Genomic DNA, 144,179 nt, shown 5'->3' on the forward strand with positions numbered 1-144,179 from the left:
ATACAGGAGCTGTAAAAAGTAGTTCTGACTTAAAGGCACATACACTACAGGTCAGACCACACCTTGAGTATTGTGTGCAGTTTTGGTCGCCTTATCTGAGGAAGGATGTTCTTGCCATGGAGGGAGTGCAGCGAAGATTCACCAGACTGATGCCAGTATGATTTGGACAAGTTGGGTGATTATACTGCATCTGCCATATGTGGATAAATGCGAGGTTATCCACTTTGGTGGCAAAAACAGGAAGGCAGATTATCTGAATGGCAATAAATTGGGAAAGGGGGAAGTGCAACAAGACCTGGGTGTCCTTGTGCACCAGTCGCTGAAGGCAAGCATGCAGGTGCAACAGGCGGTTAAGAAGACAAATAGTATGTTGGCCTTCATAGCGAGAAGATTCGAGTACAGGAGCAAGGATGTCTTGCTGCAGTTGTGCAGGGCCTTGGTGAGACCACACCGAGTATTGTGTGCAGTTTTGGTCGCCTTATCTGAGGAAGGATGTTCTTGCCATGGAAGGAGTGCAGCGAAGATTGACCAGACTGATACCTGGGATGGCAGGAATGACGTATGAAGAGAGATTGGGTCGATTGGGCTTGTATTCGCTAGAGGTTAGAAGAATGGGAGGGGATCTCATTGAAACTTATAAAATTCTAACAGGACCAGACAGACTAGATGCAGGAAGGATGTTCCCGATGGCGGGGGAGTCCAGAACCAGGGGTCACAGTCTAAGGATAAGGGGTAAGCCATTTAGGACAGAGATGAGGAGGAATTTCTTCACCCAGAGAGTGGTGAACCTGTGGAATTCTCTACCACAGAAGGCAGTTGAGGCAATTCATTAAATATATTCAAGAAGGAGTTGGATATATTTCTTAAGGCTAAAGGGATCAAGGGATATGGGCAGAAAGCATGGACAGGGTACTGAATTTGGGTGATCAGCCATGATCTCACTAAATGGCAGAACAGGCTCGAGGGGCCGAATGGCCTACTCCTGCTCCTATCTTCTATGTTTCTATGTCCAGAGGGTGCGTTTGCCACCCGAGTCATTTCTCAGGTTAAAATGGCGGCAGGCAAGCTTCCGGCAGAAACTAAGTGGTAAGTTGATTTTCACTGTTTTAACTGTTCCTGCCAGCGAGTTGGGTTAACATTGGGGCCATTTATTTGTACAGAAAATCACCTGCTGTTTTCTAACAGGCCCTCCTGCTGCTTGCCGTGATTATTCAGGCTGCTGCTGCTGCACGAGCATTGCATCCGTGATATCAGCATAGCATGCTAACATCACGGGTACAATGTGCACACATCTCTGGACTGGATTTTAGGTACAAATGAACAAAGCATTTTGGGGCCAAATTAGGGATGAAATATGATTTAAATAATGGCAATATATTGTTGGAAGTCAGAAAAACTAACTTCAATGAGCCTAAATTACACACTATTTTCTAAGTGACAAACAAACATATCATCTGGACTTGTAGACTAGTACCTCTCAAAGGCATTCAGTTTATTTTCTGGTAACTCGTACTTCCCGTTGTTTAAATGTTGTTTGTGTTACTCGTGCAACTAGACCAGTGATGATATTTCAAAAGTAGATCACATACTCTGAAACCATTGGTTCTTTACCTAATTTTCTGACACAACCCTCACATTGCATTGGTCCTTGAAAATAAAAGCTGAATTCACCAATCCTGAGCGCAGGTTTCAGCTGAATTTCTCACTTCTCTATACCTGCCAATTGTTGTTTTTGACAGGCCCGGCCCATATGTCATGTTCACAAATGAAGATCCATGCAGGCCAGGCTTCTCACCCCTAAAGCTGCTCGTACCTGATTACTCTTACTGCTGTAAGTGATTCCCACTGCTGCATACTGTGGGTGCAAATTCTCCCAAAGTCAGGAATCACTTACAGCAGCAACAACATAACTTGGGTAGGAGTGACACAAAGGGGAAAAAGAGGAAAAAAGACAGGAGGAACACTTGGAAAAGAATGAAAGAGAGTACCAATGTTAAATGTAGGAGGTTGGAGGGGTAGAAGATGTCAGGTTGAATGGAGAGGGAGAGCTGCAAACTGGGAGTGAAAGAAGAGTGTCAGCTTGAATTAGAGGGGATGATTGGGGTTGGTGGTGGAGGAGTGAATGTTGAAGCTGCTTTTGGGAAAGTAATGGAATGGCCAGTCTTTTGAAAACCTCAAAACTTTTTTCCTTGGATTAAAAATCTATCAGTTGTGCAGTATGAAAGTGTTTAAAATTAATCAGAATGCACCATTTCAAATGTAAAGTTTCAAAATTCTCCAGGGAGCATGCCCCTGGGCCTCCTATAAATGCACAAATGATTGTTATGGGCGACGAGGAAGGTGCACAATTTTAAATTGACTGTCCACTAATCTTGATTGGAATTATGTCATGATCAATAAGATAGGATTTGAATCCCCAATTGGCTATTGGGTAATACTTTAAAAAAAAAGACGAAAATTAATTAAAACTATTTTTACTAGTATGTTTATTACTGAAACCAATGCTGAATTGTTATTTCAACTTCCAGTCCAGAGCTAGGACTCAACTGTCAAATTATCTCAGTCATATTCTCTTTGGCTCTGTCTTGACTGCCAAATGCTCACATTATTTTTTTAAAAATCCCCCGACCTCTTTGAATAAAATGTAATTAAATTATCCTGGAAAAGTCTTCCATCGTGTCACCAGGGCCAAATTCCAGCTTCAGGTCTATACTGTAATATGTCATCAGGTACTCCTTCTGACATTGACTCAGACAGCACAAGCACAACATTATAACTTGTCGTCTTCAGCAGTATATACAACACATGAGAAACCATGGAGACAATGGGCACACATAGAAAAAATTCTGTTTTGTTCCTCGTCAGTGTTTGACTTATTTGGAAGTTAAGTATGTGAGCAAGAGAAGGGGGTGGCGGGGGCGGGGGGGAATGTTTCATAGAATCATAGAATTTTGCAGCAGAGAAGAGACCATTCAGCCTATCGTGCCTGAGCCTGCTGTCGCAGAAAACTACCTCCTTAGTCGCATTCCCCTGCTCTTTATCCATATCCTTAATTTTTTTCTTTTTCAAATACTTATCCAAGTCCCTTTTAAAAAGCTGTTGAATTCTGCTTCCACTACGGTTTCTGGTAGGACATTCCATATCCTAACAACTCTCTACATAAGATTTCTCTGTTCAAAAACTATGCTGCTTTTTAAAAAATCAAGTGATTACATATAACAAGACAAACAATAAAATATAATTAATAAACAACAAGGGTCTAATGAGGGTGAGGAACTTAACGTAATTAATATAAGTTGAGAAAAAGTACTAGACAAACTAATGGGACTAAAAGCCAACAAATCCCCTGGACCTGACTGCCTACATCCTAGGGTTCTAAAAGAGGTGGCTGAAGAGATAGTGGATGCATTGGTTTTGATCTTCCAAAGTTCCCTAGATTCTAGAACAGTCCCACCGGATTGGAAGGTCGCAAATGTAACACCGCTATTCAAGAAAAGAGGGAGAGAAAAAACCGAGAACTACAGGCCAGTTAGCCTGACATTAGTCATCGGGAAAATGCTGGAATCCATTGTTTAGGAAGTGGTATCCGGGCACCTCGAAATCATAACATGATTGGGCAGAGTCAACATGGTTTCATGAAAGGGAAATCGTGTTTGACAAATTTGAGAGTTTTTTGAGGATGTAACTAGCAAGGTAGATAAAGGGGAACCAGTGGCTGTAGTATGTATGGATTTCCAGAAGGCATTCGGTAAGGGGCCACATAAAAGGTTATTACACAAGATTAGAGCTCATGGGGTTGGGGGTAACATTGAAGCACGGATAGAGGATTGGTTAACCAACAGAAAAGAGAGAGTAGGGATAAACTGATTTTTTTCAGGTTGGCAGGCTGTAACTAGTAGGATGCAGCAAGGATCAGTGTTAGGGCCTCAGTTATTTACAATCTATATTAATGACCTAGATGAAGGGACTGAGTGTAATGTATCCAAGTTTGCTGATGATACAAAGCTAGGTGGGACAGTAAACTGTGAGGAGAACACAAAGGGCTAAAAATTGAGTATCGTCTCCTTTGGGGCGCTAATGTTGCCGGGGCGCAGCTTTTAGCGCCCTGGAAAAATTAGTGCCCCCGCAACGAAAATTGAGTGGTAGTGCCCCAAGGGCGCCGTGAGGGAATATCGCAGCGCTACGTGCCGCGGTATTGCAGGCCTTCCTCCCTTTCTTCAAGGGAAGGGGCCTTGTGCAGCGCGACCAGGGGCCCAGCTGGGCCCCCAGGGATCGGGAGTGCCGGCAAAAGAGCCCGGCAATCGAGAGAAGTGCCGGGCTCATGGAGCACAGCCGGCACTCCACAGGGGGGCGGCTAAGGAGGCCAGAGATGGGAGCGGAGGCAGGTGATGGCAGGCGGCCAGCAACAAAAATGGCTGCCCCGCACCTCGCCTTTACATTGTGCCTCCCGGCCGCAGGTAGGCCCCCCTGACCCTGTCGGACATAGCGACTGGCGGTAAGTCAGGGGGCGCTCCCGAAGATCGCGAGCTAGGTGCTGCGCACGGCGACGCAGCGCCGTGAGGCGCTACTGGTTACCACCGCCGCGAACCTCCCGCTGAATTTCGCGGAAGGCATTGGCGGCGCCGCACCTGGGTGCTAGTTGCTTTGCGCCCTCTTAGGGCGCTAATGGGAGGCGCAAAGTGTTCTATCCGTGTATCTTAATGTTGTGTCCTTCAATAATCAGACAACAGACTGCAGGGAACGATTCAACAGGTGTTTACTGAATGAGGGTTACTCTAGAACTAATTGTACAGATCACTACTCAGGGTTTATATACAGGTGTGGTCACTGCCGGTACTACAGTATACAGGAGCTGTAAAAAGTAGTTCTCTCCCTTAAGGGATATACATTACATACATTACAATTCCTCCCCTTTTAGATTAACAGCACCATAATACTCATTTAACAATTAACATTTTTAATATACAATGTTATATGAAAATAGTCCATTCATATATTCAGTCTCTGGGGAGGCTTCCTGATTCTTTCTGGATAACGCCTTTCCCGAGTGTCTCGCTCTTGGTGCGGAGGCGATTCTAGCACCCTGTCGTCAGTTGATTCATCAGCTTCCAATGCTATTGTTTCTGAGGTAGATGCGACCTGTACGTCGGGTTCCTCACCAGGTACGTATGGCCGAGACATGGGGTTGACTCATTCCTGTGACTCTAGGATCTGGTCAGCATGGCGTCTCACGATGTTCTCCCCAACATCCACTGTGTACATTAGTGGCCCCTGCCGTGTGCACATCGTTCCTGGTTGCCATTTCTCTGTTCGGTAGTCGCGGGCCAAGACTGGTTGCCCTACATTGAAGCTCCTTGTCGGCTTCTCATTGATGTGCTGGAATTGCTTACTCTCAACATCTCTTCGTACATTTGGTCTGAGCAAATCCAGACGAGATCTCAACCTTCGGTTAAAGAACATCATGGCCGGGGCCTGGTTGGTGACTGCATGTGTCGCATTTCTGGAGGCTAACAGGAAATTGTCCACCTTATGCTGCAGTGGAATGTCGTCATCGCACATGGCCTTTACTGCTTTTTTTAAAGGTTTGGACGAACCTCTCAGCCAATCCATTTGTGGCTGGATGATACAGGGCGGATGTGTAATGCCTTACCCCATTCCTTTTCATAAATCTTCGAAACTCTTCGGACACAAACTGTGGTCCGTTATCAGAGCAAATCTGCTCTGGCAAGCCGTTCCTGGCAAAAATGGTCCGTAGGACTGCAATAGTTTTCTCCGTGGTGGTGGAGGACATTTTGATCACCTCAGGCCATTTCGAGTGCGCATCCACGGCAATTAAAAACATTGAATCCATGAATGGACCAGCAAAATCAATATGCACCCGTTGCCATGGAGATGAGGGCCACTCCCATGGGTGTAGAGGGGCATGTGGTGGTGCATTTTGGACCTTCTGGCATCCTGAGCAGCTCTTTGTCAGGTCCTCGATTTGCTGATCGATCCCCGGCCACCACACAAGCCCTAGCAAGGCTTTTCATTTTCACCCCTCCCAGATGACCTTCGTGAAGCTCATTGAGCACTCTCTCCCTTAACTTGGGTGGAATTACCACTCGGGATCCACACATCAAGGTCCCCTGGCATACTGACAGCTGTTCTCTTCTGGATGAGAACGCTGGCAACAGTGAGTCGCCATGTGCTGGCCATCCCTTCACCGTCAAATCATATACCCGAGACAGTGTCGGGTCATTTCGGGTCTCCTTCTCTATACCAGCATTAGTTACTGGCAAGCATTCAATTATAGTCGAATGAAATATTTCGACAGGATCCACTGCTGGTGCTTCCTCCGCAGTAGGCAGTGGCAGGCGTGATAGCCCATCAGCGTTTCCATGCTGTTTCGTGCCCTTATACTCGATTTCATATTGGTTCGCCCCTAGAAAAAGGGACCATCTTTGTAGCCGTTGCGCAGTCATCACCGGAACGCCCTTCTTTGGATTAAAGATGGAGACAAGTGGTTGGTGGTCAGTCAGCAAGGTGAACTTCTGCCCGTGCAGATAGTGATTGAACTTTTTCACTCCCCACACTAGGCTGAGGGCCTCCCTGTCAATCTGGGCGTAGTTACGCTAGGCTGAGGTTAGTGACCGAGACGCAAAGGCTACTGGCCTCTCCGAGCCGTCCGGGAATTTGTGCGACAGCACTGCTCCAATGCCATCGGGTGATGCATCACACGCCAACCGAATTGGTAGTGCTGGGTTGAAATGAGCCAACACCTCTTTTGATGTGATCAGTGCTTTGCTCTTCTGGAAAGCTCGTTTACATTCGTCGCTCCACTTCCATGGTACCCCCGTTTGCAGTAGGGTGTTCGGTGGGTGTAGTACGGTAGACAAATTCGGCAAGAACTTATGGTAGTAGTTCACCAGCCCGAGGAACAACCTCAGTTGTGACACATTTTCCGGTGCTGGAGCCTTGACTACCTCAATCTTTTCAGGGGACTTATGTAACCCCTCTTTATCAATAACGTGGCCACAATACGAGATCTGCTTCTGGAAAAACTCGCATTTGTGGCGATTAGCTCGGAGCCCATATTCCTTCAATCTAGTGAGCACCTGCTCCAGGTTGGCGAGGTGATCACTGTCATTTTTGCCCGTGACCAGGATGTCGTCCAAATAACACTGGGCCCCTGGAATCCCTTGCAGGACTTGTTCCATTGCCCTTTGCCAAATAGCTGGAGCTGATGCTACCCCGAACACCAGCCGGTTGTATTGGTAGAGACCTTTATGAGTGTTGATCGTGAGGTACTGTTTCGAGGCTTCTTCTAACTCCATTTGCAGGTACGCCTGGGCCAGATCAATCTTAGTGAAGCGTTTCCCTCCAGATAGCGAGGCGAAAATATCTTCAATCCGTGGAAGCGGATATTGTACAGTGTGAAGGACTGGGTTCACTGTCACCTTAAAGTCCCCACAGATGCGAACCTTCTTTGGTTCCCCAGGCGTATTACTCAACAAACCTCTTCATTACAGGAACGATGGGTGTAGCCCACTCGCTCCAGTCCACTTTGGACAGTACTCCTGAACGTTCCAAACCTTCCAGCTCTGCTTCGACGGCTGGGCGGATCGCATAAGGTACCGGTCTGGCCTTAAAAACCTTTGGGCTTGCATTTTCCTCTATTTTGATCGTTGCTGTTATGCCTTTTAGTGTTCCGAGTCCCTGCTGGAACACTTCTTGTGCGTCAGTTAGCATTTTTGACAGTCGTCCAGGTGTGACGTCGTCATCCTTTTTGGCACCTACAGTCAGTGCTTGTATGGAATGCCAATCTAGCTGTATCTTCCGGATCCATTCACGTCCTAGTAGTGGTGGTCCTCCATCTGGCAATACATATAGGTCCATTTTTGGTGTTTCCTTGCCGTTATATATAACGTTCACCCTTATTTTTCCTTTGGGGTAGACTTTTTGCCCCGTGTACATCTTCAAGACAATTTTTGTATCTCTCAAGGGTATATGTGAGAATAGCCGCTTGTAGTCCCTTCGGTTTATGACTGTTAGGGCTGATCCTGTGTCCAATTCCATTTTCACTTGGACTCCTGCTATCTTGAGCGTGACCCAGATAGTTTGGTGACCCTCCGTTTTGATCACATTATGTAGTTTCAGACAACCCAGCTCCTTGCTTCCGGAGTCTGTATCACTCTTCTGTTCATCTGAACTACTCTCCGTCACCTTATGTACCTTCTTGTACTTCTCCTGTGGAGATTTCTTGCTGCTGGTTTTCTTTCCCGACCTGCAGACTCTTGCTATGTGTCCTACTTTTCCAACTGTCTGCACACTTTGTCCTTGAACCAGCAATCATTATGGTCGTGTGTTGTTCTGCCGCAGCGATAGCACTTCACTGTTCCGTATGACATTTCATTTGTGCCATATTCTTGCGGTCTCCGTTGTATCTCTGCAGCGCCCCGTGCTGCTGCTTCGTGTGATACTGCAATGCTGAAAGCCTTGTCCAGCGTAAGATCCTTTTCTGATAGAAGCCGTTTCTGGGTTCCTTCACTTTGAAGCCCACACACAAACTTGTCCCTTAAAGTATCTGCTAGTCCCATTCCAAACTGGCAGTGTTTCGATAGCTTGCGCAGTTCCGTTAAATACTCAGCATTACTTTCATCTTTATGCTGGTTCTTTTGTGAAACTTAAATCTTTCTGCTATCAGCAGCGGTGTGGGGTTTAAATGGTCCTGTAGGATTGACACTGTTTCCAAAATCCTTTTTTATTGGCTTCTCTGGGGTTACTAGGTTTCGTAGTAAGCCACACGTTTTGCACCCATTGAATTCAACAATACCAGTGCTTTCTTGTCATCTGGCACTTCATTCGCCTTGCAGTATACTTCTATGCGTTCGACATATGTCGTCCAATCTTCGACTTCATTGTCGAACGCTGTGATACTGCCACTCTTCGGCATTTTTGGGTGTGGTTAGACTGGCTTAAAATGGCATCTCCTGCGCTTTCCTTTCTTCCCCGCTGCGGCTTAAAATGGCGTCTCCCGCGCTGCTGCCAATGCCGCTCTCGGCGGTCCTCGTGGCAAATGGCGATGCCCTGTGGGTTTCGCGCGCTGCTCCCGCGCTGCTGCCAACGCCGCTCTCTGCGGTCCTCGTGGCAATGGCAGCGCCTCGCGTTTTTCTGCGCGCCTCTCTCTGTTGACGCTGCTCGGCCCTTGAACACCAGCTGCGCTCTGCTCTCTCTCGTCTCTCTCCCCCGTTGACGCCGCTTGGTCCTGAACACCGGCTGCGCTCTGCCCTCTCTCTCCCCCGTCGATGCTGCTCGGCCTTTTTCTGTGCCGCTCGGTCAGGCTCTAGCCCGCCGATGTCCGGGAAGAGTCTGCGCAGTACCTGTTGCCAGCCCGTTTCGCTGGACCACCGTGACTGGAAAGCCAAGCCTGGCTCTTGACAGCTTCCCCTGCGATGCTCAAATCTCCGCTGGATGACTGGGCGGTTGCCCGTGGTCGACGCCCGTACTTCTGGACTCGACCTTCTTCCACTGTTCTCCAGGAGCGAATCCCTGGGAGGTGATGCAGAGTTGCAGGTAGGTTCGAATCTGCGTCATCGCCAATGTTATGTCCGTGTATCTTAATGTTGTGTCCTTCAATAATCAGACAACAGACTGCAGGGAACGATTCAACAGGTGTTTACTGAATGAGGGTTACTCTAGAACTAATTGTACAGATCACTATTCAGGGTTTATATACAGGTGTGGTCGCTGCCGGTACTACAGTATACAGGAGCTGTAAAAAGTAGTTCTCTCCCTTAAGGTATATATACATTACATACATTACACAAAGCAACCAAATTTTTCCCCCAAAGAGTCTGCAAAGGGATATAGCTAAACCAATTTAGTGGGCAGTAAGGTGGCAGATGGAGTATAATGTAGGGAAATGTGAGGTTATTCACTTTGGTAGGAAGAATAGTAAAACAGAATATTTTTTAAATGGTGAGAAACTTTGAAATGTTGGTATTCAGCGAGATTTGGGTGTCCTCATGCAAGAAACACAGAAAGCGAGCATGCAGGTACAGCAAGCAATAAGGAAGGCAAATGGTATGTTGGCCTTTATTGCAAGGGGGTTGGAGTATAAGAGTAAAGAAGTCTAGCTACAATTGTACAGGGCCTTGGTGAGACCACACCTGGAGTACTCTGCACAGTTTTGGTCTCCTTATCTAAGGAAGGATATACTTGTCTTGGAGGCGGTGCAACAAAGGTTCACTCGATTGATTCCTGGGATGAGCGGGCTGTCCTATGATGAGAGATTGTGTAGAATGGGCCGATACTCTCTGGAGTTTAGAAGAATGAGAGATGATCTCATTGAAACATACAAGATTCTGAAGGGGATTGACAGGGTAGATGTGGAGAGGTTGTTTCCCTTGGCTGGAGTGTTTCGAACTAGGGGGCATAGTCTCAGGATAAGGATTAGGCCATTTGAGACTGAGATGAGGAGGAATTTCTTCACTCAGAGGGTTGTGAATCTTTGAATTCTCTGCCCCAGAGGGCTGTGCATGCTGAGTCTTTGAGTATATTCAAAGCTGAGATAGATAGGTTTTTGGACTCTAGGGGAATCAAGAGATATGGAGATTGGGCGGGAAAGTGGAGTTAAGGTCGATGATCAGCCATGATCTTATTGATTGGCGGAGCAGGCTCAAGGGACCATAAGGCCTACTCATGCTCTTATTTCTTATGTTCTTAACAATATGTAATAGATATGAACATGTAAAACATGCCAGTAGTTCTTGTGGAAGGATGAATTAAAGGATACACGTTAAATGGCAGGACACTGAGAAGTGTAGAGGAACAAAGGGACCTTGGAGTGTGGGTCCACAGATCCCTGAAGGTAGCAGGCCAGGTAGATAAGGTGGTTAAGAAGGCATACGGAATACTTGCATTTATTAGCCGAGGCATAGAATACAAGAGCAGGGAGGTTATGCATGAACTGTATAAAACACTAGTTAGGCCACAGCTAGAGTACTGCGTGCAGCTCTGGTCACCACATTACAGGAAAGATGTGATTGCACTAGAGAGGGTGCAGAGGAGATTTACGAGGATGTTGCCTGGACTGGAGAATTTTAGCTTCGAGGAAAGATTGGATAGGCTAGGCTTGTTTTCTTGGGAACGGAGGAGGCTGAGGGGAGACCTTATTGAGGTGTATAAAATTACGAGGGGCCTAGATAGAGTGGATAGGAAGGACCTATTTGCTTTAGCAGAGGGATCAACAACCAGGGTGCATAGACTTGAAGTAATTGGTGGAAGGTTTGGAGGGGATTTGAGGGGAAATTTCTTCACCCAGAGTGTGGTGCGGGTCTGGAACTCACTGCCTGAAAGGGTGGTGGAGGCAGAAACCCTCACCACATTTTAAAAGTGCTTGGATGTGCACTTGAAATGTCGTAACCTATAGGGCTATGGACCAAGAGCTGGAAAGTAGGATTAGGCCGGAAAGCTCTTTATCGACCGGCGCGGACACGATTGGCCGGAATGGCCTCCTTCCGTGCTGTAAATCTCTGATTCTATGAATGACAGAACAGAGGACATCTTTTTCTCATATTTATCTGTGTAATTTTAATGTAGGTGATGTTGCTAGTTATAGTTACTGATGTTTGAGGGTTAGATTATAAAATCCTGACCCATCCTACAAATGCTCCCTGAACCAATTCTGGACAAGCAGAAAAAAGGGCTATTCAGCTCCATGAATCTTAACTCCCAAAAATGGGTGGGTTGGAGTCGGATGAGATGTTGAAACTTTAAAAATCTCAAACCCAACCCCAATCCGCCCACTTCCAGGTTTAACGAAGGTGAGACAAGGGGTGGGCAGCCAACCCGCTCCCAGGAGGTGGTTTGGCCCATTAAATATTTTAATCAGGCTGGCAGCCTCTGATTTAACCAGCTTTGCAGGTTTTACCGTGGCCGGCCAGGTTTCCCAGGTCTGCCCCATCGAAATCCTCATCTGACTTTTCTGCAGCAGAACTCATGTGCCACCTCGCCCTCCGAAGAGCTGGCACCTGCGCTTCCCTTTTCCCCTGCCCTGGCTGCAGGCCATTCATGCTTGGTTACTCATTACATGAAAATCTCACCTCTATACTACCCTCTAAAGTATGCACAGTGCCAGTATCTGAGCTGGTGCCTGCGAGCGTGAGATTGAGTGACCGTGTCTCTTCTCCATCACTCTCCTTTTGCTCTTCCTGCACTGGCTGGGCAGGTTGGAGTTCTTGAGTATCTGAAAGGAGGAAGGCACAGGGGTTGGGTTGTGGTGAGGGGAGGGGGGAAAGCAAGATGTGAATGCTTACACCATCAGCAGCTTGTAAGAGAAGAGATTGTGGGATGATGGGGATGTGAGAAGGAGGATTAGGTGTGAGCATACTGTCGTCTTCAATGGTTTCAGCCTCGCTGCTTGCCATGGCCTCAATGACGGCCCCTCCAATAATGTTGAGCACCATCTCCTCCACTTGGGTAAGGATATGCAGGCTTGCCCGTTCCTTGCCGTTAACTGCTGCTGCCTACGGTTATGAGCCACCTTGCCCTGCAAGAGAGGGAAGGTGTCAGTGAGTGTGGTGCAATGTGTTTGAGTGATGTGCCTGTCATGGTTGAATAGCTGGCAGTGTGTGCATGTGGGTGTGAGGCTTGCAGCAGTGGTAAGTGTGAGGTGGAGCTATGAATGTGAGGTTTGAATCGTAATTGATAGATTGTTGGTAGGTGAGTGATGGGGGTGTGGTGCATTGAGCAGTGTGTGAGGCTAGTGGTGCAGATGGTGGAAGACATCATTTGAAGATACATTCACTGACCTTGACCACCCGCATGAGATCACTGAACTTCTTTCAGCACTGCATCCATGTCCTCTGGGTAACACTGCTGGCATTGACCGTGTCGGCTATCTGCCCCCACTGCCTTCATAGTGCTCCTGGCCCCCTGCGGATAGAGAACCTGTCTCCTCCTTTCCACCCCTTGCACTAAGGCCTCTAGTGCTGCATCCAAGAACCTTGGAGCCCTTTCTATGGCCTGTTGAACCATTATTCAGTCACCCTTACCTCCACAACCAGTTGCATGAGCTGCTGCAGGCAGAATGCACCTCCCCTTTAAGAGGTGCAGACTGCCTTTAAGAAGTGGAGGCTAGCATTAATTGGAGCGTTCGGCACTAGGCTGAACACTGCAATCATTATAATTAGCAGGCAGCACAAAGGTCACGTGCTGCCTGCATTCCTTTCAATGGGTGCAGGCTGATCACGCATCGCGATCCCCGTGCCCATTTTCATGTCCAATCCAATTTTTAGCCCCAAGTGTGGTCCAATCAAGGTTCTATAAAAGGTTAACAGAACTTCTCTGCTTTTCAATTCTATCCCTCTAGGGGTATGGTAGCATATTGGTTTTGTTACTGGGCTAGTAATCCAGAAGGTCTGGACTCATGATCCAACATGAGTTCATAATCCCACCATGGCAGCTGGGAAATTTAAATTCAAATAATTAAATAAATCTGGACTAAAAGCTAGTATCAGTAATGGTCACCATGAAACTACCGGATTGCCATTAAAAACCCATCTGGTTCACTAATGTCCTTTAGGGAAGGAAATCTGCTGTCCTTACCGGGTTTGGCCTGTATGTGACTCCAGACCCACAGCAATGTGGTTGACTCTTAACTGCCCTCCAAAATGGCCTAGCAAACCACTCAGTTATATTCAAGAAGGCGGCTCAACACCACCTTCTCGAGGGCAATTAGGGATGGGCAATAAATGCTTGCCTTGCTGGCAATGTCCACATCCCTTGAATGAATTTTTTTTTAAAGAACCCCAGTGCTTTATTTGCTTCTTTTATGCCCTTATCAACCTGCCTCACTACTTTGTGATTTTGTGAATTATCTAATGGAGCTACTGCTTCACTGTCACCCCCTGTTCCCAGCTGTTTCCATCTAAATCACAGAGGCCAGCAAGCAATTCAACATCTTCTTCATGAATGGACACATGGTAGACCATGAACCAGCCTGCATATCTAGATGTTATATTGGTTCATACATTAACTTTCAAGGTGCATCATGCCAAGACTTCGTTGAAAATAAAATCAAGAAACAACTTGATCAACAGACTAACTGGTTCATCCTGGCGACACAATGTGAAGACACTAAGAAACTCTGGGCTTGCCTTGTGTTATTCTGTAACAGAGTATTGCTTCCTGGTGTGGCTTAGCTCTTCTCGCATAGGTCTAGTAGACACTTGACTAATTGAAACCATGCTTATAATAACAGGTACTATCCTACCATCCTAGTCTGGCTAGGTGGGGCGAAGGAAATCAGGGATGCACAAGAGGCCAGAATTGTAGGAATGCCTAGTTCTCGGAGGATTGTAGGGCTGGAGGAGGTTACAGAGATAGGGAGGAGTGAGGCCATGGATGGATTTGAACACAAGGATGACACTTTTAAATTTGAGGGTGTTGTTAAACCTGGAGTCAGCGAGCACTGGGTTGATGGGAGAACTGGACTTGGTTCGAGTTCGGATATGGGCAGCAGAGTTTTGGATGAGCTCAAGTTTACAGATAGTGGCAGATGGGAGGCCGTCCAGGAGAGCTTTGGAATAGTCAAGTCTGGTGGTAACAAAGGCATAGATGAGGGTTTCAGCAGCAGATGGGCTGAGACAGGGGTGGAGACATGTATTCTTACAGAGGTGGAAGTAAATGATCTTGGTGCTGGAGAGGATATGGGGTCGGAAGCTCAGCTCAGGGTCAAATAGGACACCGAGGTTGCAAACGGTTTGGTTCAGCCTCACAGTGGCATGGGGAGGGGAATGGAATTGGTGGCTAGAGAACGGAGTTCGTGGCGGGGGCTGAAGACAATGGCAACAAGCCGCCACTTGTGTTAATATTTAGGAACTTTTTTCCATGTCCAGAAATAACTGTGTATTTGCAGAATTATTACTTAGGACTGTATTGCAGCTTCCCTAATGGCTCAGCAGGTTTGTCCAGTGAGTAGATTAGCCAGGTTTGGTCCCTGGTCTGTGTCGAGTTGGCTGATCTTAGTTAGATTAACAGTAGGAGTATTACAATTGGCTTCAATGCCACTAAGTGAGGGAGCATAAATTGGCCAGGGTCCACACTCCTGATCAGTTTCCAGTGCTCCTGGTAAAGGATCCCCTTGGAATGAGTGACAGTAGACAGAAGGCTGGAAACTATAGACCGGTTAGCCTAACATCTACAAGATACTGTAGAATGTCCTGTGCCCATTGAACAGTACTCCAGAAAAGTCAATGGGGGTAATTTTGACTTTGGTCAATACTGTAAACTGTGCGATATCAGCTCGGCCGCCCGTTAACCACCTCTTCTGATTTTCATTTCTGTTGAAGTTTGGAAACCTAGTACAGCTGTACATAACTCTCAAACGCATCCAAGCCATTTCTCTCAATAATGTAATCGGCATTCGCTGTGTCAACAAAAAAGAAAAAAATTGTTAGTTAATCTCTTTTTTTTATAGGGATACTAATGAGGAGACTTCTTTAAATACAGTTTGGTTACAAGGCAATGAAGCATTGAAACTGTCATATTTTGGAAAGCATGTTGATTTTAGTATGGAAATTCACAATCCAAGATAAGTAATAAGAACTTCAGTAATGTAGCTGCCGCTCCTACATATTTATTCATTGAATTAATCCCTTCCAGGAGTGCACTCATATTTTTGCATTCTGTTAGAATATTAAGACAAGATTAGAATTTTCCATTTCTTCAGATTACTCCATAGACACGCATTGCATATTTTTATATATTGTACTTTGCATTATATATCAGCAAATTATCCTGCGTTCTTCAAAATGTTCACAAATTCCTCCAAAACCTATTTAATACTCCAGTTTAAAGAAGAAAACAAAATGTGACAATCAGTATTAAAAACTACTGTAACTTCTTCAACAAAATTATTTAACTGAAGGAGTTCTCGTATATGGTTACACATCTATTTTCCGATACCCTTTCAAAAGCTATTAATTGCAGGACATAAATTGAGACATAAATTATCACTTATCATCCATACCTACAACAATTAATCAACTTAAGGAGACACTAAAGAGCTTTAGTAATGAAATAGATGGGGAGATTCCATTTGAGGTCTGAGGAGAAAGTGATGCTGAGGATATTGATGTATGAAGTACAAAGGAAGGAGGTAGCATCTGAGGGTTCGAATTCCAAGACAGGAAGAAACCATAGCCCTCAAATTCCAAAGTCATGCAATCTGCAGCCGTAAATGCAGCGGATTGGAGCTTCCATCCACCCACCCAGTTCCAAATTCTGAGGTCATCAAATTTAAATATTGCTGGGCAAGACAAAAGTGCATGGCCATAACTGCCCAGTTATGCTGGGAGGTTCTAAAAAGTTGGCAGGGAAAAGAAGCTCTGGTAAAGGCAGGTGCTGCACTTAATACTGGACTCCTCTTAAAGCAGTACCACCATGCAGCAATTTCAAACCATAGGTCAAAATGGAACTAAGAAGAAAAGAACCTGAAAATTCTTGGTAAGTGATGTAAATACGCAACTCCTCAGATAATGAAGCAGTCTGTGCCCGCCTGCAGCAACACCTGGACAACATTCAGGCTTGGGCTGATAAGTGGCAAGTAACATTCGCGCCACACATGTGCCATCTCCAACAAGAGAGAGTCTAGCCACCGCCCCTTGACATTCAATTGGATTACGATTGCCAGATCCCCCACCATCACCATCGTGGGGGTCACCATTGACCAGAAACTTAACTGGACCAGCCACATAAATACTGTGGCTACAAGAGCAGGTCAGAGGCTGGGTATTCTGTGGTGAGTGATTCACCTCCTGATTCCCCAAAGCCTTTCCACCATCTACAAGGCACAAGTCAGGCGTGTGATGGAATACTCTCCACTTGCCTGGATGAGTGCAGCTCCAACAACACTGAAGAAGCTCAACACCATCCAGGACAAAGCAGCCCACTTGATTGGCACCCCATCCACCACCTTAAACATTCACTCCCTCCACCACCGGTGCACCGTGGCTGCAGTGTCTAACATCTACAAGATGCACTGCAGCAACTCATCAAGGCTTCTTCGGCAGCACCTCCCAAACCCGCAACCTCAACCACCTAGAAGGACAAGGGCAGCAGGTGCATGGGAACACCGACACCTCCAAGTTCCCCTCCAAGTCGCACACAATCCTGACTTGGAAATATATCGCCGTTCCTTCATCACTGGGTCAAAATCCTGGAACCCCCCTCCCCAACAGCACCATGGGAGTACCTTCACCACACGGACTTCAGTAGTTCAAGTGGGCGGCTCACCACGACCTTCTCGAGAGCAATTAGGGATGGGCAATAAATGCTGGCCTTGTCAGCGACGCCCACATCCCATGAATGAATTAAAAAAAAACGATTCTGACTGAAATTTTCATCGATTACTACATTTTCATTACCATTTGAAAATTTCACATTTACCACTTGTGAATGTACTATGCTATGAGGATTTTGTTAGTGGGTCAGTTAATCGTTTATCGAACATGCTTTACAAATTCAGCAATGTTGTCTTCACATTTTGAAAACTACAAGCATGAACATGTACTCTACTGCTATATGGCATAAAACACTGGACCACTGACATATATGATTTTACTTCAGTTACATGGTGTCCTTAGATTCTTACCATAATTCACATACACAAATTGATTTTAAAAATTCTTAAATAAATGCTAGCTTTGGTGATTGGAACAATTTCTGTTACACATACTTATGATTTTTGAATTTTGGATTATTCTTAATATGCACTCTTCACTGGTCTGCTATATTGGAGCATTATCACCCTCTGAGACATTGGAAAAAATGTGTGTACTTTGACTGCAAGTGTTCTTTACATTTCAGTGCACTCTCTAACATTGGTGCCAATGATGCTTATGAGGAAAGCAAGCACTCTTTTTGGTTTAAACATAATTAACATATTTTGATTCAGTGCACTCTTAAGAAGAACTTGCATTTTATATATCGCCTATTATGACCTCAGGATATCCCAAATTACTTCAGAGCCAATGAATTACTTTTGAAGTGTTGTAATGTAGGGAAATGAGGTAGCTATTTTACGCAAAGCCAGGTTTCACAAACAGCAATGAGATAAATGATCAGATAATCTGTTTTAATGATCTTGCTTGAGGGAAAATTCTTGGCCAGGACACCAGAAGAACTCCCCTGCTCTCATTTTACATCCACTTGAGAAGACAGACTCAGCTCAGTTTATCTTGTCATCTGAAAGACAGCACCTCCGACAATGCCGCACTCCCTGAGCTGAACCGGAGCGTCGGCCCAGATTATGTGCTCAAGCCCCTGGAGTGGGGTTTAAGTCCATAATCTTCTGACTCCAAAAGTAAAGTGGTGCCACTGAGCCAAGGCTGGACACACACAAAAAATATATGGTTGTTTAAATGGGCTTCATTGCTGTCATTCCTGGAGGGAACTGGATGCCTTTATAGGCTGTACATTGACCTTTCAACTCTGGTATATGGGTTTGAATTCAGCCAGACTAAAAAGATAGAATGAGCTTGGGCAGTCTAAACCCCAATTCTGTGGCAGTGAACTTGCAAAGCAAAATTGCCCCTAATTTGGAGCAAAACTGACAATCTCACTCAGAAGCCATAGGCATACATCAACCCAGGAAATTTACAAAGGCTGACCAACAGCTTCAAAAACTCAAAGAACCCTGAATATAGGCCTGTGATTATGTGAAAACAAGTAGTTACAATGAAAGTACATGGAACTCAAACATGTTATAACTATAGAATCTTAGAATGATACAGCACAGAAAGAGGCCATTCAGCCCATTGTGCTTGTGCAGGCTCTTAGAAAGAGCTACCTAATTAGTCCTATTCTCCTGCCCTCTCCCCCTAGCCCAACAAACCTTTTATCTTCAAGTATTTATCCAAATCCCTTTTGAAAGTTGAATCTACTTCCACCACCCTTTCAGGCAGTGCATTCCAGATCATCACAACTCACTGTGTAAAAATATTTCTCCTCATCTCACCTCTGGTTCTTTTGCCAATTGCCATAAATCTGTGTCCTCTGGTTACTGACCCTTCTGACACTGGAAACAGTTTCTCCTTGTTTACTCTATCAAAACTCTTCATGATTCTGAATATCTCTGTTAAATCTCCCTTCTCTGTTCTAAGGAGAACAATCCTAGCTTTTCTAGTCTCCATGTAACTGAAGTCCTGCATCCCTGGTACCATTCTCGTAAATCTGAAGCGTGACATCCTTCCTAAAATGTGGTGCCCAGAATTGGACACAATACTCCAGCTGGGGCCTAACCAGTGATTTATAAAGGTTTAGCATAAATTCCTTCCTATTGTACTCTATGCCTGTTTATGTGCTACTTTATTGAACACCTTTTGAAAGTCCATGCAAGTCCAAACTCCCGATGTAAATACAATATTCATCTCTTGTGCAGTGGAGGGGAAAACCCTGAAGTAGGTGAAAGCATGGTTTGCAGCAGTATCATACTTGGAAATTTCTGATGGGGAATGTGTGTGGATTTTTTTTTTTAGGGATGTCTGAAATATGCTTCCCCCCCACCCCTCCCTGAATACATTGATTTTTGACACTATATTTGGTGCATTTTCCAGTTTTTTCAGGAGCTAAGAGCTTGATAATTTTATGCAGTGTTTGGCAGAGATGATTGACCATTCCACTCTATCTTATTTTGTTACAAATGGAAACTACAACAAGTGTTTAATTTAAAAATTGTTCTTTGGGTTGTGCTGATTCACATTTATATAGAAAACTTATCTAAAACTGTCAACATATTTTGTCGTCACATTTTTATTATCCGACTCATACCTTTAACCTCTCTCTCTCTGAATAGCCAAGTGCACAGACAACATCATTAATATTGACAGTTCTTCTACACTGAACAAGTTCACTTTTCTCAAGGAAAATCACTTGATTAAAATAGACAAATTATTGACAAATCTAATGTTTAAAAATATTAATAATTCATTGATAATTTACTGTTTTATTTTCAGTAATGTGTTTAAGAGATGGCATCTATCCACAGGGAACATGGTGCATATAAATGCTCCTTTATTACACTCTTCATGTTAATGAGTCAAAAAGAAAAAAGAATCGGTCATGTTAAATGTATACAACACAATGTGCAGGTTCAGTACCCCCTCTTTTGTAGATGCCCCCTCTCTCTCCCTAGACTACAGGATTATTTTCCCTCCCCTCCCATAATTTGTACAACTGTTACCCCCTTTTCTTTCATGCAGTACAAATTCTTACTCCCTCGGTTAAATCAGTTCTGCTTTACAAAACAAAAATCACCAAATATCAGTGATTGATTTGCTTTCTTTAGGAGTAGCAGGCAGTTGAGCTAACTAACTTCTAAAGGAAGCAAAGTCCTGCGGTAGCTCCCAATTCGCAAAGGCCTGGTGCTGTAGAGCACCATCTTGCTCTCCCTCTAGCTAACGACCGCTCCAATTTATCCTGCCAATTGCAGAGAACACATAATAGGCCGTGCATGTGAATTAGCAGTGAGCTGCAGTAACTCATTGACATAGAGGATCAGGGGTAATTCAGTCTGTGCTGATTCTCACTTGCAAACGTGGATACTCGGTCAAAAACGCTAACTGTCCACATCAAACGTAGACGGTTGCCTTGCATTTATAGGGATGAGTGCTGTGGGTGGCAGAAAAGTTGTGTTGGATGGTGATTTTCCAAAGTTGAGGCAGAGTGAAGGCAGGCTATGCTGTATCTTAGTTGGGAATTCTTGATGCTGAAACAGGATGTCAAAACTGGCAACTGCTCCACTCCCCAACTTGGCATCCTTGAGTACAAAGTCATTTCAACTTTTTAAAAGGTACTTCTAACTTTTTTTCTTTTGATGTTGCTAGTTCTACAGATGCCTAGCTTTCTCTTTTTTGGGAGTAAGACTAACTCATTTTGGTTTAAATATGTGACCAATGTTGATGCATCGGACTGAAAGAACACAACAGCATGTGCTTAAATAGGTTTGCAGTCTGTTTTACAACTCATCAGTTGTTAACTATACTTCTAATATAGTTGGATAATGAGAGCTGTGTCTGTTGGACAGTCCTGTCGGGAGCAGGTTGAGTGTCTTAATTTAGAGTGAGTTGGTTTGTAGAGGAGAGAGCGCATGTTGACACCCCTTTTGCCTTGGTGCCTGACTCTTGGGTCTCACTCCCTGCTCTGAATGAGGCGTCGCAGCGGCTCTGTACAAATTCTAGAAACACATCCCAGCCTCCTCTGCGCTTCCAATATGGAGGACCTGACGGTAGAAGTGCGCGGCTCCAACGGAGCATTTTACAAGGTAAACGCCTCACCCCGGGAACCTCACTTTCTTTTTTTGGGGGTGGGGGGGAAAAGGGGCGCTGTGACCGTGGTAAAATCGGTCAAAAGGACCATTAATTCCCGAGCCTTCAACAGGGAGTGGCGTGAGTTAGTTGGCGCTCACCTCCCTGGTAACTCGTGTAATCTGCTATCGAAGCTGCAGGCCTTGCTATCTAGAGAGTTTACTAGGCCTTGCTTTCACATTTTATTGGCATCTAAATATATTTCGTGAAGTTTTCTACTTTTGATATCGTCTTATTTATGATAGGTAAACAGCGAACAATACGGACAGATTTTGTTTTTTTTAATAAAACTGTTTAATGGATGTCACAAAAAATAAAGTAACTATTTTTGGCGTATCTCATCCTATTTTGTTCGTTTTTTTTCCCCTTTTGTGTATAAAAATGATGATTTAAAAAAATACTTTTCTTCTCATCCAACAACTATTTTAAGTACGTCATTCGAGTACATACCTCGCCGGCTGTTACTTGTCAGTCATGTTTTATCAAGTTTAGAAAAGCTCTTGGAGTCTAGTTTCAGGTTATTTTTAACACGAGGACGTATGTTGAAGCCGCTTGACTGAGGCATGTTGTTTTTGCCATAAAAGTGCATAGGAAAGTTAAAATAACGGGAGTTCTAGGTGTGGTGCTTTACTTTTGAAGAGGGGTTGTCTGATGTGTAAATGATCAGATAATATAGATACATAAAGAAATAGTAAAGGAGTTTCTTTCCTTTAGTGGTGAAAATGCGTAAAAAATGTTTTTTCTCAAGCTTATTAGATTTCGAATCCTTTTGACGTGGCTTTATGTTTCAAACGTCAACTGACTTAACACAATGAATCTTTAGATCTATTGAATTTGAACGTAGTGGAAACAGATGGAGTATGAGACTGGGGGAGGGGTGGAACTGAATGACATAAAATTATGCTGTTTTAAATATCCTATAAAATGATGTAATTGTGAATAATCTCCACGGGTGGAATATTTGTTTGCTCTTGAAAGCAGCTTTCAATAAAAACGTGCTTCAGGTTTTAAACATCTAATGCTAGCAATTGCACAGGTGAAGATCTCATGATCATATCGGCTTTGTGAATGAAAAGGGTTGGAGAAAGTTTTCAATTTATCTATGTAGGATACTTGCCCTTTCCTTGACTTTTTAATTGCAGCATATTCTGGATTATATCTAAACTTCAGATTTTGGATGTTTTCACTAGGCCTGATAGCAGCTAGTCAGTGTGTATCACAGTTTTTTGTATTGGGTAACCATTATGGTATTGGTTTGTGACTGTGCCTCCCTAGAACTAGAAATACTGCTCTGATCATCTGCTCTCAAAGTTGGAGAGTCTCCAATCCCAGCCCCCCTTTCCTGTTATAACTGTGAAGTCCAAAAATTGTTGAAAAGCTCTTAAGATCGCCACTGCTTTAGAAAGAAAAGAACTACTTGACGTTCTATATCTTCTCATGTCCCTCAAATGCCCCAAAGCCCATCACATTATTTGTTTTGAAATGCAGTCACTGTTGTGTCAGTAAATGTGGAAGTCTGTGCACAGCAGTGGTCCACAAGCAGTAATAAGATGAATGACCAGCTAATTTGTTTTTGGCAATGTTGGTTGAGAGGAATATTGACCAGGACATCAGGAAAGCTCCCCATTCTTCCTTGAATAGTGCCATGGATGCCCTAATGCCCCCTGGGACAGGAAGCTAAGGCCTCGGCTTGTGTCTTTTCCAAAAAAATGGCATCTCCAGCAATTACCATTCTTTCAATATTCCAATGGAGTATCAGCCTAGCTGACCATTTAGTTTATCTTGTGCAATAGGGTGTTGAAAAAAATTAATGATTTGTAGATCGTGGTTTCAGTATGTCTTGAGCATGTCGATTTTCGTTGTCTTTATTAAATGTTAGACTTAAAGAAGCTTTTTTTCAAACTTGGCATGTGTTGTTGACCTTTGTTTTCAAATTGCAGCAGGGTTTTTATTTTCTAAGTTTTCTGTGTCAAAAAAAGTTTCCAAATTATAACCTAAATAATATGTTTACTTCGTTATATGCTGCCACACTGATGCTTTGCTTTTAATGAACTGTTGTCGGTTTTGACTGATGTACACGAATGCATTGAAAGTGACTAAATCTTGGACAGATTCTGAGAATATTAAAACTGTATCAGCAACTTTAGCTTTGACTGACTACAGTAAGCAGTTTAATTTGAGATGTGTAGCTTTTAAAATATTGGCCTGACTCAAACATTTTTAAATATTAATTTATTAGAAATAATTAGCTAGATCATGTTGAACAATGTCGAGTTTCTAGTGTAGGGCCACCCTGATATTAAGAGGATGTACAGTGGATGCGGTGAGGATGTTTCCACTGATGGGTGAGACTAAAACTAGGGGGCATAATCTTAGAATAAGGGGCTGCCCTTTCAAAACTGAGATGAGGAGAAACTTCTTCACTCAGAGGGTAGTAAATCTATGGAATTTGCTACCCCAGAGAGCTGTGGAAGCTGCAACATTTGATAAATTTAAAATGGAGATAGACATTTTCGTAGCAGATAAGGGAATTAGGGATTACGGGGAGAGGGCAGGGAAGTGGATGTGAGTCTAGATTCAGATCAGCCATGATCCTATTGAATGGCGGAGCAGGCCCGAGGGGCCGTATGGCCTACTCCTCCTATTTCTTATGTTCTTATTATGTTACTTGACTAGCATCCGTTGTTAAATGGAGGTCCGTCTGTCCTCTCAGGTGGATGTTAAAGATCCCATGGCAGTATTTTGGAGAAGAGCAGGGGAATTCTCCCCCCACCCCCCCCACCCAATCCTGGCCAATAGTGATTCCCCGTCTGCCCACGACAGCATTGTGGTAGGAGTGAGACCAAGTCCCGCCTTCAGTGAGGACACGCTCCATTGTGTCATGTGGCACTACCACTGTGCTAAGTAATAGTTTAAGAACAGATGCAGCAGCTCAAAACTGGGCATTCTTGAGACTGAGGGCCATCAACAGCAGCGGAATTGTATATCACTACAATCTGCAGCCTATGGCATGGCATATCGCTTCACCATCAAGCTAGTTGACCAACCCTGGTTCAATGAGAAGTGCAGAAGAGCATACCGGAGCAGTGCCAGGTGTACCTGAAAATGAGATGCCAACCCGGAGAAGCAACAACACCAGGCTACATAGCGAAAGCTGCGTGCTGTAGACAGAGCTAAGTGATCGCACAACCAACGGATCAGGTCAAAGCCCTGCCACATCCAGTCGTGAATGGTCGTTGACAATTAATCAACTAACGGGAGAAAAAGGAAGTGGCTCCATGAACCTCCCCATTCTCAACAATGATGGAGCCTAGCTTGTGTGTGCAAAAGACATGGCTGAAGTGTTTGTAGCCATCTTCAGCCAGAAGTGAAGAGTGGATTATCCTTCTCTGCCTCCGTTTGAGGTCTCCATCACAGATGCCAGTTTTCAGCCAATTCGATTCACTGCATGTCATCAAGAAACCGCTGAGTGCACTGGACACAACAAAGGCTATGGGTCCCAGCTGTAGTGCTGAAGACCTGTGCTTCAGAAGTAGCCATGCCCCGAGCAAAACTGTCGGGAGTACAGCTACAACACAACCAATGTTCCCTCTAATTTTGTTTTGGCCCCTTTTACAGGCTGCGCGGCCCATTTAAATTTTCGCGCATGTGTGGTTTCTCAATTTAAAAGCCGATGAGCCGGCCTGCGTGGGACCGCCAGACCGCTGCGCAGCTTCACTGGAACAAAGAACACAACCCAATAATGTGGAAAATTGCCCAAGTATCTCCTGTCTACAAAAGGCAGGACAAATTGAACTCGGTCAATTACTGCCCTATCAACCTATTCCCAATCATCAGCAAAATGATGGAAGGAATCAACAGTGCTATCAAGCAGCACATACTGACCAATAACGTACCTGCTCACCAATGCTCAGTCTGGGTTTCGTCAGGACCACTCTGCTCCAAACCTCAAAACAGCCTTGGTCCAAAACATGGGCACAAGCTGAATTCCAGAGGAGAGTGACGGCCCTTGACATCAAGGCAGCATTTGACAAGAGTGAGGCACCAAGGAACCCCAGTAATGCTGATGTCAATGGGGATCGGAGGGAAAACTCTCCAGTGGCTGTAGTCATTCTTGACATAAAGAAAAACGGTTATGGTTCATCATCTCAGCCCCAGGGCAATGCTGCAGGAGTTCCTCGGCAAGTGTCCTAGCGCAAACTAAATCCAGCTGCTTCATCAGTGACCTTCCCTCCATCATAAGGTCAGAAGTGGGGCTGTTTGCTAAGATTGCAGTGTTCAGCTGCATTCGCAGTTTCTCACAATGAAGCAGTCCATGTCCGCATGCAGAAACAGCTGGACAACATCCAGGCTTGGGCTGTGACAAGTAACGTTTGGCAGTTACCATCTCCAACAAGAGCCTAACCATCTCTCCTTGACATTCAGTAGTATTGCTATTGCCAAGCAGCCATATGCTGGGGAGTCACAATTGACAAAAAAACTCAACTGGATCTGGATCAGCCTCATAAGTGCCATGGCTAGAGGAGCAGGTCAGTGGTTGGGTGTTCTACGGCGAGTGGCTCACGTCCTGACTCCCTAAAGCCTCCCCACCATCTACAAAACACAAGCTGGGAATGTGATGGAATAATCTCCATTTGCCTGAATGGGTGCAATACTCAAAACTTAGACGATAGGAGCAGGAGTAGGCCATTCGGCCCCTCGAGCTTGTTCCGCCATTATTTCTTCTTAGGCAGTCCCTCGTAAGCAAGGATGACTTGCTTCCACATTAAAAATGAGTTTGCAGGTGACTAATGAGTCCAATGCGGGACCTACAGTCTTTGTCACAGGTGGGGCAGACGGTGGTTGAAGGGGCGGGTGGGTGGGGTGCTTGGGTTGACGTGCGCTCCTTGTGCTGCCTGCGCTTGGCTTCCGCTTGCTCCCAGTGAAGAGACTGTGTTCAGCGCCTTCCCTGATGCTTCTCCTCCAGTTTGTGTGGTCTTGGGCCAGGGATTCCAAGGTGTCGGTGGGGATGTTACACTTTTTCAAGGAGGCTTTGAGGGTGTCCTTGCAGCATTTTCTCTGCCCACCTGGGGCTCTCTAGCCGTGCCGGAGCTCTGAGTAGAGTGCTTGTTTTGGGAGTCTTGTATCGGGCATGCGGACAATGTGACCCGTCCATTGGAGCTGATCGAGTGTGGTCAAAGCTTCGATGCTGGGGATGTTGGCTTGAGCAAGAACACTGACGTTGGTGCGCCTAACCTGCCAATGGATTTGCAGGATCTTGCGGAGGCAGCGTTGGTGGTACCTCTCCAGTGCTTTGAGGAGCCTGCTGTACATGGTCCATGTCTGAGGCATACAGCAGGGCTGCAGCTTAGTGCCGGGTTTGAGGTCCTGATCTTCAAACACACTCTCTTCCTCAAGTGCCGTTTAATGAGATCATGGCTGATCATCCAAATTCAGTACCCTGTCCCTGCCTTCTCCCCATATCCCTTGATCCCTTTAGCCTTTAAATATATTCAAGGAGTTAGATATATTTCTTAAGAATTGGCCTCAGTGGCCTTCTGTGGTAGTGAATTCCACAGGTTCACCACTCTCTGGATGAAGAAATTCCTCCTGATCTCAGTCCTAAATGGCTTAGCCTTCGACTGTGGCCCCTGATTCTAGACTCCCCCGCCATCGGGAACATCGCTCCTGCATCTAGTCTGTCTAGTCCTGTTAGAATTTTATAAGTTTCAATGAGATCCCCTCTCATTCTTCTAACCTCTAGCGAATACAAGCCCAATCGACCCAATCTCTCTTCATATGTCATTCCTGCCATCCCAGGTATCAGTCTGGTCAATCTTCGCTGCACTCCTTCCATGGCAAGAATATCCTTCCTCAGATAAGGCGACCAAAACTGCACACAATACTCGGTGTGGTCTCACCAAGGCCCTGTACAACTGTAGCAAGACATCCTTGCTCCTGTACTCTAATCTTCTCGCTATGGAGGTCAACATACTATTTGCCGCCTTAACCGCCTGTTGCACCTGCATGCTTGCCTTCAGCGACTGGTGCACAAGGACACCCAGGTCTTGTTGCACTTCCCCCTTTCCCAATTTATTGCCGTTCAGATAATCTGCCTTCCTGTTTTTGCCACCAAAGTGGATAACCTCGCATTTATCCACATATGGCAGATGCAGTACAATCACCCAACTTGTCCAAATTATACTGGAGTTTCTCTGCATCCTCCTCACAGCACACACGCCCACCCAGCTTTGTGTCTGTGGTAAACCACTTTTATCGTTCACTATCGTTACACTATGGTTATCACTGTTTACACTGTTGTATCACTACACAAGGTTACCTCTTGCCACGCTGTTATACCTGGGCTGACCACAGCTGACCCCGCCCATGGCTCCGCCTGCTTGCCCAGGTATAAAGGTGGTCGACTGGCTGGTATTCCTCCTTGTTGGATCCGATCACCCACGAGGGTGGGCTCTGTTATTTAGCCAATAAAAACCTATAGTTACTAACTTAACTCGTCGCTTTTCATGAACTGAATTGATAGGTATATCAATGTCGTCTGCAAACTTGGAGATATTACATCTAGTTCCCTCGTCTGGATATTTTTAAATATATATTGTGAATAACTGGGGTCCTAGCACCGATTCCTGCGGTGGAGAGGCTCAAAACCATCCACGACAAAGCAATCCGCTTTATCAGCACTTCATCATCTAGCCTAAACATCTGTAGGATACACTGCAGCAACTCTTAAACCCATGCCCTCCACCTACTTAGGGCAAGGGCAGCAGGGGCACCGTTGTCTCCAAGTCTCACCATCCTGACTTGAACGTATATAATCCTGTTCCTTCATTCGTACTTGATCATAATCTTGGAACTTTCTAAGTGGGAGCAGCTTCACCACATGGACTGCAACATTTCAAGAAGATGGCCCATTACCACCTTCTCTTGGGGGAAATGGGGATTGACAAACACTTGTCTTGCCAGCAACAGCTACATCCTGAGAATTAATGGGGGAGAAAGAAAACCGCTATTTTTGTTTGGAATTTGATTACAATTAAGTTTGTAGTCCTTAGCTGAAGGCAGGCTTGGGTTAGTGTTGTGCAAGGTTATGTGTTTTTAAAGTTGTATCTGTCATTTAAGGCATGCAATGTGGTTTTTCTGTTTAATATAGTAATAAAAATATGTTTTGTTAATTTTGCGATTTAAAGAGAAGCTAATGAACATTCCTTGTCTGAGAAGGAATTTCAGTTGTGTTGAACTGGTATCTTCTGCTACAGAATCAAGACTTTTGACCTCTGGGTAGGTGGTCTAGTATCAGAATCACTACACGCATGTACCAATAATTCTGGGAGTCGTGAGTTCCCAGGATTCCCATATAATGAGCTTCCAACCTTGGTAGTACTAGTGTGAGTTGTTAAACAGAGGACAGGCATTTCTCTATAGTTGGGGACGATGGGAAGGCAAGCCATCATGGAATACTTAAGTGGTAAGCAGATGACTTGGATTGGGAATAATGAAGAGTCCAGTAAAACTGAAGGGGAAAATGAAAGTAATTTAACATATCATTGCTTTCAACAGTGACGAGTTGTGTTCTCCCACCCTCTCGCCCCTTGCCCCAGTGCGGTTTGTGTGTGTTGGAGAAGGCGGGTGTGGAGTGGGGGATATTATTCAGTGTCGCTCCTGGCGCCAGGTAGCAATCTTGGTTGAAATCCAGTCCATGTTGATTGGATGAGTGAGTAGGGAGCAGGGACCCTAGTTGTGTTCCCTTTCCCTATCCCAGGTCAATGGGGAGGGAGCAGGAGCAGGAACCCAATTAGGCACACAGTTAAAACTTAAATTGGATGAATTAGTGTAGAAAATAGAAGAATATATGTTGGTTGAGGAAGTGAGGTTAATTTTAGTCCCTATGTGTTGTGCTGTAACCAACACAGGACTTGAAAGACTTGCATTTATATAGCGCCTTTTAAAAAGTAAACCATCAGGACGTCCCAATGAGCTTTACAGCCAATGCAGTACTTTTTTGAAATTTTGTCACTGTTGTAATTTAGGAAACATGGCAGCCAATTTGCGCACAGCAAGCTCCCACAAATAGCAATGTGATACTGACCAGATAATCTGTTTTTTAGTGGTGTTGGCTGAGGGTTATTGACCAGAACACCGGGGATAACTCTTCGAAATAGTGCCATGGGATCTTGTATGTCCACCTGAGGGGGCAGACAGGGCTTCTGTTTAACATCCCATCCAAAAGACGGCACCTCTGACAGTGCTCCAGTCTCTGCAGTGGAACGTGAACCCACAACGTTCTGATTCATAGGCGAGAATGCTACCAACTGAGCCACTGCTGACACTTTTTAAAAATTCATTCTTGGGATGTTGGCTTTGCTGGCAAGGCCAGCATTTATTGCCCATCCCTAATTGCCTTTGAGAAGGTGGTGGTAAGCCGCCGCCTTGAACCACTGCAGTTCATGTGGTGAAGGTACTCTCATAGTGCTGTTAAGAAGAGAGTTCCAGGATTTTGACCCAGCGCTGATGAAGGAATGGCGATATATTTCCAAGTTAGAATGGTGTATGACTTGGAGGTGGTGATGTTCTCCTGCACCTGCTGCCCTTGTCCTTCTAGGTGGTAGTGGTTTGGGAGGTGCTGTCAAAGAAGCCTTGGTGAGCTGCTGCATTGCATCTTGCAGATGGTACACACTGTAGCCGCGGTGCAACAGTGGTGGAGGGAGTGAATGTTTAAGGTGGTGGATGTGGTGCTTTGTCCTGGATTGTGTTGCGTTCCTTGAGTGTTGTTGGGATTGCACTCATCCAGGCAAGTGGAGAGTATTCCGCCATACTCCATACTTGTGCCTTGTAGAAAGGCTCAAGGGAGTCAGAAGGTGAATCACTGTCCGCAGAATACCCAGCCTCTGACCTGCTCTTGTTGCCACAGTATTATTGTGGCTGATCCAGTTAAGTTTCTGGTCAATGGTGACCTCCAGGATGTTGATGGTATTGTTGTACTACAAGGAGCGGTGGTTAGACTCTCTTGTTGGAGATAGCCATTGCCTGGCACGAATGTACTTGCAAATTAACATTCGCGCCACAAAAGTGCCAGGCAATGACTATCTCGGGTAGATAGAGAAAAAGTATATCCGCTGGTTGGGGAGTCTAGAACTAGGGGGCATGGTCAAAAAATTGGAGCCAGACCCTTCAGGAGTGAAATTAGGAAACACTTTTACACACGCAAGGGTGGTGGGAGTTTGGAACACTCTTCCGCAAATGGCAATTGATGCTAGATCAATTGTTAATTTAAATCTGAGATTGATAGATTTTTATTAACCAAAGGCATTAAGGAATATGGGGCAAAGGCGGGCATATGGAGTTAGGTCGCAGATCAGCTGTGATCTCATTGAATGGCAGAACAGGGGCTAAATGGCTTACTCCTATTCCCAAGTTCCAAATTGCCACTTTTCAGCCCAAGCCTGAATGTCGTCCAGATCTTGCTGCATGCGGGCATGGACTGCTTCATTATCTGAGGAGTTGTGAATGGAACTGAACACTGTGCAATCATCAGTGTACATTCCCACTTCTGACCTTATAATGGAGGGAAGGTCATTGATGAAGCAGCTGAAGATGATTGGGCCTAGGACACTGCCCTGAGGAACTCCTGGGGCTGAGATGATTCATCTCCCACAACCATCTTCCTTTGTGCTAGGTATGACTCCAGCCAGTGGAGAGTTTACCCCCTGATTCCCATTGACTTCAATTTTACTAAGGCTCCTTGATGCCACTCTTGGTCAAACGCTGCCTTGATGTGAAGGGCAGTCGCTGTCACCTCATCTCTTTGTCCATGTTTGGATCAAGGCTGTAATGAGGGCTGGAGCGAGTGGTCCTGGCGGTACCCAAACTGAGCATTGGTGAGTAAGTTCACTTGATTGCACTGTTGACGACACCTTGCTGATGATTGAGAGCAGACTGATGGGGCGGTAATTGGCTGGATTGGATTTGTCCTGCTTTTTGTGGACAGGACATACCTGGGCAGTTTTCCACATTGTTGGGTAGAAGCCAGTGTTGCAGCTGTACTGCAACAGCTTGGCTGGAGGCACGGCTAGTTCTGGAACACAAATCTTCAGCGCGACAGCTGGGATGTTGCCAGGACCCATAGACTTTGCTGTATCCAGTGCACTCAGCTTGATCTCGCGTGGGGTGAATCGAATTGGCTGAAGACTGGCTTCTGTGATGGTGAGGTCCTCTGGAGGAGGCCGAAATGGATCATCCACTCGGCACTTCTGGCTGAAGATGGTTGCAAACGCTTCAGTCTTGTCTCTTGTACTCGTGCTAAGCTCCGCCATCATTGAGGCTGGGGATGTTCGTGGAGCCGCCTCCTCCCATTAGTTGTTTAATTGTCTGCCACCATTCATGACTGGATGTGGCAGGACTGTCGTACTCAGTGCTTGCATTAATACCACAAGTGTAAAAGTATTCTGCTCCCAACATTGAAGTTGATCACCTTAACCACCTGAAAATTCATTCCACGTTTCGACTTAATTATTTTTGTCTCAGTGGCCAGCTAAAGACGTGAAGTGGTGGATCTGTTGTGAGCCGCTGTAAGCATATTTTGGAATTCTAACACCCAACAGCCATTCAAAATCTGCTTTCTAACTTTTCTAGCTACAGGAAACTTTGAGTTATCCGGAGGCGAACTGTCCGGCAAGCTGGAGCCACCGGCAAAAATCAGGAACCGTTTTTTATTCTTTTCGTTTCTTTTTGCTTTTTTTGAACAGTCAAGCTGTGCAAGGTCTGTAGCTAAGCAACAGCTTCAGCTAGAGATGCTTGCCGACTGTTTAGAGGCTGTTGCTAAGCAACAGGGTTTGTTGATCTCCGTATGTTTCAACATTAGCTCTGGAGTGTACGGCAGTTTGGAGGGAACGACAGCAGCTCGGTCCCGTCGGTGCCGGATCGCACAAAGTTTCCTGTACCTAGGTGGGTTTCTTGCAAACTACTGGCAAATATAAATCTCAACAGGAAATATAATTGTAGCCGTCCTTGTCTGCATCTGAGGAAGTATTTTATAATGAAAGTACTCCTTTAGTATTTTTTTAAATGATGATGTATTCATGTAAATTTGGATCTGATCTTTAGACTTGAGGTGCTATTTTGAGTTTGCAGAACAATTGCCTGCATGTTGGGACTTGGCAGAACCTGAACTTTGATCGTAAAAATATTTAAATTTCTTTGGTTTATTAATCTTGGGACATTATTTTGGTCAGTGTCTTAAAGCCTGAAGGACAATATGGATCTGAAAAACTACAAAGCTTATTTTAAGTTTTTATGTCTGTTGAACAATATTGCAGTGGTCTATTAGACCTGTGTTGAGCTAGCAGTTTGAAAAATGATTTGAATATAAACAATTTTGCATATAAGATGACTCCCCAAAGTACCACTCTGTCTTCAAAAAAAAGTCCTGCTTCTTGTACAAGATGAGGATTAATATTTCAAAGCATTTCTTCACCAAAGTACTTATCTTTTGTATCAGCATTATGATATTTAAATGGCAGCGCTCCCTCCTGACTTCAGTCGTAGTTCTCGTTGCTGATTATGAATCTCGTCAACTTGTCTCCGATTTTAAATCGGCAGTGGAAACATAAGATTGAATCAAGAGGGAAAGCTGACATTTAAATATTGCAGCACTGGAAGAACCAAGCAAAGCAATAGGGATAAGAATGAGTGGTGATGGTGTTGCAGGTTCCAGTGTGCTTGGTGAAATTGCTTTGCTGCAAGGAAATCCTGAGGGAATGTATAATCTGCAAAGGACGACCCAAGATTTTAGCCCCAAGCAGGGTCACATATCCTTGCACCTTAGAAGAGTATGTATAAATGTCTGGTACAGATATATTTGAAAGCCCCCAGGCTTCACCTTTGTGGGCTGTCGCTGTTTTTGACCTCTGTTTATAAAATTGGCTAGTTGGGAAATAAGGCCATGGTGGGGCATGGGGAAGTTGAGCTTATCACTGCAAAAAGAAAAAGTGCTGGGTTAAATGGTGCAAGTCAGTTGGACTGGCTATGCACTGTTAGGGTTGCGAAGGGGTGGAAAGTTTCCAGGAAATTTCCGGAAATTTTCTGCTGGAAGTTTAGCTTGGGAATTTTGCCCAAAAAAGCGCATGCTAGCATAATTGTTCTTTGTATTTTTCATTTTTTTTTCACAGGCCCTCTCTTAAAGTTACTAACAGATGGAATCTTAATTATTAAGGAATTTCTTAATCAATATATGTTTATCTTCTTACTTGGCTTATTTTAATAATGTTTTGTGTGTGACTGAACAAGTGTGTCCTGATTGGTTGGATGGGTGGATGAGCGATTAGCTCCCTCTATTGGTGATGTAGCGTTGTGCGTGCACAGGTTATGCTTCCATCACATGGAGCATCAGGAAAAATTTACTCACCCTGTTGCAATCGTGCTGATCGACCGCAGTTCGACACAGAGACAAATGCCCTTTATTTCTCTGCATAGAACAATGTCACGTTTACCGTCGGATGTGTGGAAGCATTTTACCCCAGACATTAAAGATGGAAAGACTGTGTATATGTGCAAACACTGTACAAAGCCATATGTAAAGAATGCCACAAAGATGCAGCATCATTTATCCAAATGCAACAACTTCACTCAAAGCTGTCAGCAGTCAGCCCAGAGTTCCTCTGCTTCCATTCAAGATGATGGTTCACATTCAGCATCAGGCTCCTTATCAGCAACTCCTGGCCCATTTGGAAGGTTCTTTGATACAATGGATAACCATAGCCAGAAGAATGCAGATGAGTGCTTTGCTCGAGCTGTATATGCGACAGGCTCACCCCTCATGCTCACAGCCAATGTGTACTGGAAGAGATTTTTCACTGTTATTCACCCTGCATACTATCCTCCCACCAGACATGCTTTGTTTACTTATTTGCTGGAGGCTGAGTATAACAGAGTCCAAGGAAAGCTCAAAGAAATGATAGCGATGGCAAACTGTGTTGCAGTTATCTCAGATGGGTGGTCAAATGTACGAGGGGAGGGCATCATAAACTACATCGTCTCCACTCCTTTCCCAGTGTTCTTCAAGAGCACAGACACGAAGGACAACAGGCACATAGATTGCTGATGAGCTGAAAGTGGTCATCAACGATCTTGGATCACAAAAGGTCTTTGCAGTAGTTACTGACAATGCTGCGAATATGATGGCTGCTTGGGCTCAAGTGGAGGGGGCCTACCCTCATATTACGTCTATTGGGTGCGCAGCTCATGGGCTTAACCTGCTCCTCAAGGACATCATGGGTTTGAGAACCATGGAAGCACTGTACAAGAGAGCCAAGCAAGTTGTCAAGTATGTCAGGGGAAAACAGGTAGTTGCAGCAACCTACAACTCCAAGCAAATGACAAAGAACAAGAACACCACACTGAAGCTGCCCAACAACACTAGATGGGGTGGTGTTGCCATAATGTACAACAGCCTTCTGGAGGGTAAGGAGTCGCTGCAAGAAATGGCAATATCCCAGTCTGGGGATATGGAAACCACCAAGAAAATACTGCTGGATGATGTGTTTTGGGAGAGAGTGGTTAGCAGCTTTAAATTACTCTCACCAGTAGCATCTGCAATTGCTCAGACTGAAGGAGATGACGCTGTCTTGTCAGATGTTCTCAGGCTTTTGGCTGATTTAAAAGAACAAATCAGCATTGCCCTACCCACATCACATCCCTGCTGCTCAAAGCAGAGGAGAAGGCAATTGTTCAATTCATACAGACGCAAGAATTTTGTGTCAAGCCGATTCATGCTGCAGCATACATGCTGGACCCAAAGCATGTTGGGAGACCAATACTTTCTGGAGAACAGATCAACAGCGCTTAGTGTGATTTCTACCCTCTCTCGCCACCTCAATCTAGACGTGGGCAAAGGTCTGGGAAGTCTGGCAAAGTTCTCTACCAAGTAAGGTCTTTGGGATGGGGATGGGATATGGGAATCATCAAGCATATCAATGCACATACCTGGTGGAAGGGACTTTGTGCATCGGAGACCCTGTCACCTAGCAATTTTTGTTTCCTACTGGTACTAATACATGAAATGAGTCCAGTGATAGAGCATTAAATATGTCAGTTAAAGTTTCTGATTGTAATCTGGATAATGTTCATTGGCATCTTCAAAAATTAAGAGGAGAAATGCTCATTTTAACTGCCCACTTCTGCCATGGAGCGAAGTAGAGACCATCTAGACTTCAGACATGAATGGTACGTAGGAGATTATAATTGGCTCTGTGCAAGGATGACAGATTGTGACTGATCTGCTCAAAACTTGATTCGGTCCATCTGAATGGAAAGGATGAACTTGGTGCCTGAAAGGAGGAGAGTGCTTAATGTCATGGGTCCTGTTTTGGCACAGTTGATGTTGTGCTTTGACAAATCATACTGCCTAACATCGGCTAGAACCATTTTAAGGATATATAGGGTAGAATAAAATAAATGAGAAGTTTGTTGACAGTAAATATAGTTTCATTTGTTGTAAGATTACGTATTCAAGCATTTTTAACTACAATTCTTGGCAATGCTTTTTAAACTAAGTTCTTATTTCACTTTTGCAAATTAGGCAATATGAGGAATGAGAAATAATAATAGAATGCACTAAATATATTATTCCATGTCAAACGTTGTCATTTAAGCTTTGTATTTTATGGTAATATATGTTTGAATCCTCAAACGAATCATGCCACAAGACATAGAAGCTGTAATATTTTATCACTATTTGTTAACAGGCCCAACTTATGGTATGTTCTGTGAGTATACAATTTGAAACATCTTAATTTTTAAAGATTATGGGAAGTTTTTTAAAATTTTTGAAGTTGAAAGCAAACTAGCCTAGTATGTAAGTCTTCAACATACCACACCCGTCACACTTGTGCAATGATCAGATACAGACTCCATTCTGCCACTTTACTGAGCTCTTGACTTTGGTTGTGCTGCTTTGCCAATCAGAAGACAGACACCCAGGAAGGGAAAATTAGAGCGTGTACAGCTGGTTTATGGTCCAGGGAGGAAAGGAGGGGGAGTTAAAGGGCAACATATTCTCCAAACAACAATTTTAAATTGATTACATGCCAATCTAGGCAAAGAACATAACACAAGCTGAACTGCTTCCAAAGTGCTGACAATGTTTAAAAAAACCTCAAACAGCCTTGAATATTAGCCTATGACATGAGAAAAAGTAATTTGCAAAATTAAGTCTTTTACAGGCTTCCAGCCTATGTTGTAGGTATACCCAACATGCTTTCACTTCAAAAACACTCCAAGTCAGGAAGCATCTGTATAGAAAGAACCAATTCTGATGAAGGGCTATGCCTGAAATGTCAACATTTTCCTTTCTTTACAGATGCTGCTTGACTTGCTGAGTTTCTGGCATTTTCTGTTTTTGTTTCTGATTTCCAACATCTGCAGTATTTTTTATGCCTTCACTTAAGTTGGAGGGAAACAGCACCGAAGTGCATGAAAGCTTGAATGGGAATACAGATGTTAAAGGCACCAGATTTATTTTCTAGGAAGTTCAGGGTGTATGCCACCCAGAATACTTGGGTACATTTCCCAGTATTTTTGGATATACAATGAACTTGAGCATGGTATATTTTTTCTTCTAAAAAGGAAATAACAATGGCCCAGATATTCTGATTCCTACGGGTGTGTACGCGCTGTGTACCCACCCGTAGGGACATCGGTTTCAGGCATGCACAGCGCATGCGCTGAAAACCGGCTTTTCTGATCTGTCAAGCATCCTCTTGACAGGTCCTCCGGCTACCCTGGAGAAGGGTCTCTGCGGGCAGATAGTTTGGCTTTTTGGAGACCCTCTGCCCGCAGAAAACCCTTACAATTCTTACGCCTGGTAAAAGCAGGCGTAAGGCCTGCTTTTACCAGGATAAGAGTTGAAAAAAAGTTTTAAATAAATAAATAAAATTTTCACTGATGTATCATTTAAAAAAAAACTTTAACAAAGGTATGTTTACTTTTAACCCTGTAAAAAAAACTTTAATTTTGAAAAAACAATTCATTTTTTAAAACATTTAATTTAATTGTAATTTCAAGTCATTTTAAAAATGTGATGTTTTTAAAAATTTATTTAAAGTTTTACTATGTTTTTGGGGGTGATCTCCATTCATATATTTGACAGGTCTTCCTGTCAAGTGTATGAAGGGAGATTCCCTTCTTTGATTGGCTCCCCATGGCCCATGTGATCCCAGGGACGCTTGCGAACCGCATGCGCTTCTGGGATATGTGGGCCCTGCACATTTGGAGTTCGAGAGGCCCAGGAGCGGAAGTGTGTGTGTCCCGGGAGCCCTCGAGTAAGGATGTAGATTTTTTCCAGATCGGAGGCTTCCGCACACGGGAAGCCTCCGATCGGAACATACGGCCAATTATTCAGTATTGTTTAAAACGACTTGTCTTTTTGGGAATTGATTAGTTTTCTTTTATATTTTAAACTTATTTCTCCCAGTAATGGTAGATTATCTGAAAAACATTTCTACTAGTTTTTAAAAAAATAAATGCATAATGGCAAATAGATTTTGCAAACCAAATTTTCTTTGACCATCGGATCATTCCAATCAGGACTGTTTAGGCAGAAAATTAATTATACACACTCCATTCAAATACTGATCCTATTCTCCCTCCCCAGTCTTGCATATGCGGTGGTCTGGGCATCGCTCAGTCCAGATCATTTTGAGCTTTTACGTTTAAAAAATGGCGCAGTCTAGTCCATTATACTTAATGGTAGATAGATTTTAATCTTAGGGAAAAAAATGACATTTGAGTTTTCAACAGGCTGACCAGACCCAGTCTTCCCAAAAGCGATCCCTGATCCCCATTGACTTTTCCATGTGGACATTGCTCCTAAATGCTGACCGTCCATGTTAAAATGCAGGTGGTTGACATGGAGAAAATGGACCATTGACTTGCATGATTACTTATTAATTTAAAGTGTGATGAACTTGATTTATGCTCTACCAGATCTTGAAGACAAATAGCTTGGTAGTTTGCTGGTTGCCAACAGTAGTATGACTAATTAAATTTCAGTATCCTGTATGTGCCTTCAACATATGTTAGCAGAGGGGAATTGCAAAATATCCCTTGACCTGGATCCGAAATTCGTAGAGAACCCACAAAGCATATAGTTATGAATCATCCCCTTTTTGTGCAAACATTCAGCTTTTGCAGCCCTATTCATGTGGAAGCCTGAACAGCTGACTTGGGACTAGCTGACGTTGCCCCATAATCAACCACTGTTGTCCATGTGCAATTCAGTGCATATGCAGAAGAGGTAAGCTGCAGTAGCTTGAGACGACTTTAGCTAGCCCCAGAAATAACTCTTGCAGGCCCCTTGTCAACACTTGTCAATTTACAGTATGAATTGTCGTCTCTGATGACCTGCATCCCCATAGTCTGTTGATGAATGCATCAAGCAGGGCCCAATCCTCCTGATAGTGAGCTTCCAGAGCCACAGGTCCCAATTGCCAACTTTGTATACTGGAAGCAGGAATTTTTGCAAGAACAGATGTTCCTGCCTCCAGCATACAGAACTGGAAATCTAGTGAAAAAGGAGAAGTGGGGCCTGTCTATTTATGTGCATAATAACAGCAGTGACTACACTTCAAAAGTATATTACCTTCTTAGCCATGTACATATCTGTTCTCAAAATTGAAGCATAGACTTTAGAAAAACTGCACCGAACTTTCCCTTGACTTGTTCTGTATCAGTCCAGTCGTTGTCCAATTTATATCTGGCTGCAAGCAGCATTGTTTATCATGATCTAATGATATATGAGTCGAATGGAGCTTAGATTTGTAATTGATTATCTCCTTTTGTGATTGATCAAAGTGGATTAAGAATGTGGTTCTAATGATAACTGACTTCACAATACAAGAAATCATTAGCTTATTAAAATCTTAGCAATCCAGTTGACTGTTTATTTCCATATATCTTAATTGCTAAGTTATGGTATGTAATATACTGTTATTTCATTGTAAATTCCAGTTTTAAATAATTTATTTTTGTTTTAGGCATTTGTTAAAGATGTGTTTGAAGATTCACTTGCCATTACCTTTGAGAACAAGTAAGTATTTTCTATTCAAGTGATAGACTTAAATTTTAAATACCTAAGTCAAAGAACTACTGGCAATTTTAGGCCTCTTAGCCTTGTTTGTTTTAATAGCCGTATTGCCGTGTATCCACATGTATAATTACTGCTTCCGAATGAGTCTCCATTCTGTTATCTCTTCCTCCCTCACCACCACCCCCCCCCCCGCCATTGTTCCTTCACCAGAGGTACAGCTAAGATATTTTGGATGGAATAAATATTTATTTGATGCTACTCTGCTGGTCTTTTGCAAAATATTTCAATCGTGCTGTTAAATGTTAAGACCTTGATTGTGTAACACTTATTGCAGTTTTTATCTGACTTGCTTTATGTAACTTTTCAATGTGTTCATATCTGTGGTTTCATACATTTCAATGTTTTCGTTCTAAAGGGCGAAAATTGCAGATATTGGAAAATATACTTGTTTTAGATGCTGTTATTTCAATTTTATATTAACATTTATTTTTCTGACTAAAACTGTTTTTCCTTTAATAGTTGGCAACCAGCACGTCAGATTCCTTTCTGTGATGTGCGATTACCACCCCCTTCTGATCTCAAAAAGGAGATCAGCGAAGGGGATGAGGTTGAGGTGAGTTTACAATAATTATAAAGCCACACAAAACGCATACAGTAACCAATTTTGACAGTCCTTCTATGCTGTACATATAGTAAAAAATGCAGTTTTGTCTTCAAAAAGCATTCCTTCATAAATTAGCTTATAGATGCTAGTGAATTTAGAAGCATTGAGCATAATTCAGCAATGTGTTGCTTCAAATCATAGTGTGCTGAGAGCACAGGAACAGGCTCTCTGAAGAATCATTTTCTAGCCTCCTTTTTAATTCATTTTGAGTGTATCTTAAATTTGTACATCCTGACCATGGCACTGTTTAGATTCAGCATGCCTTCTGCAATATAGTCCAAATATTGTTTCTAACTACTCATCACGACTGTTTAAATCCGGTGAGTGTTGAATCTAATACCCAAAGTCTGAACTTGCTCATTGGCGAGTTCAGTCCTAGCTGTGAAGGACACGTGTCCGCATTTTATTTTCAATCTGCGTCTGTTTGTATTGAACTTTAATTTGCCACTGGTGAACAATTTGGCTGCATCCTCGGAATCCACTGTCTTTCTATTTCCTCTTCCCCCCCCCCCCCCCCCCCCCCAAATAAAGTTGGGTGCTGTCTGCTAATTTAACTACCTTGCGCTGAGGTTATTAATGTAGAAATGGTCCCAGCATGGATCCTTGAGGAAGGCATCCCACTTGAAACACCCCCCTCCTGTAAGCTGATTCACCCCCAAAAAAACTCCTTGCTCCCTTTAGTACTACATTCTGCTTTCTCACCTTTCACTAGTTGCTAGTCCATGTTTGTGTCTTGTCTTTGATGCTCACTCGCCTTAGTTTGTAAAGGAGTTTCTCATCCAGCAGTTTATAAAAGACCTTTCAGAATTCTAGGTACAGTATATCGTATGACTTCCCGCTCTCACATTCCATGTTTGGAATGTCATTGCCTCAAAAAGACCATGAGGTTGATCAGGTAGGATCTACTTCTAATGCCGCATTAACTGTCGTTTAGGATGGTTTGGTCCAATAGAAATCGCTGACAACACCACCATTTTATCTACGTGCACTAATTTTAGTAGAAATTGCCTAACATGCAATCACACAACACAAGTAAATGTGCTTCACATGTATATTTGCTTAAATATCTATCGGCCTGTGCTCAGTGGTAGCATTCTAGCCTCTGAGTCAGAAGATTGAGAGTTCAAGTTCCACTCAACATTTGAGGATATAATCCAGTCTGACCCTCCAATGCATTACTGAGAAAGTGCTGCACTGTTGGAGGTGCCATCTTTCAGATGAGACGTTAAAACCATGGCCCAGTCTGCCTTCTCGGGTGGATCTGAAAGGTCCCCTGGCACTTTTTGAATATTTATCCATCAACCAATATCACTAAAAAACAGATTACCTGGTCATTATCTCATTGATGCTTGTGGGACTTTGATGTGTGCAAATTGGCTGCTGCATTGCAACATTGACTACACTTCAAAAGTACTTCATTGGCTGTGACATGCTTTGAGGTGTCCTGAGGTCGTGAAAGGCGCTGTATAAATGCAAGGTCCTTTTTTTCTTTCTTTCCATTATTGAGTAACCAAGGAAGTAAAGTACTCACAACAATCAAAAAGCATCTGCACACTCTGCTTTCGAACTTACTATTTTACCAACAAATGAACAAAAAGTTTCAAGTACACATGCATACACTGCAAAAATGAGTGTGGCGATCACATGCCTAACTGTGGTGTCTATTACTTTTTTAAATTCAGAAATTCAATTAGCCACATATGGTTAACGTATCAGTCAGCACTTGCTTCGGACGTTTTTGCGCAAATAACCTTCCCTGTGGCTTCATTCCATTAGCTTTACAATAATTGAGTTTTGGTAATGGGTCTATAGTTGTGAGGTATTGCGCTATCACCCTTCTTGAATATGGGAGCTGCATTTTTCTGTGTTCATCTATCAGAACCTCCTCATTTAAGTTAATTGAAAATGACTAGGCTTCACAAATCTCCTTGCTTGACTCTCTTAGTACCTTGGAATCAGTTCGTTCAATGCAGTGAATTATTTAGTTTTCAAAACCTTAAGTATATCTAGAACTTTGCTTTTTTCTCTCTTGGCTACTTTTTTGTATAATCTATTTTGCAAAATGGTCACCATCTCTCTCCCTCAAAGCTTTGTAAATCTTTGCTTTTTCACACCCCTCTTAATTTTCCTATTGATTTATTCCAGAGCACTTTTGGTTACTTTACTCCTGCTACACTTGCATATGCACTTGTCTTGCGTACCTTGCATAATGTTTCTGGAGGATATCCATTTAATCTTGAGCAGCACTCTCACAATTTATGTTCTCAAACGCCGCTCTCATAACCCTGAAGTAGTAGTGCCAGCTGAAGTTGTGTACTGGTGTTTGGTTAAGTACTTGCAGTACTTCCCAAGTCAAATTGAAAGTTTTGCTATGGTTGGCCTTTTTTCAGCAAGTAATACCTGCAGAGTGAAGAAATACAAGCCAAGTAATTATAACTTTTTTTCTATCGCCCAAATGGAAGTGCATGACGACCCCTTAGTGTTTGGAGCGATGTTTACTAGATCAGGCCTGAAATTATGCCTTTTGGGACTTCTATCTGACATGATGTCCTCCCTTAATGGCAGTGGCAATCATAGATCTAGAGCCCATGCCGTTTCTGTAGCACACTTGTATACATTATCATTTCTCTAACATGAGATACTAACCAAATCACTTAGACCTGATTGTATTTAGTTTATAGCCAATAACTTGTATTTAGTTTATAGCCAATAACTTGTACACAAGAGGCCTCCTTTCCTTGATTGCTAACACCAGAGGGAATTGTGCATTGCTTAAACTTGGGCCCTGATGGTTCCATTCAGATTATAGAAACCGAGTTCCATTTTAAATTTGCAATGCTTGGGTCCAGCTAAAATTTCATATGAAACGGTGTAATAAAGAAATGTAGTCGTTTGAAATGAGAGGTAGCTCTGGACATTGTCATTCTTCTATATTGGCAGTCAGTAGCAAACCCCAAATATTTTTTTTTACTTGGTGGATATATCTAGCTAGAAAATTTCATAATGTGACTTTCCCTTCAATCCTGGCTTGTCTTTCTTCACTTTGTAGGTATCCCTTCCAGAATGCCCTATTCCTTGTAAATTATATTCACTCCCATCATTCTGGGTGAGACATGTTTATGATTACTGATTTAGTCATTTCTGTTGCCATCTGTGCCTCTAGATCAACCACTTTATTTCTAATACTTGTGGCATTTCTGTGTGTAAATACAGCTTTAATCTTTGCCACTTAACGTTCCAATTAGGCTTTCTGGGTGACGTGATATTCCTTGCCGTGCTGCATTCTTCACGCTGCCGTGATCACTTATCTTGTCTGCTCTTAAGCATGATCCACAGTCTACCGTGCCCTCTCTTTCCTTCCTATGCCCCCCCGCCCCCAATCTAGTTTGAATGGTAGCACCTCCTGGTGTATGCCCTGCATAGATGGAACCCATGGCTCCTATACCAGCTCTTTTGCTTATGAACACAATCTGATATTGATGAATTCTCCTTTTTTTCTTGTATCAAGAGCACCACCTTTTCTGTGGTCCATCTGTGTCCTTGTCTTGGGCTTCTTTCTCTCCATCCCTGGCAGTGAGCTTTCCGCAGATCCAGACCTGTGCACATTGGATTCTGTTTTTTCCCTTCATTTCCCCATCAACTTTTTTGTTGCAAAGACTCTGTCCCTTAATTTTAATTTCTTTGTTGATTATATCTGCTCTATTCATGATTATGGTTGAGTGACCATAAAGTAAGCCTTAATGTTAAAACAGCGAAGGGAAAAATGTCAGAAACAAAGCTGATTGGAGAAGAGCAAACTACAGAGAAATAAAAGGATTTAACCTAGATAAATTGAAGGGAAAAGTTAACTCAAAAAACAATGGAGTAACTATGCTGATGTCCTATTTAACAGTTAAATTGGTGTGACATAGTCTAGGAACACTCTAATGAGAAAAATAAGGGACTGAGCCTAGGGTTGTGGTTCAATGTTTGAACTGTCAGACCAGGCTGAAAATAAAGGCTAAAGATGAAGCGTACTATGAAGCTAAAATTAACAACATAAGGATAGTGAAATATCACAATCTACAAATAGAAACAAAAATGTATGGCAAGCCAAGAGGGAATGTGGGGGGGAAAAAAATGCTTGTAGCCTAAGCCCATGTGAAGGCGCCAGGGATGACTGGGCAGACCATTTGCAGATTCACTGTTTACTGAATCTCTTCTTCTTAGGCAGTCCCTCGGAACCGAGGATGACTTGCTTCCACATTAAAAATGAGTTCGCAGGTGACTGATTAGTCCAATGCGGGACCTACAGTCTCTGTCACAGGTGGGGCAGACAGTGGTTGAAGGGGCGGGTGGGTTGGGTGCTTGGGTTGAAGTGCGCTGCCTGCACTTGGCTTCCGCTTGCTCCCGGCGAAGAGACTCGGTGTCCAGCGCCTTCCCGGATGCTTCTCCTCCACTTTGTGCAGTCTTGGGCCAGGGATTCCCAGGTGTCGGTAAAATGAAGTTTACTGAATATATTTGTTCTTAATGCACGCACGATTCTGACCTCGTTGTGGCTTGCCAGTTCATTCTCCACTGCAGCTTACATCTATATTGTGCCTTTAATGTAGAGAAACTTTCCAAGTCGCTTCACAGGGTGGGGGGAAGAGAGTCCAAAAGCTTGGTCAAAGAGGTGAGTTGTAAGGAGGAGGGAGGTGGAGAGACTGAACCCCGAGATGGCTGAAGGCATGGCTGCCAATGGAGGGGGGAATGCACAAAAGGCTTGCATCTGAAGAATGAGGAGATCGGGTGAGTTGTAGGACTGGAGGGGGTTACAGAGATGGGGAGCGGTGAAGCCGGGAAGGGATTTCAACACTAAGATGAGATTTTCAAATTGCAGGCTTTGGTGTGGGATTGTATTTGGGCAGGAGAATTTTGGATGAGCTGAAGTTTACGGAGGGTGTTGAATGGGAGGCAGATCAGGAGAGCATTGGAATAGTTGAGTCTGGAGATGACAACGGCATGGATGAAGGTTTTGGCAGCAAACTGGTTGAGGTGGGTGATGTTTCGGCGGTGGAAGTAGGCAGTGTTTGTGATGAGGTTGGAAGCTCGGCTCGGGGTTGAGTATGGCGCCAAAATTGTGAACAGCCTGGTTCAAACTGAGTCAGTAGCTATGGGATGGAATGGTGGCGAGGATACAAAGTCGGTGGCTAGGGCCAAAAGACGATGGCTTCAGTCTTCCCAATGTTTAACTGAAGGAAATTGCATCTCATCCAAGACTGGGTATCGGACAAGCAGTACGACAACAGAGACAGTGGAGGGGTCGAGAAAGTTGCTGGAGAGGTAGAGCTGGGTGTCATCGGTGTATATGTGAAACCTGATCCCATGCCTGCGGAAGATGTCGCCAAGCGGCAGCATGTAGCTGAGGAGGGGGCCAAAGACTGATCCTTGGGGATCTCTGGAGGTAACAGTGAGTGGGCGGGGGGTGGGGGGCGGCAGAGGGTGGAAGAGAGCGACAAGCCATTGCTGGAATGATTTGGCTGCAATTGGATAGGTAAGAATGGAACCAAGAGAGGGCAATCCCACTGAGCTGCACAATAGAGGAGATGAGAGGAACGTGGTATGGTCAACGGCTGCAGAAAGGTTGAGGTGGATGAAGAGGGATAATGCACCATGGTCACAGTCAGAGAGGATGTCATTTGTGACTTTAGTTAGCTGTTTCTTGTAAGTTTAATGCAAACTTCAGGACAGTTTGTCACCTTCCTTCTGGAACTCGGAAACATTCCGATCTGAACATACACTTTCCTAACTTCAGAACTTAACTGTTTCCCCTGATATATCCTGTAACGTTATCCCATTCACATTTCATTAAGTTCCCTTCCATTCTGGAACTGTACTGCTTGCTGATTATCTGTCTAATGCCTTTGTGCAGCTTGACCGAGATAACCCTTACACTTCTCACCTTTTAAAAATTATATTCATACAAGGTGTTCAGAACAAAGCAATTGCTAATCAAAATAAGACCAATGTTCATCAAGTTCACCTGCAACCATCCTGGTAGTTGTAACCTCTCTTTTCCAGTGAAAACATGCCCAATTTATACATTCGCTTGTCACAGTTAAAACCTTCCATCCCTTCAATCATTCTGGTTGCCCTTTTCTACACCAATGATTTATAAAGTGGCAGGATTATCTCACTATTGCGGCTGAATATTGATCATTTAATACATCCCAACATCTGATTTGCTTTACTCAGTCATCGAGAATTGTTGTGATAGCTTCAATTTATTGTCAATCAAGACCCCCAGATCTCATTGTCCATACGCGTTATTTTCTTTCCTTTTGTAATAGTCCCTTCCTGGATTGTTTTCTCTCCACGTGAAGCATTTTGCATTTCTCTACATGAATTTCATTTGCCACATGTCTTCCCAATCCCCAGATATATTCACGTGATCACTGGTACTTAAAGCCTTAGCCACCTTGGAGTTAAAGATTTGATCGTCCCTATTTATAATCAAATATAAGATGCTTTCTGCCCTTGTTGACTCTTTTACAAATTGAGTCATAAAACAGTCCCATTAACTCTAGAAATCCCTTCCCTGTCTTAGCAGTAGAGATATTATTGTTCCAGTCAACTTCTAGTAAGTTGAAACCTCCCAACTACAGGTAGACTATCCTTTATCCGAACTTCCGAAAACCGAAACCCTCTAAAAACCGAAGGTTTTTTCGTTCAGCGTAAGTCGTGCGCACGACCCCGACCCCCCCCGCTGACCCCCACCCTTTCGGATAAGGGATAGTGTATCCTTTATCCGCACTTCCGAAAACCGAAATCCTCTGAAAACCGAAGGTTTTTTCGTTCAGCGTAAGTCGTGCGCACGACCCCCGCCGACCCCCACTCCCGACAAATTTCCCAGTCTTATAAAATACCTTCTGAAATCCGAAATTTTCCGAAAACGGAAACACGGCTGGTCCCGAGGTTTTCGGATAAAGGATAGTCTACCTGTACTACAATTGGACTCTTACTAGCCACCACCTTTATCTTACCCCACAGTTTCTGATTAATGCTTTCACCCTTGCCTGGGGGTCTGTAGCATAACCCCAGTAATAGATTATATGTTACCATCTGTTAATTCTACCCAAAGTGAGTCTGTGTCTGACCTTTCCTTTTTTATATCCTCTCTCACTTGTGCCTCAATACTGGTGTCTATATACACTGTCACACCACCACATTTTCTCCCATATTAAACCCATTTGCTGCCTCTTTATAATTAGAATATTTGTACTATTAATCTTTACCTGTTCTCCCTTATTATAGTTTTGGTAAGTTTATAAAGGGGCTTTCTTGCATTCCTAGTTCCCACCCGAAACATAAACTATCATTTTCTTTCCAGATTCTGATGGATCTTTATGTTCTTGATGTAATTTTCTTTTTTTATAATATGAAGTGCACATCAATTATTCCATACTGTGCAGTGTTTTTGGAAATAAAACATGTTGAAATGTTGGCAAATTCAAGTTAACTATTTGCAGACATTTTGATCATAGCTTTAAAAGAAAAGAGACTTGCAAACCAAGTTATAATGTGAGGAAACAATAAAATGCAACTGTGCACCAACTGAACATTTGAAACTTTTATGATCAAACTCCTAAATTTAGTGAGGATTGGACAAAATCTGATTGAAATGGTGACATTATTATTATTTGAGAAGTTTGCCAGCCACTAACCTTTAGAATAGTGATACTGGAAAGTGAAGGAAGCAAGGCTGCCTTTTAAAGAAGGTTCATACAACCCTGTAGAAGTTGCAAAATTCAATTATTTTGTACTCTGTTCTAGAATGTGAACTATATTGAATTAAGTTGTAGTTAGTCTTATTTAGCAGTCTGTTTCTTTGTTTGAACTAAATCTTAACGTATTCCCTGTCTGCGTCTATCGCTGGCAAGTTACAGTCCATTGAGCTGCTGCAGAACAAAACTTTCAACGTGCAAGTTTCTAATTTCAAAAGTCAGGACAGAGTAAATTACATGAAATCATTTGTTATGCAGCCCACAACACTTTATTTTCCAGTGATGCATTTTGTGCCGTGCATGCCAGTTAATCATTTAAACTGAACTTTTAACATCCTAGTATCTTCTTAGGCAGTCCCTTGGAACCGAGGATGTCTTGCTGCCGCACAAAAAATGAGTTCTCAGATGACTGATGAGTCTAATGCAGGACCTACAGTCTCTGCCACAGGTGGGGCAGACGGTGGTTGAAGGGGCGGGTGGGTGGGGTGCCTGGGTTGACGTGCGCTGCTTGCGCTTGGCTTCTGCTTGCTACCGGCGAAGAGACTCGGTGTTCGGCGCCTTCCCGGATGCACATTGAAATCACACCACTAATAACCACTAGATGGTGTTTGTGTGCTAATTTGATTTTAAACAGTACATTTTAAGACAAATAAAGCAGATTTGTGCATCTCGGGCTAATTTGAATTTATTAACTTGGTGATCTCACCACAAAAGTGACCCAGCTTGGGATTCCATGTTGGTAAGAAACCTGTTGTTTTTACTAAAATATCAGCAGAAAAAGCTCCGATTATTGTCTTCTGCAAAATGGAGAGGAGGAGTTCCCTCTAGGTGTTTCTGCCAATTTAAGGAACAGATGTAAACGGATACTGCATGGAAAAACATGGGACGAATCTTCCCTTTTCAAGAGAAATTGCTGCCCCGAAACCCATAGACAAACATCCGCACCAGCATAGACTTACTCATTCCTTGATCTCTGTACCTGTCCAGCCTGACTACCTAATCTCAGCTGTCATGGTACTGAGCAGATCTCTCCATCCAAATGACATTACTACCTGTACTGGTTGGAGAGAAACTTCCATACTGCTGATACATAAGCAAAATACTGCAGAAATAAAAACAGCAAATGCTGGAAATACTCAGCAGGTCAGGCAGCATCTGTGGAGAGAGAAACCGAGTTGACATTTCAGGTTGATGACCCTTCGTCAGAATGGGTCATCGACCTGAAACGCTAACTCTGTTTCTCTCTCCACAGATGCTGCCTGACCTGAGTGTTTCCAGCATTTTCAGTTTTTATTCCATACTGCTGATGTCAGTGTTCAGTCCTTTTACTTTCTCCTTTCCTCACCTCCCTCTTTCTGCATTCTTCTCACTTTCCACTAACTTGTGTGGCAGTCTTGGCTTAATAGTAGCACTTGCCTGTGAGTCATGTCATGGGATCAAGCCCCCATTCCAGAACTTGAGCACATAATCTTGCTGACATTTCTGTGGAGACAGGTTGATGTAAAAGATCCTATGTCACTATGTATTTGAAGAAGCGCAGGGGACGCTTCCCAGTCTTCTGGACAACATTTATCCCTCAATCAACATCACTACGACAGGTTATTTGGTCATTCATCTCATTGTTCTTTGTGGGACTGTGGGCAAATTGGCTGGAATCATAGAAAGTTACAGCACGGGAGGAGTCCATTTCGGCCCATCGTGTCCGTGCCGGCCAACAAAGAGCTATCCAGCCTAATCCCACTTCCCAGCTCTTGGTCCATAGCCCTGCAGGTTAGAGCATTCCAAGTGCACATCCAAGTACTTTTTAAATGTGGTCAGGGTTCCTGCCTCTACCACCCTTTCAGGCAGCGAGTTCCAGACCCCCACAACCCTCTGGGTGAAGAAATTTCCCCTTGAATCCCCTCTAAACCTTCCACCAATTACTTTAAATCTGTGCCCCCTGGTTTTTGACCCCTCTGCTAAGGGAAATAGGTCCTTTCTATCCACTTTATCTAGGCCCCTCATAATTTTATACACCTCAATAAGGTCTCCCCTCAGCCTCCTCTGTTCCAAGGAAAACAAACCCAGCCTATCCAGTCTTTCCTCATAGCTAAGATTCTCCACTCCAGGCAACATCCTTGTAAATCTCCTCTGTACCCTCTCTACTGCAATTACATCTTTCCTGTAATGTGGTGACCAGAACTTTACGCAGTACTCTAGCTGAGGCCTAACTAGTGTTTTATACAGTTGAAGCATAACCCCCCTGCTCTTGCCTTTATTAGCCGTGGCATAGAATACAAGCATTCCATATGCCGCCTTAACCACCTTATCTGCCTGGCCTGCTACCTTCAGGGATCTGTGGACATGCACTCCAAGGTCCCTTTGTTCCTCTGCACTACTCGGTGTCCTACCATTTAATGAGTATTCCCTTTCCTTGTTAGCCCTCCACAAATGCACTACCTCACACCTCTCCGGATTGAATTCCATTTGCCACTGTTCTGCCCACCTGACCAATTTATTGATATCTTCCTGCAGTCTACAGCTTCCTTCTTCAGTATCAACCACACAGCCAATTTTAGTTTCACTGTAAACTTCTTAATCATACCCCATATATTCAAGTCTAGATCATTGATATATACCACAAAAAGCAAGGGACCCAGTACTGAGCCCTGTGGAACCCCACTGGAAACAGCCTTCCAGTCACAAAGACACTCATCAGCCATTACCCTCTGCTTCTTGTCTCCGAGCCAGTTTTGAATCCAACTTGACACTTTGCCCTGGATCCCATGGGCTTTTAACTTCGTGACCAGTCTGGCATGTGGAACCTTATTAAAAGCCTTGCTAAAGTCCATATACACTACATCAAACGCACTACCCTCCTTGTTACCTCCTCAAAAAATTCAATCAAGTTCATCAGACACGACCTTCCCTTAACAAATCCGTGCTGACTATCCTTGATTAATCCGTGTCTTTCTAAATGAAGATTTATCCTGTCCTTCAGAATTCTTTCCAATAATTTTCCCACCACCGAGGTTAGGCTGACTGGCCTGTAATTACTTGGTCTATCCTTTTATCCCTTTTTAAACAAGGGTACCACATTAGCAGTCCTCCGGCACCACACCTGAAGCCAGAGAGGATTGGAAAATGATGGTCAGGGCCTCTGCTATTTCCTCTTTTGCTTTGCTTAACAGCCTGGGATACGTTTCATCCGGGCCTGGGGATTTATCCACTTTTAAAGCTGCTAAACCCCTTAATACTTCCTCTCTCACTGTTTATTTCATCTAATATTTCACACTCCTCCTCACTGATGGCAATGTATGCTTCGCCCCTCCTTTGTGAGAACAGACGCAGAGTATTAATTAAGAACCCTACCGATGTCTCCCGCCTCCACACACACATTACTCTCATGATCTCCAATAGGCCCTACCCTTTTAGTTATCCTCTTACTCTTAATATATTTATAAAACATCTTTGGGTTTTCCTTGATTTTACTTGCCAAGAATTTTTCATGCTCTCTTTGCTTTCCTAATATCCTTTTTAATTGCACCCCTGCACTTTCTGAACTGCTCTAAAGATTCTGCAGTATTTAGCCCTTGGTCTCTGTCATACGCCTCCCTTTTTTTCTTTATCCTACCTGTATGTCCCTAGACATCCAGGGGGCTCTAGATTTGTTGACCCACCTTTTTTCTTTAAGGGCACATATTTGGTCTGAATCCTCCGGATCTACTCCTTGAATGCCTCCCACTGCTCTGACACTGATTTACCTTCAAGTAGCTCTTTCCAGTCCACTATGGTTAAATCCCCTCGGAGCTTAGCAACATTTGCTTTTCCCCAATTTAGAATTTTTATTCCTGGTCTATCCTTGTCCTTTTCCATAACTACCTTAAATTTAACAGAATTATGGTCACTAGCACCAAAATACTCCCCCACTGATACACCTTCTACCTGCCCAGCTTCATTCCCTAAAACTAAGTGCAGAACCGCCCCCTCCTTTGTTGGGCTTGCTACATATTGGCTAAAAAAGTTCTGGATGCATTTTAGGAATTCCGCACCCTCTATACCCTTCACACTAATTTTATCCCAGTTAATATTGGGATAGTTGAAATCCCCTATTATTACTGCCCTATAGTTTTTGCACTTCTCAGAAATTTGTCTATATATTTGTTCTTCTATCTCCCTCTCGCTGTTTGGGGAGGTCTGTAGTACACTCCCAGCAGTGTGAGCGCCCCTTTTTTGTTTTTCAATTCGACCCATATGGTCTCGTTTGATGATTCCTCCAACATATCATCCCTCCTCACAGCTGTAATAGTTTCTTTAATCAATACTGCGACCCCCCCTCCCTTTTTACCTCCCCCTCTATCCCGTCTGAAAATCCTGTAACCAGGAATGTTGAGCTGCCATACCTGCCCCTCTTTCTGCTACGTCTCTCTAATAGCTATAATATCATAGTCCCAAGTATCTACCTGTGCCCTTAGCTCATCTGCCTTGTTTGCTATACTCCTTGCATTGCATTTAGTACAGGCAAACCTCCTTGTTGACTACTATCTAGCCCTTGATTCCTCTGTCCTTCCAATTTACTTTCTACATTTTTGTGTTCCAATTCCAGTTTTTCTTCCCTCCCTATTGACTCTATACTTAGGTTCCCATCCCCCTCCCAAGCTAGTTTAAACCCTCCCCTTCATGTTTCATCCCTAACTTACAACAATGAGTACACTTCAGAAGTACTTCATCGGCTGTGAAGAGTTTTGGACTATCCAAATATTAACGATTTGGAGGAGGGGACCGAGTGTAACATATCAAAGTTTGCAGATGATACTAAGATGGGGGGGAAAGTAGTGAGTGAGGAGGACATAAAAAACCTGCAAGGGTACATAGACAGGCTAAGTAAGTGGGCAGAGATTTGGCAGATGGAATACAATACTGGAAAGAGTGAGGTTATGCACTTTGGCAGGAAAAATCGTAGAGCAAGTTATTATCTTAATGGCAAGAAACTGGAAAGTACTGAAGTACAAAGGGATCTGGGGGTCCTGGTGCACGAAACTCAAAAGGTTAGTATGCAGGTGCAGCAAGTGATTAAAAAGGCCAATGGAATGTTGGCTTTCATTGCTAGGGGGATAGAATATAAAAATAGGGAGGTATTGCTTCAGTTGTACAAGGTATTGGTGAGACCACACCTGGAATACTGCATACAGTTTTGGTGTCCATACTTAAGAAAGGACATACTTGCTCTCGAGTCAGTACAAAGAAGGTTCACTCGGTTAATCCCGGGGATGGACATATGAGGAGAGGTTGAGTAGATTGGGACTCTACTCATTGGAGTTCAGAAGAATGAGAGGCGATCTTATTGAAACATATAAGATTGTGAAGGGGTTGGATCGGGTGGATGCAGGGAAGATGTTCCCGATGATGGGTGAAACTAGAACTAGGGGGCATAGTCTTAGAATAAGGGGCTGCTCTTTCAAAACTGAGATGAGGAGGAACTACTTCACTCAGAGGGTGGTAGGTCCATGGAATATGCTGCCCCAAAAAGCTGTAGAAGCTACATCATTACATAAATTTAAAACAGAAATAGACAGTTTCCTAGAAGTAAAGGGAATTAAGGGTTACGGGGAGCGGGCAGGAATTTGGACATGAGTCTAGGTTCGGATTGGTAATGGCCCTGTGGGCAGCGGAGCGGGCCCAGGGGCCGTGTAGCCTGATCCTGCTCCTATTTCGTGTGTCTAATTCTGTTAGATTCGGGAGATGGTTCTGTGATAGTAGATTGGCAGTTAGGATCAGATCAGCCATGATCTTATTGAATGGCGGAGCAGGCTCGAGGGGCCGATTGGCCTACCCCTGCTCCTATTTCTTATGTTCTTCTGTTCTTATGTTCTGAGGTCGCGAAACATGCCATGGAAATGCAAGATTGTTCATTTCTAAATGATTGTCTTCAGTGCATCAATGTCCATTGGGCTCTGACCTGTTAGTGATCAAAATAAGTTCTTGTGTTGTTCTTTCCATCTCTTTGGATATTATTGCCTCAAGAATTGGGTAAGCCAGTCAGTGAATTGCTTCTTAGCCAGTGACTTGTGGAATGCATCACTGCCTGGCCGGAATTGTTTGGGATTGGTGAAGGCACTCAGTCCATGGCTATTTTTTGGGCAGTATTGAAATCGGTATCTATTGATAGTAGTTGTGTCCAACATGGAGTATTCTGTGCACCTTTTTATAAAGCAGAACTTTCTAGGATTAGCTGGGGATCTGATTACAGTTGTCAAGTCTTTGATAACAGCTGGAGTAACTATTTTCCTCCCTAAAAACTTCCCTCCTTTTATAAAAAAAAAACTCTAGGTAGGGAAATGTCAGTGCTGCATTTACCATTAAAAGACCTGTGGCATGAATGGCTGAGAGTGTGGCGGATGTTACTTGGAACAAAGATGAAATCTATCAAAGTAGATGTTCACTTCTACAGGCCACACAGGTATTTCTTTCACTGGGTTGAGCTGGTATTGCAGCAGAGCTTGCGTTTTCTATGTGGGTATTCATCTCTGGCTTTGGGATGCCAAAATCCAAGGGAGGATGGTTCATCTATGTGAATCTTTCCAGGGAGCATACCTGGTGCTGGAGCACTCCAGAAATATGTGGAGGCTGCTTAGAAGACATGAAAGCTGTGTGATTATTTTAACCGTAGTCATTTAGAGACTTTATTGTTTAATCACTCAGAGAAATATTTTGTGGCATAAAGCCCTTTGCCTCCCCTTATTTCAGCAGTGTAATTAATGGCTGCAATCATTAAGTGCAGAGCATTTACTTTGAAACCTGTTTACATTTTGTAGCTGAAGTAACTGGTGCTGAACCTAAATGTCAGAGATCTTCTATTTCCCAGTTGTTTAGGTTATTCTATATCTTTTGTCTAACCTGCGGTTATATATTTTTAAGATTATGTTGCATCCTCCTCTAAGTTGCATTACATTACGTTGAAATAAACTTTTTGTTCAAAAACATGTTTTAATACAGTATTGAAGTATAATCAGTGTGTGAAGACTGCTCACAAAGCGGGAACTATCTGTGGAAATCAAGAAAGTATCTTTCATTATGATTTATGTCATTATTACAGAAATAGTTTAGATCAAGCCAAACTTGAAGGGCTCAGGTGCTAGGCAGGGGGAGGGGCCGGAGAGAGGGGGAGTGGGGGAGGCGAGGGGAGTGGGGGAGGCGAGGGGAGGGAGAGGAGGGGAGGGAGGGATAGGACAGGGAGAGGGAGAGGACATGACAGGGAGAGGGGGGACACACAGGGGCAGGGAGACCAAGCGCCCCAAAATTGCCCACTGACCGCGCATGCGCCGGCCGCCCGCCCGCCCACAGCGGCCGTCCATCAGCCGCGCCATACGCGGGGGACCTCGGCTCCGGACCTCAGGCGCTAGGCAGGGGGAGGGGCCGGAGAGAGGGACAGAGGGGGGTGGGGGTGGGCGAGGGGAGGGAGGGAGGGAGACAGGGGAGGGAGAGGAAGGGAGGGATAGGACAGGGAGAGGACATGACAGGGAGAGGGGGGACACACAGGGGCAAGGAGACCAAGTGCCCCAAAATTGCCCTCGCGCCCCAAAATTGCCCTCGCAACGCGGGGCTCCCCAGCTAGTATAAATATAGATTTAAATGCAGCCTTAATTTGTCGTATTCCCAAAGCAACTGAAAATACTGTATAGTTAAAAAACCATGTTGCAGCAAGGCAGCGCTGCTGCAGACTTCTCACAATTGCACCTTGCTGCTGTAGGAGCACAAAGAAGGTAGATGTCTAGTGTGTGTATGCAAGGGTTTTGATCAATCAATCAATGAATAATTTAAACAAGATGTTGATGATCTGCCATTTTGAAAAAAAATCAATGTGTTGAATTTTAAAAATGGAGATCTAAATTAGTTCATCATAAATGCTCCCGAAATGTGATGTGGATCATTTAAAAACTTGCGCAAACAGATTTTTACATTTAACTTAAAAATAAAAATCTATGTAGGGAAATGTCAGTGCTGCATTTACCATTAAATCTCTAACTGCATCAGTGTATAGTTTCAATCTCATGTTTCCATTCTTCTGGCAGCTGAGTGTGATAAGCCATAAATGTGAGAAATATGGGCAATTTTTTGATGTCCATTGCAGCAAGCCAAGAGTGGAGACTGATATGCCATTCACTAGTGCTTTGTTTAAGTCTGGGTTCCTTGAATGAACTTCAGTTGTACCACTGCACTATACCATTTCACACACAGTAGTTTTTGAGTGAATATATAATCTGTCATAATTAAAATGTTTGCTTGGATCATTAACTCTTTTTAAAAATTACTTTGCTTTATTCTTTTTACCCCTGCCTCCCAGGTTTATTCCAGAGCAAATGAGCAAGAGCCCTGTGGATGGTGGCTTGCCAAGGTTCGGATGATGAAAGGAGATGTAAGTTAAGAATATTTGAGATGATGGAATAAGATAATTGGGTTGTAAAATGTTTTTTAATAATTGGACTGCAAATTAGATGTTAGTACTGTAGTTATGTTTTATAAATGAGTGAAGAGAGTACTGCATGCAGTTATGAACACCCCATTAAAGAAGGCATTAAAGCCATAGAGATTGTACAGTTAGATTCACCAGGATAATGCCAGGGATGGGAAACTATAGTTATAAGGAGAGGCATGAGATACTAGGACAATTTCCACTGGAGCAGAGAAGGCCAAGAGAAAATTTAATAAAGGTTTTTCAAATTATGAAGCATTTTGATAGTGAATTAGGAAAGACTTATTTTCTTTTGGTTGGGAAGTCGGTGACGGGTTATCAATTTAAAATGGTAACTGTCATTGAGGAGAGAGGTTAGGAGAAATTTGTTTTACACAGAGGGTTGTTGGACTGGTTTGCTGCAGGGATTGGTTGAACCAGATCATTACATCTTTTAATAGAAAATTGGATGAAATATTTGAAGCACTTCTATGGTAGGCTATTTGCATGAAGACATTTTCTTTAAAAACTTAAATTTGCATTGCATTGTACAGATTAACCCCAAAGTTTCTATGCTTTCAACAAATGTCAAGTGTCTTTGAGGGCTATAAAATCTTAAGCATTTGATCTGTCTTAGTTTTGTTTAATATTTAATGAGCCAGCCAATTTTGTTTAATATTTAACCATCTGGCCTTGTTGCATTTGTATGCACTAAACATTTCTGGCGAGAGTATGTTCTAGGGCTTTTACTTTTAGGTCAGCTGAATTACTATTTTTTTTTAAAGAAGTGATTGTGCATTTTTAAATACAAATGTATCAGAGTTTGACTTTTTTTTGCAGTTTTATGTAATCGAATATGCTGCCTGTGATGCAACGTACAATGAAATTGTTACTTTTGAGCGATTACGGCCTATGAACCCAAACAAGGCAATTACAAAGAACACCTTCTTCAAATGCACGGTTGACGTTCCTGATGATTTAAAAGAAGCGTAAGTTGAAAAGTGATGCATGCTTAAAATATGTAGCTTCCTTTTTCTTCACAATGTTGTTGGAGCTGCAGACAGCCCAATTCTTTAGCATTTTCATTGCCAGTATTCCAGAATATAGGCAAGAAACACTTTGCAGCTGATCAAATTAAGCACATGTCAACCAATCACTGAATTAAAATGCCCTTGCATTATACTCTGCATTTGCTTCCTGCAGATGAATTGTAATTCAAACTTGTACACTTGCAACATTAAATCTTAGGTGAAATAACGGAGAGGGTTGAAGACAGTAGTGCAGTTGTTGTTGTGTATATGGACTTTCAAAAGGCGATTGATAAAGTGCCACATAATAGACTTGGTAGCAAAAGTGAAGCCCATGCAATTAAAAGGGCAGTGACAGCGTGGGCACACAATTGGCTGAGAGAGTAGTGGTGAACGGTTGTTTTTCAGACTGGAGGGAATATATAATACTAAAAGAAGTAGCCATGCATTGGTTGTCATCTTCCAAAATTCTATAGATTATGGAACAGTTCCTGTAGGTTGGAGGGTGGCAAATGTAACCCCACTATTTAAAAAAGGAGGGAAGAGAGAAAATAGGGAACTACAGACCGGTTAGCCTAACCTCAGCAGTAGGGAAAATGCTAGAGTCTATTATAAAGGATGTGATAATAGGACACTTAGAAAATATCAATGGGATTATACAAAGTCAACATGGATTTATAAAAGGGAAATCGTGTTTGACAAACCTACTGGAGTCTTTTGAGGATGTAACTGGTAATAGATAAGGGAGAACCAGTGGATGCTCCTGTTTTGCTATGTTTCTATGTGTCCCCAGGGATCTGTATTAGGACCACTGCTTTTATTGATCTATATTCATGACCTGCACTTGCGTATAGGGGGGAAATCATTTCGAAGTTTACAGATGACACAAAACTTGGAAATGTAGTCACCAGTGAAGAGGATAGTAGCTGACTTCAGGAGGACATGGACAGACACATTTCAGATGAAATTTAATGCAGAAGTGATGCATTTTGGAAGGAAGAACAAGGAGAGCCAATACAAACTAAATGGTACAATTTTAAAGTAGGTGCATTAACAGAGACCTGGGAGTTCATATACACAAATTTTAGGTGGCAGGACAAGTTGATGATGCTTTATAAATAGAGGTATAGAGTACAAATGCAAGGAAGTTATGCTAAACCTTTATAAATCACTGGTTAGGCCTCAGCTAGCGTATTATGTCCATATTTTAGGAAGGATGTCAAGGCCTTTAAAAGGGTACAGAGGAGATTTACTAGAAAGATACTAGGGATGAGGGACTTTAGTTATGTGGAGAGAGGCTGGGATTGTTCTTAGAGCAGAGACGGTTAAGAGGAGATTTAATAGAGGTGTTCAAAATTAAGAGTTTTTATAGAATAAATGAGCTGTTTCCGCTGGCAGGAGGGTTGATAACCAGAGAACACAAGATTTAAGATAATTGACAAAAAAACCAGAGGGAAGATGAGAATTTTATTTATGCAGTGAATTATGATCTGGAATGCACAGCCTGAAAGGGTGATGGAAGTAGATTCAGTAGTAACTTTCAAAAGGGAATCCGATGTATACTTGAAAAGGATTTTCAGAAGACCTTTGATAAAGTCCCACATGAGTGGTTAGTGTGCAGAATTAAAGCACATGGGATTGGGGGTAATATACTGCCATGGATTGAAAATTGGTTAACAGACAGGAAACAGAGTAGGAATAAATGGGTCTTTTTCAGGATGGCAGGCGGTGACTAGTGGGGTACCGCAGGGATCAGTGCTTGGGCCCCAGCTCTTCACAATGTATCAATAATTTGGATGAGGGAACCAAATGTAATATTTCCAAGTTTGCTGACAACACAAAACTAGGTGGGGTTGTGAGGAGGATGCAAAGAGGCTTCAAGGCAATTTAGACAAGTTGAGTGAGTGGGCAAATACATGGCAGATGCAGTATAATGTGGATAAATGTGAAGTTATCCACTTAGATAGGAAAAAAACAAAGGCAGAGTATTATTTAAATAGTGATAGATTGGGAAATGTTGATGTGCAGACTGCAGAGGGACCTGGGTGTCCTTGTACACTAGTCACTGAAAGCAAACATGCAGGTGCAGCAAGCAGTTAGGAAGGCAAATGGTATGTTGGCCTTCATTGCAAGAGGATTTGAGTATGGGCAAAGAGTGGGAGACATGGATAATTCTTCCAAAGAGCTGGCACAGGCACAATGGGCTGAGTTGCCTCCTTCTGTCCTGTCTGATTCTATGATCCAGCATCAAAATATTATTTTCAAGAAGGTTTTGCCATCATTACTCCTTTAAGTCAAATTATTCTGATTGTATCACAATTTTCATATTTTGGTTTATAAAACATAGCTCTTGGTTTTGGAAAATGTTTATTTTTAGCTCGTCTGTGTTGCTTGTTTTCATTGCTGATTGCAGGAATATATCATGGATTTAACGCTGTTCATTTTTTTTCTCATCCAGCTGTGCACATGAAAATGCGCATAAAGATTTTAAGAAGGCAACTGAAGCAGACTGCATTTTCTATAGCGCTGACACTGGTCAGTTGTTGGTTTTGGTAAGCACTGAAGACATGTTCAGATTTAATTCTCAAAAAATGGATTTTTACTATCGTTATGTGGCTTTGGTGAAACCTCACCTTGGAGTACTGTGAACAGTTTTCGTCTCCTTACCCAAGGAAGGATGTACTTGCCTTCGCAGGGGTGCAACGAAGGTTCACTAGATTGATTCCTGGGATGAGAGGGATGTCCTATGAGGAGAGATTGAGTAGATTGGGCCTATACTCTCTGGAGTTTAGAAGAATGAGAAGTGATCTCTTTAAAACATATATAAAATTCTTGGAGGGCTTGACAAGGGTAGATGTGGAGAAGCTGTTTCCCTTGGCTGGAGAGCCTAGAACTAGGTCATAGCCTTAGAATAAGGGGTTGGCCATTTAGGACTGAGATGAGAAATTTCTTCATTCAGAGGGTTGCGAGTCTTTAGAATTCTCTATTCCAGAGAGCTGTGGATGCTCAGTCATTGAGTATATTGAAGACTGTGATTGATAGATTCTTGGCCACTACGGGAATCAAGGGATATGGGGATACGGCAGGGAAGTGGAGTTGATGTAGAAGTTCAGCCATGATCTTATTGAATGGCAGAGTAGGCTCGAGGGGCCGCATGGTCTTGTCCTGCTCCTATTTCTTATGTTCTTACTGAGATGTTGCCTGTTGCAGGTGTGCAACCGTGGCAATTTAATAAATAGTTTTGCTTTCAAACAAAATATGATAAATGGGCAAATGAGCAGGAGATACGTATTGCCCGACTAGAAGGGCAACTCTTGTAGCTAAATGCACACTAATGTTTATAGTGGAAGTGTCTGACTTGGAATGCGCTGATAAGAGGCTGCAAGTAGGGGAATGGATTGCTGGAATTTGTTTCAGTGAAAATTGGTTTTATGCAAAAGGTATAGATTAAAATGTTTTTTTTAATCTAGTCTACCAAAGAGGCCACCGTGAAGAGAGTTAGCATTCTTAGTGATATGCATTTGCGTAGCATTCGTACAAAGCTCATGCTTGTGTCCAGGAATGAAGAGGCGACAAAACATTTGGAGGTAAACAAAAATATTGTTCCATTTAACTTTATTTTCAAGGACCGAACATGACTTGTTAATCAATGGTATTTTTTCCCCCCAGAGATGAAGGATGAAAAGTACTTTTAATAAAAGGCAATGAGGACAATTTTTTAAAAGCCATGATTGAAATGAGAGAAAATTAATTTTTGTTTGTGCCAGATCGAATGCCGAAGACATGCCTGTAAAGAGCAAGCTTGATAAGAGTCATAGATGATCAAAACATTACTGAATTTTTAAACATTTTAATCTCTGCAGCCTTTCTGATTATTATTTGTGGGATCCTTGATTCTGCAAGAAAAATAAACTGAGGTATTAAGAAAGACAATTGATATTAGAGGAAGTATTAAAAGATGGAGACTTGGAGAGTAGTCTTGAGGATTTAATTTTTCTGTGATTTGTAATGCACGAGAGAAAATTAGCTTGGTACTTGACAGCTGAATGTCTTAACAAAGTGGAGGATATTTGGTAGCATTATTCAGAACTTACTGATGAGGAGGAGATCGTTTTGAAGAGCCGAAGCTTCACTTAGAAGTTGTATGCAAGTTAGCGTGCTGCCTGTAATTGTAAAAATATTGGAGGAATCATAACTGAAACATAGCACTAATTAAGTGTATTAAACAAAGATAAATCAGAGATTATGTCTCACGAACTTGGTATTTTCTTTTTTGAGGATGTAACTAATGCAAATAATTAAGTGCATTTTGCCTTTAATAAACAAAGGACTTCAACAGAGGCTGTTGGCAATATTCGCTTATGTTATTGGAGAGATAAAGTAGCTCAGAAATGTGTATAATTGGTAGGAAATTGTAGTGTAATTTAATATTTTCTCATTTATGCAACTTCCACAGAGGGGCTATATATCGGCATCCCACTGTCTCAAGAAAATTGCACCCTGAGCAACAATTTCTTGCTAAAAATGGGTAAAATCATACCTGCAGTGTGTAATATAAGAATAATCAGTAAAGCTGGGGAACAGCAACTAATGGCATTTCTTTGGTACCTGTCCTTGGACCTCTACTTTTCAAAATCTGCATAAGCTACCTATATTGGGATTAAAAAGAAAAATTCTAAATTGAAAGATTTTATTGAGGGTCAAAGAATGCAGCTATAAATGAATTCAAATCTGAAGAGGATCACCAGTTAAATTAATTGGTAAATAGTAAGAGTTGAGTTTTTTTCTTCAAGAATTGCAAGTAAGAGGAGAAATAATTCTGGTCAAAAAGGAGTAGAATTCATTGAGGAAAACTAATGGAGAGCAAATAAAAAAACCATGATGATGCAAATTATATTTTCTTATTCTGCTGATCAGTTCTTCAATTGTTACGCCAAGAAGTTCTGGGAAAGGGGAATCCTGCTTAAGTTACATGGTGTTTTGACTTTGAAAGTAAGAAACTAGTGGCAAAGAGGAAGAGGGCTATACATACAGCCTAAAGCAAAGTGCAATTTATCGAGTAACTCAATTGCAAACTTACAGTATACACTGCAGCAGTTTATTCCATATGTTGATTCATTTGCATTTCCCCCAAAAATGGACAGATTGCTGAATCAGCTGTGAATAAACGATTATAGGCTTGGCAGTAAGGCATAATGCAGATGTAAAAGTTGTACAAAGGGATTAGTGTGTTGTATCAATGTTTTCCCCCTAGTTCTACTGTTAGTGAGGATTTGATTGCAGAGAAAAACTGAATAGTCAGTTATGCTAGTTCATATTAAAAACCTGTACTGACATTTGTACTACAGGAAACTCTCGTTTAAACGGCACCTAAATATTCGGAATTCTCTATTAACCGGCAAAATTCTCACTCCGAAAACAACACCTCAATAACCGGCAATGTTGCCAAGTCCGAGTCTCCTGCGGTGGCCGAGTTAGTCAGTGGGGGTAGTTCTTCAAACTGCCACTACTCAGCTTCTTGGTGCTGTCGGGAGTCGGAACACCTCAATACCCCTGTAACAGGAGTCTGACTCTCCCGCGCTGCCGGTAGTCTCTTCTGATCCGCCATTTTACAGGGGTACTGTGTGTCTCCCACGCTGCTGGTAGTCATTGCATTGCATTACCCTCAACTGGCAGTACTGTACTTAATCAAGCATCTTCCACCATCCATTTAACACCACATTCTATAGGTGAGTACCCAATTACTGTATACTGCACATTTCTTGACTTTTTTATTTTTCTTCGTTAAAAATAGCCTCAGTAGATAACCCTCTCCGTCATCCGGGATTTCTGATCAACCGGCAACGTGCCGGATACCAAAGAGTTTCCTTCATTTAAGTTGACTACCTTTATTTTGCAAATTTGCAAGTATTTGAATTTCTTTCCTTGGAACACTTCAGTTTGAGTGCATAGAATTGACTGCTAAGACCTGTACACCTTGGAAATTCAAGAAGTTTAGAATGATTTTTTGTTCTATTGGGCTATTAATCCTGCCATTAAGAGGATTGGTGGTATTTTGAGACCATCACCAGTGCCAGGTTATATTGGTAGCCCGCGGGTGCTTCACAGTTGATTGGTGAGGTGTTCCTGCTCCACTTACCCACCACACACTCGATCTCTGTGGCGAGAAATTTGTCTTACTCAGCGTACAATTGATTGTAGTGCAATGTAATGGCAATCCCCAGCGAAGGGCTGCAATGACATCAACAAGCTGTCTAAGCAGCTGATCACAACGAAGAATTCTCAGACAGCAAACCAGGAAATGAAAAGCTGCTTTTATCCCCACTTTTTAAAAATGTTAGAGAGCATAATAAAGATTGGGACTTTATCATGGGGGTAAGGTAAAAGCTGAAATATCACGAAAGTTTTAAAAAATTGTAATTTTTATCATAATGGAGAAATTTGACACTCCACAAATATAAAAATTAGTTTTTCAGGGCCATAACATTTGCTTAGCAGTCAATACGCTGTTAAAACCCCAGTTACACCTATTCCAACAAGGCTTAAAATTTAATGGTGTTTAATGGCTATTAGCACGGAAAAGCCCAAATTTCTGTCTGTTTGACTGATTGCCGGGGGGGGTGCGGGAGATGTTTGAGTACACAATTACTGTATAGTGAATGACTGATCGCAACTTGAGGATTTCCGCTTTTAGATGCATATGCGCTAAATCCTGACGTTGCGGTCAGTTTCAGTTTGCCGTCATTCCCCACCGCAAAATCTGGGCCATTGAACTCTCATCCACCCCTTCCATGGCATTGATACAATGTGTACAATGCTACTATGTTAAATTAGAGATTCAAGATTTTTATATCTTTTTGCATCGTGTAAATGGTGTTTCATTGTTGGAAATTTTAATTGCTTTTATCAGCAAATGTAATTGCTACCAATAGAATCATTAGTATTCAAGCTTACCTTTTTAAATGAAAGCCACAAACCATGCTTTACATGCAAAATTAGTGCTTTTTAAAAAAAAAAAAAAAAATCTTTTTAAAAAGCAAAATCCTCATTTAAACCATTTTCTGTTCACTGTTTATACCATGGCCGACAAAAATGCTTGGTCTGCAATCAGCTGAAATAATTACAGCTCTTGTGATTTTTAACTACCAGAGTACCAAGCAGCTAGCAGCTGCATTCCAAGAGGAATTCACTGTCAGAGACGATCTTATGGGTCTAGCAATCGGAACCCATGGTTCCAATATCCAGCAAGCAAGAAAGGTTTCTGGTGTCACAGCAATTGAACTTGATGAAGAAACTGGCACATTCAGGATTTATGGAGAGGTAAGCTCGCAGGCACATTTTATTAAATCTTTAGATTTCTTTAACACTTTGACAGCAAACAAAGTGATGAGCATGAAAAAATATTTACCATTATTTCTCCAAAGAATTTTAAATGAAAGTGTCCAGGAACATTGATATAAAATAACAGAAAATGCTGGAAAAACTCAGCAGGCCAGGGCAGCATCCGTGGAGAGAGAAACTGAGTTAACGTTTCGGGTCGAAGACCCTTCGTCAGAACTGGCCAGTTCTGGCGAAGGGTCTTCGACCTGAAACGTTAACTCCGTTTCTCTCTCCACGGATGCTGCCTGGCCTGCTGAGTTTTTCCAGCGTTTTCCTGTTGTTATTTTGGATTTCCAGCATCCGCAGTATTTTGCTATCGTCGTAGCAACATTGATATAAATATGTGTTGCAGTTTTATGGCATCTTGAATTAATTACTTTCTGATTTGGTTTGGGTAAAGAGTACTTTTGTCTGTAACTGTATTGTTCCATATACACTGAAAATGATCTCCACTTCAAGTGCCTCATCTTTTCATTACTCTTTCTCCATCTACACAAGACACTAGATATAAACTGTCTTTCTGGTTTGATGGCAAAGTAAGAATTTTGTGGGAAGTTCTCAAATCAGCATTAAACATTTTTCCAATAGCTTTATCTCCTGAAGCAATAACTTTGTTCTTTGGTATGGTTGAGCACTTCATCCAAGTAGGACATTTTTCACACATGAGCTTAAACAGTTAATGTCAGTGGAGTTGCCTAATAGCCAGGAGTGGAAACTCTTTCATTCCCTTCTCCCCCAGGCCATTTGTAGTACTTTGCAAGAGTTTGCTATGCTTTGTGTACTATAAACCTTGTAAGATGACTGAGAAAACCTTTTTAAGGCAGACTACCTGCACAGCTACAATTCTATACAATTCCTCTTGAACTGTTTAGTTAACTGTCTTTGCCACGTCTTGAGACAGTTTCTGGTTTCAGTGACATTTCAAGTCATTCACGTTGCTTGGCCAATTACCTTTGAACCTAGGTCTGCTTGATACTGAGTCCAAGTTCCTTTATTTGGAAAAAGAGGTCTATCAAGGAAGAAGTGTTCTCCGTGAATGTGGCAATGCAACTGGTATAGTTTTCCAGTTATGTCAACTTCCCCTTTGGAAAGCTGTGGGAATATGACTTTTATGCTCTTGGGTGTCACAAGTCAAGCAACTTTGTTCCAGTGGGTGGTAGCAGCTAACAGTTGTTATCTTCTAGATGCTGGAGCCCAGAATGTACCCGAAGCACTTTAAATCCTTGGTGAAGATTTCTACCATAGCTTGAGTTCGCTGCTTATAAAAATACCTTAAAAGAAAATTAAAACTTCCATTTGTATAGTGCCTTTAACATAGAAAAACATCCGAAGGTGCTTCACAGAAGTAAAAACAGATTTTAAAAGGGACTTCTGTGTTTTTTGGAAAGACTTTGTCTCCAGTTTTTTTGCTAGAAATTTCCACACAGTCTGTTTTTGGACATAACTTCCACTGTTACAGAACCAGTATTCTTAAATCCTGCAGCAACACTCCAGTTCAACACTCTTTAGCACAGAGCAGAACGCTTGATCAGTACCCTTGCCACTGAACTCTGTATGCACCCCTTCCACAACCAGCACACTGGCTGCAGTATGTATTTTCTACTGTGTGCACTGCAGCAACTCGCCAAGCTTACTTCGACAGCACCTCCCAGCCCTGTGATAGCTAACGCACAAGAACATCAAGATCGTGGGAACACCATCACCAACTTCCCCTCCGAGTCATACACCATTCTGACTTGTATGCATACTGCTGTTCCTTCATCATAGCTGGGTTTAAAATCGTGTAATTCCCTACCTAACACCATCAGCACAAGAACTGCAGTGTTTCATGAAGGCCTAAGCTTTGCCAGTGTCATCTGCATCACAATAACAAATGTATTAAAATTTGATGCACATAATGTGGGTTGAGAGATGAACCAATAGTCTACATCTTGTGTCAGCTTAAACCCTTATTGGATAAAATCAAATGGTACTGAGAAAAACTAATACCCACCACTAGAATTCAGTAGATATTCTAAACAAAGTTTAGCCCCAAACTGAGTGCTAAATTGGAAACCCATTCTATTACTACTGAAAAGTACATCTAAAGTGCTGACTGTCATTGCAGGGACTTGTGCCCATATGGATTTCTGTGGTAATTAAAAATATATCCACGTAGAAGTTCTAACTATATGCAGTGTTCATATCTTCTGGCTTTTATCATTAAATCAGGCTTCTTAAAATGGTGGAATTGAAATGAATAAGGTGCTATGATGAGTCATGATGTGCTGCACTGTGCTTCTCATTTTGCAATATCAGTAGTTCTCAATAAAAGATAATTAGGGGCTATTATATTGAGAAATAAAGCCGTAAAGTCACTGAGTCTGACTGCAGCAGAATTGGGCAAGAAGTCATGCACCAAAAGCCACAATTTCAAACGGGCAAAACTGTCATCTTTGAGATACTCAGAAAACTAATGAAAGTAAGTTGAGGACTTGGAGCCTTGGAGATTGCTGGAAGAAAACTGAGCCAGTCTTTTTATTTAAAAAAAAAAAAGACTTTTCCTGTCTGGTTTAAACATGGCCTAGATTTTTTAAACTGTCTGGTTAATAAACAATATTGCCAGGTGAGCTGGTGTCTACCTTTGTTTTAATTTACAGGCTATGGTCTGGAATTGCATCTCAAACATAAAACTAATGAAGCTTAAAAGGGTGGTAAATCTAGGAATGGTGAGCATTATTCCTCTTCAAAGTGTTCACAAAGTTCTCTAGAGCTGCCTGATCCAGGAGAAAATCACTGCTGGACCAGTACAATCATATAGTTGACTGGTGGAGGGATTTTCTGCAGGAGTTTGCTGACTCAGGATTGATTGTTGGCCAGCTTAAAGTGCGAGCTTCCATTAAAATCAATAGAGCAGATCCAGGACAAATGCAGTCCACCATTTTATCTGTATAATTGGAGCAGCACTGGGGGTAGTGGACCTGTGAAATATTGGAAAAATGTATTTCCCAGACTTCTCCCATTATCTTTCTATCAACAGACACTGACTTAGTTCTGCATAAATTAATAACCACAATAGGAACTTTATATTGTGTGTGATTATTAATGCTGCCCTGTTTTTGTCCTAAATTTATGATGTGCCAAAATGCCTTGCATGCGTGACGTCAATGCATGCTTGACAAATGGCACACATAAAATAGCAAATATTTTTATATTAAATTCTTTATCCAATTAAAAGAATATTCTAGAATGAGGCCTTACAAGCACTAAAAGTAGTCCATCAGTATTTTGTGTTCGCACCCTTGATTGCGAACAAGAGCTGAAACTTGAAGTTTCTTTGAGATTTCTAGGGGACAATATCTATATAAAAACTGGAGGAAAAAATATCGATGAAGATGCAGACAAACACAATTGGTCATCTTGCATACAGTATTTAATGGTCAGTGCAACATATGAACAGCTTAATCTGTCTTTTTCAGACTGAAGAGGCAGTCGAGAAAGCTAGAAGTTATCTTGAGTTTGTAGAGGATTCAGTTCAAGTTCCCAGGGATTTAGTAGGTAAGTAGTGCACATAGCAATTAAAAATGGACATCAGTACGGTATGAATGGTGTCAAAATAGCTAAGATGTCTAGGGGTTTTAGTTAACTCTGCATTCAACATGTAAAATCACTGCAGAGCACCAATTAAGAAAGCAAATGGAATGCTAAATTATTTTAACCTGAACCGTAGAGTGCATGCCTGAGTGTGCCATGCTCTGCATAGAGCTCTCGTCAAGTACTGTGTTCAATTCTGGTCACCAAGACAAAAATCTTGGAAGTTGTTCAGGGAAAAGCCATGAGACTAATCCTTGGTGTCAGACAACTAAGATATGAAAAATGACTGTAGAAACTTGGGCTTTTCAGCCTAGAAAGATGACTTGGTTAGTGATCTTAGACGCATATATAAGATAGTAAAGATATAGAATAAGTAGATCCAAGCACTATTTCAAATTAAATTGTGACAGTAGGCTATGAGACATGGGTTTGAATTAGTAAAAGGAAAATTTAGAACTGATGTCTGGAAGTTACTCAGGCACACAGTGATCAACATGTGAGATTGACTTCTGCTGGGGTAGTAGAGATGTTAACCGCTGGATGCCATGATGGGGGACAGTAAGACCTTTCGGGATGGATGAGTTAAAGTGGGTGGAATGGCCTTCCTCATCATTATATTGCAATTTTGAAGTTTAATGCTGAATTGCAATCAATGTACAGCACTAGTTTAGGATACCTCTCTTACTTGGTTCACAACACAATGTTTCAACCGGTTTTAATTTGAGAAAATTGTTTTTCTGACTATTCCCTTAATCCCTAGAAATGATCATGGAAGATAACTATATGTTTGATTTGCCCCTATTACTCTAAGAATATGCATGACTGGAAAAGGTCAATTTGGTCCATTTGGCCACCCCCAAAGTTCCAGAAACAGAATACAGGAAACTCTTTGGTATCCGGCACCAACGGGACCGGGATAGTGCTGGTTGATTAAAAATTCCGGATAACGGAGAGGGTTATCTACCGAGGCTATTTTTAACAAACAAAAATAAAAAAATCAAGCAATGTGCAGTAAACAGTAATTGGGTACTCACCTACAGAATGTTGTGTTAAATGGATGGTGGAAGATGCTTGATTAAGTACAGTACTGCCAGTTGAGGGTAATCCATAACTCTTTAATTACTTAACAGTAAAACAAAACTTATACAGTAAACGACTGTATACAGCGCGGGAGAGTCAGACTCCTGTTATTGAGGTGTTCGGACTTCCGACAACGCCAAGAAGCCGAGTAGTGGCAGTTTGGAGAACTACCCCCACTGACCAACTCGGCCACCGCAGGAGACTCTGACTCGGCAACATTTCCGGTTATTGAGGTGTTGTTTTCGGAGTATGAATTTTGCCGGTTAATAGAGAATTCCGGATATTTAGGTGCCGTTTAAACAAGAGTTTCCTGTGTATAGGTTGATGAAGGTTAGTGGACACTTGGGAGCAAACAGTTTAGGTAGAACTCTTCCTTTCATGAATCAGAACAGTGGGCTATGGACAATGCTCCTTATGATGCCACATTGAAGCGTGAAGACCACTGAGAACCCCCCCCCCCCCCCCCCCCAATTGTTTCTTTAATTTGGCTTTTGCGTGTGTTAACAGTTAATGGTTTATATTTCAAGTATTTCATTGAAAATGAAATTGCTCATGCTTTCTCATTTTTATTGCAGGAAAAGTTATTGGCAAAAATGGTAAGGTTATTCAGGAGATAGTGGATAAATCAGGAGTAGTTAGAGTGCGAATTGAAGGTGATAATGACAGCAGGCAACCCAGAGAAGAGGTAATCCATTGAAGTGTGTTCATACATGTTTTCATACAGCACTCTGTTGTAATGCTATTAGAAGCCTCATTCTCATTGTACTTTGATTCTGACTGGAAATCCAACCACCTTTTTCTTTTAATTGAATTGATTTCTCCCTCTTGTGAAGTAAATGGTGAGGATGGAACAATAAAATCTCAAAGCTTTGTTCTCCTAGTGTAATTCCATGATGCTCTCAAAAGTAAATTTAATCTGAAAATGGGTATAAAATTCAATTTACTTTTGATCAAAGCAAGTGGGATGAAGGGAAATTTGTTAGTGCATTATCTGTTTATCTTTGCATCTGTGAACACAATCTAACCACTTAAATTTAAACAGCACCATATTTTAACCAAAGTGTTTCCCTTTAAAAATTGAGTTCCTTTTAAGGTGGATAATTGGGCCCTGTTTTTCAGTTTCTGAAATATCCTCCAATTTAAAAACTTGTTTAATTTTTGCAGTATTGATTACAGAAATGCTATGGATTTATAGCACATTTAAAGAAATAGTTTCCTTGTCAAACCGTCTGAGATGGGGCATAAATTTCAACTGCTGGCCGCTTATTTCTCGCTTGAAGAATGGGCAGCTAACAGTTGAAAATCGGGGCCCCATTCATTCTCGAGGCCCACCTGGTGCAGCCTAAACAGTAGTCGAGTAAGGGACTGCTGGATTCTGCTCAGAAAATTGCCCAGAATATTTCTGATTTCTTTTTTGGTGGCCCTAGGAGGAGCAGAAGTGCTCCTCCTGGGTCCCCCAAAAAACTCCGGCCTGCTGCCGGCCAGTTTGAGTCCCCCAGGCTCAACCTGCAGGCCAGGTGTGCATGAAAGCTGGCTGATTTCTCACCCTCTCGGAACTGGCAAGTTTCACTGGGGTGTCTGCAACTCACCAGCCGCATGTTAATGAGGCCCAGGCCTCAAAATGTCTTGGACCTCACACCGCACAAACAGGTGGGCAGAGCGGCTGACTTCGCATTTGTTTTGGTGGCTACTTGAAAAATGTTCCCACGGTATTCTAAGTAAAAGGAACTGAATGATTGCTTCGCTTATGGGCTGTGTTCCAACAGCCCTGCTCGCTTCAGTACCTGTTTTTCTGTATAACAGTAAAACAATTGAATGAAGGAACTGGTGGATTATTGTGATTAAGGCGCTTCAATAACTGGTAAACATGGCTTTGCAGTAAACCAACCCAGTACCACAGTATCAGTTTGGCTCTGTCAGCCCCATTCTAAGACTTAAGTAAATCATCCAGGCTGACACTTAATTGCAGTACAGAATGAGCACTGTAATGTCTGAAGGTGCCGACTTTCAGTTGAGATGTTCAACTGGGACCATGTGTGCCTGTTCAGGTGGGTGTAAAAGATCCCATGGCATTATTCACAGAAGAGCAGGGGACTTCTATGCCCTGACCGTCAGTTATCCTTCAACAATGATCACCAAAACAGATGAACTGATTATTTATCTCATTGCTGTTTGTGAGAGCCTACTGTGTGCAATGTGACTGCTGCATTTACCTATACAACTGTGACCACACTTCAAAAGTTATTAATTGGTTGTGAAGTGCTTTGGGATGTCCTGAAGACCTGAACAGTGCTACATAAATGCAAGTTTTATTTATCTATCTTCGTGGTCATTAGTGAACTTTCTTCACATTTCAAATTAATATCTTATCAGCATTTTAAGCTCATTTTGTGGTCTGGATGAAGACAAGCTTGAAGGAATGACCACTTTATGTAACAACAGCAACTTGCATTTATATAGTGCCTTTAACGTAGAAAAATGTCCCAAGGCGCTTCATAGATGGGCGATCAGACAAAAATGGGTGCCGAGCCAGTGAAGGAGATATTAGGCGAGGTGACTAAAAGGTTTTTAGGGAGTGCCAGAGGGGTGACTTAAAAAGTGTTTTTTTAAGGAGGGCCGTAAAGGAAGAGAGGGAGTTGGAGAGGTTTAGGGTTGGCGAGCTTTAGCCCTCGATGACTGAAGGCACGGCTTCTGATGGTGGGGCAGAGAGTGGGGGAGGCATAAGATGCTAGAGTCGGAGGAATGCGAGTTCTCAGGGTTGTAGAGCTGGAGGAGGTTACAGAGCTAGGAAGGGGCAAGGCCATGGTGAGATTTAAGCACCAGGATGAAACTTTTAAATTTGAAGTGTTGCAGGACCAGCATCCAATGCAAGTCGGCAAACACGAGCGTGATGGGTGAGTGGGACTTAAAGATAGGAAACCCGCAGCAGTGTTTTGGATATGTTGGTTTATAAAGGGTGAAGGGTGGGAGGTCAGTCAGGCGAGCATTGGAATAATCGAGTCTGGAGATGGCAATGGCATCGATGAGGGTTTCAGGAGCAGATGGTTCGAGGTGGAGATGTTAGTAGGCAGTCCTTGTGATGGACTTGGAAGCTCAGTTCTTGGTCAAATTGGACGCCAACTTTATGAACAGTCTGGTTCAGCTTGTGGCAGTGACGGTGAGGGGTATGGAATTGGTGGTGAGGGTACGGAGTTTGTGGCAGGCACCGAAAACAATGGGATCCGTCTTCCCAATGTTTAAGTGGAGGAAATTGTGGCTCATGCAGGACTGGATGTTGGACAAGCAGTCTGACAACTCGGGCAATGGAGGGGTTGGGAGAGGTAGAGCTGGGTATCATCAACGTGTATGGGATAGCTGACCAAGTGTTTGAATAATAGTCACCAAGGAGCAAGAGGTAGACGAGAAAGGAGGCAGGAAGGGAAACCATTGCTGGGGATGCTCTGGCTACGATTTGATAGGTAAGAGTGGAACCAAGTGAGTGCAGTCCTACTGAGCAATACAGTTCAGGAGAGGCATTGGAGGAGGGTTGACCGTGTCAAGGACTGCAGAGTTCGAGATGGTGAGGAGGGATATTGCACCATATTCATAGAGCATGTCATTTGTGACTTTCATTAGGGTTCTTTCAGTGCTGTAGCAGGGACAGAACCCTGATTAGAGAGATTAAAATATAGAGTTGCAGGAGAGAAGGGAATGGATTTGGGAGGCGACAATACATTCAAGGACTTTGGAGAGCAAATGGGGCAGTAGTTTACAAGGATCTTGAGTTATTTTTTTTTAAGGAGGGGGATGACATGGTGGTTCTGAAAGGGATGGGTACAGTACCTGAGAAGAGGGAACCGTTTACAATGTCAGCTAGTGTGGGGCAGGAAGGGAAATTGGGTAGTCAGGTTCATGGGAATGCGGTCAAGGGAGCAGGAGATGGATCTCACGGACAAGGTGAGGGTCACAACAAACCTAGATTAACTACAACAGGAGTAACTTTGATTTGAAAATGTAGGTATACTTTATTTAGGTGTAAAACCTTTGTTTTATTGTTGTTTGAAAGGTAGCACTAATGGTGGTTTTAATTTTTTTTCTAAAAATTTCTGTAGGGAATGGTCCCTTTCACTTTTGTTGGAACAAAGGAAAGCATTGGAAATGTGCAGGTTCTTTTGGAGTACCATATTTCTTACCTGAAGGTGCGTATGTTTATCTTCCCTGTATTAACAGCTAGAGTGGAGTTAGCGTGAAACACTTCGTCATTGCAAATACAGTTAAGTAAATTTGAGAAAAGTTACTGGAATAAACATCTGTTTGAAATGGTACTCCACTTAGATTGTTGAAAACTAGATACAGGAAACTTTGTGTTATCCGGAGGTTAACTGTCCGGAATGCTCGAGCCACCGGCAAAAATCAGGTGCCGTTTTCGTTAGGTTTTTTTTTCTCGTTGCTTTTTTCCTCAACAGTCAAGGTCTGCTGAAGCTGTTGCTAAGCTACAGAGACGCTTGGACTGTTTAGAAGCTGTTGCTACAGGGTTTGTTGACCGATACGGAGCTCAGAAGCTTCCGTATCTTTCAACATTAGTGCTGGAGTGTCCGGCAGTTTTGAGGGAACGGCAACAGCTCTTTCCCGTCGGTGCCGGATAGCACAAAGTTTCCTGTAATAGTGCTATGTTGTGCTATCAATAGGTTATATCAGCTGCAGAGATCGCCATTACTTTGCTGTTGGAGCTGTAACAAGATTGCCTTGGTTGTAGCTTCTGCAGTCTTGCTGGCTAAAATGGTGTCCCAGCTTAATTGCAACAGCATATGGGAAGTGAATGGCCTCTTGCTATAAAGGAAATACTGCTGCTATGCTGCTTGACTCACTTTCTCAATCTGCTTTTGAGGATTTTTCTTAAAAAAGTTCGAGCTAAAAATCCTAAGTAGTGGAGTTTGCGATGGGTGTGCTGCAGTATCCGTACAACACCCTATTCAAAGCTCTTGGTAATGATGCTTGCATTTGGGCTAAGTATAGAACAGCAGTACAAAAGCAAAATACTGCGGATGCTGGAACTCTGAAATAAAAACGGAAAATGCTGGAAATACTCAGCAGGTCAGGCAGCATCTGTGGAGAGAGAAACAGTTTAGACAGAGTTTAGAATAGCAGGTTTGGAGCTGTGGGATACAGTAATTACAGACTTAACTCAGAGGCTTACAAGGTAAGTAGATTGTATGCTTTCAGTGTTGAGTTGGAAGTGCTTGTAAGTTAAAGTATTTTCCCCATATCTTATTGGTTCCAAGTCAGAAATTGAAGTTCTATACACACTTGTTTAATGCACAGTTTTGCAGTTAAAAAGTTTAGTCAAATGACTTCCCCAAACCAGCACCAAATAGTGTGTCTTACCTGACCCAGCCCTACTGCAAAGCTTTGATCAAGGGAGACAAACCCAACAAGCATGCACTGGAGGCACCACGTCGTAGGGTGCTTTACTTGAAAAAGACAGCAAAAAAGAAACCAATGAAGTGCAAGACCACCACTAATAAGTGGATAAGATCAACGAGTTGTGTCTGTGGTGCGTTGGATCGGAGAGGAGGATAGGCCCGATGATTCTTCTAGTCCTTTTGATGGACACGTGTGGCCCGGAGCATCTGATTAAAAGCTTATAGGTATCTGCTTGGGCTCAGTTTAGGAGCCGGCCTAAAGTCAGTAGCGAGACTGAGTTAGATCACTGGCTCCATGGTAGCATTTTGCCATTTAAGAAGTGAGTGAGCATGTGTCAAGGATCAACTTTAGATTGAGAATTAGTGCAGAAGTGTCTTTGTTTTTGGCATTTCAAGGAGAATAGTAAAAGTTGTAAACACACTATTTGTAGTAAGTACTGTTCATTTACCTGTTTAATGTGAAATAAATTTGTTTGTCTGTGTTTACAGCCTGTGTCTTTGTTTATTTCTAATCCACGTACCAAAACAAGGTCATGTGGCAGCATCTGTATTCTAGCAAGCTGCGAGAGTGGCAAGGACTCGGTTTCATTTCTGAGCCTCATTACACACCCCGGTTTATAGGGGACTTGAGGTCTGCTTATGGGAGTGGGCAGTGATGCTGAATCCAAATAGTGATCTAGCATAACATTCCCAAACTGTAACACCACAAGGCTGTCCTGCCCTCCCTCCCTCCACCACCACCCCCCCACCTTATTTGCAGATTTGTATTCATCATGGAACTACTTGACAAAAAACAAGTACATACATGGGATCAACATAGCAGGCAAACAAGGTTATGCATTCCTTTACGCTTCAGACTTGTCTTTTAATGATTGCTTCTCCATCCCAAGCAGATATTTTAGCTATTAAACACAGACCGAAGCTATGCCACTAGGAATGTCAAGATGAACCTAGCTATCTACAAATGGCTTGTGAGAGTTTACATACCTAAAGTTCAAATCTTGAACATAACCTCATTTAAAGACCTCTCTAAAGATGTGCCATTGGTTGCCTCTTCTATTATCTGTATTAGTGAATATGTTGTTCGGATTACCTTGTCTATTTTTATTACTTGCAAGTAAGATCATAATTTTAACTGCACCAGATAAATCTTAATGAATTCCTCTGAAATAGAAAGAAAAGGTGCCTTTTGTATTAGTTATAATGCTACCATGGGATCTTGAGATGCTTCCTTGTTTGTGTCTTTTTTAATTGCTTTCTTGGGAGAGGGGCTGCTGTTCCTCAAATTGCATTTGACACATACTGGTCTTTGAAACCTGAGTTTGAGATAGTTCTGATCATTGAAATTGTAACTGTTGTACTGCACGGACACATGTAGAATAGCGTTTGAGCATTATCGATGTCAACAAACGGGCCATCAATCTAGGATAAAGTGTAGTTCTGTTATGTGTTTACACTAGGGCTTACTGTAAAATCTCCATATGCTTTTTGGATTTTTTTCCACTACCAGTTTATAAATAAATATGGCAACGTTTCCCCCCAATAACGTGCATAATCAAGTTGTTGTTTAATACCCAAGTTTTTTTATGCTGCAAAGGAACATTTCCTCCAGAAATATTCTGTAAAACAAAATGCATTTTGGGGGTTGCTCCTTGTGCTTCCTACAGCATGCAGTGTTTCTTGTAGGTTTGCAAATTATGTTGATTCCCTGAACTTTGTGTCATTATTAATTCACAATATTTAAAAAGTGGACTGAAATTATAATTTATTGTTAAATATTTAAGTTTTCACCAGGTTAGATGTTTTATTCTGGTTCAAGTAAATTAGCTACCCAGTAGACCTACTGTGGCGTTGTTCATGATGTGAGAACAAACATTGTTTTCTATGGAAACTATTCCTCCTATTCTGGGCAGAACAAGAAATGGCACTCTCCCCATTAGACACTTTGCCCTCCTCCCACCTTCCTTCTCCTTCCTCTGGTCCCCCATAGCAACTACAGCCTTCATAAGTGGTTTATTATCATGATTAGTACCAATCAAAAATGGCATGATGGTTTTCTCAGTTGGTGAAGGACAGTGATCTTTCTAATTTGCCTTGTATTTACTTGTGTTAGGAAGTCGAGCAGCTGAGAATGGACCGGTTGCAAATTGATGAACAGCTACGGCAGATTGGTATGGGGTATAGGCCAGTGACAAGTCGGCCAGAGAAAGATAAGGGCTATATCACTGATGAGAGTACTGCTTCCTCACTTCATGGTAGCAGGTCCTATCGTGGCCGTGGTCGTCGAGGTCCAAATTATACCTCTGGTTACGGTAATTTTAATTTCTCTTTTTCTTCCATGTTGATTTTACCTAAGTTACTTCACCTGACTAATATACAAACAGATGATTATGGAGTAGGAAAAGGGTTGTTTATATATAGTGTAAAACTAGTTTACATCCTGAGGAAAGCTAAGGAAGTAATCGCAGAGTCTGTTCATACAATTTCTATACATGATTCACTGTTCTTCCATGCTGTTTCTCTCTAATGGTGATATTCAGTTCAACATTTTTAGCTAACCCTTCACCCCTCAATCTGCCTTTCTAAAATTGAATGTTTCTGTTGAACTCATTGTCTCCATCATAAATCTAACAAGCCCAACATATTTTTGTCAATGCCAAGGTTTTCTCTGGCAGATCCTCTGTCACTGCCTGGTCTTTGCTTAATACCAAATCCAATAATGCCCCTGTTCACATGGGTTCCTTGACAAGCTGTTTAATGTAACATTCCAATATTCTGTCCCGGATCATGTTTTGAAGTGTTATTGGGCAACAGAATAATTGTTATATGGACTCAAATTTATTTGAGCTTGTTCACAACTGCAGTTTATTATATTTATTAATTGCACAGGTACAAATTCAGAATTGTCAAATGCTTCGGAAACTGAATCTGAACGAAGGGATGAATTAAGTGATTGGTCATTGGCTGCTGAAGATGATCGTGATACAAGAGCACATCGTGATAGTCGAAGGCGGCCTGGAGCAGGGAGAGGGCGGGGTGGAGGACAATCCAACAGAGGTCGTGGGGGACCACGAGGTGGAAACTCATCAATTAGCTCAGGTAAGTTTTGTAAACATGTTTTTAATCCAGTACAGTCTGAAAATAGTGCTTTGTATTGCAGTTATACTGCAACCATTACTGCATTTTTGACAGTGACACAAATGATCGGCTGTGGTTATACAGCACAATCAGGTCAATGTTGAATGGGGAAAAGGCAGTGGTTTGCACGTGTATATTTAGAAGCACATGTGGAATGCAGCTCAGCAGCCTGGAGGTGCTGGTAAGTTTTCCAATGAAGGAAAAGTGCTGGTGTAATAGTTCTTTTCAATTCCTAAATGGCAGTAAAGTGACTTGAGATAACTTACCAAAGTTTAGAAAATCCAGGGGGTGCACCGCCTACAGTTAAACTACAGTTGGCGCATGCTGCTACTGTTGTGGGATTACGATGTCACACCTTGCATCAGTAATAAATCAGAAGGATCATTGCACGGGCACAATTCATGGGCATTTTAGACAGAGTGTCTAGACATAGATATTTTAGACAGAATTTGTCTGCTTGGCAAAGGATCAACATCTTAAGTTGTTGTGGCATAAAGGACTTGTACCTTGTGACTTAAGATGTGTAGTATAGATGGGTGTTCCTGTACACTTTCTGCTGTGTCTGTTACTATCCTCTTCACCGTTTACTACTTTTTCTGAGTTTTGTGTCATCTGCAAACTTTGAAATTGTGCCCTATATACCCAAGTCCAGGTCATTAATGTACATCAAAAAAAGCAGTGATCCTAATACCGACCCCTGGGGGTATACTTTATCCAGTCTGGAAAAATAACCACTACTCTTTGCCTCTTAGCCAATTTCGTATCCACCTTGCCACTGCTAATTTAATCCCATGGGCTTCAATTTTGCTAACAAGTCTATTATGTGGTACTTTATCAAATGCCTGTTGAAAGTCCATCTATAAATGGCATTTTTTAAATCAAGATTATTAAAAGGTTAAGCATGAACTTGTTTTTTTTTTGAACAGGAGTTGTGTGAAATACTGTGTATTTTACATAGGTACAGTGAAACCTGTAAATTAGGAACACATAAGGAACTTCTTTCTTTGCAGGCATCCTTATTTTCAAAATGGTAATTGTATGTACGGTAAACCAGAAAAGCCAAATATTCCAGGATTGGCTGTATCTGCTGCAGCGTTCCTTTCTTTGCTCTCACCTGGGATCGTGCCTAATTCTGGAGCCCTGCCAGCAGGATGTGATTTCAGTTCATTTGTGTGTTTGTTGGGTTTCCTACTTCATTGCCATCCCAGTGTCATTTGCCATCCCAGTGTCATTTTCCATCGAGGGAGAGCTGTCCTGATCATGGGATCTGCTAAGTTGGCAGCCTGCACAGGGCAAGTTGGCTGCTGTAGGGCCGAAATGCCTGGCAGATCCCAGCCAAATTGGAGGGAGCGGGGAGAGAAATTAATGGATTTTGTGGTCAACAGCATATGCTGCTGACCTTGAAGAAAGCTGCCCACAAAGATTTAGCGGGCACTGTGGTGTCGATTTCCCCAGTTCCGACGTGACATTTAATATGGTGCTATCTATAGAGGATCTGTGGCGTCCAGGAACAGTGAAATCATCAAGCAGGCTGAGCAGCCAATCGGATTGAAGACTTCTCACAGACAGCAAACCAGGAAGTAAAAAGCATTGCTTATCATTCACTTTTTAATCATTTTACAGAAAGTGAAATAAAGATTGGCACATATACATGGAATTAAGGTAGAAGCTGAACTATCATAAACTTTAGAAAATACATAAAAATTAATTTTTATGATTTTAAAAATCTATGCAATTTTTATTATGGAATGGAGGAAATGACACTCTACACTTAGGAAAAATTAGTTTTTCAGGGCCAGAGAGGTTGTTCAGTAATTATGACTTAGTATACCGTTAAAAACTCAGTTACACTTGAAACAAGGCTTAACCTTTCAATGGTTTTTACAGTGAGAATAGTGTGTAAAAAGTTGAAGTTCACATCAAATCACTGATTCTGTGTTGATTGCATTTGTGAAGACTGCAACAGCGCACTCTGTGGAGGAGCAGGGTATCACTAACAGCAACTTCCGGATTTCCGTGTTTTAACTGCGCAAGTGTGGACGCCGGAAGTTGCTGTCAGTTCTACACAGTAATGACGGCGAACGCTGGCAGTTTCGCCGTCATTTATATACGCAAATTCCAGGCCAGTATCCTGCAGACCTCTGTCTGGGACCCCCCTCCCTCTGAACTGCAGCTGCTAATGTTTGAAGAGTTGAAGTGTTGTGGGGTGGATATGGGGCTGTTAACAGCTCATCATTACCTGACATACTGGTGAAGTAGGGTTTCCAACTCTGGTTGCAGGCACTCCTGGAGGTATGATCATGTGACGCCATGATTTCTGCCTCTTTCCTCCCCGCCCCCCTCGATTTCAGGGTTCCCGGCTTTGGGTAATGGAGATCTGTTTACCTAGCATCCATAGCGGCTGTGATACCCCTCCATCCCTGGGATAGAGCCATGCAAGCATTGAATCCCAGAGAGAATTTATCTCTGGGATTGAATGCTTGCACGGCTCTATCCCAGGGATGGAGGGGTATCACTGCCACTATGGATGCTAGGTAAAGAGATCTCCATTACACACACACTTTTTTTTCACCCACTGCTGGCAGATGCAATATAACGTGGATAAATGTGAGGTGTTATCCACTTTGGTGGCAAAAACAGGAAGGCAGATTATTATCTGAATGGCAATAGATTGGGAGAAGGGGAAGTGCAACGAGATCTGGGTGTCCTTGTGCACCAGTCGCTGAAGGTAAGCATGCAGGTGCAGCAGGCGGTTAAGAAGGCAAATGGTATGTTGGCCTTCGTAGCGAGAGGGTTTGAGTACAGGAACAAGGATGTCTTGCTCTAGTTGTACAGGGCCTTGGTGAGACCACATCTTGAGTATTGTGTGCGGTTTTGGTCGCCTTATCTGAGGAAGGATGTTCTTGCCGTGGAAGGAGTTCAGCGAAGATTCACCAGGCTGATACCTGGGATGGCAGGAATGACGTATGAGGAGAGATTGGGTCGATTGGGCTTGTACTCTCTGGAGTTTAGAAGAATGAGAGGGGATCTCATTGAAACTTATAAAATTCTGACAGGACTGGACAGACTAGATGCAGGAAGGATGTTCCTGATGGTCGGGGAGTCCAGAACCAGGGGTCACAGTCTAAGGATAAGGGGTAGGCCATTTAGGACAGAAATGAGGAGGAATTTCTTCACCCAGAGAGTGGTGAACCTGTGGAATTCTCTACCACAGAAGGCAGTAGAGGCCAATTCATTAAATATATTCAAGAAGGAGTTGGATATATTTCTTAAGGCTAAAGGGATCAAGGGGTATGGGGAGAAAGCAGGGACCGGGTACTGAATTTGGATGATCAGCCATGATCTCATTGAATGTCGGAGCAGGCTCGAGGGGCCGAATGGGCTACTCCTCCTATCTTCTATGTTTCTATGCCTCGCGTGTCTGCATGTCTAGTGTTTTATGTTGTAAACGGACTTGATGCATTGAAGGCTGTCCGTAGTTTGTAATTTGTGAGTGCCTGTGATTTCACGGGGCAGTTTGTATCTATTAAAATGCAAGTTATTTGGGACCGTCAGTAAGTGTCTCTTTTTTTTGCAGGTGCTTGTTTTTGGGGTTTTCAGTTTCTACAGGTTTCACTGTATGCCCAACTGATTTTATGAATAACAAATATAGTGAGCTAAGATTCAACAGTCTGTCACAATTTAATTGACAAGGATCCAAGTCTACTTTTACTTTATCATTTAATAACTTACTAGCCCCTATAACTTGCAGAACCTTGTGTACTATTAAATTACAAATCACCTGTTGCTATGCTTATCAGCTCAGACACTGTAAAGGAATAAAAATATTATCTACAATTCAGATCTTTGAAAGAAGAACTTGAAAAACATCAGAATATGTTGTTTTCATCAGAATATCTGTTTTCCCCTTAGTGTTCAAGGATCCAGATAGCAATCCTTACAGTTTGCTAGATAACACAGATAACACAGAAACGGACCAAACAGCAGACACTGATGGTAGTGAATCTCACAGCAGCTCAAACCGCCGCAGGAGATCACGTAGGCGTAGGACAGATGATGATGCTACCATGATTGATGGAATGACAGAATCTGACAGTGCTTCAGTTAATGAGAATGGTTTAGGTATGTATATATCAAATTTATACACCATTTGAAAGATTGTACTTGGCCAACTACAATTTTACTTGAATTAACTCCATGCATAGGACTGCTGTTGTAAATAAAACATTAAAGAGAAAGCCTCCATCACACTTTACATTTGCAGATGATAATGAAAGGAAACCACAGCGGCGTAATCGTAGCCGCAGACGTCGTTTACGTGGTCAAATTGAAAGCTCTCTGAGCAGAGACAGCCAGCCAGGTAATGGCCACAACTAGCATGCTAGGGTGTTTGGAGTTTTGATGTATTTGAATGTGTGTCACTGTTCCACTATCTAATTAATTAAATTCCAACAGCCACGGCTTCACGGGCCTGCTGCTTGTGCGTGGTAAACCTGCTTTGAAAATCTAACACAAGCATTTAACTTTTGGTTACCCTGTATTGAAGAAGGAACACCTTTTAATTAGCAATTTTTTTAATGTTCATGGGGAGAAAAATTTGAGTAACGTAACAATACAATATTGACAGTTAAACATACTTTAGCTTCCAAGTAAGCACGTCATGTACTTGATCTCACCGTGCCTTGCTAAAGAGTCTCATCTAGTTGCTAGGGTTTTTGCATTAATTTATATTTTCAGATGAAGTTACAGATATTATGAGAAGTCAAAGTTCCCAGATGGCACAGATCTGAAGTCTCTGTCTCTGAACAGTACAGACCAGGAAAGTCCCAGGTTCAATCTCAGGGCTGTGCTTAGTTAGTTGATCCCAGCCTGGGCAACGGCTGGAGTATTACAATTGACCTCGACGCCATAAAGTTAGGAAAGGGAAAAGTAAATAGCCACCTTGCTTATGATACAACAACTGCTGCCGAAAGTGTGCGTGTGTGGATGTCAGATGAGCACCTGATACAAGTTTAGTTGTGATGGCCTTCATAGTCCTTCACTGTCCAAGTTTGCACTGCCGCTTATGGAATCCCTCACAGGAATCAACTCCTTCATGAGGGAAGAGAAGAAAATTATGGTGTCTAATTGCTGAATTATGCATGTTACTACTCTTCAATATACGGTGTACAATAAGATACAATCATAGGATCTTACAGCACAGAAGGAAGCCATTCAGCCCATCGTGCCTATGCCTGCTCTGTGAAAGAGCTATCCAAATAGTTCCACTCACCTGCTCTTTCCGCATAGCCTGCAAACTTTTCCTTTCCAAGTACATATCCAATTTCTTTTTGAAAGTTACTATTGACTGCTTCCACCACCCTTTCAGGCATTACATTCCAGATTGCAGTAACTTGTTGCTTCAAATCTCCCAACTGGTTCCTTTGCCAATTATCTTAAATCTGTGTCCTCTGGTTGCTGACCCACCCACCAGTTCAAACAATTTTTCCTGCCATCTTCAAAGATTTCACCCAGGTCTCTAGTTCCTGTACCCCATTTATAATTGTACCATTTAGTTTATATTGCCTGTTCTCTTCCTCCCAAAATATATCACTTCACACCTCTGTTAAATTTAATCTGCCATGTATCTGTTCATTTCACGTGTCTGCAAGTCCTGAAGTCTGCTGCTATCCTTCTATTCACTGTTTACTACAAGATCATATGCATGTATACAACATTTCTGTTCCTTACACTGCTAAATGGTCTTTAATTGATATTCCTTTGGGTAAGTAACCTAATTTAAGTAAGCTACAGCAATATTTTTGTTTTGGTTGTAACATGCATGCATGCATCTGTGTTCAAGAATAACCTTGAAATAAACTGCAGGAGTAGCACAGGAAATCTAAAAAAGAATGCAAGATGGACCAATCAAGTTGTTCACAAGATGTATTCATTCTTTAGAGCTGTGTGCAATTTTACAATTATATGTTTGTTGGCAAATTTCAACATTGTTCAGTTGAACTAGTTATACTTTCAGCTACCTAAAGAGCATTTTGGTTCAAATGTTAATGTTTATTTTGAATCCTAAAAGCTGCTAAACTCTGTTGAATGAAGCCATTTCCATTTTAGATTATTACACTTGTACTTGAATTGTTTATTTAGTGTAATATAGATTATTTTATTTGATACTTTTCTCTGCCAAACAATGAAGCTAATAGAGTGATTGATTGTCAAACAATAATCTCATTTTGAGATTCAGGTGACCAAAATGGCAAGATCAAAATTCAGCTGGCGTTTAATGTCTTTTGAATCCCAAACTGAAATTACTCCTGTCAATTGCTCCAGCGTAGCATTATTTTATGTATTAAATGCTATGATGTTTGTTAGAAGTGTTTTATTGTTTTTTTTAATGTTGGGATCTTTCCATCTTTTCAATGAAGAATTAATGATTGTGATGTAACTACAATAAGCTTGTTGATGTAAAATTAATTTTTCAGAAAATACATTTTTCCCCTTTCAGTCAGCATCCATATACAATTGAAGTTCATTGTCACCTACAGTGAAAAGATCACTTTTGGTAGTTGGTTAGGTCAGGTCAGGTATTCTTCCATTTCTTATTGCACAGGATCTTGCTTTGATCTTCACCCTTAACAACAATGAGTGGAAGACCAACTGACCAAAATAGTTGTTCAAAGGCACACATTAAAATTAAAATTACTTTTTTCAATGAGCTTCATCTTAATTGCATATGGATTTTGAGTTTTCTTCAAAGAACAAGGAAGATGATACCAACTGTAGGTAACGCAACAGTTTGTATATTTTTAAAAACTTAAAAGTTGCACTTTAAATATGCAGTGGTGTCCAATTTAGATAAACTGATAAAATCATATGCCACTAAAGATTAAAAAAAAATACTTGTACACTAAATGGTTCTACTCACAGCAGTGGCAAATGGTTCAAATTAATTCCAAAAGATCAACATTTCAGATCTTGTTCCACATTCATTAACAATCCTGACTATGTTGTGTTTTACAAAAATCAATTAAATCACTATATAAATAGGATCTTTATCTTGCGCCGTGTTAATAGTTAAACAAACAATATGGTTGAAACAATGTCAGTGGAGATGGAAAGATGGAACTTTGAGTCAGCATCCTCAGAGCAACTGGGTTTGTTTTAAAACAACAGCTGGGGCAGTAGCTCTTACTGCCACTAGATACCTTTATCACATTTCTGAGGAACTGAAGAATGTATGTATGTATAATACTTTGGTAAATTCTAAATGGATATGAGAGTAGGTGCCAACTTTCTCTTCCAAAAGCAGATCAGTTAATATGACATATTTTGTTTGCTAGGAAAAGATACATTTTCAATCATATTCTGATTTTAAAGGCTCTGCTATATCAAATTATTTAGAAGATGCTGTATACCACTGGTTCCCAAACTGTGGGACAAGCTATATTGGACCTGACCAAGGCAGGGAGTGGGGAGGAGGCAAGGTAAACAATCTGTTGCATTTATCATCCAGGAAATTTCATCTTTATAACAGACAGTAAATCACACCACTTCCACTTGCATTGGCAGTATTCCCACCTTCTCCATTATGATTGGAGGAGTCACCAATCAAGATTATCTATCAGTCAAGGAATCTCATAACATTACTGCTATGTATAACCCAACTAGATTAAGTTTGCGTAACTAAATTGCAATATTTAACCTAATGTAAAATAGGTCTTATTTGACTGGTGAGTAAAACAAAATAGCCTTTTTTGTTTTTAGAAATTGGAAGGTGAGAGGAACATCTTGCTATAAGCTATTTAGGATTGCAAGGAAAATCAACTTTATTTGTTCCAATTAAGTTATCAGTGGGCAAAATGTATTTGTGCAATGCAGTACTGACAAGATTTTGAGAGCTTTTTCTTGGCACTGAAGACACAAGTGTGCAAAGTGGGTACTACTGGAGCATTATTAGAATGTTGTATAGGATGCTGTGACTTGCAGCTGCTCCTGTATATCAATAACTTGGATGAAGTTGTCTATCCAAGTTTGCAGATGACACTAAATTAGGAGGCACAATAAGTTGTGTAGATAGGAGCAGGAAGTTACAAAGGGATATAAACACATTGTGAGTGGACAAAACAGTGGCAGATAGAGTTTGATGTGGGGAAAGTGTGAGGTCATTCACTTGGAATCCAAGAAAGACAAATTGAAATATTTTCTTAATGGTGACAGACTAGGAACTATGGTGGAGCAAAAGGATTTGGGTGTCCGTGTACACCAAGCCAAAAGTAATCAGGCTAATAAAATGTTGGCTTTTATCTCGAAGGGGTTGGAATTCAAGTGAGGAAGTAATAGTTCAGTTGTACAGAGCCTTGGCCAGACCCCATCTGGAGTACTGTGTTCAGTTTTGGGCATCACACCGCAGGAAGGATATATTGGCTTTGGAAGTGGTTACAGTGCAGATTCACCAGATGACACCGGGGCTTAAAGGATTAAATTATTAGGACAAGTTGCATAAAACTTGGCTTGTATTCCCTTAAGTTTAGATGGTTGAGGGTGATCTAATTGAGGTGTTTAAAATGATAAAAGGGATTAGATAGAGAAACTATTTCCTCTGATGGTGGAATACAGAACAAGAGGGCACAATCTTAAAATGAGTACTAGGCCATTTAGGAGTGAAATCAGAAAGCACTTTTCCACACACAGTAGTGGAAATCTGGAACTCTCCCGCAAAAGGCTGTGGTTACTGTCAGTTGAAATTTTCAAGACTCAGATCGATAGATTTTTGTTGGGTAAGAGTATCAAGGAATATGGATCAAAGGCAGGTAAATGAAGTTGAGGTACAAATGAGCTATGATGTGATTGAATGACAGAACAGGCTGGAAGGGCCGAATGGCGTACTCCTGTTCCTGCCATGCTTACAAGTGCAAGTGTTCCATGACAGTTGCTAATTTATCCAGAGTTGGTCAGTAGTAAAAGATCTTTTTGATATTTGCATTTTCTCAAACATTATTTATCAGACTTGCTGGTATCAGAGTTGGTAGTGGGGCGTGAGCTGCTAAGAATTTTTTGGTCGGGTGTGACTTGAAAAAGTTTGACAACCTTTATTGTTTATAACAAAATGTGCAGGGTTTTTTTCCTCGACTGAGACGGCAACCTGTTCCCACGCCACTTTCGGTGCCATGATCGAGCCTGCCATTGAATGACATCCAAAAGAGCAAGATGGATTACCTTTTTGTTTTCTTCTTTCCCTTTGGAAAAGTGTCTTGGATCTGCCTGCCATATTTGTCAGTTGTCTAGTCAAGATTGAGAACATGTCATGATGGAAAATTGAGGGGCTCAACTCTTGTAAAACTCTGGCAGAGTGTATTTGTGTACTTTTTTTTACAAATGTACATTCATGCATAAATCAATTCAACTGAAATCTATACTGCAGTAATCTGTGGTTTCTCATTTCGATGTGCTTAGTGGTTCCAGTTTTTGGTTGAAATGAAAAACTTGCTAAATCGACATCAGTATGTAAATTCTCAAATTACTCAAAACTATGAAATAAACATCTGAACTACTACTGCTGACCACAAGAAAGTCTTTAAAATAAAATACCATGGTGGTGAGAGATTTTCATGTTTGAATGCTTATTGTGTAGGCTGCATAGGATGTGATGCTCTACCTTGCAGTGAGCATTTAGCTAACAGTCTTACAATAAGCCTAACGTATATGTGGAGATGGAATCTCTTGTAATCATACTATACCTGTCTTATCTTGGCGGTCAGCAAATTGATTTTTGATCACTTAGCTATGCAGACTCGCTGCAAAGAATCCCATAGAACAGTTCTGCAGTACTTGATCAATTGCCTCTCCAGAAAAATCAATAGCTTTTATAAGGCTTTGAGAAACAGAAACAATGTCACATGAGCTTACAAGCTATATTGCAATGTAGCATTTATCCAAACCAAATCCATGGCCTGTTACAATATCATAAGATAATTTGGGATGAGGAACACCATGCACCCTTTCTTAATTCATCCACCTAGAAAGATATTAAATCTGCCCCCTTCTCCACCCCATTGCAGCATCCAGTTGTTGCTTAAATGATTCTATCTGGAAGTCTTTTCCATGTGTTGATAACTGCATGAAGGAAGCATTTCCTGCTTTCAGTCCTAAATTTACCTTTTACTAGTTTGAACTTGTTTCCTTGTCAAACTTCTTGCAGTTTAATTTAAAGTAATACTTTGGATTTGGCTTTGCCATTTCCTTAACTAACCTGTATACCTCTAAGATCACCCCTCAGATGCCTCCTATTCAGACTGAAAAACCTAAGTTTCTCCATTCTTTCCTCAACTGAGACCTTTGACACTAAGAATTAGCTTTGTGGCTCTTCTCTGTACTGCCTCCAGCACTTGAAAGTTTCTCTCTCTTGTGCCTTGATGACCAGAATTGGACTTGATATTGATGGTGCAGCCTGACTAGAGCACTTGTATGGTTTGATACTGACTTCCTCTGATGTGTATTCTACTGTTTTGGCTTTGTAGTTGAACAGTCTGTTGTCTTTGGTTGCTGCTATGCATTGGTTGGACATGTTTAGCATTGAAACTAAAGTACTAAAACTTTTAGATTTCTTTTCAGCGTTATCCTTGGCTATTTCAACATCATTTATGAAATACCTGTGTTGTCTATTCTTTCCTAATATGCTGCATTAAATCTCATCCATTATTTGGCCTGTTTGCATGTTTAGTTGTTTTGGGAAAGGGGGGGTGGTTAGAACTCAGTCCAAGTCTACTCCATGTATGGGTAGCATAACCCCCAAAGTTTACAAGCCCTTCTTTCACATACTAAATTGTGGACATTTCTGTGGTGACTGACAAAACACCAGAAATACATGATGAGCCAGCCATGCACGCTTGTAAAGTGTTGAACATTTTCAAAAAAACTGGGAATGTCTTCTTTGCTTTTGTAGTGATTCTGAGAGCTGTCTGGAAAAATCATTGAGAACTTAAAAGCTAGGTCTGATATTGGTGCTATTTCTGCTGAGAATCAGAACTATTTGCTTGATTGTATTACTTAGGGCAGTTTACTTGCTTTAAACTAGTTATCACAGTGTAATTTGTCTAATTTATAAGGAGTGCCTGATTAAAACAGTTGCAGGTTCAAAAATGACCAGGATTGATAATTTCTAAGTACACACAAGTTAACTGGTTCAAGTGGTATTGGCATGGTAAAAGTAGTATTGCTGAGTGGTAGTTAAAGCTCATCTGTGATATAAGATCAGCACTGTTCAAATGGCAATGAGCATCCCTTCTGTCCAATTGATTTGTGAAGTGGCATTGTAAGCCAAATATTACTCATTAATTGTTATTGTTGCAGTACTTTAGATCGTGATTGTGATATGTTTTTACCTGTTGGGCCAGTTCCTAAAAACAAGAAAGGTGAAATTCATTTGTTTTAGTTAGCAGCATTACTTGTTTGGTGTGTGTTCCTGCATTATGAAAACTACTTGGGATTTCTTCATCCACAGCATTCAGCTTGTTCAATCTCTGATGAATTAATAATGATGAAGTATATTGTAAAAAGTAAAAATTCTGGATTATCAATAAAGGTTTTACAATTGGAAATAAGAGTCATTATCAATTATTTTAATATTTTAGGCATAAAGAGCTTCAATGGCCAAATTTTGAACCTCCTTATTAGTGTTTTTTGGTTCAGTATTGAAAGCAAGTTTTTAAAACCATAAGTGATTCAAAGGTGGCCCAAATGTAGCCAAATTGGAGGGGTGGGGGCTTTTGAAGAGGTAGAATAGAAACTGGAAACCCCAAATATAATTACTATTTTATCTATGGAAATTGTATCTAATATTCTACATTTTTAAAAAAGGAATTGCAGTTGCGTGAAAGAGAAATATCGAAGAGCATGGGAAATGAGCAGGAGAGTGGGATTAGAGTAGGTGGATGATGGATAAAAACACTGCTGCACTACTGGTGAGGACTTGATGGGCCAAGTGTCTTGTTTCCATGCTGTAATATGCTATGATTCTATATACTTTAAGTTGCTTCATCTAGTTTAATTATATCAGTGTAATTTAAGATTAATTTGTAAAGAGTCTCTTGCTGGATACAGAAATGACCATGATTGACCATTTCTAGGAAGTGTACATGTTGGCTGGTTTGTGGTTTTGGTATGTTAAAAGTAGTAGAAGCTTAGGAGCAGCTAAAACTCAACTGCAGTATAAGGAGTAGTTTTAATCCGTGTTATGGTTCTGTTATTAAAAACTAGTTGATTTTCAAATTACCGCGTCAAATTCTCACCAAACTTGGGTTACTTAATTAAGTCTTGGGAAATAGCATGATTAGTATTGGTAATAGTTCATTTATTGGACAGAGTTGCCTGAGCTTGGCAACATATGGGTTGGGTAAAGAGTACGACTGGATCTAAACAAAAGTACCACATTTGTAAAGTACATCAGAAAAAATACAAAGGATGTCTGCATTGTAGTTATAACAAACATAGTTAAAAGTAACTTTTTACTTTTTCATGGCCTTATCTAAACCATTGATTTCATCCTGAATACATCTTGCACCTATGTATGACAGTATTGCATATAACAGTAGAATGTCTTGTTTAGACTAAATAGATACTGTTCGATTAAATTAAAATGGTTGGCAAACTTGTGCAGAAGATGCCTGTAAAGACATTTAATCTATGCAATTCATCTAGCGATATGCAGAACGAGGTGTGTGAAGAGTTTTTTGTTTTTGTTTTCCATGACAGTAACTGTAGCTGATTACATATCCCGTGCGGAATCACAGAGCCGGCAGCGGGTCCAGCCTAAAGAGAATCTTGCAGCTAGCAAAAAAGCAACTGCCTTGGTAAGAATTTGAGCAATAAAATTCGTAGCAAAACTGATGTCCCAGTTGTATCCATTATTGGTCATATGTATACGGTTATAGTATCTAATTGCACTGCGATCAGGTGAGGAAAGCAGAGCACTATGTGTGGTTATGGAAAGTTTACCAGCCTCTGACTGCTGCTGATGTTTTAGATAGAAAATTTCTGACAGTAGTTCTTTATCAAAATAAATTTAAGGTTGTGTAGTTAGTTGGATGAGTTTATTTTTAACTTTGGGTATAAAGTTTAACATCAGCTGCACAGCAAAGCACAATGCCAACCTTTTGACATTAGCACTTTGGTGATGTTGCTGATGTCAGTTTGCTGATTTCTGTGGAAAGTTCACATTACACAAATGCCAGATGTGCAGTGTAATTGGGGCATTAAAGTTTTTACAGTACAGACCCCACCGTTTAAAATGTGCAGTCGCTTATATCTGCCAAAAATGGATAACCATTTGCATTAAGGTCAACTTCAAATTGCCGGTTATAATGTCTTAATTGTTTGTTATGTCGAGCAGAAAGAGCTGTGCATACTCACGAGCTCACCTCCATTAAGGTGCACTGAATGCAAGAAAAAATAAGTAAATAATACCTCGTTATAGTGCACTGAATGTAATAAAATACACGGTTAGGATGATTTTTAACATCCAAGAACCATGTATCCAGAATCCGTCACATTTTTATGAAAAGAAATAAAATTTATTAGCGTTCATTATATTACCTTTGGAGAAGGAAACGCGGTGATGGCCTTCGGAGGCACTGTTTTGGGTAAATGTTATGGCTAAGGTGACTAGTTTGGTACCATTTGTTTGAAGCCCTGAATGTTCAGCAATTTAGCAGCAAAACCATATTGAGGTCAATTTATGCTAGTGTTATCCATTGCGTGTAGCGGGCAAATCACATTCGCACGAACATGCCCGCTATAAGCGGTGGGGACTGTATTGGTAAATAGTATGGGGTTGTGAAATAAATGATGGTTTTCTAAATAAGTTAGACTTTCTAATGCTTTTGTACATTTTAACACACATTTTGAATTGAAGCAAAATTGGACTGGAATCTAACATCTGCTATAGTTAAGTTGTCAGGTATAGTAGATTAAAAACAGAAAATGCTGGAAATACTCAGGTCAGGCAGCATCTGTGGAGAGAGAAACAAAGTTAATGTTTCAGGTCAATGATCCTTCATCAGAACTGGAAAAAGTTGGAGATGGAACAGTTTTTTAAGCAAGTGTAGGGGCAGGGAAAGGGGGGAGGGGAGGAAAGAGCAAAAGGGAAGGTCTATGATAGGATGGAAGGCAGGAGAGATTGAGACTAAAGGGATGATGGTACAAGGCAAAAGGAGATGGTAATGGGACAAGTTAAGAAACAAAAGATGACTAGATGAAGTGGCAATGACAGAATGATTGACAGCTGCCATGTGAAGGGAAAAACAAGATAGGGGCAGAGGTTATGGTCTGAAATTGTTGAACTCTGTTGTGTCCAGAAGGCTGTCAAGTGCCTAATCGAAAGATGAGGTGCTGTTCCTCGAGCTTACATTGAGCTTCATTGGAATAGTGTAAGAGGGCGAGGACGAAGAGGTCAGAATGGGAGTGGAGCAGAGAATTAAAGTGACAGGCGACTGGAAGCTCAGGGCCACCCTTACGGACTGAACGGAGGTGTTCCGCAAAGCGGTCACCCAATCTGCGTTTGGTCTCCCCAATGTAGAGGAAACTGCATCAGTATACTAAATTCCAAGAAGTACAAGTAAATCGCTGTTTCACCTGGAAGGGGTGTTTGGTGCCCTGGACAATGGGAAGGGAGGAGGTAAAATGGCATGTGTTGCATCTCCTGCGCTTGCACGTGAAGGGGAAGGGGTGTAGGGGGTGATAGAGGAGTGGACCAGGGTGTCGCGGAGGGAGCGGTCCCTTCGGAATGCTGAAAGGGGAGGTGAGGGGAAGATGTGTTTAGTGGCGTGATCACGCTGGAGTTGGTGGAAATGGCGGAGGATGATCTGTTGAATGTGGAGGCTGGTGGGGTGAAAGGTGAGGACAAGGGGAACCCTTGGTTCCGGAAGGGATGAGAGTATAGTAGATTACTTTGATTACCATTAAATTATTGGTGATGACCAACTGGTTTCTGTTCAGATCACTCCAGCATTTGACGTTTGTGCACCTAAAAGTGAGGGACCGGTTGATAGTCAGTGCCGGGAATGAAACTTCTCCCCTTTCAATAAGTCAATGTTGTCACCTAGTGTCAGCATCAAGCAATCTTTAGTCAGGTATAGCATGGGTTACAGGAAGAGTAAACTTTCATCTTCTCTGTCCCAGCAAGGCAGCTTAACCTTACTCAGAAGAACAGCCCCCCTGCTCTCCATCTCCACAAAATCACAAGATAATTATGAATAAGGAAGGTCACTTGATCTAAGTGTATCAACACATTCCTCCTCCCCCGCCCCCATTGTAGCATTGTTACTTCTTAAATGATTCCATCAATTAATCACACTGTGGGCGTGTGTGCATAAAATTCCTGATATTGGTCCTAAAGTTATCTTTTTAGTTTTGCTCCCACAGTTTAATTTCAAGTAATATTCTGGGTTAACTATTTCCATATACTTCTATAGAAGACTCTTCATTGCTAGGCTGAAAAGCTCATGTTTCTTCATTCTTTCCTCGTAACAGACCCCTGACACTTGGGGCCTTTGGCTATTCTCTGCATTACCTGAATGTCTGTCTTTGTTTCTTGGCAACTTAGATAACTGCAAACTTTTCTCCCACTGCCTCCTTTCATAACTGCCATCATTAACCTGTCCTCAAAAACGTACCCTTGACCCATCTGCTCGCTCCAATTACTGCCTCATCTCGCACCTCCCTTTCCTCTCAAATCTTTCAATGCATCATCGCCTCCCAAGTCCATGCTCATTCTCCTGAAACTCCACATTTGAATCCCTCTAGTCTGGCTTCCAATCTTCTCATAGCACCTATACAGCTCTTGCTAAAGTTATGAATTACATCCTCTCTGACTTACCATGGTGCCCTATTTGCAGCTTTTGACACAGTTCAACATACCATACTCCTTCACACCTCTGCTTTGTTGTCCAGGTCCATGGGGTTGCCCTTACACTGCCTGCATTTGAATAGTAGGAATGCATCTCCAGCAATGGCTTCTCCTTCCTTCTCTGCATTGTCACCTCTGGAGTCACTCAAAGACCTTGCCTTTGCCCCCTTCTATTTCTAATCTTTATACTGCTCCTCGGTAACATTATCTACAGGCAATGGGTCAGCTTCCACATGTATGCTGATGACATTCAGTTCAGAAGTACAGTGATTAAGCCTGTGTGGAGCATAAACCAGTTGGACCGAATGACCTGTTTCTGTGCTGTAGACTATGTAATCTATGTAATTTGCAGTCTGTAAATGTAGTTTGGGATCTGTGGAGAAGCCTAATAAGTAATTGAAGAGCATTGTGATTCATTGTCGAAGATTTAGTGGGGGCCACCAGAAAGTCAGCTGCTAGGATGGGCCCTGTTAGAGGAGTGACTGTCTGCAGAGATATAATGAATAAATATGTATTAAATTGATTGGTCCTGGGAGTTGGGATTAGTTTTCTGGTAATTTGTACCAGAACTTGTGTTTTGTAAGTAAAATTTTTCCTAAGAACAGTGACTAATTGGTAGGTGTTAAGAATAAATGTGATTTTTAAGCAAATAATTCAGAAATTTCTGATCCAACATTGAGGATTCTGTATAATGCTCTTGACTCCTGTGCAGTTCTAAATTACTTTTTGCAGTACTTGAGACATTCAGTTGTGTGCAGAACAAATTTTGCATTGACTTTTTCTCAACATTAACTAATTTTAATTCACACTCACGTGTACACTCAGCAGGTGCAAGAGGATGTGATTGATGAACTCTCGCCAGCTGTCAAGACCATGAATGGAACAAACAATGTTTCTGGTGATGAAGCTCCTACACGTAAGGTTTCTAAGGAAAGCCAACAAAGAGATTACCAAGGAAATGGAACTAAAGTTGTGGTGAATGGTGTTTCTTAAACATGACCCACCATCGTCCAGTTCTGCATAAATTACGTTTTCTAATAGTGCTTGTAAAAGCTTGCCAAAGATAGAATAAGGACTGCCAGACTTTACGGCGCACTTTTTTCTAGTTCCTCCGTACTGGAATGGAGATGGGGAGGGTTCTTGAATAAAACACTTGTATAAATTTGTTTTTCACCTAGTTAAGTTCTCGATACATTATCAGATGTTGTGCCTTCAGACAGTAGATGCAAAATTAAGAGCTAGCTGGTTGTAGGAAATGTTTTGAAATGTTTAAAAAGAAATTTCAGATTATTCTGGAGATGGAGATCATTGACATTTACCGTAATATGTTATGGATTAAAGCATTGGCTGCTTTTTGTCAAGTTCTCCAATATGCAACCACTTTTTCACCTGAGGAAAACAATAGAAAATGCAGTTTCAAAATTTTGCACTGAATTGTAAATTTAACATTAGGGATACTAGGTGATACTAGTCTGGAAACTGGTCAATTTTACTAAATCTCTGTAGGTTTTTTTTTAATGCTGTATGTAGAGAAAATTGCAGACCACTGGAGAATACTCGTTTGCATCTGTACATCTGCAGGGACATTGGGATGTCATTGGCAATGACTGTTTTACAAAGGGGCTTGTTTGGTTTATTTATTAACTGTACAGTATTTAAAAATCAAGCAATGCTTTGGATGTTACACTAAACTGGTTGTAGATGTCATTGCCAAAATAATCCAACTACTGTAAGATTAAGTTCCAGAGAAATGATTTTCCATGTAAACTACATTGGTTAGAGTCCTTAGAGTATTTTTATTTTCAGTTTTGGTTGGTTGATGTGCAATATGTTTTGTATGCAGATAGTTGATAAATAAAGTTTGATCTTCCATCTTCTGACTTAAAATATGCAAACATGAATGTTTTCTGCAGCTTTACTGTAACATTTTCAAATTTGAGAGTTCTTTTCATTCCTGTGCTTGCTGACCTATACTGGCTCCTGGTCTGACAGCACTTTGATTTTAAAATCATCATCTTTGTTTTGAAATAACTCTGTGGCCTCGCCCTCCCTAACTCTGTGGCCTCGCCCTCCCTATCTCTGTAACCTTCAGCCCTACAAGCCTTCGAGGTCTGAAATAAAAACACAAAATGCTGGGATACTCCGCAGGTCAGGCAGCATCTGTGAAGAGAGAGAGTTAACGTTTCAGGTCGATGACCTTTTGTCAGAACTGGAAAAAAGCAGCATTTTCTGTTTTTATTTCAGATTTCCAGCATCTGCAGTATTTTATTAGAGGTCTCTGTGTTCCTCCAATTCTGGCCTCTTGCGCATCTCCGATTTTAATCGCTCCACCATTGGCAGCATGCTTTCTGCTGCTTTGGCCCTAAGTGCTGAAATTCCCTCCCTAAACCTCTCCACCTTTCTCTGCTCCTTTAAAACCTACCTCTTTGACCAAGCTTTTGATCATCTGTCCTGATATCTCCTCCTGTGGCTCGGTGTCAAAAATATTTTTTATTGATATCGCTCTTAAGTGCCTTGGGATGTTTCGCTACGTTAAATGCGCTATATAAATGTAAGTACAGGTTGAACCCCGGCAATCCGGCACCCGACGGTCCGGCACCTTCAGTGGTCCGGCACGAATTGAAACCGGCGGTCTTTAGTTTGCGGAGCAGCTGCTCGGCGGCGCCACCGTTTCCCGCGATATAAACAAACATAATATTGTACCTAATATTTTAGGTGTTATTTACCTAACCTTCAGTGGTTCGGAATTTTCAATAGTCCGGCACCGGCCTTGTCCCGAGGGTGCCGGTTTACCGGGGTCCAACCTGTAGTTGTTTCTGTATTGTGTATATATTGCACCAAGTGATACTTTTAGAATATAGCTTCTATTTTGTGGGCGGGGGGGGGGGGGGTTGTACTTTTCCCCCCAGGACAGTTTGACACCCCAGCTTCTCCCCTTGCCCACAGCCACACATAGAATTTAGAGCTTGGTACTCTGAACTAACCAGAGATCCACATTCTAGCATGAGAATGTGATATAATTAGAATAGGGACCTTAGATGCACCTTTTTTGATCCCATTGCTGCTGTTTGTGATATTGTGGGGGGGGGGGGGGGGGTGGGAAATAGCACCACTTAGGTTTGTTTCATCATTTAGACCTGGTAAAATTTGTAAAGTTTTTATTATAATGAACTACAATAAGAAATATTTAGCAATAGGCACATGCTGATATCCAGCATGTAAAACATAATAAAATGTACAAATAATTCTAATTATATCCCAGCCTGCTGGCGAGAGAAGGTTCCTTACACCATGCCAATCTTAGATTGCGGATGACACTCAGCCACATTCTGGTTACCAGGTGCATGTTCAAATAAAAAAACTAAACACAAATATATTGCATACAAGAGAGTACTAGGTGTCACTGAATATTTTTCTCTGGTTTAGCATCTCTGATCACCCCCATCGGTGAGCCCTCCTTCCTTACGACCTGGAGTGTAATGTTACCTGCCTAATGTATAGAGGATTTATAGTGAGTCCTTGGATCGAACAGAAAAACTAGTCATTGTTCTAATATGCTTACTGATTAATATTAGGTGCCTCTCGTGTTCTTCCTTGACTTCAGAAGCCACTTCAAGATTGTATCTGGTCTATAAACTATCAACTAGACTTACTAGACAGTAAGTGGATACATTTGTTTCTGCTGCACTGAACTGCAATGTAGACTGGACATACGATTCTTGAAAGTAACCTTTATATCGTAGTTTGTTGCTCACTCTCCATGGACTCTCGCTGGCAAATCTATCTCTGATGGTTTCAAATGCACTGCTCAATTGGAATGAGACAGACAGAAATTTAAATACATCTCTGGAACAATTGGAACTGCCAATTAAACAAATGTTCAAACAAGACTCAAGATGCTTATTATTGAATTGAATGGCGTGGCTCCTCCCTCAGACATAACATCCATATTCTGGGATTAACAGGCTTTAGTTGTGGGTCAGCCCCATTTGATTTGGCATGAGGATAGAGTAGTTTTTTGTCATGTAGGCATCCCTAACACATTGGAGGAACCATGCAAAAAAAATTACCTGCTCTTTATTGTATCTTGAATTCTAGCATTCATTGAGCAATATAATTCAAACAAGTTTTCTCCCCACGATAGTCTGTTTCATTTGGGTCAGGAGATTGATTCACTCTTTCATCTGTTACCGAATGAGGATTGTAGGTTTCACTGTTGGTGCACACAGAGCTTTGTTGTTACCACTTGGATATTAAACATCTGAGGTCTGGTTAAGGGCATTCTACTCATTCAATGGCTGTTAATTGGGCTGCTCTTAATCGGGTATCATTTACAGTGTCTCTCAAGCTAATACGTAGACTAACTTTCATGCTGTTTTAAGTGCAGCCAACACCAAGGATAGTGTTTTCAGCAGGTCTGATTTAGCAGCAGGGATTTAATCTCGGCTGAGACTCCAGTGCACTACTGAGGGAGTGCTGCATTGTCGGAAGGTGCCGTCTTTCGGTTGAGACATTAAACCGAGGCCCTGTCTGCTCTCTCTGGACGTAAAAGATCCTAAGAACTATTTTGAAGAGCAGGGTAATACCTGCCGGTGTCCTGGCCAATATTTATTCTTCAACCACCACACAAAAAGCAGATTACCTGGTCATTATCTCATTGCTGTTTGTGGAACCTTGCAATACGTAAATTGGCTGCTGCGCTTCTCTACATTACAACAGTGACTACACTTCAAATGTACTTTAGCTGTAAAGCACTTTGGGATGTCCTGAGGTTGTGAAAACCCCGTTACATAAATACAAGTTTCTTTTTTTAATTAGGGAATCACAGTTGGCGCCTCCCTTCTGCTAAATTGATGGCACTTTGGTAGGGCTGCTACAATGTGCGCGAGATGCTTGAATGACCAAGTATAATTACCAATATTGTAGGGTCTTCGTCCGAATAACATTCTTTACCTCCTGACCATTTTCTCAGGCTCTGCAGGGGATGTTATTGTTGGTTTATAATTGGGGAATTTTTAGGCTAGTGTAAGTCAAAAAGAACTCTGCTATTCTGGCCTTTATGCAGGGTGGGTTTGGGGGTTCACATGGCAGCCCTAACTATATCTAGACAAAAAGTGATTCTTCAGAACCTATCAGTATTGGACAAGTTCCAATTTATGAGGGATACCATATTTTGAAGAATGGCAAAAACTCTACAAGGTAGGTAATTTTTTTCCTGTTGCTGTTTTTCCCTCAAACAAATCGATGAAATGGGGTTGTTCTAATCATTTAGAATATACATTACAAAACATAAAAATTGATAGATGTGCAAATTTCAAAGTGCACGTCATGATTGCTGTATTTGCTAAATAAACAACTGTTTGAATTTAACAACTTACATTGAGTTTCTGTGAAAGTTAGGAATGTGCAGGACGAGCAAGGACTGTAGCAGTCCATTTGGCTGGTCAAGGTCTAAGAAATATCAGGTCCCACTATACATGTCGTGCCCCTCTATCATGGAACACGGAAAAGTTCTCTCAAAATTCCAAAGTTCCTGTTTTATATTTGATATTCTATATATGGAAAAAATCTAATTGCTAAAATGGCTTCTAACAATGGCTTTGAGAGATTTAGTTGATGGTCTTTCTCCATCAAGGGACAGTGGGGGTTTGCAAACAGCAAATCCAAGCATACTCTTTGACCAGTTTTGCAGTCAATCATCAAAAATATTCTGGGAATTGTAGGCACAAATGCTCACTGAAATCCATAAGTCAATTACCATATTGAGTATCTTGAGTTGAGTGACTAATCTAGAAACCCCCCCCCCCCCAAGAGCTCAAGATTTGGGCCTCTTGGACAGACACAGGCCTCTGATAGAAAATGTTAGAGGCATTTTGAGCACAGGAAATATTGTGCAAGAGAGGCATTTTACTGTTTTTAAAAATAAAAAAAATTGTTGTCCGCAATCTTATGTCCAGTGGTAAGCCCTCGGCTTAGTGGTGAAACCGAGATGGTGGTCAAAAGGATCTTCAAGCAATACTTGGAACAATTTTAATAAGCCTGCCTTTCCTCTTTAATGATGGACTACACCAATGGTTCATTTTTATCTTGTTTTCATATTCTTCATTTATAATTTTTCTACTTTTTCAATTTTGATTAGAACATTGCCAGCCTGTCCAGTTGTGATTTGTTGCGGTTTTATGAAATTTGAGCCAATTGGGCTGTGTGCACCACATCCACTGCATTTCCTCCTGTCACCTCCTGCAAGAACTCTTACCATGTTTGTCAAGCAAAATCTTCCTTTCTGAAATCTACATTGGCTGCTTATTTTCTCATCTAGATATTTAGTAATTTCAACTTTAAAGAATATACATGTTTCCCTCACACATTAAACTAACTGTCCTGTAATTAAACTAACTGTCCTGTAATTACGCAGTTAAGTTTTCTCTTTTTGAAAATGGGTATTATATTAGTCGCTCTCCAGGACCCAGCCACTCGATAGAACCATGAAATGTAATTTCTAGGGCCTTAAGTATTTCTTCTCCTAAGGATCGTGTCAGGTTCTGGCAATTTGTCTCCAATATCTTAACTAATTTTTCCAATACTTTCCTTTTATTATAACATCTCTCATCTCATTTTTGACCAATGCAGGATTTACCACCACCTCTTTTGTAAACACTGAAGCAAAGTACTTGTTAAATAGCCCTGCAAATTGATTTTATACTGTACTCACTATCCTCTCAGGGGTTCTATCTCACATTTAACTCTTTCTACTGATATTTGTAGAATACTGTCTTTAAGATACTAATTGCTGTTGCAAGCTACTTTAAGATGTATCATAAAATTATTTCACTTTTGGGGAGAAAGTCTGGCTGTCTTGTGTCGGTAAAGCTGTTTTTCTGAGGAATTTTGCCTTGGGAGTTCTTCTAGCCACTTGTATTTTCTGTGTTTTCCAAATAGGCTATTAGTCTCAATGTTAAGTCAAGCCTCCACTATTTATTTTATTTATTTATTATGATATTCCTTCCAGCTCATGTTTGCGTGGTTAACCTTTCCTGTAGCTTGAAGTGCAAATGAGACAATCACTGTCAATGATGCCATCTTATCGCAGGCAGCCAGGATTAGAGAATTTGTAACCTTGTTAGAGGTTGTATGTGCTGAGGACTTGTATCTTACTTTGCATAGCAACACTTGGCAGAATTGCTGTTTTAAATATGAAACACATTTTGAAAGAGCAGATCTAATTAGAAGTCTTGCTGCTGCTAGGACAATATGGTCCTCTGACCCTCATACTAATGAATCCTAATTCTACAAAATGATTCTTTAAAGAACAGAAAAGTATACAACTATCTTTGAACATCAGGTGATTTATTTAAAGTACACAGAGTTTCTTGATTACATGATGATTAAATAAACCTATTAGCATAACATAAACCATAATATATTCTCTCATAGAAGTGGTTATGGTTCACCCGCCTTCCTGCAAGCTCACTTTTTGTTCTGAGAATCCAGTAAATCTTTAGCTTCGTTGATTTTGGATGCAAGGTAAGGAGATCCACCTGCCAAACAAACCCATTTTCTTCAATGTTTAAAGTGAAGACTATAATCCAACACATTTAATAGACACACCCAGTTTTGACCATTTGAGCTCACCTTTGTCTGGGTGGTTAAGCACCATGATCCTCCTGTGCGCCTCCCGGACTTTAACCTTATTAGCTGTAGGGCTGTTAACAGACAGGTTAAGAAACTAAAGTAATTTTTCAAAAGTCTAGCTCTGCCATTTTTTTTTTACAGTATAAAATTTGATGTCATGCAAGAACAATAACCATCTAGATATTTGGTAGTTGCCCTTTGACATTTTATAAATGGGACACAGAACAGTCTTTCTACTTGCTGCTACTATATAAATGCTCCAAGTGAACATTCAAAGTGTGTATTGGAACATCTTCCAAGGAGGTAAGGCTGGTTTAGGAAACCAATTTTATTTTGTGCGTGCATGCGCATTCTTCTATGGTTTTTCAATTGGACACATCTGGACCACTGTAGGCTGTACAACAAAGATTCCAGGACAGTGGGATTTATGTGAATAACCAAGAATTACTACAAACAGTGGTATTATTTAGCATACATAGAATGACATGAGTGTCCAGCATAACTACGTAATAGCAAAAACCTTGTGTGTGTGTGCCAAATAGTTCAAGAGCAGCAAAAAGTATCGCAAACATCTTGGAGGTTTTTTTTAGTAATCGGAGTGACTGCTGCTAACGACCCAAAGCTGTGCAGAAGTGTACTGCGCATTAATCTGGAAGCTCAAATGACTGGAAGCATGATTTTTTTTTTAAAAACTAGCCCGCTCCCTTCAAGGCATATTTTGAAGGAGCCCGCTCCCTCCCCGACATTTCAAAATTTTTTTTTTTTTTTTAACAAGCCTGCACCTGTAATGAGCCGGAAACGTGCATGCGCAGAAAGCTTCTACGCAGCTTATGGTTCATTGGCAGCAGTCGCATCCTTTAATAGGTTAAAAGGGTATTTATGACCATTAGTAACTGGTGGTAAGGATATTTTATTATAAATTTAAAATATTTGAGATATTGCCTTACCTCACTCCCAAAATAAGAGCTGCCTCTCTCTTGGTCATTTTAGCCTCAAATCCACCCCTGTAGTATCCACTGAAAGCCTGAAATTATAACATAAGAAATAAGAGCAGGAGTAGGCCATTCAATAAGATCATGGCTGATCATCGACCTCAACTCCACTTTCCCGCCCAATCTCCATATCCCTTGATTCCCCTAGAGTCCAAAAATCTATCTATCTCCGCCTTGAATATACTCAAAGACTCAGCATTCACAGCCCTCTGGGGCAGAGAATTCCAAAGATTCACAACCCTCTGAGTGAAGAAATTCCTCCTCATCTCAGTCTCAAATGGCCTACCCCTTATCCTGAGACTATGGTCCCTAGTTCTAGACACTCCAGCCAGGGGAAACAACCTCTCAGCATCTACCCTGTCAATCCCCTTCAGAATCTTGTATGTTTCAATGAGATCACCTCTCATTCTTCTAAACTCCAGAGAGTATAGGCCCATTCTACACAACCTATCATAGGACAGCCCCCTCATCCCAAGAATCAATCTAGTGAACCTTCGTTGCACTGCCTCTAAGGCAAGTATATCCTTCCTTAGATAAGGAGACCAAAATTGTGCACAGTACTCCAGGTGTGGTCTCACCAAGGGCCTGTACAATTGTAGCAAGACTTCCTTACTCTTATACTCCAACCCCCTTGCAATAAAGGCCAACATGCCATTTTTGCCTTCCTTATTGCTTGCTGTACTTGCATGCTCGCTTTCTGTGTTTCTTGCATGAGGACACCCAAATCTCTCTCAATACCAACATTTGAAAGTTTCTCACCATTTAAAAAATATTGTTTTTCTATTCCTACCAAAGTGAATAACCTCACATTTCCCTACATTATACTCCATCTGCCACCTTACTGCCCACTCACTTAGTCTATCTATATCCCTTTGCAGACTCTGTTATTGTCACAGCTTACTGTCCCACCTAGCTTTGCATCAGCAGCAAACTTGGATACATTACACTCGGTCCCTTCATCTAGGTCAGTCATTAATATAGATTGTAAATAGCTGAGGCCCCAACACTGATCCTTGTGGCACCCCACTAGTTACAGCCTGCCAACCTGAAAAAGATCCATTTATCCCTACTCTCTGTTTTCTGTCCATTAACCAATCCTCTATCCATGCTACTATATTACCCCCAACCCCATGTGCCCTAATCCTGTGTAATAACCTTTTAGGTGGCACCTTATCTAATGCCTTTTGGAAATCCAAATATACTACATCCACTGGTTCTCCTTTATCTACCCTGCTAGTTACATCCTCAAAAAACTCAAATTTGTCAAACATGATTTCCCTTTCATAAAACCATGCTGACTCTGCCTAATCATGTTATGATTTTCTAAGTGACTTGATACCACTTCCTTAACAATGGATTCCAGCATTTTCCTGATAACTGGCCTGTAGTGCCCTGTTTTTTTTCTCTCCCTCTCGAATAGCGGTGTTACATTTGCGACCTTCCAATCTGCTGAGACCATTCTAGAATCTAGGGAATTTTGGCAGATCAAAACCAATGCATCCATTATCTCTTCAGCCACCTCTTTTAGAACCCTAGGATGTAGGCCGTCTGGTCCAGGGGATTTGTCGGCTATTAGTCCCATTACTTTCGTACTTTTTCTCTACTTCTATTAATCACGTTAAGTTCCTCACCCTCATTAGACCCTTGTTTCCCCACCATTTTTGGTATGCTTCTTGTGTCTTCTACTGTGAAGACAGATACAAAGTATGTTCAACGTTTCTGCCATTTCCTTATTCCCCATAATAATTTCTCCTGTCTCGGCCTCTAAGGGACCAACGTTTACTTTTGCTCCACTTTTCCTTTTTACATACTTGTAGAAACTCTTACAATCTGCTTTTATATTTCTTGAGTTTTCTCATTCTATTTTTTCCCTTTTGATCAATTTTTTGGTCAACCTTTGCTGGTTTCTGAAACTCTCCCAATCCTCAGGCTTAAGCTTCTTTCAATTTAATGCTATCCTTAAATGTTTTAGTTAGCCATGGTTAGATCACTTTTCCTGTAGTTTTTGTTTCTCAATGGCATGTATTTTTGTTGAGAATATGTCTTTAAATGCTAGCCACTGCTTATCTACTGCCATACCTTTTAATCTATTTTTCCAATCTACCTTGGCCAACTCGCCCCTCATACCTACGTAATTGGCTTTAAGTTTAAGACTCTAGTTTTGGACTTAGGCAAGTCACTCTCAAAATTAATGTGAAATTCTATCACATTATGATCTTTCTGCCCCAAAGGATCCTTTACTATGAGATTGCTAATTAACATTGATTTTTTTTACTACTTTAAAAGGCTTCGTTCAACATAATGCTGTCACTGTAATATGATCCTTTGATACGAGACCTAAAAGAATTTAGGGCAAGTAAATGCAGGAAGCCAAAAAGTGCATCAATAATCCAAAAGTACAATAACCATTACATCCAAAGTAGCTCAAGGATGCACTTCCAGAACGATCAACAGTAGGCATTGGATTTTCTGATCTTGCAAAGCAGTTTTAACACACTAAAGGTTGTACCTCTCAATCTCCTAATTTGCAGTGTGGAAGTAGATTCTCAAATACAGAAATCACCTTTTCAGCGTAGGCCACAGACTAGCCCCTATACTACAATACTTCACATCATAGTTTTTAAAATAAATTTGTTCTCTGGATGTGGACAACCCTGACAAGGCCACATTTACTGACCATCCCCACTTGCCCTGACAAAATTCTGGCTGTTCTTTTCCTTGAACTGCTGCAGCCCTTGTGGTGATAGTGTTAAGTAGGAGGATCTTAACCCAGCAACGATGAAGGAATGGCAATATAAGACCAAGTCAGGATGGTGTGTGTGACTTGGGCGGGGGGAGATATTAATACATTAATGCTCTTGAAGAGGTCGCAGGGGAGGGGGATGCTGCAGTGCATTTTGTAGACTGTACATACTGTAATCACACTGCATCTGGTGACGAAGGGGTGGATAACAAGTCCAGTGCTGGGGTGCTGATAAATGCAGGGGTGCAAATTGCTCTGTCCTGGATTGTATTGAACTGAATGTGTTGTGGCTTGAGCTTTGTAAATGATGGAAAAAGCTTTGAGGGGATCGGGGGTTGAGCCACTTGTTGCAGAGTATCCAGCCTCTGTCTTGCTCTTGGATCCATGGTATTGATTTAGTTTGCCTAGTTAAGCTTTGGTCATGTTGACCCCCATAGATATTGTGGGTGAGGAACTTGGTGATGGTGATAGTGTTGAAGGTCAGGGAGAGATGGCTGGGCTTTCTCTTGTTCAAGATAGTCATGACCTGGCATTTATATGGAACAATTGTTACCTGTTACTTGCCAGCCAAGCTTTGACATTATGCAGATCCTGCTACTACATTATCGAAGGAATTGTGAATGGAGCTGAACACTGGAATTGTCAGCAAATAGCCTCACCCCATACCATATGAGAGGTGGGAGGTCATTGATGAAGCAGCTGAAGATCTTTGGGTCAAGAATGCTTCCCTGAGAAACTCTTAAATATCCTGGGGCTGTGAGGATTGACCTCCAAGACTACATTCCTTTGTATCAGGTATCACTTATGAATAAACTTGAGGATTACCTGTACAATCTAGTAAAGATTTTACCCAATCAACATCTTTGAGTTTGAGAAAGTGACATCATAGGATATACAGCACAGAAAGAGGCCATTTGTCCCAACCAGTCCATGCTGCCGTTTATGCTCTACTCGAGCCTCCTCCTGTCTTTCCTCATCAAACTGTCAGCATAACCCTCTATTCCCTTCTCCCTCATATGCTTACCTAGCCTCCCCTTAAATGCATCTATACTATTTGCCTCAACTACTCCCTGTGGTCGCAAGTTCCACATTCTCTCCACTCTCTGGGTAAAGAAGTTTCTTCTGAATTCCCTATTTGATTTCTTGGTGACGAACTTGTATTGATGGCCTCTAGTTATGCTGTTCCCCACAAGTGGAAATACTCTATTTACTCTATCAAAAATTTTCATAATTTTAAAGACCTCAATTAAGTCACCCCTCAACCTTTTTTCAAGTGAAGAGACCCAACCTGTTCATACTTTCCTGATAGGTATACCCTTGTATTTCTGGTATCATCCTTGTAAACTTCTCTTCATCCTCTCCAGTGCCTCTCTATCCTTTATATAATATGGTGACCAGAATTGTACGCAGTACTCCAAGTGTGGTCTAACCAAGGTTCCTCGCAACGCATGATTGCCTCCAGCTCCCGTTTTATTACGGACACTGTGAGCATTGATGTACAGACAGTTTAACTCATTTTTAATAGCAGTTCCTTTCACTTTATTTTTAACCATCTTTTTGCACTCCTGTTTTATAACTCCACTTATTCCCTGGCCATCAATATCCTCCCTTTACTCTTTCCAATGCTCTCCTGTTTTGTTTATATTTAGGCTGGTTTCATTTCTTGTAGATCCCTCCCCCCCCCCATCTTGCCAGTTTAAAGCCTTTGCCACTTCCCTATTTGCCCCTTCCCTATTTACCCTTTCCGCTCGGACACGGGTCCCATCCCGGCCGATTCCTGTCCCAGTGCTGGTGCCAGTGTCCCATGAAAAGGAACCCCTCTTTCTCCACACCAGCCTCTTAGCCACGTGTTATTCTCCTGATCTGACTGCTTCTATGCCAATTTGCATGTGGATCAAGCAATAATCCAGAGATTATTACCCTCGAGGTCCTGCTTTTTAATTTAGCTCCTAACTCCTGATACTCCTTCGGTAGGACCTCCTCCCTGTTCCTACCTATGTCATTTGTTCCGACATGGACGAACAACTGGATTTACCCCCTCCCTTTCCAAATTCCTCTCCAACCGCCTTGAGATATCCCTTACCCTGGCACCGGGTAAACAACACACCCTTCGGGATTCTCGTTCTTGGCTGCAGAGGATCCTATCTATCCCCATAATGATAGAATCCCCTATCACTACCACATTTCTATTCTGCTCTCCTTGCCCCCCCACCTTGGACAGTCTTCTGAGCCACAGTGCCTTGGTCTGCATTGTGGCTGTCCTCCCCGCAGTCTTTCTCCTTGTCCTCACAGGTAGCGAGTACATCATACCTGTTGGACAGGACCAGTGTCTGCGGAACTTCCTTCTCAACCTCTCCTAAGTCCCCACTACCCATCTCCCTAGCAGTCACATCCCAAGTGGACATTCAGACATTGTCTATCTGGACACCCAAAAACTGGGTGACGAGTGAAATAGCTAAGATTGAAGTTGAAAAACATCTTAAGGAGCTTTGGTACATTCAATACTTAACATGCCAAACCGTTGTGGAGCAGCAACTAAAAAAGCAAATAGAATGCTTAACTATACAGTCAAAACAGTAGAATACAAGTTAGATGTCATGCTCAAAATGACACACTTTCTGTATCCAGCCATGGAAAAAACTTCCCTCAAATCACTTGCAACTGCATTTTCAAATTCCCAACTATCTAGCCTTTGGCCTACAATTCATGATATTTCTGAAACTACTGATTTGCTAAATCACACCCTCTCCTACCTTTAATGCCCTTGCCCCCATTAAAACCATTACACTCTCACCCTAATTGTTCCCCCTGATATACCCCTCATCTCCGCTCCCTTAAATCCAAGGGATGCAGATTTGAACGTCTTTGGCGAACAACTGGTTTAACCATCCATCGCAAGATCTGGCTGGACCATTAAAGCATTATCGGGTTATGCTCTCCATCGCTAAAACTGCTCACTATTCAAAGATCATTGAGGAATGCAAAGATAACCCCCGGCTTCTCTTCACCAGACCGTTGTTTTAAACCACCTACCCCTGCCCCCTCACCTCCGATAAGAAGCGCGAGGAGCTAATGGACTTTTTTGTCACAAAAATCAAGACCATCTGCTCAGCTGCTTCTACCACCTCCCCTCGCCCATCGGGTCAAGCTTTCCCAAATGTTCCCTACTGCCCTAGCCCTGAACCCGCATCTTTCCCTAGATTCTATCCCATATCCTGCTATCTCCGACCGCATCTTGTCAGTGAAACCCACCTCCTGCTCCCTCGATCCTATTCCAACCAATCTGTTGACCACTCAACTTCCCTTCCTTGGCCCCATGTTAGGTGATATTGTTAACTGTTCCCTCTCCTCGGGTACTTCCCCCAACCACCCTCAAACCTGCTGTCATCATCCTACAAGCCTTTGAGATCTCTGCGCTCCTCCAATTCTGGCATGTTGTGCATCCCCGATTTTAATCACTCCGCCATTGGTGGCTGTGCTTTCTGCTGCTTTGGCCTAAACTCTGGATTTCGCTCCCTAAACCCCCCTCTCATCTTAAGATGCTCCTTAAAACCCACCTCTTTGATCAAACTTTTGGTCATCTGTCCTGATAGTTCCTTCTGTGGCTTGGTGTCAAAAATATTTTTTATTGATATCGCTCTTGTTAAGCGCTTTAGGACATTTTTACTAAGTTAAATGTGCTATATAAATGTTAAGTTGTTGTGGTATCAAGCTCTAGTCAGACCACAGGTTAAATACTGTCTCCAGTCTCAGACATCATGACATGAGAAATATTCAGATCTTCGAGGCAGTGCAGAAAACAGCCATAAGGCTAATCACTAATGTTTGAGAGACAGGAAAAACGTGGTCTTTTCAGCATAGGCGGTGACTGAAAAGGGATTTTATGGAGGTATACAAGGTAATAAAATGGCATGGAAAGGTAGATTCAAATAATTACTTCAAAACAAAGTATGAGAGTAGAACATGGGGACATAAGTTCAACCTAGTGAAAGACAAATTTAGGAATACAGGAAACTTTTGTTCATCCGGAGGTTAAATGTCCGGAAAGCTCTATCTACCGGCAAAATTCAGGAGTCGGTTCAGATAACATTTTTTTTTCTTTTCGTTGCTTCTTTTCTCCAGTCCTGGCTCTGCAAGCATCTCTGTAGCTAAGCAACAGCTTCAGCTAGATGCTTGCAAGCTGCGCCGACTGTTTTGAAGCTGTTGCTTCACACGGAGCTCTGAGCTCCGTATGTTTTAACATTAGCGCTGGTTTCTACGGCAGTTTTGATCTAACGGCACCAGCTCGGTCCCGTCAGTGCCGGATACCAGAAAGTTTCCTGTAATGTCATTTCACACGAGCAGTGACCAACACTTCGTAGAAAGTGGAGGTAAAAAAAAAACTGGAATCCCTTTAAGAAACAACTGCACGCCAGGAGTGTAGAGTGTTTCTGGAGGCTTGAACTAAAGGCCGAATGGCTTTCCTTATCTTGTGAAGTAAGATATCAAGTGAATACTTAAAATTCTTCAATTTTTTTTTTATATTCCCCCAAATATGAAAAAAAGTCACAAGGTTCTCAAGGGAATTGATTGATGTTCACTCCACATACAGGGATTTGCTCAGCAATTGTAGAAACATAATGCTAGATTTAATTAACTAAACCTTCACCAGGTGGGCAAACTGTCTAAACATTACCTAAAATATTGCTTCATGCTTTCTTGATTTCCATAATTTTTACAATTAAGGTTTCCATTAGAAAATCATCTGCACTTGCAGAGATCAAATGCAGGAAGGAGGAATGCTTGGGGGTTACTGATGATAAACAGTGGATAAACTAAACACTGAGGGTTGGGACATGATGAGACTGGCCTCACTCAGTCACTCCATGCTGCTGCACAGTAACAACTTCCACGTAGTCACTGTTTCAAACTTTTCTGCATGTCTCCTACAAAGCCTCAATATCCCCTACTATGTGGAAGGATCAAAACTGGACACAGCATTTGAGATGCGACCGTATGAAAGTCTTGTACAGGGCAAGTATTACAATACTAGTCTTCTATTTAACTATCTTATATCCTGTTCGTTTTCTGTAAAACCTCGTGGTGCTGGTCATGAACTACAACAGCCAGGTTTTTGTCCTCGTATTGCCCTCAGCCTTACATGGGTAACCCTGCATGGTTTACAAATGCCTGGAATCAGTAACCCAAATGCATCATTCTGCATTTATCCATTAGACTACACCCAAGCTCATTCCCCACAAGTATCTGAAATCAACTATTTATTTCAACCAAAATCCTGAGTCCCACATATACCAGTCATCAGCAAACTTGAGACTACATCCTTTCCCTTCACTGAATAAATTGTTTAAGATGCTGAAGAGCAATGGAAAAATGTCTGGGACTTCCTACTGACTGGACCCCATCCGGAGCTGCTACCATTAATAGCCATCTTCTGCTTCTGTGAATGCAGCCAATTTGCAGACCATCTTAAAATTTAGCTGCTGATCCCACAGGACAAAAACTTACATAACATCTGTCTGTACAGCATTCCAACAAAGGCCTTTTGGAAAACTATGCAGAATATCAACCAAGCCCAATGTTATTACACTAATGGTAATTGTAAATCTGAAACTCATTCAGATTAGTGCTTGATTACATTGCATCAAAAAAGTAGAATTCATAAATTCAAAGAAATTACCGGACAGAAGGATGTAATTTGTCCGATTGAATCTGTGCCAGAGCTTTAACCCTTTAACTAGAGCTACGTACTCTAATCCCATTCCCTGCCCTTTCCCCGTGCCCTTTTATATTCTTCCTTTTCAAATAGTTCTCCAAATCCCTTTTAAATTATGGTGCACTCGTTACTTCATTAATCACTTGTGACAAAGCATTCCAGGCTGTAATAACCATTCTCTTCTAATGTCTCCTTTACATTAGTGATAATTCTGAGTTTAGCCCTCTTGTTAACAATTCGCCAACCAGTGCAAATAATTTTTCACGGTTTACCCTTTCAAACCATTCATAATCTTAAACCTCCATTAGATCCCCTCCATTACAATGAAAAAACTCATTTTTTTCAAACATTTCTTCATAACTAAAATCTCATTCCTGGTATCATTCTACTGAATATTTTCAATGACTGGTTTCCTTCCTATGATGTAATGCTTAGAACTGTATGCAATATTCCAATTGTGGCCTAACCAATGTCTTGTGCAAATTCAACATTACTTCCTTGCTTTTATATTCAGTGTCTCAATCCTTGTTGTTTAAGTGTATGCCAGTCAAGGAGTGGGAATCTCAGTGATGGGGAATGGAACAATGTTCCCTCATATATATTTAAAAAAATTACTGCTCTGAAAATACACCTCAACTCCAAACTCAGAGCATTCTCTTTCTCGACCAATGCTTCCATTTTCCACACCAGCAATCCTTATAGCTTCTCTGAGCAAGACCATAAGTTTAGTGCAAATTTAGGAACAAATTGAGACTATGTACATTGGTTTCCCTTCAGATCCTGACTGGACAGAGGAAACAGACAGCGAGTCTGATCTGGATTTGAATCTAGGTCCCAGAGGTGAAAGGACATTAACATTTAACATAGAGCATTGAAATATAAGTCATTTGTAAAAAAGAAATGTTAAGTCATTCATAAATATCATAGAAAACTTGTCATAAATATCATTCACCTTTATTACCCAATATAAAATGAACCATCACCAGAAAAATAACTAGACGAGGAAGATTAATGTTTAGAAAAGTGAAATTTCCATGAATTATGCTAATTTTCCCACAAATGGCTCATGAAAACTGTAAATATCTTTCAGTTGTTCAAGTTCATAAACATCTACAAACCGAACATTTTCTTGTTCCCCTTTGAACCCCACTTTCTTTCATCAATAACCATTCTAATCAACTTCAAATGATCATGTATTTGCTTCTATGTTTGTAAAATTGGTGCAGATTTTGTCACTGAAGATTATGAATTTACACTGGATGTTTGTATTCTAATTATCTTGCTCAAGATGCTGATCCACACAGTAATAGGTGTAGTTAACAGCAAAGGTTGGGTAAGGGAACTAATTGAAAATGGTTGCAATTTTCTTTTTAAAGAAAATTTAAAAATGACCATGTGATTTTAATCCAGATAGTGCAAATGAGGACCAGTGCCCAGTTCAAATCAAGACAGTTGACCTTAATTGGTCTAAATCGTGGTATCTGCCTAAGAATCTCTCTCCATTTTCCATGTAGAAAGTGGCAGAGAAGTCACCTTTAGACATATAAAGCTCAAATTAATTTGGAAAAGGTTTATGGCCATGCTATTACTGAAACATGGCTTAAAGGAGGGCAGGATTTTCAGACGAGATAGAGAGGGGGATAAAAAGGGGGGGTCGCAATATTGGTTAAGGAAACAATTACAGTTGTGAGGAGGGATATGTTGGACGGATCATCAACCGAGACCATATAGGTTGAAAAGAAAAAAGGGGAATCATAATACTAGGCGTGTATTATAGCTCCCCAAACCATTCGAGGGAGATAGAGGAGCAAATATGTAGGCAAATCTCTGAAAAGTGTAAAAATAGGGCAGTAATAGGGGATTTCAACTACCCTAATGTTAGCTGGGATAGAATTAGTGTGAAAGAAAGAGGGCGCAGAATTCTTAAAATGCATTCGGGAGAACTCTTTTCGCCAATACATGACTTAGTTTTAGGGAATGAAGCTGGGCAGTTGGGAGGGGATCAGTGGGAGAGCATTTTGGCAGTAGTGATCATAATTCAGTTAAATTTAGCATAGTTATGGAAAAGGACAAAGAGCGTGTCAGGAAGGGGCAGAAGGTATGGAGTAAAAGGTAAAGTAATAAAAAGGGCAAAAGCAGGAACTAAGTGTCACAAAACATATTTGAAAGTTCTCTATCTGAATGCACGTAGCATTCGTAACAAAATAGACGAGTTAATGGCACAAATAACTACATATGGGTATGATCTTGTGGCCATTACAGAAACATGGCTGCAGGGTGACAATGCCTGGGAATTAAACATACCAGGTTATTTAACGATCAGGAAGGACAGGCAGGAAGGAAGGGGAGGTGGGGTGGCTATGTTAATAAAGGAAGGAATCACTGTAATACAGAGAAATGATATTGGGTCAAAAGATCAGGATAATGAAACAGTTTGGGTGGAGGTAAGGAATAATAAGGGGAAAAAAACACTAGTGGGCGTAGTCTATAGGCCTCCGAACAGTGGCAACTCTGTTGGACGGAGTATCAATCAGGAAATAGTTGAGGCTTGTAATAAGGGAACATCTATAATTATGGGGGATTTTAACTATCATATTAATTGGACAAATCAAATTGGGCAGGGCTGCCTTGAGGATGAGTTCATTGGGTGTATTAGGGATGGGTTTCTTGAGCAGTATGTAACTGAACCGACCAGGGGGCAAGCAACCTTAGATCTGGTCCCGTGTAACGAGACAGGATTAATTAAAAATGTCCTAGTAAAGGATCCCCTTGGAATGAGTGACCATAACATGGTTGAATTCCATATTCAATTAGAGGGTGAAAAGGTTGGATCTCAAACAAGTGTGCTAAGCTTGAATAAAGGAGACTATGAAGGTATGAGAGCGGAATTGAGTAGAGTGGATTGGGAAAATAGATTAAAGGGTAAGACGATACATGATCAGTGGTGTACATTTAAGGAGTTATTTTACAACTTCCAAAAAGTATATATTCCACTGAGAAGAAAAGGGTGTAAAAGAATAGACAGCCATCCGTGGCTAAGTTAAGAAATTAAGGATAGTATTCGACTAAAAACAAGGGCATATAAGGTAGCCAAATCTAGTGGGAGGATAGAGGATTGGGAAAACTTTAAAAGACAGCAAAAAATAACAAAAAGATTGATTAAGAAAGGGAAGATAGATTATGAAAGTAAATTAGCAAAAAATCTAAAAACAGATAGTAAGAGGTTTTATAGTTATATAAAAAGGGTGGCTAAAGTAAATGTTGGTCCCTTAGAGGATGAGACCGGGAAATTAATGGTGGGAAATATGGAGATGGCAAAAACACAAAGAATATTTTATATCAGTCTTTACAGTAGAAGACACTAAGAATATCCCAACACTGGACAAACAGGGGGCTAAAGGGAGGGAGGAGCTAAACATGATCAAAATCACTAAGGAAGTGGTACTCGGTAAAATAATAGGACTCAAGGCGGATAAATCACCTGGTCCTGATGGTTTACATCCTAGGGTCTTGAGGGAAGTGGCGGTAGGAATTGTGGATGCATTGGTAATTTTCCAAAACTCCCTGGACTCAGCAAAGGTCCCGGCAGACTGGAAAACTGCTAATGTAACACCCTTATTTAAAAAGGGCAGTAGACAGAAGGCTGGAAACTATAGACCGGTTAGCCTAACATCTGTGGTAGGTAAAATTTTGGAGTCCATTATTAAGGAGACAGTAACAGGACATTTGGATAATCATAATTTAATAGGACAAAGTCAGCATGGTTTTATGAAGGGGGAAGTCATGTTTGACAAATTTGCTGGAGTTCTTTGAGGAAGCAACATATAGGGTGGATAAAGGGGAACCAGTGGACGTAGTGTATTTAGACTTCCAAAAGGCATTTGACAAGGTGCCACACAAAAGATTATTGCTTAAGCTAAAAAATCACGGGATTGGGGGTAATATTCTGGCATGGATAGAGGATTGGCTATCTAACAGAAGGCAGAGAGTTGGGATAAATGGTTCATTCTCAGACTGGCAATCAGTAACTAGTGGTGTTCCACAGGGGTCAGTGCTGGGTCCCCAACTCTTTACAATCTATATTAACGATTTGGAGGAGGGGACCGAGTGTAACATATCAAAGTTTGCAGATGATACTAAGATGGGAGGGAAAGTAGTGAGTGAGGAGGACATAAAAAACCTGCAAGGGGACATAGACAGGCTAAGTAAGTGGGCAGAGATTTGGCAGATGGAATACAATACTGGAAAGTGTGAGGTTATGCACTTTGGCAGGAAAAATCGTAGAGCAAGTTATTATCTTAATGGCAAGAAACTGGAAAGTACTGAAGTACAAAGGGATCTGGGGGTCCTGGTGCACGAAACTCAAAAGGTTAGTATGCAGGTGCAGCAAGTGATTAAGAAGGCCAATGGAATGTTGGCTTTCATTGCTAGGGGGATAGAATATAAAAATAGGGAGGTATTGCTTCAGTTGTACAAGGTATTGGTGAGACCACACCTGGAATACTGCATACAGTTTTGGTGTCCATACTTAAGAAAAGACATACTTGCTCTCGAGTCAGTACAAAGAAGGTTCACTCGGTTAATCCCGGGGATGGACATATGAGGAGAGGTTGAGTAGATTGGGACTCTACTCATTGGAGTTCAGAAGAATGAGAGGCGATCTTATTGAAACATATAAGATTGTGAAGGGGTTGGATCGGGTGGATGCAGGGAAGATGTTCCCGATGATGGGTGAAACTAGAACTAGGGGGCATAGTCTTAGAATAAGGGGCTGCTCTTTCAAAACTGAGATGAGGAGGAACTACTTCACTCAGAGGGTGGTAGGTCCATGGAATATGCTGCCCCAAAAAGCTGTAGAAGCTACATCATTACATAAATTTGAAACAGAAATAGACAGTTTCCTAGAAGTAAAGGAAATTAAGGGCTACGGGGAGCGGGCAGGAATTTGGACATGAGTCTAGGTTCGGATCGGTCATGGCCCTGTGGGTAGCGGAGCGGGCCCAGGGGCCGCGTAGCCTGATCCTGCTCCTAATTCGTGTCTAATTCTGTTAGGTTCAGGAGATGGTTCTGTGATAGTAGATTGGTGGTTAGGATCAGATCAGCCATGATCTTATTGAATGGCGGAGCAGGCTCGAGGGGCCGATTGGCCTACTCCTGCTTCTATTTCTTATGTTCTTATGTGTACAAGTTCTCGATTGGGGAAAGGCCAATTTTACTAAGCCGAGATGTGATTTAGCAAAAGGGGACTGGAAACAGCTACTTGAAGGTAAATCAGTGTCTGAGCAGTGGGAGGCATTCAAGGAGGAGATAGTGAGGGTCCAGAGCAAATATGTTCCCACAAAGAAAAAGGGTGGGACTCCCAAATCTAGAGCCTCCTGGACAGCAAGGAGCATACAGGGTAGGATAAAGGAAAAAAAGGGAAGCTTTTGTCAGATACCGAAAGCTCAATACGATAGAAAGCTTAGAGTAGTATAGAAAGTGCAGGGGTGAAGTTAAAAAGGAAATTAGGAAAACAAAAAGAGAGGACATGAAAAAATCAAGGAAAACCCAAAGATATTTTATAAATACATCAAGAGCAAGAGAATAACTAAAGAAAGAGCTGGGCCGGTTAGGTTACCTTTTTGGTCTCTATGTGTGGAGACGGAAGACGTGGGTATGGTTCTTAATGAATACTTTGTGTCTGTCTTCACAGGAGAAAGGAACGATGCAGACACTGTAGTTGAGGAGGAATGTGAAATATTCAATGGATAAACATATAGAGAGGAAGTATTAAGAGGATTAGCATCTCTGAAAGTAGATAAATCGCCAGACCCAGAAGAAATGTATCCCAGGCTGTTGAGAGGCAAGGGAGGAATTAGTGGCCTTTTGCAAGGTCCCACATGGCAGACTGGTCAGAAAAGTAAAAGCCCATGCGATCCAAGGGAAAGTGGCAAGCTGGATCCAAAATTGGCTCAGTGGCAGGAAGCAAAGGGTAATGGTCAAGGGTGTTATTGTGACTGGAAGGCTGTTTCTAGTGGGATTCTGCAGGGCTCAGTACAAGGTCCATTGCTTTTTGTGGTATATATCAATGATTTAGACTTCAATGTAGGAGGCATGATTAAGAAGTTTGCATATGATACAAAAATTGGCCGTGTGGTTGATAATGAGAAAGACTGCAGGAAGATAGCAATGGACTGGTCAGGTGGGCAGAAAAGTGGCAAATGGAATTCAGTCTGGAGAAGTGTGAGGTAATGCATTTGGGGAGGGCTAACAAGACAAGGGAATACACAATAAATGGTAGGATATTGAGAAATGTAGAGGAACAGAGGGACCTTGGCGTACATGTCCACAAATCCCTGAAGGTAGCGGGATAGGTAGATAAGGTGGTTAAGAAGGCGAATGGGATACTTTCCTTTATTAGCCAAGGCATAGAATATTACAGCAGAGAGGTTATGCTAGAACTGTATAAAACACTAGTTAGGCCACAGCTAGAGTACTGCATACAGTTCTGGTCACCACATTACAGAAAAGATGTGATTGCACCAGAGAGGATAGAGGAGATTTATGAGGATGTTGCCAGGACTGGAAAATAAGGGAAGATTGGATAGGCTGGGGTTGTTTTCTTTGGAACAGAGGAGGTTGAGGGGAGACTTAATTGAGGTGTATAAAATTATGAGGGGCCTAGATAGGGTGGATAGGAAGCACCTATTTCCCTTAGCAGAGAGGTCAATTACCAGGGGGCATAGATTTAAAGTAATTGGTAGAAAGATTAGAGGGGAGTTGAGGAAATTTTTTTTACCCAGAGGGTAGTGGGGGTCTGGAATGCACTGCCTGAAAGGGTGGTGGACGGAGAAACTGTCATCGCATTTAAAAAGTACTTGGATATGCACTTGAAGTGCTGTAACCTGCAGGGCTATGAACCGAGAGCTGGATAGTGGAATTAGGCTGGACAGCTCTTTTCAACCAGCGCAAACACAGTGGGCTGAATGGCCTCCTTCTGTGCTGTAAATTTCTATGATTCTATGCAATCCAAGAACTTTATTTTTCATAACTTGCACACGTGCAAGCATAGGAAAATAAAAACGGTTTGTGTTTTTGATTTAGATACCCCTTTAGGCTTTAAATGTAATTTATATTTGTTATAGTTCAATAAACTGAGCAGCAAGGCAGAAACTAACCGACTTGGGCAGGTTTTGAATGGTTTGTTTCAAAGCTGGTTCCATATGCTTCATAGCTTGAACAACATACCGGCCTAAAAGGGAAGAACAGAAACACTGAAAAAACCAGCCTGCATACAAGGTATAACTTACCATGCAGGTCTTCAATTCTAATAATTCAGATTCCTTTTGAGGGATGATGGTCCAATATTTAAACATGAAATCTGCTCTGCACCCCCCTCGCCAACTGTGCCTAGCCAGCCTATTCAGCATTTAAGACTTAGGTTTGAATCCCCTTTTCACTGCACGTGATTGGCAAAAGAACCAGAGGGCACATGAGGACACTTTTTTTATATACAAGTAAGTTGTTGTGATCTGGAATGCACTGGCTGAAAGGGTGGTGGAAGCAGATTCAATACTAACTCTCAAAAGGGAATTGGATAAATAATTGAAGGGAAAAATTTTACAGGGCTATGGGGAAACAGCAGGGGAGTGGGACTAATTGGATAGCTCTACCAAAGAGCAAGCACAGCCACGATGGTCCTTCTGTGCTGTATCATTTTATGTATCTTCCTGCTCTCTGGTTTTACTGCTGTGCAGTCCTTTCACTGCCCCCATCAGCCTCTTGAGTATATATCTGGTCTAGCTCAAAGATGTGCCAATGGGAATTTTATTTTAAATGTTCAACCCAAGTAAATTATTTAGAAAATACATTTTTCTATGCGTTTTCTAATGCCAATTTTCACCTCTCCTGCAAGTGTTGACTTGTACCATGACACAGTTCTACCAATACAAGTTGCCTATTGGTACTTCATTCAAGTGATCATTCTTTATGTTTGAGCCTAGATGGTGTATGTTTGAGCCTAGATAGTGAAAGTTAACAGTTGGGAAGGATCACAGCCATTTGTTACTTAAAATAAAAATTAGTCATCTGAATGTGGGTTCTACTCCAGCCCAGCCTTGGGATGAAAGACTCTTCTCGGCGCTGACTGCAAAAGTCTTGTGCAGGATTCTACAAGCTGACTATATCAATTCAGTTCCTACTGGATGCATAAAACTATACAATTCTAATTCTAAATGACCTTAAGATGGCTGGTGCAAGAAGTATTAAAATTCAAACTGCTGTCGTACGATGTGCCCTTATTTGACTCCTAAGGTGGTACCAGCAGATTTGAGTACATTGCGTTTCCACAGTATAAAACATTAACTATGTGATATGTATAAGCAGCCTGATTTGGTATGAACCCTGTACAGTATATTGATGAGTAAAGTGTGCAAATGTAGGAACATCCACATACACAAATCACACATATTTCTACCCATGATAAACTAACAGCACAGCCTTGGGATAAACAATGTGCATATCTGAAAACATGCAAGTTACATGAATAAAACTGAGAAAACGCTGGTGTACAAAGTACCTTTATAATACAGATATAGTATTGGCCCAGAAATTCGTGAGAACGCACGGGGTATTCGGGCGTCGGCCCAACGAAAGTGCCGGTTTCGTGCATGCGCGGGAAACCGGCACTTCCGTTCCCTTGAAAGAAGGGGTTCAGAGGTGGAACGCGTGCGCCGGAGAGGCAGCGCGTGCGCATTGAACTTACGTTTTTTTCCCAGGTTTTTCCGGGAGGGTAAGTCTCCAGCAGTTACACATAAAAAGCAGGCGCAAGGCCTGCTTTTAACGAGGTAAGTGGTGAATTAATTAAAATTAAAACATATTTTCCACAGGTTTATTATTTTTAAATACTTTAAAGAAAAGTAAGTTTATTTTTAGCCCTGTTAGAAAATGTAATTTTTTCAAAAATTTAAATTATTGTTTAGTTATTTTATATAATTTAGTTATTTTAAAAATGTGATTTAAAAAAAAAAAAAAAATTATTATTTGAAGTTTTAGTGATGTTTTGGGGCTTATAGTATTTATAGGTTTGACAGCTCTTCCTGTCAAACTTATGAATGAAGCATTCCCTGCTAGCATTGGCTCTCCATGGCCCACGTGATCCCAGTGGACGCATCGAACTAACTGCGCCCCTGGGATAGGCAAGCACTGCGCGCCGGCAGTTGGAGGAGGCCCAGGATCGGAATCCCACGCAGGCCCACAGCTCAATGGCCGGCGAGCAAAGTAAGTGCAGGTCGGAGGCTTGCACCCGCGGGAAGTCTCCGACCCGAATTTCTGGGCCTATATGTCTAGTTGTCTTTCAATACAAACCTGCAAATGCTGCAGCAGCAACTGTCAAGCCAACCGCTACCATTGTGCTAGCCTAGAAATGGAAAAAGAACGTTATTACTACACATATTTTAAACAAGTTAGACTTTGAATTTATATATGTTCAGAACAAATCTAGGCTGTTGCATAGGTGACCTGTTCCAAAGCTTCTGCTAATGGTACTTTCCAACCTGCTAATGGTACTCTCTAACCAGCTAACAGAACATGCACAAAACCAGTTTGGGTTGACTTGTCTCCGATGTTCCCACTCCTCTCAACTGCCGTTTGCCTCTTTTGGTAATATTAACTATCAAATTGAACAAATACAAATGTAATACTAGAAAACATTACATGTAAAGTAGTTGTATGGCCCTTTTAATGAAGGTAAAAAAAATGGCTCTCAATTTCTACTGTTCCCATTAATTGGAAACTTACACACAAACAGCTCTACTCTGATAAAAACTGATGTTTAATAACTAGCAACAATCTGCTACAAATGCAATGGTTTCCATTTGTAAATCTTAGCACAAATATTGTCTTACTTGTTACTATACTAGTTACAGTGTGACATTGCAGTACTGAGGGAACAGAAAGAACAATTTGTACCATTAAAGAGGAATCAGTATTCTGAAGTTGTTTAAAGTATACTGGTGTCTAAAATGTGTAACTGACTGGAAGATTGAATGAAAATCAGTTGAGTTGAGAGCAGCGAGAGCTGGATGCATGCACAACCAACAATTGGAATAGATTTAAGGATTTTAGACTAAAATTGGTCATTACCAGAATAGTGTTTTCTTGTTTTGGAAAAATACACAACAGTTTGTAAATTTTAACGGGTATTTTTTCAACCAAGCATGTACTAGTAATATTTATTAAACTCAAAAATGTCACTTATCAGTCCTGTTTTAACTCAATCTTGATTTTCAAATAGAACATTAACAAAAATCGCATGTGTTATGTCCGTGTATCTTAATGTTGTGTCCTTCAATAATCAGACAACAGACTGCAGGGAACGATTCAACAGGTGTTTACTGAATGAGGGTTACTCTAGAACTAATTGTACAGATCACTACTCAGGGTTTATATACAGGTGTGGTCACTGCCGGTACTACAGTATACAGGAGCTGTAAAAAGTAGTTCTCTCCCTTAAGGGATATACATTACATACATTACAATTCCTCCCCTTTTAGATTAACAGTACCATAATACTTATTTAACAATTAACATTTTTAATATACATCTGGGTAACGCCTTTCCCGAGTGTCTCGCTCTTGGTGCGGAGGCGATTCTAGCACCCTGTCGTCAGTTGATTCATCAGCTTCCAATGCTATTGTTTCTGAGGTAGATGCGACCTGTACGTCGGGTTCCTCACCAGGTACGTATGGCCGAGACATGGGGTTGACTCGTTCCTGTGACTCTAGGATCTGGTCAGCATGGCGTCTCACAATGTTCTCCCCAACATCCACTGTGTACATTAGTGGCCCCTGCCGTGTGCATATCGTTCCTGGTTGCCATTTCTCTGTTCGGTAGTCGCGGGCCAAGACTGGTTGCCCTACATTGAAGCTCCTTGTCGGCTTCTCATTGATGTGCTGGAATTGCTTACTCTCAACATCTCTTCGTACATTTGGTTTGAGCAAATCCAGACGAGATCTCAGCCTTCGGTTAAAGAACATCATGGCCGGGGCCTGGTTGGTGACTGCATGTGTCGCATTTCTGTAGGCTAACAGGAAATTGTCCACCTTATGCTGCAGTGGAATGTCGTCATCGCACATGGCCTTTGCTGCTTTTTTAAAGGTTTGTACGAACCTCTCAGCCAATCCATTTGTGGCTGGATGATGCGGGGCGGATGTGTAATGCCTTACCCCATTCCTTTTCATAAATCTTCGAAACTCTTCGGACACAAACTGTGGTCCGTTATCAGAGCAAATCTGCTCTGGCAAGCCGTTCCTGGCAAAAATGGTCCGTAGGACTGCAATAGTTTTCTCCGTGGTGGTGGAGGACATTTTGATCACCTCAGGCCATTTCGAGTGCGCATCCATGGCTATTAAAAACATTGAATCCATGAATGGACCAGCAAAATCAATATGCACCCGTTGCCATGGAGATGAGGGCCACTCCCATGGGTGTAGAGGGGCATGTGGTGGTGCATTTTGGACCTTCTGGCATCCTGAGCAGCTCTTTGTCAGGTCCTCGATTTGCTGATCGATCCCTGGCCACCACACATAAGCCCTAGCAAGGCTTTTCATTTTCACCCCTCCCAGATGACCTTCGTGAAGCTCATTGAGCACTCTCTCCCTTAACTTGGGTGGAATTACCACTCGGGATCCACACATCAAGGTCCCCTGGCATACTGACAGCTGTTCTCTTCTGGATGAGAACGCTGGCAACAGTGAGTCGCCATGTGCTGGCCATCCCTTCACCGTCAAATCATATACCCGAGACAGTGTCGGGTCATTTCGGGTCTCCTTCTCGATACCAGCGTTAGTTACTGGCAAGCATTCAATTATAGTCGAATGAAATATTTCGACAGGATCCACTGCTGGTGCTTCTTCCACAGTAGGCAGTGGCAGGCATGATAGCACATCAGCGTTTCCATGCTGTTTCGTGCCCTTATGCTCGATTTCATATTGGCGCGCCCCTAGAAAAAGGGACCATCTTTGTAGCCGTTGCGCAGTCATCACCGGAACGCCCTTCTTTGGATTAAAGATGGAGACAAGTGGTTGGTGGTCAGTCAGCAAGGTGAACTTCTGCCCGTGCAGATAGTGATTGAACTTTTTCACTCCCCACACTAGGCTGAGGGCCTCCCTGTCAATCTGGGCGTAGTTACGCTCGGCTGAGGTTAGTGACCGAGACGCAAAGGTTGCTGGCCTCTCCGAGCCGTCCGGGAATTTGTGCGACAGCACCGCTCCAATGCCATAGGGTGATGCATCACACGCCAACCGAATTGGTAGTGCTGGGTTGAAATGAGCCAACACTCCACCGTGTTGTGTGGCACTATCACCGTGCTAAATGGGACAGATTTCGAACAGATCTGGCAACTCAAAACTGGGCATCCATAAGGCACTGTGGGCCAGCAGCAGCAGCAGAATTGTATTCAACCACAATCTGTAACCTCATGGCCCGGCATTTCCCTCACTCTACCATTACCATCAAACCGGGAGATCAACCCTGGTTTAACGAAGAGTGCAGGAGAGCATGCCGGAAACAGCAGCAGGCATACCGAAAAATGAGGTGTCAACCTGGTGAGGCTACAACACAGGACTACTTGCATGCCAAACAACGGAAGCAACATGCGATAGACAGAGCTAAGCGATCTCACAACCATCGGATCAAATCAAAGCTCTGCAGTCCTGCCACATCCAGTCGTGAGTGATGGTGGACAATTAAACAGTTAACAGGAGGAGGAGGCTCCAAAAATATCCCCATCCTCAATGATGGTGGAGCCCAGCACGTGAGTGCAAAAGACAAGGCTGAAGCATTTGCAACTATCTTCAGCCAGAAGTGCCGAGTGGATGATCCATCTCGGCCTCCTCCTGAGGTCCCCAGCATCACAGATGCCAGTCTTCAGCCCATTCAATTCACTCCACGTGATGTCAAGAAATGGCTGAAGACACTGGATACTGCAAAGTCTATGGGCCCTGACAACATTCTGGCAATAGTACTGAAGACTTGTGTTCCAGAACTAGCTGTGCCCCTAGCCAAGCTGTTCCAGTACAGCTACAACACTGGCATCTACCCGGCAATGTGGAAAATTGCCCAAGTATGTCCGGTCTACAAAAAGCAGGACAAATCCGACCCGGCCAATTACCGTCCCATCAGTCTACTCTCAATCATCAGCAAAGTGATGGAAGGTGTCGTCGACAGTGCTATCAAGCGGCACTTACTCAGCAATAACCTGCTAACTGACGCCCAGTTTGGGTTCCGCCAGGGCCACTCTGCTCCTGACCTCATTACAGCCTTGGTCCAAACATGGACAAAAGAGTTGAACTGAAGAGGTGAGGTGAGAGTGACTGCCCTTGACATCAAGGCAGCATTTGATCGAGGGTGGCATCAAGGAGCCCTAGCAAAACTGAAGTCAATGGGAATCAAGGGGAAAACTCTCCATTGGTTGGAATCATACCTAGCACAAAGGAAGTTGGCTGTGGTTGTTGGTCATTCATCTCAATCACATGACTGCCCTGAGGAACTCCTGCAGTGATGTGTCCTAGGCCCAACCATCTTTAGCTGTTTCATCAATGACCTTCCCTCCATCATAAGGTCAGAAGTGGGGATGTTCGCTGATGATTGCACACTGTTCAGCACCATTCGAGACTCATCAGATACTGACGCAGTCAGTGTCCATATGCAGCAAGACCTGGACAACATTCAGACTTGGGCTGACAAGTGGCAAGTAACATTTGCACCACACAAGTGCCAGGCAATGACCATCTCCCCTTGACATTCAATGGCATTACCATCGCTGAATCCCCCACTATCAACATCCTGGGGGGTTACCATTGATCAGAAACTGAACTGGACCAGCCATATAAATACTGTGGCTACAAGAGCAGGCCAGAGGCTGGGTATTCTGCGGCAAGTGTCTCACCTCCTGACTCCCCAAAGCCTTGCCACCATCTGCAAGGCACAAGTCAGGAGTGTGATGGAATACTCTCCACTTGCCTGGATGAGTGCAGCTCCAACACTCCAGAAGCTCGACCCCATTCAGGATAAAGCAGCCCGCTTGATTGGCACTCCATCCACCACCTTCAACATTCACTCCCTCCACCACCGGCGCACTGTGGCTGCAGTGTGTACCATCTACAAGATGCACTGCAGCAACTCGCCAAAGCTCCTTCAACAGCACCTTCCAAACCCGCGACCTCTACCACTTAGAAGGACAAGGGCAGCAGACGCATGGGAACATCACCACCTACAAGTTCCCCTCCAAGCCCCACACCATCCTGACTTGGACCTGTATCGCCGATCCTTCACTGTCGCTGGGCCAAAATCCTGGAACTCCCTTCCTAACAGCATTGTGGGTGTACCTACACCATATGGACTGCAGCGGTTCAAGAAAGCGGCTCACCACCATCTTCGAGGGCAATTGGGGATGGGCACTAACTGCAGGCCTAGCCAGCGACGCCCACATCCCATCAATGAATAAAAAAAACACACCTCTTTTGATGTGATCAATGCTTTGCTCTTCTGGAAAGCTCGTTTGCATTCGTCGCTCCACTTCCATGGTGCCCCTGTTTGCAGTAGGGTGTTCAGTGGGTGTAGTACGGTAGACAAAATCGGCAAGAACTTATGGTAGTAGTTCACCAGCCCGAGGAACGACCTCAGTTGCGACACATTTTCCGGTGCTGGAGCCTTGACTACTGCCTCAATCTTTTCAGGGGACTTATGTAACCCCTCTTCATCGATAACGTGGCCACAATACGAGATCTGCTTCTGGAAAAACTCGCATTTGTGGCGATTAGCTCGGAGCCCATGTTCCTTCCATCTAGTGAGCATCTGCTCCAGGTTGGCGAGGTGATCACTGTCATTTTCGCCCGTGACCAGGATGTCGTCCAAATAACACTGGGTCCCTGGAATCCCTTGCAGGACTTGTTCCATTGCCCTTTGCCAAATAGCCGGAGCTGATGCTACCCCGAACACCAGCCAGTTGTATTGGTAGAGACCTTTGAGTGTTGATCGTGAGGTACTGTTTCAAGGCTTCTTCTACCTCCATTTGCAGGTACGCCTGGGCCAGATCAATCTTAGTGAAGCGTTTCCCTCCAGATAGCGAGGCGAAAATATCTTCAATCCGCGGAAGCGGATATTGTACAGTGTGAAGGACTGGGTTCACTGTCACCTTAAAGTCCCCACAGATGCGAACCTTCTTTGGTTCCCCAGGCGTATTACTCAACAACCTCTTCATTACAGGAACGATGGGTGTAACCCACTCGCTCCAGTCCACCTGAACGTTCCAAAACTTCCAGCTCTGCTTCGACGGCTGGGCGGATCGCATAAGGTCTTAAAAAAAACTTTGGGCTTGCATTTTCCTCTATTTTGATCGTCGCTGTTATACCATTGTGTTCAGAGTCCCTGCTGGAACACTTCTTGTGCGTCAGTTAGCATTTTTGACAGTCGTCCAGGTATGACGTCGTCATCCTTTTTGGCATCTACAGTCAGTGCTTGTATGGAATGCCAATCTAGCTGTATCTTCCGGATCCATTCACGTCCTAGTAGTGGTGGTCCTCCATCTGGCAATACATATAGGTCCATTTTTGGTGTTTCCTTGCCGTTATATATAATATTCACCCTTATTTTTCCTTTGGGGTAGACTTTTTGCCCCGTGTACGTCTTCAAGACAATCTTTGTATCTCAAGGGTATATGTGAGAATAGCCGCTTGTAGTCCCTTCGGTTTATGACTGTTAGGGCTGATCCTGTGTCCAATTCCATTTTCACTTGGACTCCGGCTATCTTGAGCGTAACCCAGATAGTCTGGTGATCCTCCGTTTTGGTCACATTATGTAGTTTCAGACAACTCAGCTCCTTGCTTCCGGAGTCTGTATCACTCTTCTGTTCGTCTGAACAACTCTCCGCCACCTTATGTACCTTCTTGTACTTCTCCTGTGGAGATTTCTTGCTGCTGGTTTTCTTTCCCGACCTGCAGACTCTTGCTATGTGTCCTACTTTTCCACACTGTCTGCACACTTTGTCCTTGAACCAGCAATCATTATGGTCGTGTGTTGTTCTGCCGCAGCGATAGCACTTCACTGTTCCGTATGACATTTCATTTGTGCCTTATTCTTGCGGTCTCCGTTGTATCTCTGCAGCGCCCCGTGCTGCTGCTTCGTGTGATACTGCCATGCTGAAAGCTTTGTCCAGCGTAAGATCCCTTTCTGATAGAAGCCGTTTCTGGGTTCCTTCACTTTGAAGCCCACACACAAACTTGTCCCTTAAAGTATCTGCTAGTCCCATTCCAAACTGGCAGTGTTTCGATAGCTTGCGCAGTTCCGTTAAATACTCAGCATTACTTTCATCTTTATGCTGGCTCCTTTTGTGAAACTTAAATCTTTCTGCTATCGGCAGCGCTGTGGGGTTTAAGTGGTCCTGTAGGATTGACACTGTTTTCAAAATCCTTTTCTACTGGCTTCTCTGGGGTTACTAGGTTTCGTAGTAAGCCATACGTTTTTGCACCCATTGAATTCAACAATACCAGCGCTTTCTTGTCGTCTGGCACTTCATTCGCCTTGCAGTATACTTCTATGCGTTCGACATATGTCGTCCAATCTTCGACTTCATTGTCGAACGCTGTGATACTACCACTCTTCGGCATTTTTGGGTGTGGTTAGACTGGCTTAAAATGGCGTTTCCCGCGCTTTCCTTTCTTCCCCGCTGCGGCTTAAAATGGCGTCTCCCGCGCTGCTGCCAACGCCGCTCTCTGCGGTCCTCGTGGCAAATGGCGACGCCCTGTGTGTTTCGTGCGCTGTTCCTGCGCTGCTGCCAATGCCGCTCTCTGCGGTCCTCGTGGCAATGGCAGCGCCTCGCGTTTTCCTGCGCGCCTCTCTGCCCCGTTGACTCTGCTCGGCCCTTGAACACCGGCTGCGCTCTGCTCTCTCTCGCCTCTTTTTCCCCCCCCCGCGTTGACACCGCTCGGTCCTGAACACCGGCTGCGCCCTGTGCGCTCTGCCTTCTCTCTCGCTCTCTCTCCAGTCAACGCTGCTCGGCCTTTTTCTGTGCCGCTCGGTCAAGCTCCAGCCCGTCGCTGTCCGGGAAGGGTCTGCGCAGTACCTGTTGCCAGCCCATTTCGCTGGACCACCGTGACTGGAAAGCCAAGCCTGGCTCTCGACAGCCTCCCCTGCGATGCTCAAATCTCCGCTGGATGACTGGGCGGTTGCCCGTGGTCAACGCCCGTGCTTCTGGACTCGACCTTCTTCCACTGTTCTCCAGGAGCGAATCCTTGGGAGGTGATGCAGAGTTGGAGGTAGGTTCGAATCTGCGTCATCGCCAATGTTATGTCCGTGTATCTTAATGTTGTGTCCTTCAATAATCAGACAACAGACTGCAGGGAACGATTCAACAGGTGTTTACTGAATGAGGGGGTTACTCTAGAACTAACTATACAGATCACTACTCAGGGTTTATATACAGGTGTGGTCACTGCCGGTACTACAGTATACAGGAGTTGTAAAAAGTAGTTCTCTCCCTTAAGGTTACATACATTACAGCATGCTTTTGGAAAACACAAACAAGCATTTCAAAAGTAGTCACTGTTGATATTACCTTTGTGCTAACATCAAGTTTTCATAATGAAGATGTACAGATTAGTCAACATAAAATAACAAACGACTATTGGTCATTTACAGTGACATCAGCAATACAGACCTCAATGTGGATCTTACCACTTCATGCAGCCACTCAGGACCTGCTTCACCAGTGTGTGACAAGCAAACTGATTAAAACTTAATTATTGATTGTACTTACCCATTTAAAAAGCCACATCAAATATGAGCAAACCTATTCTCCAGGTCTTTTGAGATTTTTAAAATTTAGATTTCAGTTATTGGCTCTTACATTAAAAAAAATAAATGTACTGTACATTTTAAAACGCTGATTCACTTCTAAATTTCTCATTTCTTCCTTTAACAGCAAGAAGAATAATACATCTCATGTAGAAATTCTGATGAAGGGTCCCACTTGAAACGTGAACCACTTTATCTTTCAGATGTCGACTGATTTTGCTGTTTATTCCTAACATTTCCGTTTTCATCCTAAAGATGAAAGCTGTCCCAAGTCCATGCCGGTTTCCAAACTCTGGTGAAGGTGCAAACTACAACCCAGTTCAATGTTTAACACTTTTTATTACTGTATATTAGGGGTCATCGATCAAGCAAACTGCACTGTCCGACAGGACTTGGTCACATAATCCAGGCTGACACATCAACATGTGCTCCTCCAAAAGTCAAAGGCACAACAACCCCTGTACAATTCTGGAAGCTGTTTTCTTGTAAATGTGTGTTACTTCTGAGAGTTTGCAATCTGCTTCATTCAACTGTGCAGGTTAAAAATTAGAAGGGATTCAACCACTTACCATTTTTAACGAAAGGCGGGTTGTCTTTTAAAAAAATATATAATTATAAACCGTGCCTTAACATCCCGTCGCCTCCCTCCTCCTCTCCCGGTATACCAGGTGAAGGCTACACGTGACCAGCCCTCCGACCTAAAGCAACCGCCGTCTCCAGGGCTTGCCGTGCACCAGATTGCTGTCGCGAAACTTGTCCGCCTTTGAGTGACGGCCGTTGGAGTGCCCGCCTTCCTTTGTCTCCCGGCCCCGCGATTGGTGCGTTCCTCCGAGGGGCGTGGCCAGGGCGGGGACCCCGCTGTCAATCGTGTCAACCTGTCGGTCCCCGGCGGTGTGAAAGGAGCCGAGGCAGCGCTGGCGACAGTAAGTGAGTAACCTGTCCCGGTAAGGAAACAAAAAACCAATCACATGGTCCAAGCTATGTTTATTTTTTTTTAAATGGCACTGCACACATTAACTCTTGCAAAATGCAAAAGTAACCACGTACACATAAAAGTGCCGTTTTTTCTTGTTTCGATAATTTTACCAGTTTTCATGTTGGAGAGCTTGTGGTGAGAAAATAAAAAAATAATGTTTTTGGTTAAACAGGAATTAGGGTATAATTTAAACAGGTTATGGTTGCTTTAGAGAAAACTTAGTAATTTTAGGTCCTCTAGTAAACTCATGTGCATTTGGCCCAACACTGACTTTTTAAGCATTATAATAATTGTAATTTTTCAAACGTTGCTGTGTAACTTAGTTGGGTATTTAATTTTATTGCGTGCACAGACCCAAAGCAAACTCAATTGCTACTTGGCCCTAAACAGACAATACAACATAGCTGATTACCTGACCATGGTAAAGGATAACAAACTGAGAAGAACCTTGACAAGGTACAGACTTAGCGAACATAGCCTAGCGATCGAAAAAGGCAGACACAGGCAGACCAGGCTGTCAAGAGAGGACAGGATATGCTCTCACTGCAGTCAGGGAGTGGTGGAGACAGAGATGCACTTCCTCACAGCTTGTGGAAAATATCAGGGCATCAGGGAGAATTTCTACCAAAAATTCTCACAAATATGCCCTGATTTCAGAAATCTGAATGACAACCAAAAACTCCCATTCCTACTGGGAGAGGAGAGAAGCTGTATAACACTGGCGGCACACTATGTTACAGCTTGCCATGAACAGAGGGACAACCAGTAAACTAAGAAAAGAATATATATAAACAATGCGAATGTATATTTATACACTCAGGGATATACCTGTTTATACACTGTATGAATAGAACTGCGTTTATGTGCTGAACCACAAATGTATTTTGATGCTTTGGCAACATAAGATGTAACTTATCATGCCAATAAAGCGATTTGAATTGTGAATTGTGAATTGCGTGCACAGTTTCCTTTTTCAAATGATATCTTTAGCCAATATATAAGTTAACATAAATTAATTGCAAGTATACAAATGTTGACATTAAAATTGTAATCATTTCGATTGTGCCTTGTAAAGCTGGTAAAGTATCTTCCACATAATGACATCATCGTTTAAGGCTATTGGCTGGTGATTTGTCACTGGGAATTTTTTCCAAAATTCATAGGAAAGTTGCAGGTAAGATGCAGAAAATTATTTTGAATGCAAGAATGGCAGATTGCTGCATGGACTGGCAGAAATGAGATTACACCAACATGCACAGAAGACTTGATTTTGATAGAAGTATTCCAGTGGCAAGGCAGAAAGAGATTCTCCATTGCTCTCACATTGACCACAGCATGCTATTACATAGAAACATAGAAGATAGGAGCAGGAGTAGGCCATTCGGCCCCTCGAGCCTGCTCCGCCATTCAATGCGATCATGGCTGATCATCCAAGTTCAGTACCCGGTCCCTGCTTTCTCCACATACCCCTTGATCACTTTAGCCTTAAGAAATATATCCAACTCCTTCTTGAATATATTTAATGAATTGGCCTCTGCTGCATTCTGTGGTAGAGAATTCCACAGGTTCACCACTCTCTGGGTGAAGAAATTCCTCCTCATTTCTGTCCTAAAAGGCCTACCCCTTATCCTTAGACTGTGACCCCTGGTTCTGGATTCCCTGACCATCGGGAACATCCTCCCTGCATCTAGTCTGTCCAGTCCTGCCAGAATTTTATAACTTTCAATGAGATCCCCTCTCATTCTTCTAAACTCCAACGAGTAAAAGCCCAACCGACCCAATCTCTTCTCATACGTCATTCCTGTCATCCCAGGTATCAGCCTGGTAAATCTTCGCTGAACTCCTTCCATGGGAAGAATATCCTTCCTCAGATAAGGCGACCAAAACTGCACACAATACTCAAGATGTGGTCTCACCAAGGCCTTGTACAGCTGTAGGGGTGTGGCGCGTGCGCCCAGTCAGTTATGCCCCTGACTGTTTGTGAGTGGTTCGAATCGCTCCCATGCCCCTGGGTTCTAGACACCGGACTTAGGTACAGGCGGCGATACAGAAAAACTCGAGTAGACAGGTGGTTTGGATGTAAGAAAACCAAGATTTTATTAAAACAGAAAATAACAGTCTTACGAGAAGTTACTAGTATAAAAATACAGGCAAATACAAAATAACTATACTTATACAGGGAATGGGGAACACACGGCACATCGAGGGGAAACAAACTATATTAACAATCCCCTTATCCTTATCCCACCCCCTATACCTAACTGGATTAAGCTATGAGGGGCCAGAATTCATGCTCACCAATCCAAAGCAAAAGCCAACTGTTAACGAGTGCAGGTTTTGAGGTTTGGTTCTCTGTCCTCTTAGGTACCCCGTCGCCACGTGGTCTTCAGGGGTGCGGTGCTGGAGCTGCTGCTGCGACACACCTTCTTCCCCTCCGCTGCTGTCATCGTCTCGTCGCGATGGGTTCTCCTCTTCTTCTCCCTCGGGCGGTCGGCGGCGGCAATGTTGTGCCTATAGGGCAGTTGGCAGTCTTAACTGCCTAGATTTTCCTACCCAAGTGTTAAAACGCCAGTATATTCGTCGTGGCGTGGACACCTGCGTTTTCGCAGTGCTCAACAGGAATGTTTGTCTCACCCAGCGCCAGCTTATAACTAGACGCTTGGCCTCATCAATACATTTTTTGCTGCCCTGCTCTTATTGAGTTGTTACCGTCTTCTTCGTCTCCTTTCGTCTCGTCTCGTTCGGTCACTATACAAGCCCTGAACTGCCTACTCACTTTCGTCTTGCCCCTTTTTGCGGCCTGGGCGTCCTGGATGGCTATGGACTTGGGTCTCGTTCCCCTCCCCTGCAATTGGTATGGTATCCTTAGTTACTGAAATTCTGCTGCGGGGAACGAGGAGAGAACCCGCCACGAGGCCAGGGCACGAGTACGAGCGGCAGCCCAAGAGGCCGGAGCCACGAGAGCAGGGACAAGGGCAAGAGCAAGCGAGCAAGAGAGAGATTGCTACCCGGGGCCTGCAGTTATACTCTTTACGAAGCCCCCTTATCTGCGCGCCAAATCAGGTTAGTTCATTGTCCCAATTTTGGCAGGCTAGCTTAAATGATTGTCGCAATCTAAACTAACTTTTTAGATGGCCGTTTATCGCATTTAATGGCCTGATGTCCGAGCTGTATTATTAATGCATTTTAATCGGCCTGTCCAGCCTCGATGGCTTCCTTAAGCTGTTTCCGATTATTTATGCAGACAACTTGATGGCCTCAAGTATAGGCCTAACTGGTTTTGATCTGTCTACGACCTGGCTTAATGCATATTCAAAGTCCTGTGTCTGCTTTCCAAAATACAAAGTCCTTTTTCACAGAAACTGCATTTTAGGTTTTGATTTCCCCAAAAGCTGCTTTTGCTGCCACAGAGTCCAAGCTTTAAAAATCTTGCAGGCTTTTGGTCACGAGGTGCGGACGCCATCTTTTGGGTACCCTTTTAAAAATGTCCATGCAGGGTCCCTGTATTAATAACTTTGGGGAAAATGTGGGAATTTTGCGAATCTTACACAACTGCAGCAAGACATCCTTGTTCTTGTACTCAAACCCTCTCGCTTGTGTACTCCTTTGTGAAGACAGAACCAAAATATGTATTTAATTGGTCTGCCATTTCTATTACCACATCACTTGCTCCCATTCCTGATTCACTTTATTCTTTTTGCCTAATTTTCTGGTGAAGCAACTTCATTCTCTGATAAGCTTGGTCACTAAACTTATATAATTCCAGACATTCTTTGCTGTCTATTGAGGTGTTAACAGTCCTATCTCTTGAGATGCTAGATATTCCTCAGTTGCAGGGAATCCAGGCTGCTTCAAGTACCAATGACAGAAGTACTCGCAATTTCACAGCCTTCAGCCCTCTACCTATAGCTCCACACTTGAGCACCGTTGCTTCTACAGAGTAATAAGGGACAACAACAACAAATTGTATTTATATAGCACCTTTAACGTAGTAAAACATCCCAAGGCGCTGCACAGGAGTATTTTAAGACCAAAAATTTGACACCGATCCACATAAGGATAAATTAGGGCAGATGAACAGAAGCTTGGTCAAAGAGATAGGTTTTAAGAAGCGTTTTAAAGGAGGAAAGAGAGGTAGTGAGGCAGACAGGTTTAGGCAGGGAATTCCAGAGCTTGGGGCCTAGGCAACAGAAGGCACTGCCACCAAAGTTTGAATGATTATAATCAGGGATGCTCAAGAGGGCAGAATTAGAGGAGCACAGATACCTTAGGGGGTGGGGGGGCGGGGTTGTGGGGCTGAAGGAGATTACATAGATAGGAAGGGGCGAGGCCATGGAGGGATTTGAAAACAAGGATGATAATTTTGAAATCGAGGTGCTGCTTAACCGGGAGCCAATGTAGGTCAGCGAACACAGGGGTGATGGGTGAATGAGACTTGGTACGAGTTAGGACACATGGACACGGGCAGCCGAGTTTTGGATGACCTCAAGTTTACGTAGGGTGGAATGTGGGAAGCCAGCCAGGAATGCGTTGGAATAGTCAAGTCTAGAGGTAACAAAGGCATGGATGAGGGTTTCAGCAGCAGATGAGCTGAGGCAGGGGCAGAGACAGTCGATGGAAGGGAAAGTACTTCCCTCACACATTATAACATTTATTTAAATATTTAATATATCTTTGTCCAGATTATGTATGTCAGATAAACTGTATTTTCCATTTGTCATCTTCCATATGTGTTAGTAATATCTCCCAATTCTTGATGGGAATGCCAGGCTGTGTGGTGCTCTATGACAAGCATTGCCTTTCTGCTTAGAGGTCTGGCACTTGAGTTTCACCCTTTTTATTAGGAATCCTGATCTGATTTATTAAATGCATATGGAGATACAATGAACTGACAAAAACCTGATTAACAAGTGATAGATATCTAGAAGGAGTCAGTAGCATTAAGGTTATTGGCTGTTGTCACATTTGGAGTAACTTGGAAAGGAAATATTTCCAGTCACTTTGGGATTCCTCACAAAATTCTTTCAAACATTTTTTGGGCCAAAAAGAAGCTGAAGTCAGCTATTCATGGGGATTCTTAAAAATTGTTCCTCCTCTTACCTAAGTTGATTATCTTATTGCTGTATCTAAGTTCTACTGCAGGAACAATTTAAATGTAACACCTCACAGAGCACTGTCCTAACATTCTGGTAGTATCATAAAAACTGACTGTAAAAGCTTCTATAGATATGTGAAGAGAAAAAGATTGGTAAAGTCAAGCGTAGGTCCCTTGCAGTCAGAATCAGGGGAATTTATAATGGGGAACAAAGACATGGCTGACCAATTAAATACATACTTTGGTTCTGTCTTCACAAAGGAGGACACAAATAAACTCCCAGAGATGTCGGGGAACATAGGGCCTAATGAGAGGGAGGAACTGAATGAAATCAGTATTTGTAGGGAAATGGCGTCAGGGAAATTGATGGGATTGAAGGCCGATAAATCCCCAGGGCCTGATAATCTACATCGTAGGGTACTTAAGGAAGTGGTCCTAGAAATAGTAGATGCATGGCTGGTCATCTTCCGAAATTCTATAGGCTCTGGAACAGTTCCCATGGATTGGAGGGTAGCTAATGTAACCCCACTATTTTAAAAAGGTGGTAGAGAAAAAACGGGGAATTATAGACCAGTAAGTCTGACATCAGTAGTGGGGAAAGTGTTAGAATCCATTATAAAAGATGCAATAGCAAAGCACTTGGAAAACAGTGACAGGATCGGACAAAGTCAACATGGTTTTACAAAAGGTAAATCATGCTTGACTAATCTACTGGAATTTTTTGAGGATGTAACTGGTAGAATAGATAAGGGAGAACCAATGGATGTGGTGTATTTGGACTTTCAGAAGGCTTTCGATAAGGTCCTGCATAAGAGACTAGCGTGCAAAGTTAAAGCACATGGGATTGGGTGTAAGGTACTGACTTGGATAGAAAACTGGTTGGCAGACAGGAAGCCAAGAGTTGGAATAAACGGGTCTTTTTCTGAGTGGCAGGCAGTGACTAGTGGGGTACCGCAGGGATTGGTGCTAGGACCCCAGTTATTCACAATATATATTAATGATCTAGACGAGGGAACTAGATGTAATATCTCCAAGTTTGCAGATGAGACAAAGCTGGGTGGGCGTGTGTGCTGTGAGGAGGATGCAGAGAAACTCCAGTACGATTTGGACAGGTTGGGCGATATGGCAGATGCAGTATAATGTGGATAAATGCGAGGTTATCCACTTTGGTGGCAAAAACAGGAAGGCAGATTATTATCTGAACAGCAATAGATTGGGAAAAGGGGAAGTGCAACGAGGCCTGGGTGTCCTTATGCACCAGTCGCTGAAGGTAAGCATGCAGGTGCAGCCGGTGGTTAAGAAGGCAAATGGTATGTTGGCCTTCATAGCGAGAGGATTCGAGAGCATCCTGATGAACTGTATCACAGTATGGTATGGCAGCTGTAGCTGCAGCGGGTAGTCAAAACTGCCCAACGCATTACCGGCACCCGGCTACCGACCATAGAGCACATATACCAGAAACGCTGTTTACGGAGGTCACGGACCATCATCAAAGACCCTACCCGCCCCAGCCACAGTCTGTTCGCCCTCCTGCCATCTGGGAGACGCTACAGATGCATTCGCACCCGAACGACCAGATTTAGGAACAGCTTCTTTCCCAGGGCTGTCATCCTACTGAACTCCACAAATAAACTCTAAAGCCTGCACATCTGCCAATGCACTTTATGATGTTTATGTTTATGTTAATGTATTACAAGCCAAATGAATGTTGAATGTTTAAATGTCTTAATCTAAATGTACACTCTCGGGAGCCGCAAGCCTACATTTTGTTGTACTGCACTTGTGCACTAACAATGACAATAAAGTTGATTATTATTATTATTATACAGGAGCAAGGATGTCTTGCTGCAGTTGTACAGGGCCTTGGTGAGACCACACCTTGAGTATTGTGTGCAGTTTTGGTCACCTTATCTGAGGAAGGATGTTCTTGCCATGGAGGGAGTGCAGCGAAGATTCACCAGACTGATACCTGGGATGGCAGGAATGATGTATGAAGAGAGATTGGGTCGATTAGGCTTATATTCGTTGGAGTTTAGAAGAATAAGAGGGGATCTCATTGAAACGTATAAAATTATAACAGGACTAGACAGACTAGATGCAGGAAGGCTGTTTCCGATGGCGGGGGAGTCCAGAACCAGGGGTCACAGTCTAAGGATAAGGGGTAAGCAATTTAGGACAGAGATGAGGAATTTCTTCACCCAGAGAGTGGTGAACCTGTGGAATTCTCTACCACAGAAGACAGTTGAAGCCAATTCATTTAATATATTCAAGAAGGAGTTAGATATATTTCTTAAGGCTAAAGGGATCAAGGGATATGGGGAGAAAGCAGGGACCGGCTACTGAATTTGGATGATCAGCCATGATCGCACTGAATGGCAGAGCAGGCTCGAGGGGCCAAATGGCCTACTCCTGCTCCTATCTTCTATGTTTCTATCAAACCCAATTTCAACTTGGAATAAATAGAAACTAGTTGTTAATACTAGAATTTCTCATTGATCATTGCAGGTGAGTATTTTTCCTACTGTGTGTCTCCATTATCTATTGTATATATTTTTATAAATGTGTGTGGTGTAACAGTTCAAGGGCATTGCACTAAAGGATGATGCTGTCAGCATAACGTTATGTGACAGACCAAACCTGAAGACCATCAACAATGTAGAAATTCTACCCCCCCCCCAAAAAAAAATAACAACTCTGAAATAACAACATAAATCTCCAAATGCATCAGGAAACTCATAGAATAGAAAATCAGGATTCTGAAAAATTTAAATACTTTGACTACCCCGGCAGCAAAGAACAACAGGAATGGATGGCTATGGTCAGAGTGATGATCCAGGCAGCAGAAGGCAAGGTCAGGATGATAAATGTTTGCCTCCTTGGGATCAATATTGAATGGTGGATGTCAGGAAAAAAAACACGAGACAACTGACATTTTCAACTTGTGCCCACACCTGTCTATCAAACCAAGTTTTAAACTGTCAGAATGTGGACGAACCATAATTTTTTCAGAACTGTAAACCGTGCAGTTCACAACTGAATGTATATCACGTGTCCTAGCCCTAGCAAGTAAACACAAACAAACCTATGAAAATAAATCTAAGCATTTACCAGGCAAATTTCCATATGGTGATGCGCCATTAGAAATAGATTTGCACCCAACCGCTAGAATGCATGCACATTGGAATACAGTCTTTTTTTTTTTTTAAAGATGCAAACTGCTCACCAGCAAAGGACTGGGGGACAACCAGATATGGAAGGAGCAGTGCTTTGCTCACTCATTTGACTCTTAGAAAATTTCACTGCATGTCTGATCAATCTCCATCATAACATCAGAATGTCTACAGCACGAGCCTCTGGAACAAGTAGACAAATGAGGCCACAGGGTGTGGCATCCAGGCACACCACTGAATTATTCTGACTTGGACCTCCAAGCCCGCCTGGAGGAAATTGAAATCAGGCAGCACAGACTCCTAGATGTCCATCCCAGCAAGCCAGCTAGAACCATCACTCATCCCACCTGGAAGGAGGTGCCATTGGCACTAAGTGCCAACTCCCTCACCCACAGGACTGCCAAAACATTCACTGACCTCATCAGGACAGGCAAGGTAACGCACTTTACACTCTTCCTTGCCCACATTGGGCAACAGCATACTTTTCACCCACTTAAAGCAACATTTCAACAACTAACCCTTTGGTATGCATGCTGGTTAAGGGGACTCTAACTTGTCATTTTGAACTATGACGTGCATAACCTTAAAACCCATTACTCCACTTTAACAGGCTCATACCCCCATGTATTTTTCTGTCAACTCTCCCATGCTACTTGGCACATATTCCTCAATTGCTAGTCATCCCCTCATTTACTCTACTTACAAGAGACAATGCCTACAATGTCCAACAGATGCAAACTCTCGGAGGAGGTATCCTCACCTTTAAATCCCTGATGCCCTACGAGGAGATGGTCATGGAGTTCATTCGGAGGCATTCAACTCTTGCTGTGTGAGCTAGTGAGTTCAGTGGCATGGTGCTGGTTTCAGAAATGGTGATTGAACATTTACACTGTTCCTGGTATCCCTCTGAAATACCAAACAGACAACACCCACTTCTGTCATTTTAATCCCAAGACATAATGCTCATCCATTCTTAGCTCTACCTTCCCTTGCTGCAAATCTGCTATACCAATGGGAGTTAGAGGAGGAAGATAATGATGACTGAGGAGAAGAAGCAGCACGGAAAACATTTCTTCCTCATTGACAATGACTACAGTGATGACGCACCAGTACCTGGAGCATGATTTTGCACTCTATTTCTCAGCCCTAGCCCTTTCATTGTTGCCCCTGCAACGCTTGCTTCCTCTTTTTCAGGACTCAGCTCAGATAATTTCACCAGGGGGCAATTAGATCGCGTTACTGAGGATGTGAAACCAGGTGATTCTCAAAACATGAGGGAACCAGAAGACTGAGACGTGGGTGAGTATGTGCCACCTTCTCAGCAGGGGCAGAGAAGAAGACTGCCTATGGTTTCAGAGTCGTGGGACCCAGAAATCGTGGGTAGTCACCTGAAAAGAAATATGTTCAAGGAACATTGTACCTACATGCAAACTCTGAGGTCAATCTTCGAGGATGTGCGGCAACTGATAGATGTGACTCTTTAGTCTGCAGCTGTCCTTTGTAGCAACATCTCAGAAGCTTTAACTTTGCTGCAGGAACCAGTTCAGCAAGTGGTAGCTTTGTTGGGATCTTCAGCAGATTCTCAGCTGAGAAGTGTTTAGGGACCTGTTGGTGCCTCCAGCTCCATTGAAGCAGAGACTTAAGCTCTGGAAACAATAGGAGATTGATTGGAGTGCAGCATGAATTGTAGCTTCCAGACTGTGGCGACCACTACATATCAGGGCTTTCAGTATCTCAGATACTATCCTGCTGATAAGTGGGGCCACTTATCCAGGGCCCAGTGGAGCAGCGAAGGCTTGAGTCCACCAGCCTGAGATATCATTTTTCAGGACAGCAGCTCATGCCCTACCTCCAGCCTTCTATCTTGGAGCAGCACGGCAGTGTAATGTTGGTGGTGTTATCAAGCAGCCTAGGAGCAAGCCCCAGGGATACAGCTAGCAGCGACTCCCTGCCAGAAGCAAGCTGCCATGAGATGAAAGCCACCTCAGTTCCATGATCTCTCCCCTATCCTTTCATTCCTCTTTCTCTCCTTTCCCCTCTATACCATCCCCTCCCCATATGCAAGTACAGGAAACTTTTTTTTATCCGGCACCGACGGGACCGGCGTGGTGCCGGTTGATCAAAAAGTCCGGATTACAGAGAGGTATACTTACCAAGGTACGAGAGCCCCGTACACGGCCACAGGTGCAGGAGCCCCGGTTACACGGCACTTGTGCAGGAGTCCCGGTTACACGGCCACAGATCCAGGAGTCCCGGTTACACGGCAAGAGGTGCAGGAACCCCGGTTACACGGCCACTAATATATAGTTAAACTTACCTGAACCTACTCCTGAATTTTGCCGGTTAAGAGAGATTTCCAGATATTTAGGTGCCGGTATAAAGAGAGTTTCCTGTAGTTACATTAAATTGATGCAAAGATCTGAGTACAGTGGTTTGTAATGGGACAATAGGCAACTTTTTGGAGGTGATATTTTTTAATGAAAATTTTAGACTCCAGAAGGATGGACTCTGCTGATTTGGAGAATTTTGCCAGAGAGTTTAGATCATGGAACAGCCTGTGACTTAAACTGCTGCTATTTTCTTTAATTATTCCAATCTAAAATTATAGTTTTGCCCACTATGATTTGGCTGACATACAGTTAGTGTATGGATTGTTATGTGCTGCAGTCTGGTGGTAAATCCGACAGCAAAAAAAAATGCTGGAAACCTAATCTAGGCTGTACTGGCTGCTAAGGGCTAGTTAATAGAAAAAAACAGTTGCTTGATAAAATTATTATTGCCATATCATTGTTGTGATATAATTCCTTTTGTTAAAAAGGACACGAAGCTCATGCTGATGGTTGGAACAGAACCCTAGGGTCTGGAAATCCTCTAACAGACTATAGTTACACGTAATTATAAGCACTGTGTTTGGAATATCAACAGAGATGAAGTATATACCATATTTGCATAAACCTGGGTAGGTTGTAAATTAATATTCTATTAATATTTATATTATGTGGATAATTTTAATGTAAAACAGACAAGCAAATGCAGAAAGCCATGCTAATTTAAACTGGTAACTGATAATCTAGTAATGACACTATTTTGGTAAAATGATCAAAATAAAGTTTAGCTTCGAATCACAAGGTATGTTTTGTCAATCCTATTAATGCTTCTGTATTATAGGGAAAAGCAGGGAACATTTTCTGCAGTGGCAAGAAATTGTATGCACTTGGGAATAATGAGTTTAACTGAAAAATTAATGGCCCGGATTTTGCAGTCGGCGGAGTAATTAAGGATTACGCCGCTGGCATCCAAACCAAATGCGTACTTGCCTCTTGCGAAAATTTGCTGTCAGACGCTGCAGAGTTGATCGCAGTGTAGTGGCCCACAGATCCCAGGGGCACACCGTGTGCATAAACATACCTGGGATCACGTGGGGCGGTGCTCCAGTCGGGAAACACAAGGTGTCTCATTCTCCCCTACTAGACACTGTGGTATTTTCTAGGTAGAATATAGCAGCTAATGTTGATAAAAGTTTTTATGCATTTTGTACCATGAAAGGTCATTTGAAGATACAGTGAGGGGAGTAAGGGAAGTATATTTTTGATTTTTTTTTTAATTTGCAAAACTGTCAATTCCCCAAACAGTCTCTCACTCTACCCAGTCTGGATTTACATTCCATTTCAATATTTAAACAAAAAAGCATCAGATGAAGATTTTTATTGATGGGTATCCCCTTACGTTGTGCAAACAGGCTGCTGTGCCTGTTTGATCCAGCCGTTAAATTTTCATGTGTAATTGCTGGGCAGTTTGTGTGCAATTGGCCTACCTCTGCGCCAGCAATTAGGATTTCAGTGTCGGAGTGGATGGTCTGCCAAATCGGAACTTGAAAGATCGCAAGTTCAGGATTTAGCTCATGCACAAGCGCATGCGGAAATTCCGAACTTGCTGTCCATTTCAAAGGCGGTATGATTGTTGTGTCTGTGTATAATAAGACACAGACTGCAGGAGAACGGTACAACAGGTGTTTACTCAACGTGGCTCACACTGGAACTGATCTGTACAGATTACTACTCAGTGCAATATACAGGTGTGGTCACTGCCGGTACTGCAGTATACATGAGCTGTAAAAGATAGTTCCCCCCTTAAAGGTATATACATTACAATGATGGCGTACTCTGAGATTATGCCCCAATGATTATCGACAACTGTTTTATCATAGTGTGATAATATTTGATTATCAGAATTTGAGGTGTTGAGGATATCATTGTGCATTTAGGGGCACGGTAGCAGAGTGGTTATGTTACTGGACTAGTAATCCAGAGGCCTGGACTAATGATCCGGAGACGTGAGTTCAAATCCCACCACGGCAGCCGGGGAATTTAAATTCAGCGAATTAAATAAATCTGGAATAAAAAGCTAGTACCAGTAATGGTGACCATGAAACAATCGGATTGTCGTAAAACCCCATCTGGTTCACTAATACCCTTACCCGGTCTGTCCTATATGTTGACTCTTAACTGCCCTCTGAAGTGGCCTAGCAAGCCAGTCAGTTGTATCAAACCGCTACAAAAACCAATAGGAATAAAACTGGATGGACCATCCGGCATCAACCTAGGCACCGGATTTGGACACGACAAAGACACACTCAGCCCAGTCGACCCTGCAATGTCCTCTTCACTAACATCTGGGGACTTGTGCCAAAATTGGGAGAGCTGTCCCACAGACTAATCAAGCAACAGCTTGACATAGTCATACTCACAGAATCATACCTTTCAACCAATGTTCCAGACTCCTCCATCACCATCCCTGAGTATGTACTGTCCCACCAGCAGGACAGACCCACCAGAGGTGGCGGCACAATGCTATACAGTTGGGACGGAGTGGGCCTGGGAGTCCTCAACATTGACTCTGGACCCCATGAAGTCTCATGGCATCAGGTCAAACATGGGCAAGGAAACCTGCTGATTACCACCTATTGCCCTCCCTCAGCTGCTGAATCAGTACTCCTCCATGTTGAACACCACTTGGAAGAAGCACTGAGGGTAGCAAGGGCACAGAATGTACTCTGGGTGGGGGACTTCAATGTCCATCACCAAGAGTGGCTGAGTCCTGAAGGACATAGCTGCCAGAGAGAACCAACACAAGGGGAAAACCGACTTGACCTCGTCCTCACCAATCTACCTGTCACAGTTACATCTGTCCATGATAGTATTGGTAGGAGTGACCACTGCACAGTCCTTACAGAGACAAAGTTCCGCCTTCACACCGAGGACACCCTCCATCGTGTTGTAAGAACATAAGAAATAGAAGCAGGTGTAAGTCATTCGGCCCTTCGAGCCTGTTCCGCCATTCAGTGAGATCATGGCTGATCTTCTGCCTCAACTCCATTCACCGGCCCTACCATCATATCCCTTGATGCGCTTACTAGTCAGAAATCTATCGACTTCTGTTTTCAATATACCCAATGACTGAGCCTCCACAACCCTCTGGGGTAAAGAATTCCAAAGATTCACCACCCTCTGTGTGAAGAAATTTCTTCTCATCTCAGTCCTGAATGGCCTACCCTTTATTCTGAGGCTGTAGCCCCTGGTTCTGGACTCCCCAGCCAAGGGAAACATTCTCCCAGCATCCACCCTATCAAGCCCTGTAATAATTTTGTACGCTTCAATGAGATCCCCTCTCATTCTTCTGAATTTAAGAGAGTAAGGCCTAGTTTATTCAATCTCTTCTCATACGACAGTCCCATCATCCCAGGAATCTTCGTTGCACTCCCTCTATGGCAAGTATATCCTTCCTTAGGTAAGGAGACCAAAATTGTACACAGTACTCCAGGTGTGGTCTCACCAAGGCCCTATATAATTGGAGTAAGACTTCTTTACTCCTGTACTCAAATCCTCTTGTAATGAAGGCCAGCATACCATTTGCCTTCCTAATGGCTTGCTGCACCTGCACATTCACTTTCAGTGACTCATGTACAAGGACACCCAGGTCCCTTTGAACATTTGCATTCCCCAATCTTTCACCATTTAGGAAATACTCTGCCTTTCTGTTTTTTCTACCAAAGTGGATAACTTCACATTTATCCACATTATATTCCATCTGCCATGTTCTCGCCCACTCACTGAGCCTGTTGAGATCCCTTTGAAGCCTCTTCACAACTGACACTGCCACCTAGCTTTGTATCATCAGCAAATTTGGAAATGTTACATTTAGTCCCCTCGACCAAATCATTGATATAGATTGTGAATAGCTGGGGGCCAAGCACCAATCCTT

At 42.3% G+C, this 144,179-nt stretch overlaps 2 protein-coding genes across 5 annotated transcripts; one reads left to right on the forward strand and one right to left on the reverse strand.

The window, feature by feature from the left end:
- Window positions 1-21,175: 21,175 nt before the first annotated feature.
- On the forward strand, window positions 21,176-95,638 carry fxr1 (FMR1 autosomal homolog 1). 3 transcript variants are annotated; one of them, XM_085990128.1, is made up of 17 exons: window positions 21,176-21,307; window positions 39,377-39,429; window positions 39,949-40,042; window positions 56,162-56,233; window positions 57,110-57,258; window positions 59,756-59,849; window positions 60,768-60,884; window positions 64,447-64,617; window positions 68,136-68,214; window positions 69,906-70,015; window positions 73,422-73,508; window positions 76,846-77,044; window positions 77,622-77,831; window positions 81,783-81,992; window positions 82,135-82,230; window positions 90,615-90,712; window positions 94,591-95,638. In XM_085990128.1, exons 1-17 carry the CDS (start codon window positions 21,191-21,193, stop codon window positions 94,756-94,758), a joined length of 2,124 nt encoding a protein of 707 aa, XP_085846254.1. In that variant the 5' UTR covers window positions 21,176-21,190; the 3' UTR covers window positions 94,759-95,638. The 3 variants fall into 3 exon arrangements, with proteins under 3 accessions (XP_085846254.1, XP_085846255.1, XP_085846256.1); XM_085990129.1 differs by having other exon boundaries at window positions 94,594-95,638; XM_085990130.1 differs by lacking the exon at window positions 82,135-82,230.
- A 5,457-nt stretch (window positions 95,639-101,095) lies between these two features.
- Window positions 101,096-129,434, reverse strand: dnajc19 (DnaJ (Hsp40) homolog, subfamily C, member 19). Of its 2 annotated transcripts, none has more exons than XM_085990131.1 (6): window positions 129,247-129,434; window positions 120,191-120,242; window positions 118,003-118,076; window positions 102,345-102,421; window positions 101,398-101,468; window positions 101,096-101,323 (listed from the first exon to the last, which is right to left on the reverse strand). In XM_085990131.1, the coding sequence occupies exons 1-6, from the start codon at window positions 129,247-129,249 to the stop codon at window positions 101,151-101,153; spliced, it is 450 nt and encodes a 149-aa protein (XP_085846257.1). In that variant the 5' UTR covers window positions 129,250-129,434; the 3' UTR covers window positions 101,096-101,150. The 2 variants fall into 2 exon arrangements, with proteins under 2 accessions (XP_085846257.1, XP_085846258.1); XM_085990132.1 differs by having other exon boundaries at window positions 101,096-101,303; window positions 129,247-129,429.
- Window positions 129,435-144,179: the final 14,745 nt, after the last annotated feature.

The sequence above is a fragment of the Somniosus microcephalus genome, chromosome 6 (genome assembly GCF_052327205.1).
Source record: "Somniosus microcephalus isolate GS21.2 chromosome 6, FLI_Smic_1.0, whole genome shotgun sequence".
Lineage (NCBI taxonomy): Eukaryota > Metazoa > Chordata > Chondrichthyes > Squaliformes > Somniosidae > Somniosus > Somniosus microcephalus.

Excerpts from the sequence above, each read along its gene's own strand:
- fxr1 (XM_085990128.1), top strand. The coding sequence starts at position 21,191 with ATGAGGCGTCGCAGCGGCTCTGTACAAATTCTAGAAACACATCCCAGC. Across the intron at positions 70,016-73,421 it reads GCAGGCAACCCAGAGAAGAG|GGAATGGTCCCTTTCACTTT; the intron begins GTAATCCATTGA and ends AAATTTCTGTAG. Across the intron at positions 90,713-94,590 it reads GCAAAAAAGCAACTGCCTTG|CAGGTGCAAGAGGATGTGAT; the intron begins GTAAGAATTTGA and ends GTGTACACTCAG.
- dnajc19 (XM_085990131.1), bottom strand. Across the intron at positions 118,077-120,190 it reads TGCTGCTGCAGCATTTGCAG|GCCGGTATGTTGTTCAAGCT; the intron begins GTTTGTATTGAA and ends CTTCCCTTTTAG. Across the intron at positions 101,324-101,397 it reads GCTTAACCACCCAGACAAAG|AAAATGGGTTTGTTTGGCAG; the intron begins GTGAGCTCAAAT and ends TAAACATTGAAG.